The 144,179-nt window shown below is 36.6% G+C and overlaps 1 protein-coding gene across 6 annotated transcripts; it reads left to right on the top strand.

Moving 5' to 3' along the window:
• Positions 1 to 25,153: 25,153 nt before the first annotated feature.
• On the top strand, positions 25,154 to 87,292 carry FLRT2 (fibronectin leucine rich transmembrane protein 2). Of its 6 annotated transcripts, none has more exons than XM_039712634.1 (3): positions 25,154 to 25,392; positions 25,805 to 26,721; positions 80,675 to 87,292. In XM_039712634.1, the coding sequence occupies exon 3, from the start codon at positions 81,083 to 81,085 to the stop codon at positions 83,066 to 83,068; it is 1,986 nt and encodes a 661-aa protein (XP_039568568.1). In that variant the 5' UTR covers positions 25,154 to 25,392; positions 25,805 to 26,721; positions 80,675 to 81,082; the 3' UTR covers positions 83,069 to 87,292. The 6 variants fall into 6 exon arrangements, with proteins under 6 accessions (XP_039568568.1, XP_039568569.1, XP_039568567.1 ...); XM_039712635.1 differs by having other exon boundaries at positions 25,154 to 25,978; positions 26,322 to 26,721; XM_039712633.1 differs by having other exon boundaries at positions 25,154 to 26,721.
• The last annotated feature ends 56,887 nt before the right edge of the window (positions 87,293 to 144,179 follow it).

Below are 144,179 nucleotides of genomic sequence, written 5' to 3'. Positions count from 1 at the left end.
AGAAAAGAACCTTGATAACTCTGTCAAGGAGGGCTGTAGATCTGGATGTTGGAAATAGGAAGCAAGGGTGACTGAAACACCACAATGCAGTGGTTCACACTTCATGTTTAACCAAACCTATTTTAAGTTTCTTAAACAAGGATAGAAGATTAGAAGATTACATGCCCACAAATTGTTAGAAAGGCTACAGAAAAAATGTATAAAGAAGTATCTGAAGTCTCTTAATTTACCAAGTCATTAAGGTACTAAGACTCTACTTACAGCCTCGATATTCAAGCTAAAAATCAGTCATGGATTCTCATTAATTACCACTGGAACTTGTTGTTTCATGGGTCCAGAGAACCAGAGCACTGAGTGTTCCCTACCAGTGGCATGCCTATTTAACGCTTTGCAGAAGTTCTGCTACCCCAGTCTTCATTTAAAAGTTCCCGATACAACCTTGGAAGAGAAATCAAGGAAAAAATAGCAAAATAAAAATAAATTAAATATGCAAATCCATATTTTCTAAAATTAAGTGAAGATTATATATACTAAGATAATTTTCCTTCAGAAGATATGAAAGCGTGATCTTTCCCTTGGTGCCATTAAAGCCCACGGTCCACTGGACTGAAAATATGCCACAAAGTGCCTGTAACCTTATTATTCTGTACCCGTGGTTTTATGTTGTCGTTGATTTCAAGCAAGTCAATCCTTATTTCTGACCATATTGAGTTAAGAATTAGGGCCACTGGTGGTAAAACCTAACAGGTTTTGTCCAGTATTTCACTAATGAGCTGTTCCAAGGGAGAGAACTTGAAGGGAAATGAAAGAGAACACTGACTTGAGATATCTACATACAGCCAGGGAAGCAAAAGACCAGAGGGGTAAATTGGTAAAATTTCTTGGCTTGGAGGAGACAGAATGCAGTATGAGATCACATGACCCTCTCTCCGGGCAACAGGTATCTTCCTAGGAAATCTGTGACTATGCAAACATAGAACAGCAGCGAAAAAGCAGGTAACTTTCAGAAGTCATACTTTTTAATAGCTATAAAATCTTTCTCTACTGTACTTTTTGTGAGCTATAACCCACCACTTTTTTCAATCCCAGTTACAAAATTGTAGTGTTACTAAATGTTGAGTTAATGCTGAGCTAATATTGAATGGCTGACAACACAGTTTATGAGGGTGATTCCTAGAAGACCTTCTCTGGGAGATAAGAGTAACCAGAGCTATTTAATAGGAAAATGAAGAAAGCAGGTGAAATAATTTATATAAATATGTTTTATATAATTCTCTCACTCTGCTGAGATGCTTGATAAGTTGATATTTTCTGCCTGTCTCTCTTTATCTATGCCACTGTGCCAAAAGGAGCAACATTAGTGTCTAATAGTTATATCCTCAAAGGTGCTAAGGCAATTTTCTTCTCTTTTGTACTTCAGAATATAGTCAGAGATATGTAGAGGGGCAGAGTGGCTGATTCCTGAGCTTTGTTTAAAAGTAATATTCAGATCCCATTATTTTTTTTACTCATGGGCACAAAATAGAAAATCTTCTCTAGAGAAAAGATAGTGCAGAGATGGTTCTTTGGATATTACTTATAGCTCAGGAGTTCACCAGTGCTAGGAAGAACATTATCTCTGGGATCAGAAGTTCAGAGCAAAGTTCAAGAGACAGCTTTTGCTGGACAAAAATTTGGAGCTCATTTCATTCTTTCAGTACTTACTCACTGTCACGAGAACGTGACATGAGAGCAAAGCCATTGCCCGGGTAAGGAATAGTGACTAGAATCCCAATTTCCATCTATCTGTGGTGTCTCTTACAACTGATACCCTTTCTAATTGTCTCTAGACCCAGAAACTGTTGTTGCTGTGCTCATAATTAACATGTGTAGAGATGCTAAGCATTGCTCAAAGACACAACAGCAAAATAAAACTTTGCATTCATATCCACAGTTTGTTTAGGAAGAATACAAAGATACTGTAGTAAGAAAGCAGAAATAAAAATATGAGAAATACACTGGGCACAGAGATTATTAACCTTTCAGGAGTTTTATAAATGTGTCAAGTCTTCAAAATGGAGTTATGAGTTCTCTTTGGAAAAATTCTAATGAACAAATTTATAAATGTATTTCTAACTTCTTCCTGGAACTCATGAATTATTTCTCCATTTTTCACAGATGCAAACACTGGTGAAATGGCTAATGTAGTTTGGTCTATAAAACACAACTGGAAAAATCATTGCTGTAACAGTGTAATATCTCTTTAATTTTTCTTTCCTCCTTCTCCAGGTTAATTCTCATTAACTTCACCCCAAAGAGAGTTTCAGTGCTCCTGAAACTGCTGGGGCTGTTCCTGTCACAGCATATGCCTTGTGCTAGCTGTTGTCTGTTTGTATCCTTGGTAAGATTTACACTTACCCTGTCATCTTTCTGAGGCGGCTGAAAACATACCAAGAGGCAAAAATCAGAGCTCAAATCCAAGTCAAGCCAAACTCCGAACTAATGATTATACAAAGTGGACAAACAAGGGAAGATATCACCCCCAATACTCACATCATCCCATTTAATCTTATCCAAATAGTCAAGAAGGGAAAGAGAAAAGAAAATAAGGACCTCCTTATATTCTATTCTTTCCCCTCCTTAATCTGGAGAAGCAGGGCACACCCTGTACACAGTGACAGCATACCGAATGGATGGCTTCCATGCAGTGCTGTCAGGATGTATCAGGCTACATCAGCAGTCAGGCTGTACTCTGGGGCTTCTTCTGAGGTCCTCAACCATGGCTTGAGATCTGATTTACCTGACTAGCCCACCAATTGTCTTTATGTGGAATTCTGAGGATTTGCAGGTGATTTTTAATGGTGAAATGTACTGCATTTATTTTATGTTTTGCAGATTAGTGTTACCTACTCTTTTCATTTACTAACACACTGGTTCCCAAGCATGCAAGTTATCCAAAATTCATTTAAGGAAGCTATTCTTAAGACTATATTTATTTTCCAGTGGTAACAGAGAGGTCCAAATACTGTCTTATGCACCATAACCTGGATCAAATAAAACCAAAATATGGTCTTAGAACCATGCCACAATTTGGGATAGAAAGGACATCCAGGGTCCATCAGTCTATTCTTGCTGTGAAATCAGTGAAATCAGTGTTCCAGTAGGGAGTCAGTGACTGACATAAGGGGGGATTTGTCTGTGGTTCCATACATGCGAGATCTTTGGTTGAAAGTGCTTTGATCAAGCATGATTGTTCCTTTTAATTTTGTTTAGTAAAACAATACAAATGGAGCTCTCCAAACAATGAAAAATTGCTCTTCTGTGTGCCTAAGTGAAAAATACTCCATGGAGTTTTTAATGGGATTAGCTAATGCATGTGGAAAATAGATCTTTCCTGAGAACCATGTCACATCTTTCAAGAAAATATTACAGGCACAAGGAAAAGGGAGCTGGAGAAAACAATGTTCTTCTTAGTAGTTTATGGTTGTCCTTTGTTGCTTGAGATATCAGATAAAAGAAGAAAAATTCAGCAAGATCATAAGTGGAAGGGGCCCAAATCAAAAATAAAGCCATCACAGTCTTAGACACAGAAAAAGATGGAGAGTAGGGAACTCAGAATATGACAGACCCATTGACTATTTCATTTCCTTTGAAACACATAATTTCTTCTGCTTTTCATTAAAGATCTCAATGAGTATTTCTACTCTGAGAAATGTTCATGAGCTCTCCCTTTGTGTGGGACAGTTGATAACATTCAATCAATCAGACTAGACCTTAGAAAAGCTCCTCTCTTCCTGGCTTGCTGTGAATATGATCTAGGCATTTCCTAAGTAAACACACTTCAATACACTTCTATTCTAATAGTACCAGTAGTGACCTTCAGAGCTGAAGCCAAGAACAGCTGGTGAGGTATAACATTAATACTGCTACAGTGAATTACCTTATCTCATTCTATAGATTCAAATATGAATTTATTTGATGAACAAAATAGCAAAAATTTGACCCAAAATAAACTTGTCAATGATCAGGGAATATGCTGTTTTCAATGCAGGTAACGTCATAAAATCAGGAATAACTCTGCTTAATATAAAGATTGAGAGAACATAAACTACTCATGAACCAATCAACAAGGTTGTAGTGTGAATTGTTCACTGATTCATATGCTGTTTTTGATTTTGCTCTGCATTAGATACCTCTATCTGCTATTTTTAATTCTTGGTTGAGAAAACTGCTCACTCAAATTTCATGTGCTTCCAAAGCCAAATAAAGATATGAATTTCTATGGATTTTAGACATATGTATGGTGTTAAAATTCACAGTGATGCATGTTAGGGAAGGATCCTGTTCTCATTTCACACTTATGACAATCTGGAGCACCTCTTTTTACTTCAGTGAAGATACAGTAGTTCAGTCATAAGAGAATGTGGGTCCTAGATTTCAGTATAGCTTTGTACCTTTGAAGGTGCATTTTTCTTCACCCTAAAAATATGCATCCCCTGAACAAAATCTTTATACACCAGTCTGCCCTTTAAAACCAAAATGCAAGAACAAAAGTTTAGGATTATATCAATGTATAAACCTCAGGCATCAGACTTCATAAAATATTTCAAATCCCAAAAATGAAGAACTACCTTAGAAATATGAGGTACCTTTGAAAATACTGTAGCAATTAATCTGCTCATTAAAAAGAGTTCTCAAGTAATTCAGAATCACAGTCAGTAAGCAACAACATGATAAACATCTACAAATAGCAATGCACTCTCTTTAAAAAAAGAATCCTATCTGAAACAAGTAGATGGATTTGGCTAAGGTTGCATGGTTTTGCATATCTAGAAACTTCTTAAATATAGGGGTAATGTTTGAAGAAAATGCCTAATTTACCCATGCAAGGGCTATTAAGGCTTCTACAAAGCAGAAAATTAGTTAATGCACTCAAAACCTTGTTGTTCTTAAATTGCATAACATTGCTAACAGCTTAAAGGCAGTTATTCAGGTTTACAATTCTTCCCATGCCTGATACCAGTGAAGACAAATTTAGTGAAAAACTGTTGAAGATGATTACTAAAACCGTGGGGAGATGAAGGTATTCACAGATAGCTTTTAATTTTGTTTGGTGAATTCTTATATTTTCAAATTAATTGGTCAAAATCTGTCAAATGGAAATTAATGAAAACCTCACCCTACAATTCAGATAGAGTTTTAGTCAAAACTTCCCTAGAAAATTGATCAAATGAAGCAGAAGTAAGAAAAGTAAAAATTACTAAATCTAGATAATTAATTCTTTACAAAGTATTCTTAGGGCTTCATCTTACAAGAGTTCATAGTCTGAATCTACTTCCTGAGCTCCTACATTAAGTTGTGCCAGGGTGGATTTATAGCTCCAATTACTGAATGAAATAAATTCCATCATTCTTATTTATTTTCTTTTTTCATGTCAATTGTTAATCTTAGGGACACAATGCGATATCTTCAGATATCCTGTAAATAGCAAAAGTGCAGGAAGACAAAGAAAAGTAAAATGTCTCCTTCTGTACTCAGAAGAACCATGGCAAGAGCAGTATCTCCTTGGGACACTGCCATTATCCCAGCTGTACAGCTGGCACCAAAATAGCACAGTAACTGGAGACACATAAATATCATAGATAATTATATTCCTTTTAGTTAATTCCAAAGCCACACTTTTCAAATGTCACAGTGGTGCTGGCAAATCAACACTTCCACGCGTTTGTGGGGTGACGAGTTCTCAGGTCAGCCAGGGCTACCCTGAGCCCAGCCCCAGTCTCACCCTGCCCCAAGTGATCCTGTTGATCACAGCCACTGAAAGAGCCCCTGTGGGGGCAGACTGCTGGCTCCTTTAGCTGCGTTTACACACACAAACTCTTTCCAATGCCTTGCTGGTTCATAGAAAATTGTCTTACTGACATTTGCTATGTGTTTGCTGAGTCAGTTTCCCTTATAATAAAATCTTATAATAAAGATTTGTTCACATGAACATTAGCGGTAAGTCCAAGTGGCCTCATATTCATTATCCTCTTTGGGGATATACTATGTAAGTGAGATTGCATATTTTCATATTTCTTGCACTTCATATTTCTTTTTTAACGAAGAGCAACATGATAAAACCTTATTTCCTCTTTAGTTACAGGATCTCCCAAACTCTTCTTTTTATTTTTAAACTCAGTGCCATATTTAGCCTCAATTATATATATATATATTTTTAAAACACTTGTTTTAAGATATAATGTTAACTATTTTGAAACAGAAACAGGTAGCATATTCCTTTAATTATTAATTAGGTAAATATTTGGGGGGTTTTTGGGGTACAGTTTAAAAACTAGCTGAAAATGGACCATAACTGTAGCCACCAATTAAGCAAAATTTTTTATGACTGCATGTCTTTATTATTGAAAGAATGACTTAATAGATGAGTTAGGTGACATTAATGTTCATAATTTTAGAATGAATATTATTATCTGGGAGATGTGCATGTGGTAATTCAAGATTGATTGCAAGACTTCATTTAGAAACAAGTGAAAAAAAGGATGAAAATTATAATTCCAATAAAGAGGAAGAGAGTTGTATAGAAAGTAAGTTGAATTTATACTGGAACACATGATCGTTAAAATATGTAACAAAAAATTACTTTCTTTGTCTTGACACCAGTTTCAGAAAGCATTAGTTGGATTCAGTCCTGCACCAAAAAAGCTTTTGGCTGCACTGCAAAATCTTCTTAGTATAAATGGAGATTTGAATGCAAACTGAAATAGCAATTTAATCCTAGAGTAGGTTTACTTATTGTGGTGAGCTACCTATTTACAGTTGAGCTGTAAGAAAAGCAAAATAGAATTAAAAATATATATATAAAAATTATTGCTCATATAATAGCTAAATTCTCTCCATCTATAAAATTTAACTTTACCAGTATCTAATACTAATATACTCTGCAAAAAGCTTACATATAGATCATAACCATATGAATACCTTTGTCCTCTTGTGTAATTAAATATATAAATAAAATAATGAGTTGACAAAGACTTTCTATCAGAATATGGAATTAAAGGGGAAAAAAAACAAAACAAGAGAAATTAAAAAAAATGAGAAAAGAGATAAGTGAAGAGAAGTAAAGAAAAGAGAAGGAAAGAAAAGAGAAGGAAAAGAAAAGAAAAGAAAAGAAAAGAAAAGAAAAGAAAAGAAAAGAAAAGAAAAGAAAAGAAAAGAAAAGAAAAGCTAATGATATATCTTTTGAGTAAAATGAACAACATTTGCTGAAATATTTTTCGGCCAGAACAATTTCAGGTGGTTTTGCCAGCAAAGCAAAAGCTGGATACATTTCTTTGTTTTGTTTTGGTTTGGGGTTTTTTTTCACACTTTATCTATATATGTTCCAAAACTTTCCAGAGGAGCCCAGGCTAAAGTCTTCCCAAAGTCTTTACTAAGATAGCTTGTATCTCCATTACTTCTCTTCCTTTGTTCTTTATGCTGTACCTCACTATTTTCTTTGTACTTTGGATTAACTAGAAACTTGAGTCTTACTTATGTTATAACCATGATCTAAGGCTAAATATTTTGGTCAAGTTTTGGAGGGTTTTTAAATTATTAAATTGGTGTACTATCAGGAGAGGTTTTAAAGCAGTAGAAACTGAGATTAATAGCTTTATGGTTCTTTATCCTACAGGAATTGCCTCTGAACTGGTAGTGTTTCAACAGACATGTTTCAAGTGGTACAATTCTGGGAGCTGACAAGGTTTTACATAGCTCAGTTGGCAAAAGAGCAACTTACCGCAGGGTATGAGTGTGAAATTACAGCAACGTGGTAACTGCCAGGTGCATGTTCTTATCCCGCAGAAAATATGGTGGAGCTTTCCTCTTACCTGTCAGCTTGTCAAACAAGGCATCAGGGCAAAACATGCAGTGTGCACTGGATGTAAAAAATCTTTCCAATGGAAAGAAGAGCAAGAGACATAGATAAGACCAGTCATTTCAAGTAACTACAGAACTGTTTGGTTTACAGCTGACTACAAAGAGGGATGGGAGGCACAGCCTTTAGTTACTTATTTATAAACCCCATACTCACTCTCCAGCACACAGCTTTTATCGTGCTTCTTCCATTCCATCAGTGCCTTTGGCCCAGCAAGTCTCATGGAATGCACAGGATTAAGCAGTCAAGCAGTCAAACGCAGACATCTTTACTCAGAGGTACAGAGGAGTAGCAAGAAAACCAGCTGAACACTAGAAAGTGCTCATACAAAGTCTATTCCCTCCTATAGGTAATACCGTCTCACTCTGCCAGCTCCTCCACATGTAAATCACATCAATTTACACTCCATTTCACTGACTTATACTCTAGTAAGTGAGTGTAAGTAGGTCTTAAGGTGTCTAACTGAGCAGAAAGGACACTAAATTACACATTTTATGCATCACCTCTGAACTTAGCTCACAGGTTTTAAACAAAAGCAGAGTAATAAATCGATAGTTTGGAGGAGGGAGGACATGAAATATGTGTCCATTTTGGCTTCTCGAGGTTATCACTGTATTTCATCAGAACTAATAAAAAGGTCCTGCCTTTTTACTTGAAACACTATTGAACTCAAATTTAGATATGCACCAAATTCTTAAGTAATTATTTAAGCAGGTAAAAATAAAATAGAAATACATGAAGACACTAAATAAATCAGGATTTAGCTTAGTTTTCTATTGGTGGTTTGTTTTTTGGCTTGTTTATTTCATATCTTGCTTTTGAGCTGTCTCTGAAAACTCTCAGAGAAATGCATGTTATTTTCTCTTTTGGACCATGCTCTGAAACCTCTATTGTTAAACTTCGTTCTGATTCACTGTCAGTTCTACAATGGAATATGCATTTAAGTAAATTGCTAATGAGATTTGTGGCAAAGCTATGAGGCTATGAATAGCATCTCAGAGTCAGTAAAATATTATTTAGAAACAGTGGAATCTATTTATTACCAAATCACTTACTCCTGAGGTCAATTATTGCTACAAACATTTAATTAAATGGTGATGCAAATTTGATGAACCTACTCAATACAAGCAAAGCCTGTTCTGCATTTTGAAAAGGTGAATAACAGATCTGTCCTTCCATCATTCCAGTTAAAACTAATTGGTCTCCTGGAAGCCTAGTTATAGAAAATATGCAAACTCCCTAGTTCATCTTCCCCAGAATCTCATCTCCATTAACTTGAAAAGGTACTAAGAAGGAGATTTCTCAAAGCAGAATAAAAGAAAAATGTATGTTAATAATAGGAAAAATCCTGAGGGTTATATGTTGCTATGGAGGGTTCTTTTAGGATTTGTTTTTTGTTGCCTTTTTTCCTCCTGAGTTAGGGGAGGCCTTCTTTAAGGTATGATGTAGAGCTGGAAGGGAAAGAGTAAAGCTAAGAAAGCTTTTATTATTAGTGCTCTGCCTCCACGGTTTTAAAACAGATTCTGGCACTTATGAGAATGGGGAATGGCATTGCTCTGTGACTTCCTCCCTGATAACAAGTTAATTAGATGCCAAGTACTAAATGCTGGATTCTATGCATTCAAAGGGACACTTAGGAAAACAAATGAATTTGGCATCTAAATAGCCTGTGTTTGCTTCTGGAAACATTTATTTATTTTGAGACTTCAAAATAATGACAATCCATAGAATATAGCACTCACATTTTAGAGTACATATTTCATCACAAAGATCTTTTCTTTCAGTTCATTCTTAGAAAAGATAATTATACACCAAGGTTACCCTTATAGTACTGCACTGTACAGCTATACAAATCAAAAGACTCTCTTTTATGCATTTGCTGAACCAGAGATTTTCTTGAAATCCCTTTGTTGAAAGAATGCCCAGTATGATGAATGACACAATCTTTTGGTCTTCATTCAGACAACATTTTCAGTGAAATAAAAGACATTTTCTGGTGTAAAGCACATCAATTTACCCTTGTTTCAGCTGGTCAGAGTTAAGAACAGTTAGGAGGGAGACTTGTGAATGTCAGAACCAGAAAGAGAGAATGAACTACTTGAATTCTTGAAACACTAATGTTGCATTACATATCTGTCCTGTTTAGTGTCTCTGAAAACAAGCTGAAGGAGGAGATGAAGTGCCCTTTCTTCAGGTTTGCAGGTGACAACCAGGAGGGGAGGAACAGTCAATACAGTTGAGGGTGGAGGTGCCCAGACTTGCTGAAGGAGTGGGGTGAACAGGAGCCTTATCAAATTCAGCAAAGACAAATGTAAAGTCCTATACATGGGAAGCAGAGCCTTTTGCAGTGTTTCAGGGATGGATTGGTTCCAGGCAGTTCTGCTGGAAAATTCCTGGAGTTTGCAGTGGTTAGCAAGCTGAACATGGGCTATCAGTGTGTATCTGCAACAGAAATGGCTAACTGCGTTCTGAGCTGTAGGAACAAGAGGAGAGTACATTCAAGGAACCAAGGCAAATGCTTATTTCCATTTACATGACACATTTTAGAATGCTATAAAGCTATTTTGTCCAGTTTTAGCCAACTGTATCCTATAAAAATATTGAGAAAGGATGTCATAGATTCACCGAATCATAGAATGCCTTGGTTTGCAAGAGACCCTGAATATCATTTAGTTCCAAGTCCTGCTGTGAGCAGGGATGCCACCCACTGTATCAGTTGTACAGGGCCCTATCCAATCTGACCTTGAACACTGCCAGGTATGGGTCATCTACAGTTTCTCAACACAACCTTCTCCTGTACTTCACCACCGTCACGGTAAAGAATTTCTTCTCAACATCTAACTTAAATCTCTCCTCTTTTTGTTTAAAGCCATTTCCCCTTGCTCTATCACTATCCCCTCTACTTTATAAGTACCTAAAGGCCACATCACATTATCCCCACAGACTCCTGTTCTCCAGGGAAATCTATCCCAGATGTCTCAGCTGGTCTTCATAGGAAGGGTGCTCAACCCCTCTCACCACCTTAGTGGCACTCCTCTGGACCCAGTCCCACAGATCCATGTCTTTTCTGTGCTGAGGACCCCAAAAATGGATGCAGCACTGCAGGTGGGGTCTCATGAGAGCAGAGTAGAGGAGAAGAATCACCTCCTTCAACTTGCTGGCCCTCCTCTTTTGATGTAGCCCTGGATATGGTTGCCTTTTGGGGCTGTAAGCACACACTGCAGGTTCACATCCACCAGCAACCCCAAGTTTTTCTCCTCAGGCTGTTCTCTGAAACTTCATCTCTGAAACTTCGTCTGTGGTCATGTGTGGGATTGCCTCAACCTAGGTGAACCCCAAGTTTTTCTCCTCAGGCTGTTCTCTGAAACTTCATCTCCCAGTCTGTGTTCATGTGTGGGATTGCCTCAACCTAGGTCCAGCACCCTGCACATGAACTTGTTGAACCTCAATATGATCTTGTGGGCCCTCTTGTCAAGTTTTTCCAGATCCCTGTGGATGACTTTCCACGCTTTTGTTCTGTCACCCCCACCACTCAGTTTCTTGTCTCTGCAAACTTGCTGAGGGTGCTCTCAATCTGTCCGTCTGTGTCATTCACAAAGATATTAGAAAACACTGGTCTCAAGATAAAGGGCACAGCTCATCACCCGCCTCCCAGGCATGGAGTGAGGCTCACCATTTTGTAGTTCTCAGGGTCTTCCTTTTTACATTTTTAAAATTTTAGTGGGGGTTCTCTTTTCTCCAGTCGCTATAGGCTTTACCTGAACACCCTGAGTTCTCATAATATAGGGGAAAACTTCTTCCCAGAGAAAGAAGTAAAGACTAAAGAGATTGCTAAGAGTACAGTCAGCATCTTTGGAAGTTTTGAAGTTCTGAGAGGATAAGATTCAATGAGTTGAACCTAATTTCAGCAATGTCTTGAACCAGCATTAAACTGTACTGTAGTAACAATGAGAAGAAAACCCCTGGAAAAAAAAAATATATATATATATTTGCGTGTCAAGTTGTCTTGTTGAGGATTTTGTTCTGAATGACCATCTCTCTCTCTCTCTAGCAGCTGTGCAAGTTACTACTAGACTTGATACACATAATTCTGAGTAAAATCTGCTTTTTCATACTTATTTGCCACCAAGGAACATAAACTGCTCCAGTCACAGCGCATTTTGTGATGACCATGTCAAAGGCATTTGTGCCAGTCAATATGTGTTTATTGGCCATGCACTTCTTAATATGTCTGTCCATCAGAAACTTATTTCACAAATACTTGTGAGAGTATTTGTGAAATAATACAAGAGACATGGTTCAGTGTTGGCCATGCACTTCTTAATATGTCTGTCCATCAGAAACTTATTTCACAAATACTTGTGATCTCTGGTCTCAAGAGACATGGTTCAGTAAATTCACGTAAAATATACCTCTTTCTCTCTGTTTTGTTGCATTTTAAGTGGGAGTTACGTTAAAATTTTATTTATCTTTAGATAAGTAAGCAAATTAAATTAAAGCCTTACTTATGACTCTTCAGCCTGTTTCCTTTCCATTAGAATCAAAGGGGACACTATTAAAGAGGTTAGCTAGTAATTGCTGACAATCCTATCTAGCAGCATGAGTCTCACGCATAAATATACACAAGAAACTCATTTAAATGTTCTTAATTGTAATTATCCCATTTACCCCCTTAATACTATGAAAGTATTTTTGCAATGCTTTAAGAAATACATTTTATTCACCCAGTAGGTTCTGGAACCATTATTCTACATTGTGTAAATAGATATCCAGTCACATAATGATAGTCTTGTATCATTATATATTTAACTGGTTTTGAGTTCTGTTTACTTTTCAGCTACAAGTCCAGCATACCTATGAAAAGCAATGGTAAAAAACTTGGATATGTGCACAAACATCCAGTAGGCACACAATTAACCACTGGATCTGTAGAGATCACTGCAGCAACTTACTCATAATTCAGCTTTTCTCTAACCAGTAACAAAACTCGTCTGCAAGTTTTTATGAGGTCTAAAAACTAATACAGTTGCTATCAATGTAAACCCTTTACTGAGATGTAGAGGATGCAGAAAATCTGCCATCTACTTTGCAACAAAAAAGTAGATGGCAGATTTTTTGGTACAACCAAAACCAAGGATTACATCAGTGAGAACAACTGCTTCCTTAATCTAGAATGGAAGGGTGAAGGACCAATCCTGAGAAAACATCAAACCTTTTGCAACATCATTTGTAAGGCTTTTTCAACTTTTAAAAGATGTTATCATCAACTGCTCTGAAAATAACTTCTGTTCTTAAGTTAGAAGCAAAACATGGCAAAACAAGCAGGCAGTCAGACTAATATTACTTTTATGACTTCAGAGTTCAGACCTTGTAAAAAAACAGAGTTTTTGAGGTTTCAATACAGCAGGACCCCTACTGCCAGCCATAATGACTTGTGATTTGTATGAATCCTTTTGAAAAACTGGAGTCCATGAGGATTTGCCTTTAGCTTATTCTTCTGAGAAGAGAGAAGAAGAATTTCTGTCCAGATAATACCAAAAGACTCCTTCCACACCCAGCACTCAGTGATTAGCCACCCAACAAGATATCCAGAGCAGATGCTCTGTGATTTACACTGGCTTTAAAAGGGTATTGCTCTTTCGTTACTGCCCAGCTAGATTTGGAATTTGTAAAAGGCTGACACACAGTTTGACAACTTCCACTAACCTGAATGGGAAACAGTCCTGTGGTGACAGGATCCCTTCACAGAGCACTAACACCAGGTAAGCAATCAAAAAGAGCATGCTGACATGTTCATCTGGAGTAAAACACATGCCAGGAAGTGATGTTGTGTCTTCTTCACACTTCCAAAATCATCTCCCAGATGTATGGTCTGTGCAGGGCTGGAAGGAAGAGTCAGATCTTTTATTAGTGTGCCAGTTTCGCTTAGTTGGCAGCTGGGGTTAAACCATGACAATTAAAAAGCTGCAGACTTGTTTAATCCAAACACACTAGAATTATATGGAGAGACAAGTTGTATAAATGTTGAATTTGGCTTAAAGATTGCATCAGTACAGACAGATCCCTGGCTATGTAAATATATTTATTTGTTTATACATTGCACTTGTACGCTATACACTGTATATATGAAAATCTTTGTCTGTGTTAGAAAGAACTAAAGAAAAAATATTTCCACAAAATACTGTGTTGGAAAAGGTGATAAAACAAAAAAAACCCTTAATTTGCATTTAACACTGAAAAGTGACTGGCTTGCCATGGATTTTCATGGTTTGAGGAATACATCCAAGTGAAAATAAAAAAAAAAAGTGGCAGGCTGCTGGTTAACAACACATTGAACCTAAATTAATAGGAAACAGCATTCAGATACCCACTGCTCCCAAACCTGCCTCCATCCCTACCTCACGTTTTCATTTTTCATAATTTTTGTTTTCCTTTCAGACTTCTTCTCACACCTCCATTGAAGGCTGCACAAATGGTGAAAATTATACTGTTCCCTGCATATTTTTCTTTAGGGAGGTCTTTTTTGTAAATTTCTTTCAAATCATGTATGAGCCTTCTTGTCACTCTTTCACACTGGAGAGAGGAGCTAATGAGAAGTGAGAGGTCACAGACATATAGAAAATACAACACAAGGCAGATGAATTATTTGGATAAAAGAAGTGGGAGATGATTAATTTGAGAGGGACAACATAATCCTTCTTCAAAATATGACCAAAATACTGCCACTGCATTCCCAAAATGTAAAACAAGTCACAACCTTCTTTTTTTCCCAGATGTTTTTGTGCTCTGGCAGATGACCAGAAGGTATCTACTGAGTTTCAGAGACAGCAGAAACTTATTGTTTACCAAAAGATAGGGAAGGACTTGGGACATGTGGCCTGAAACCCTGCTGGACCCAGTTAAATATTCTTTCACCTCAATTTGTCTCATGACGAAGACTTTCAGTGGCAACTAGGTAGAGCAGTAGACCCTCTTCTTGATCAGCAATTGTGCCACAAGGTCCCAGATATAGGCAGTCACCCTCTGGCTCCAAACCTCTTTAACTTACAGCTCTCTCAGGCCTGATACTCTCATGTAGTTCCCTGGCAGATGTGTGGCAGGAGTAGGAAAGCCAGAAACCATTGAATTTGAGCAGTTACTGTTAGGTGGAGAGGCTGAGCAATAACCAGTTGAGCAGACAGTAGCTCTAAATGATGCTGTCAGATATTCAAGAGAAGAGAGTTTTTGTTTTCACCTGCCATTGCTAAGCAAACCTGAGAATGAGGACTGCAGGTTTCCCTGGTATGCCATGTGCTGTGTTTAGATTAAAAAAGACCAAAAAAAACAAAACAAACCAAACACCATTGGTGGTAACACATGAGGAAAAAAAATTTAAAATATATATCTTGTGGGGAGGAAAAACAAAAGGAAAAAAAAAGCCAAACAAAAACATGTATATGTCATTTCTAGAAGATGTCTATGGAGCAGGTTCATTTCATCTTCCACTTCATATTGTCTCTGCCTATAGGCAGGTTGGGATAGAATTGAAAGCTGGCATCTTTTGCTATCTGTCCTACAGGGGCAGAAACAGCTGTATCAAATGCAAGAGCAGAGATTAATGGGGGCATTTTCCCTGACCCTTTTTCATTTTCTTTTGTAAGTTATAACAGCACAGCCACTTGTGCTTATTACATTGCACTTTGTGATTTAGGGCTTGAGATTCTGTGCTAAGATAAAAGGAGGTTAAGAAATGAAAGGGTGGGGGAATGAAAGAGGGAAGACAAGTACAAGAAGAGAAATTCAGACAACATGAGAAGACTTATGTCCTTTGAACCAATAAATAAGTGCAAGGTAGGAAGTAATAGAAATAGTTAATCATAGCATACTTCAGCACAGATGACTAAAACAACAGCCTCAAAGGCACAAGTGGCAGCAGTGGCAAAGCCAATCTATTGGCAGAAAGGAGGTGTAAGGTAGCAAAGGAGATTAAATAGCAATGAAGAAGAGCCAGTCAGTAGGCCTGGCTGTGCTATAACATTTAGCTGGACAAACTATATCGCAGGAAAAAGCAAGCTGAACAAAAAAAAATTAAAGAATTTTCCACAGAATATCAGAGAAGAGAACATGGGAAGTCAGAGATAAAGTCTCATCTGTGGCCCTGAAGGACAGAAAAATGGAGTTCCTTCTAGGCGGTGCAGCTGGAATTTGGTTTTTCACCAACTGCTCAGGAAAAAACTATGAACTTGTTCTACTCACATTGTGTTACTAGCTGTTTCTAGTTGAAGTTCAGAAGTTTCTCCAGAGACATGTTATACTATATGCTCATGAAGATTGCAAAATAGGCTAGAAATAAAATTCCTCAATCTTTCAAACACAGGTGGCTGCCAGGAGTCTTGGATAAGTACCTATTTCTTGATTGTTTCTTGAGAATGAATGGCAGCATTGATAACAGGTGATGTATTCTGGTGTTTTGGAAGGAAAATGAGAGAGTAGCAGCTGGGATGTGTGGGTGGGTGATGCTGTAGTTGACAAGGAACCGGTAACCAACAAAAGGGTGGAGAAGAGGAAAAAAGATTTTGTTACTAAAGGAAGTTAAGGATATCATTCCATTTTGTTTGCAATGAGAAAGTTCATATGTCATAATCTGTAGTAAGGTACAATAGCTGAAAATTCAAGGGAGACAAACTCAAATGTATAATTGACATTGAAGATAATTAGTCATCATGATGGATTATCTCATTATGTTTCCAAGCTATGTGTTCTTTTTAAGTTAAAATTTACTACCTTAATAAAAACATTTAAAAATCAAATTAGGCATACTCTAGGAATGCTTCATAGACCCCTTAGATGAATCCATTACTAATTTAAAAATATAACACCTGTTAAAGATTAGCTTAATTTCATAGTACAGTGTATATCAAGTATTTCTAGTATTTATAAAATTAATTTAAATTAAAACAACACATGTAAAGTTAAGAAGGTGAAATATTTGTCTCTTTTGACCTGGCTTCTGCTCTTTTTATTAAAACTATTTAATAGTTTGTACACACTATCAGAAATTTCACTTTGGTGAAAGTAGAAAAATTAATTACATCGAGATATTAATGTAAACTGAGTTTCAGCAGATTTCTTCTGACCTGATATTATTTCTAGTCTAAAGAATTACCAAACACAAAATAGTGTTTTGTTCATCTGAGCTGAAGTAAATAAAGTTCCTAGTCCTCTGAAACCTGCCTACATGAGGTAATGATACCACTGTTAAGCTGTCTGACACTCTGTTAAATGCAAAAACAAATTAACAAACCCATCCACATTTGTTTTTGCTTTCAATAAACCACCATAGTTTCATTGATTCCTTTATACCAATGTGCCTCAGTTAAGAATCTGAAATATAAAGTGTATACTATTTTATCCCTCTGTCTATGTATGACAGAAAGATCATACTATGCAATCTTCTGTCTGGAAACCTTTACCTACTCATAAAAAGGATTTGCTTGTGAAGGAAAGGTTGCTGATTTTTCCCATTTTACAGTTAAGGAACACATTATCTCTACAGTCCAAAATCAATGTTTCCACATTTGCTTCTTTCAAAGCATGCCTCTGAAATCTGAGTCCTTTATATAATTTGTAAAACACCTTCTGTAACCCAGTTTTGCCAGGTCTTTTAAAACAAGATATAGTAAAGACAATGAGACAGGTACCTAGGAGGACAAGCACAAGCATAAGCAGTTGTATGATAGGAAAAAAAAAAGAAAAAAAAGATAATATTTTAATTAACTGAAAATAAAACATGATGCATGATAAAACCAAGAAGAAATTAAAATCATCAGCAACAGTCCTTATTCTCTTCTGGCCACCATTCCAATATTTATCAGCTGATGATTTTACAGAAATTACGTACAATAAGTGCTTTTGAGTTTTAGGCTATGTCAAGGACAATGTCCAGAGCACAAAAGATAGATAAGGAAAAAGTGTGTAGGCTATTGTGGTGTATAACAGATCCTCGATACTGAGATTTATCCTGCCTTACTGGATCATGTTAGTCTTGTAGATAAATAGTAGTGTTGACTATAAACTCTTGCTAAATGCAGAAAAAAAAGCATTACCAATATTTCTGGGTTGAAATTCCCAGAAGATTACAAAAACACCTGGTAATTAAAAACAATTAAAAGCAGAAATCAGCTAGCAAGAAGTAATGGAGGGTCCAGGAGAAGTAAATGAGGAAGAATGCAGATAAGTTCAGAAAGATGTATAGAGCATTCAAAATGCTAACGGATGACAGACAGTTCAATGCAGATAAATGAAATGCAATTATGACTTTGATGAGCCTTCGTGACACGAGACTACTCTTTGTTCGAGATAAAATTTGAGGAATATAGATGAAAACAGATGAAAAAAATGAAAGACAAGTCATTGTGCATCATTAATAAGAGATAACAAAAAAAAAGACAAATCAATGCATTTAATGAATCTTAATAGTCCAATTGTCTATGTCTCTGGATTAGTGCGTGCATGCTTCATAAAATATGATCATTTTGAAAAAACTGAGAAACAAAAGGGAGCTTCATCATGTTCTGTTAAATACAAGGTGTCTAACTGAGCACTCGACTAGAAAAAGATCATCAGTTTCCCTGACTTCTGCTTCTTCAACCATAACTTTTTTAATCAAGATATGTAACTTGAACAATTGGCTAGGTGGTTTATGGATTTCTTGCACGTTTCTCTGAAGTGCCAATGGCACGGCCAGAAGTAACAGGGTGTTGGCACAGCTATACCAATTCTCTGATTCATTGCATCAAAAGCTGTGCAGACACTGTGATCTGACTCAGCTGACTCAATAGTTTGCCCTGCAACAGCAGGAGACATTTTTTGTCCATTTATCTCCAAGTATAGAATTCCAGATTTGTGATAGTAACCAAACAGGTACAAAGCAATTTAATGGTCTGTCTCTTAGTCCAACTACAGAAGAGATGTTCCCAAAGGATCTAGTCACATGTCTCCAAGAACAGATTTCCTAGGAAATAATAAATTTAATATCATGCCCTGCAAACCTGAAATTAACCTAGCTAAGTCAAATAACTCTGTCAGAGGATAAGGTAGGTGACAGTAGACAATGGCCTGAGGCTACAGGCAATGAAGGGTTCACAGGTACTGACTGCAACACACTCCTTAACTCAGGTATCACATGGCACAAACATTTTTCAGCATTTCTAGGCAGTTTAAAATATAGAATAAAAATGGAAGGGGAAATAAAAACAAACAATCCAATAAACTCAAATATAGCAGTAATAAAAAGTGAAATTATCAGCTGCATTTGTAATGGAAATAATGAAAGCAATCTATGACATGATGTGGAATTCTAATCCAATATTCACTAGGAATTCCTTTCTTCCAGTAATTATCTCATTCACTGATTTTGTCTTGGTTCATTAATTGGTTTGTTGGGATTTTTTGACATTTTTCTAGTTTGAGGATTTGCATTCTTGAAAGTTACAGACTTTTTTTTTAACTTTTTAAACTTTAAATTAGAGCTGTGACAATTGACTCATTTGCAGTGGAGGATCAACACTGGTTAAAGTTATTACCTCCCCCAGTTGTCCACCCATCCCTTTCCTCATTTTCCCTCAACAGGAAGAGCTTTTTTAGACTGGCAGCATCCCCTGATAGTTATCAGTTTACAGCCGAGCAAAAAGAAAGGAAGCTGGAAATTGACCCTGGTCAGTGCTAGTACATATTTCGCTGTCATCTGCAGAGGTTCAAGAATACATCTCAGTAATAACTGCTGCAAAAATTGTACTTGCAGGAGCACAGCAGAAAGTTTTATCAATAATTTCTTAAACCTCCTCAGATCAGATGACTGTAAAAGTCTGTGTGTCTCAAGCAATAGCCTTACCCTATTATTGGGGTATTATTGGAAATTATTTCCATCACATTATCATCAATTATAAGAAAAATTATGAGAAAACTGTTCAAAATGGTGACAGTGTACCTCTTTCCTGACTGTCCAATCTCATGTATAAAAATGAAAATACTGTGAAAGAGAAGCATTGATAGCATCTGAAAAGAGCTTAAAACTTTCTTACATGTAGATGAAATATTTTATCTTTTAAATACATAGTGCAATAGACTATCCAGTATGGATTGGTAAAACTAACTATTGTCAGAGGAAAGAGCTTGATCTTGTTTGTGACTTTATGAAATGGCCCTTCAGAGAACTGATGTTATGTATTCATCAAGTATTACATGTTTTCAGTAAGTCAAATGTGCAGTTACTGGTGGCTAGTGTCACAAATCCAGAGTCCTGGAGGAACCCATGGGCCCTGACTAGATCCATCCTACCCTGGGAGCCCCCCTCCTCACTCCTTCTGTCCAACTCTGCTCTGGTGCAGGGGCTTTGTGTCACCTTGGGGGTGCCCAGATGCAGTCACTTCTGCACATGTGCAGGTCTCCAGCCCTCTCCTCTGAATGGACACTGAACAGGCATGATAGCCTTCTTTCCCGTCTTGTCTCCAGCCCTCTGTGAACATTGAACCTGAATCGCCATCCTGGCATACCTGGGAATATTAATGAACCCTGCACCAAGCCCCCTTTTTTGTCTATCCTGTCTCCCTTCTGCAGGACTGGCTGAGGGCACTGCCCTTTTCTGGGATCACCCTTGACTTTCAGCTCATCCTCCCTTTTTCTTGCTGCTCCCTGCACCAAGTCCAGCAATAAGCTGAAAATTATGAGAATGTTAAGACTGGCCATAACAGTGTTCAATAGCCAACAACCTTTGAGATCACAGAAATCAAAGGACAATGGCAAGTATATAGTTAGCCTATTTTGTTCAATAGTTGCTAAGACTATATGTGTTTGACAAATGCAAGAAACAAACACCAAAGATGTTCCTATAGTGAAACCCCAGCTTCTGTGAACTTGTAGAAACCTGGCTCTCTGATGGCCAAATGCTCATGAATATGCCTATGCTTCAAAATTAAAAAGGAAGAGCCAAAACCTGAAAACTCTCCTCTCCCTAACTCATTGTTTGGACTTACTAAAGTTCACCAATAAATGATTACACACTCGAGCCACTTCACTTTCTCCAGGGAGGATTTCACTGACTTCTCCAACCCTACCAAAAAGAATATCTTAACTTCTTAGCATTCTTTTTGCCTGAGGCACAGAAAGGAGGATCATTTTATGATGCAAGTAAAAAGTTCAGTTTATCCTGGGGGTATATTCCTGGCTCTTCTTCATAACTACTCCACCTAGGACACTTTAATTGTGGTATGTTTAACTAAATAATCTCATGGTAGATTCCAAGTGCAAGTTGTCGCCACCAAGTAAGCAGAATTAACTGAATAGAAAACTCATCATGCCAGGAAGGATCTGTTTGAGTTAAAAGAAAAAGCAGACCTCAATTACTTAGTTATAAATTCTGCAAGACAATTCAATATATATTTTTAATATATGTATACATATGATCCAGAAAAAGAATTTTCTATGTGCTGTTATCTTTACATATAGCTGGGGTTTTATATCAAATGGTCAGTACTCTCTCAAAGGTTGAATGTATATAGTATATATAAAAGGCAAAATTGGTCTTTCCACAGAGATTGTTCAAGGTCTTGAGAATTGCAAAGACTGCTAAATGGAAAACACAATTCCACAAGAAGAATGGAATTGCATAACCATGACTCCTAGCTGAATTAAGTTCACTCTAAATTTGCAATCCTGGTGCAATTCTGCAGTTGGAATTTCTCACCAGAAGGATCCTTCAGCATCCCATCAGTGAAGCAAATTTAGACTTTCCCAGTTCTGCTATACTATGGGAGAGAATGAAATTTAAAAAATCTACTGGCACTAGGCACCTTATTCTTCCTAACATCCATTAGTAAGCAGCCTCATAACTTTTAGCACTGCATTTCTACTTCAATGGAATATATGTTGTTCATAAGTGCACATCCCTCCTCTTTCTCTCAGAAGGCCATGGTTAACTGGATGGGTACCTTTCATTGGTTCAGTAGATCTAATCAGAGATCCCTGCTCCTCCTAACATTTCCCTTAAGTCTAAAAGGCAGTGCCTTCCCATTCTTAAAGAGATTACTGAAGTAAAAGAATGTCTTTTACTAAATTCTAACAAAATATTTTTGGTCTGAACAAAATTAATCTGGTGCCCTGTGTTTTAAAAGAGTTGAAGTTGTTGACTGCTATGACAACCTTCCTATCCCCCTCAGTCCACAAATCTGTGATGTGGGTGCTTTGCACTGCTAAAGAGCAAGACAAATGGTTTCACAAGATATTTTCACTGCCTCAAGATCCTCTCGAAGACCTGAAAGCTTACTGTCAATTTATCAGGATTCAAAACAAATACCATCTGCCTAGTTGGGTTTTTTTGTTTTATTTTTTTCTTTCCTTTCAGGTAATTGGTCTGTACCATGGTGACATGTTTTTCTGCCCTCTAGTAATAGTCCCTGGAAAGGGGACCTCTTGTGCACCAGCATGCCAAGATTATTGCTCATTTATTTCTGAGTTTGGAGGTGAAATCATGTAGCCTCTACTTCTTGACCCTCATAATGGTAACATTTTTATAGCTTTTTCTTTGGGTAATTGAAACCAATTTTCCTTTTCACCTATCCTTTTTACAACAATGTGCTCTAAAATAAATAAACAGAAAAGACTAGAAAAGGCTTTACCAAATGATACTACTAGTTTATCAGAATCTAGGGACTAATCCAGAAAAGGCAAAAATCAATACATTTCAATAGAAAATTTGCATTCCCCATTGTATCCTATTACACATAATTAGCTGATACTGGAATTGAAACGGAGTTAACAGTTGTCAGATAGAGCTTGAAATGTTTTGAAATACTGTAGATCAAAGTTTGTTAACCATGTGTAAAGTGACAAATGGAAATCAAGAAAATATAAAGCCAAAGCTATGCCATGAGCTTTGGGATCTATATTATAAACTGTAGCATTTTTTTATGTTCTCTCTTTAAATAATATTGAGACATTTTGATCAGGCTAATCTTTTAAAAATAATGTTCTCCTGTCAAACTTTTATATATTCTTATAATTCTAATGTTCATCCATGTTTATTGGGCTGAAAGAAAACTGGCTCCTTGTCCTGGTTTAGGGCAAATCTGGGAGGAAACTGCCAAAGAGGTCCCTCTAGAAGACAGATTCAAGAGACCCTTCCCCCTACTGGTTCAGGAAAAGATTTCCTTGGTGAAAAGTGGAAAAAACCAGTTTATTTAACAAGCAAAGTATTCTGGAAGATCATTTTCTGAAAACAAACTCCATGCTTCTTCTCCCCTCTTCACTCTTGAAACCAGTCTTAAAGATGCAGAACTTAATATCCAGCCTAAACAGAACAGACAAATGGCGATGCAAACATCATAAAGTCACCTTGGAACACTCTTCTTTGATCATTTAGAGGCACTCTGCCATAATTATAACCATCCTCTACAAAATACAAAATTTACAGATATTGACTTGACAGAAACAAAAGTGAAATTATTTGAGCTTGCCAAACTTGTGAATAAGAAAATACAAATAAATGTGATTTTTTTAATCAGTAGGAAATTAGAATGAGTGAGCTCCTGAACTTTCATGGGAGACTGGGAGGATAGTCTTGTGATCAGAAAAAGATATTTTTTCTACAGTAGATTGATAGTATGCCTTCTAGGCTTCTCCACTTAGAATAAAAGAGCACTGAATGCAATAGGGGCAACTTAATGAACGCTGTGTGACTTTCACTGAGGTATTTCAGCTTTACATAGTGAAGCAAGAGTTTGTCTGATAAAGTGTGTGGGTTATTTTTTCCAGAAACATGGAAAAAGGTGCAGTGACAGAACCAGAGATGTAAGATATTCCTTTATTTTAAAAGCTGGCTATGATAATGAAAAGGACCTTAATGATTAGACTTAGAAAATGTGAAAGAAAAAACTTATGTTGGCTATTTTTATGTTATTCAGAAGGTTTTACTTATGCTTTCCACTCACCATGATAGGTAGTTGGGTCAATCATAAATAATTTTTTTTTTTCATATAGGTATTGATTTCTGGTTTTCTCATTATTCTATTTTCCCTTGCATTGCCTATACATGAAAAAGAAACCAAACAAATAAAACTACAAAGAAACAATGCATAACAATGTTTAATGACTGCTGGATTCTTATGTCATGATTTAGCCACTTTAATTACCTTAATTTTATCAAATTCAACTAAATGTTGGTTGGATTGATCTGCATTGTGCAACTGTCGTTAGCATGAAAACTATAGTAATTAACATCAATATTCTATAACTATGTCTGCCTGGTTCCCTTCCCCTTCCTTTCTGCCTCTTTCCTTCTTTTTCCATCCCTTTCCTTTCTCTTTCCTTCCCCATCCCCTTTCTTTTCCCTTTCCTTCCTCAAAACCTCTACTAATCAGCTGATTTTTCAAAATTTGATGAAGAAAATATTTAGTGATATTTTTCCCTTCTGTCAGCTGCATGAATTTAAGGCCTGAAGTAAAATTTTACCTTATAGACCAAATTGAGATTATTCAATGACTTAGACCAACCTCTCAGTTACAAAATTATTTCCATTTCCTTTTACTCTCTTTCTTGTAAGCTGCAGAAATCAATCTAACATTACAGCTGGAAGAAAAACATATTTTAAAAGACATTTTCATTTTTATAACATTTCTTCATGTTATAAAATCCCATCTTACATTTTCTATAAAATAAGTGAGGTTGTCTTTTGGATCAGTGGACCATCACTCCAGGCTAGCCCTCTTGTATGGTCACAGATAATTTAAAGAGAATATATTTCTATATTCTCCTTTTAGTTTACAGCTTTTCAACCATGCAAAGCCGTTTGCTAGCAAATAAATAAATAAATACATCCTTGACACATTTACAGTCTGGTGATGGTGAGGAGAAAAATTGTTTAAAGTCCAAGTGATCAGACTATTACCAAGATTACGTGGAGAGAGGGAAGAGGGGGAAGGGGTGCGCAGCAGCTTAAACAGAGCGAGCTGGAAGGAGCGAAGGGGGGGAAGCGTCCATCCTACCGCTGTGCTCTGCTGCCACCTTGGCCGCGCCGCGGGACGTGCAGGCGGCCCCGCTGCGCGCCCGCGGAGCTCCCGCTGCGCACCTGCGGCAGCGCTCCTGCTCCTGCCCTCGGAGCCTCCCCGGCCGCGGCTGCTCACGGCCCCACTCGCGTCACCTGCTGTTACAAACTGGACAAGGATAGATGTGATGTCTAAAGACATTCCCAGCAGTCAATGAGTGTGGCTGGGGGTTGTTCTTCAGATGAGGTTCACTTGCCTGCTGAGCTTAAATCGGAAATTAGAAATGTGGATGGGAGGAGAATATTTTTTCCTGTCCTTTTGCTTACCGTAGGATTCATCTCCTCCCTTGTCCAGCCTTATCTTACACATTTAATGAAGAAAGCACTGCAATTCTCATTCATACACATCTACCTGCCTCTCCATCCTTCCTACAGCATGACCACAGGGGCTCTCCTGGAATACCAGCTGCAGTCAGAGGTCGTGTGTCTCCCCCTCCTTTTTTTTTTTCTTTTTTTTTTTTTGTGGGGGGGAGGGGGTGTGGGGCAGAGTGACAGAAATATCATAATGTACTGAAAATATTTATAAATTAATACTAGGCAACCAATAGTTTGTTAATCTTGTTTCCCTGTTGTCTTGATCCGGCTCTGGGCTGGTGGTACACACTTTGGAAAGCTTTCAAGCACTTCATTTCATCTTTGAATTGCACATGCTTTTCTGTCAGTTTTAAGGTTTCTTGTGCTTAGGAGGAAACATGCTCTGACATGCTGGAGATTGGTGGTGGTAAACATTTCCTTTGAGTACAAAGTGCATGTGTGAAAAAAGTCTTTTTTTCCTTTCTTTCTTTCCTGAAAATATGTTTCTTTCTCACTTGCTCCTTTTTCTGTTGTAGTTAATAACCTGTAAAAGAGCTGATTCTGGAGATTTGAGTGAAATGGCACTTTTGGAATTGTACTTTTAACCACACCACGCTGGGGAAAGTGCAGAAGCTCTGTATATGTGCGTATGAGAGGAACTCGTGCCGTGCAGATGAGTTTGCAGACACGGTGACAGAGAGGGACCACAGGTGAGTCGCCGGCGATCCGCTTTGCCAAGAGGATTTTTCCAGCCCCTAATCACACAGAAAAGCCCTCCATCTGCTCCCCAGAGGTGGCGGTTCTCATCTGTTTCAAGTGAAAATAACCAAGAATATAAGATGGCAGGTAAAAAAGAATCCCCAGCCAAGTAGCCGTGTTGCCCTGCATTCCCCCCAGCCAACATTCCCCTGCGCTGGGGTCTCGGTCCCCGGGCGAGAGAAAGAGCTGCAAAGGGTTAAGCCGCTGACTCTTGCTAGGCAAAGTTTGAAGAAGAATATGTCTGAGGCTGGATACGCTGCAGCCCCGCGTTTGAAATCTGTCACCCTCACTTAGGAGCGCTGCATCTCTGGTTGTCACCGGTGAATAATGATCGCACGGCGATAAGATCGCTCGGCGGCGGTGCGCCGGGGCCGCCTGGGGGAAGAGAAGACAGGAAATTGCGAGGCGTTTAGCCGCTTCAACGGGGTGTTCTTCAGTGTCATCGGTGGGTGTCAGGGTCAAACGACCGGCTGGAGAGCAGTTTGGGAAGATAATTTCTTTCTTCCTTTCCTTGAGAGCAACCTTGGGTGTTGGTCATCATTGGCAGCTATGGAAAACAGAGACCTCGGTGGTGATCCTTAAAACAGTACCATGCTGGAGCCCAGCTGCGCTGCCACTTTCTCCCCTTTCAACCTGCCGGACCCGGTGGGCTTTGGGTGACCTACCGAGAAGGAACCCACTTCTGCAGGAGCAGGTAACGCCTGATTAAGTCACTTTCTGAATTGACACAATCTTGATTTCACCAAAACGTGTCCTGAGTATCATTCACTGATTTGAAGTATAGGCTGGTTGAGGGTCCAGGGTCAGGGTGAGGAACAGGAATAATTCCACCTAATCCCTCTGAGACTGTGGAGCAGGGCAACTGCCTGCAGGCTTGCAGAAGTTTTTAACATTCCCACTTGCCTCCCTCATTAGGGGCACAGAGGACAGAAATACCTGTGATCGACAATGGCCATCTCTGCCTCCTGTGCTGACGACAGGTTGCTAGTACCGGGGACGTGGAAAACAGAGGGACAGGTGGATTACACACATGCGAAAGAGATGGTTTTTTCACCAGAAAATGCACTGGTTGTCCATCAGCTTCATGAAGGAGATAGAAATCATGCTCAAATAAGAACTCTGAAAAGTATGCAGAGGCTAAGAAAAAAAGAAAGATCTTAAAAAGTAAAAAAAAAATTAAAAAAAACAAACCAAAACAACCAAACAAAAAAACCCCAAAAACCTAGCACATTAGGCTTTGTACTCTACAGGGCTCCTGATCCTTTCATCCCTCGGGACCATCTAGCAGCTGTGAGCAGTTTCGACCACAGAGCAGCCCCTGCTCCGAGGCGCGGATGCAGGCTCTGACCGCGGGACTGACCGGTGTCACACCCTCTTCTCCCCGGCCGGCTGCACCCGCGGAGGGCCCCGGGCTGCTTCCCCTCCATCCTGGGGTGTAAAGCAGGGAGGGAAGCGGGGTCTCGTCCTTAACTCCCTTCCTCTTGCTGAGACCCCCGAGAAATGAGGCTACCTGCGCTGCCCCGTCCGTGCTCGCTCCCCACCCCCATCACTCCGCGTAGGTGAGGGCACAAGTCCTCCTCCTCCGAGCGAGCAGGCTCCGCTCCGGGCTGTCCGTACGCGGGGACTCCCCGAATTCCCCTTGGAGGGCAGGAGGTGGAGGGCAGGGCGAGCGCGGGGGCAGGAGCTGCGCCGAGCACACGGCGGCCGGGCTGACCCTCGCCGGGGCTCCTCGGTACGGCTTTATCGAGCCTTTGAAGTCGTGAGTGGTTTAGCCCCCCCAAGCGAAGGGCGAAGGAGGCGCGCAGCTAATAGCGAGTGATCCAGCTTATGAGGTACGGCCGAGCAAATAGAAGCCACTGAGCAGCCAGGGGTGAGGGGGAAGCCAACCCCGAGGCATTTCGGTTCCCTTTTCTGTTTCCTCGACACATGGCATTGATCAGCTCGCTCTCCTCTATCCCTCCTCAACCGGTTTCTTAAAGTAACTCGCAGCAAAAGCTGTCTTGTGCCCTTTCTTTTAATGTAGGAGTTTGAGGCAAATTCTATTCGTACACCCCACGTCCTACCTTGACGGCTGTATCCTATCGCTCAAGGGCTTCTCGGTGTCAAATAGCCTTGTCTTTAAGTGGACTTTCCAGGACAAGGCAATAGCCTACTAGGGAGCTGGACGGCGGGGGAAGGGTTACTCCAAAACAAGCGCAGACAGCCCGGCATACACACACACACACACACACTCATATGTACACGTATTGAATGTGTACAGGAGAAATAGAGGGGTGGGGTGGAGTGGGTGTTGTTACCGCTTTAGGGCAAAAGGCGGTTTCTCCAGAGGTTTTTAAGTGTTTATGGCTGATGATGAAAATCAGACAGAATACTAGAGGAGGTCCGTCTCTTCCCTGAGGGCTGGAGATTCTTTTATTCTGTGTTATATTTGTTGAATACTGGTGCTGTGTATCTAAAAGTTCGCGAGGGAGGAAGGAGAGGAAAAGGAGGGGGTGGGGGAGGCGGGCTTGTCGGCGGCTGCACATGAAATATCGCCATGTTGGTGGAGAGCGCGGCTGTAATTATTGCTAGCGAGGGCATCTCCCAGAACCGCCGCTCGGGGAGTTTTTCAGCTCACTTCCCGGCTTCCCCTCCGATACGCTCCGATACACTCCGAGAGTCCCCGGAGCGGCGGTGCGGGGCAGTCCCGCCGCGAAGGACGGCGGTACGCGCACCTTCCTCTCCCGCAGCGCCGGCCCGGCGGGCTCGGCGGGGAGGCAGGGCGCGGATCGGGGTCTCCGCAGCCCGCACATCCCCCGGCAGCGCCGCCCGCTTGCTTCCCGTTGCTGAAAGCGGAGCAGAGGGGGAGTCCAAACAGATGAAGCTCGCTAAATTGTCCTCAGCAACCTAGGGGTTAAAAGCAGCCGGGGGGAACGGGGGGGACGGGGAGGGAAATAAGGAAAGAAGAAAAAGAGAAAATCTAGCCTGACTTTGCCTCTTGGAAAGCTTTAGGTTGCAGCCCTGCCTTCCAAGCATTCTTTAAAGTAGAAATGTGGGAGGGACTCCAGGAGAGAGAGAGAGATGGCTATCAACTGAATTCATTACTGTAAACATCTCCCTGGGGTGTCAGGCAGGGAGGAAAAAAAGGCACGACTTACATTAGCAGGGAATAGTGAGATGTGAGGCATCACTACTGCTAAGATCATCCTGCAATCCCGGCTGGAGGCAGGCGCAGGACTTGGAGAGAGCCAGACACACGCTCACAGACATACTTACATACATGTGTCCGATGTCTTCTCCGACTTACGAGGGTCCTGGGTCGCCGTGCCTGCTCCTCATGTGATCTTTTCATCATTTCCAGAGGATAGAAAGAGACCAAAAAAAAAAAAAAGGCAAACAACCAAAAAAATCCAGAAAGAAAGAAACCCCAAGACCAAGCGTAGCCGCGGTCCCCTCTCGTTTATTTTTTTTACCGGAGAAGGAGGAACGGCGGGGGAAAGAGAGAGCGAATCGAGGAGAGAAAGTGCGTTGGGAATGCCAGAGCCGTGGGCTGCGCGCCGGAGGAGGAGGTGGCGGAGCAGGGGGTAGGACGATGCCGCCGCCTCGTAAGGGCGGAGGAAGGCGCGGGAGGCGCGGGGGTCGCTCGGAGCGGCGGCGGCCGGCGGGGAACGGGCCCGCGGGGCCGGCCGGGAGCGGCGCCGGGCGGAGGGCGGCGGCGGCCACCACCGAGGAGCGGCGGCGGCAAAGTTTTGGTGTGGGGGGCCAGAGGCGCGGAGGGGGATTACGATCGGTGCCGGCGAGGGATTCCCAGACACCGCCAGGTACAGTTGGGATTTCATTTCTTACTCTTTTCCTTTCTGGTAATTCTAGCCCCCGGGCGATCTAAAGGCGCGGGTGCCCTTTGCCTGCTCCCAGATGGCAAAGTTGCGGAGCCGGGATCAGGCTGTGTCAGAAACACCGCCTTCGCCACGTTAGAGCCCCATGTCCGCGGCGCCGGGCACACACGAGAAGGATTTATGAATGGCCGGCGGCAAGTGTTAGCAGGGTCCCCGGGCTGATCTGCGCCAGCATGTGGCTCAGGAGCGGGACTCGGAGCGGGCAGCTGCAGCGAGGTCCCGGGTCCGCGGTCGCGTTTCGCCCCCGAGCAGGGAGGGTGCCGAGCCTGCCCCCCTCCCCCCGTGGGGAGGGGAGAGCCGAGCACTACCCCTGCGGCAGGGGCACCGGCAGAGCGCCCCTGTGAGCACCACCAGCGGCTCTGTCTGGAGGTGGTTCGGGCAAACGGGACCTTTAGAGGTGAGCCTTGCTTGGGAGAGGTACTCGGCTTAGGTCGGCGCTGCCGAGTGTTGAGGAATCTACGGGGAGAGTCGAGAGCTGCGCCCGGCAGGAGGATCCATCAGATCCCCATCAGCAGCCTCCGGAGCAGGGCTGGCGGTGAGTGGGTGGGGGAGAGGTTAAGAAAATCGGACCGAGATTCGGAATACAAAGGAGCCGCTCAGAGACCTGACGAGTTAGACGGGGATCTGACAAAATAAGAATAAATACTACGGGGGGCTGGGTGCGTGGGGATGGTGTGGACAAAAAATAGCAGATGGCAAAAGGAAGTCAAGCAGCTGAAAAGACCTCTCGAATATGATATAAAACCCCATAAAAGATAAATAAACAATCATTAAAGTTAAGAGAATAAGATTCTCCACCTTCTTTTCAGAGTGGGAAGCAGTCAACAGGAGCTTTTAATTAATTTTAATGGAGGAAATCTGTTTTGGGGCTTACAATAAGCTAATAAATCCAAGGCACAAATCCGTGTAAATTCCTGCACTGTGTGTGGAAGGTACTGATTGTATTTCTTCAGATACTGCCTTTTGCAATGCAGCGTTCAGCCAAATAGAAAGGGAGAGGTTCCTTACACGAGGAACAGGAAAAGATACTAAAAGCAAGTCAGACCTCTCCCTCTACACCTCCCTCTCCCTCTCTCATTCCTTCCCTCTCCCTCTCCCCCCACCTCTCTCTCTGAAAGTCAGGGTATATGTTAAAGAGAGGTTTATTTACTGTAACTAACTTTACAGTGCTTGCAGGGAAATTAAACCAGTTTAGAGGTTGAGATTGATCAGTTCTTGGGTTTAATAAACCCAACTAACCATACAAAAAACCCCACAAATTTCCATGGACTAAATTCCTTGCTTCATTCACTGACATGGTCTTTCTCCAAAGAAAGACTTTACATACTTGTAGTTTAAGACAAAGTTAATTAATTGATTTTTGCTATATGTATTTTTGGAAGGAGAAAAGTTCATCCTGGCATTTTTTTTCAAAACTCTTAAAAGGTACTGTACCTATATCTCTATTCACCTTTTTTCCTTTCTTCTTTGAAATAGTCAATATATGCAATGTTATCACTGAGACATAAACTTTGCGGAATGAAAAAGATCTAAACCTTGCATAATAAAAAAAGACATAACAGAGGTGGTTTTAAAGTCATTATTTCTATGTGACAAAAGTGATGTCAGAATGTTAGTGTTGCTCTTGTTTCTGAAAATTAATGTGAGGAGAGATTTCAATAAGCTATTTTCAATGGTTGTTCTCTGTGCTGATATTGTAGCGAGGCAGTTGCGAGAGTTCAGGCCTGGAGTACTGTAGGTAAAGCAAGTCAGAGCCCTGTGCAAATACAGTGTCTATAAAACTACCTGTGACTAGAACAGTCATCAGTGTTTTCCAAAGTCCAAGGCTTTAGCAAGAAGTGGAGCTGGAATGCACCCAGCGTTTCTAAGAGCTGCTCCTCACACACACGTACACCCTATATTTTGTATAAGGTGATGTTATCTGTGTTTGGCTTGGGGAAGTCTGGATCTAATTTGAGCCACTGTAACAAGTTACATTTATATCCTGGCCTGCTGGATAGCTTGATTTAGGATGTAGACATATCTCCTTTGCGCAACCCTACACCCTTCCAGTTGGAATCTGCATTACATAGGCTGTGCTTTCCTTCAAGAATCAAGAATGTGCTTGCATTCAACTGCTTAAAATAGCAGTATCTAAAACGTGGGATGTCATTAGGGCTGACTTCCCTACCCTTCCCGCAGCAAAGGAGGAGAGACATAGTTTTACCAAGTGAAGAAAACAAAAAGCAGTTAAAACAAGTACAGCTATCAGGCTTTTCCTGTACTGAATTTTCCATTTAAAGGACTAGAAAGAAGGGACACTTAAGATAATACTGTTTCCAGGAAGGTGAGAGTTTTATTTCTTAATCACTTCTGTTACCTCTTAAATCTCAAAATGAGTTCATTTTTGTCTAGGATACTTTCATGTAACTTTCAGGCTTTCACTAGGCAGATTCAAATCCAGTCCATTACTGACCTCTATCTGTGAGAAGGGTGTAGTCAATGGTGTATTTTTCCCTTCTCCATAGTGGATAGAAAGCACAGACTATAAATTGTTTTTAGTTCTTTTATACCTGCAGATCACTTAGTTTTTTAGGTTATCAATCATATAAATTCATTGCAAACAATGTGCTTTTCAATTGTTTCAAGCAGGAAAACAAAACCAAACCCCATTTCCAAACATGAAAGCATTTTAAATCTGTTTCAGGTATTCCTGTGATAATTTACTATATATTTGCAAAAATCAGAAAAACAAGAAGTAACCAGTGCTGTTGAACATTAGTGCTAAAGGAATTGCATTTATATTTGTCTGATGTTATAATACTTACTCTAAAGCAGGCTGAACCTGTATGAAATTGTATTGCCCCTCAGTGCTTACATAATTGAAACTTGAGAGAAATGCTCAGATCAAATATACTATGAGTAGAGTTTATGGTAGCAGGGTGTTTAAAAAATGTAAAGAAAAAAAATTCAGTGCTGTCTATATTAGGAATACATGTCAGAGATCCTGGAAAAAGTGGTCTTTATAAAACAGATGGACTCCTTTAAAGAATTATTAAACCCAGCTTCCCAATACTAATTTGCCTCTTGTTTATATCCACACTATATTCCATATTTTAGTTAGTGATTGCAAATGGCAGTTAAAAACTTGACCAGCAAAATCTTTGAGTAGATGAATACCACTGTTTGACATTTCTCAGATTGTAGTTGATTACCTCAGTGCTTGGTAATGTGATGTTTTAAGGTGTTTCCTTCCCTCCCTCTTGGGCAATTTTTTAGGAGTCTTTGTGCAAAGCTTTTTATTTATTTCCTCAAGAAACCAAAAGAGTTGAAACTTGCCCCAGAGGTATAAAAATTGGGGGTTTTTTCTATTTTTTTCTTTTTTATTTTCTAAACAAATATTTTAGCTTTTTTATTAAAAAAAAAACTAGAAAAGAATAATATACAGTTGTTATTTTTTTAAAAGAAGACTAATTGGACATACACTGAAGATATGAGTCTCAATTTTCCTACAGCTATGTGTAACCCACACATTTCAAGTAATTGGCTTATTTTAAAGAAAAAACAACCACAAAAAGATCATCATTAAAATGATGGCATGTTTTATTCATTTATTTTAAGCACACCGAAACCTTAATGCACCGATGATACTCAGGAAAGAAGTGTTTGAAATAAAAGCTCTGCTCTGTTTAACAAATTATATTCTAATCACATCAAATAATATGCCTCAGGAATACTACAATTTAATCTGATATTTTCAGCCACTGGCGAAAGGTGTTGGGACCTTCTTATACCTTTTCTTATTTTTAATTGATGGTTTTCCTAGTTGACAGGTTGTTTGTTTGTTTTTTTTCTGTCTTTGATTCCTTCTTCTGATGTGGCCCCTTGAACTGTATCAAAATTAAATACAAGCAGCAACTCAAATCCATCATGCTCTATTCAGCATTCCTGAAAACTTAATGATGCAGAACAAGGTCTGTAAAGCTTCCCTTTTTAAAAGAAGTCTTGTGTTTCAACTCTACCTAGAAACAGTCTTCTGTATATTTTACTTCAAGCTATGACTGCTTTATTTGGTTTGGTTTTTGGGGTTTTTTTTGTTGTTTTTTTTTTCATAAACCTTTTCTAGCCTAGTGTAATGCAAGGATATATTTAAGAAGACATATGGCAAAGAAAATTGTTTATCATTCAAAGGTACTGTCCTTGAAACTGCTTAAGTCCTTTCAGAAAAACACCCCTTTTGATATACAGATCAGATCATTGCCAGATTTGATCCTGCAAAGTGATGGCTTTACTTTGGCCCCAGGTAAGAGGTGACTTGCTTCCAACAGGCCCTGGTCAGTAGATTACTGTGATGGTCTGCAGTGTGTTTTTGCAAATCCTGACCCAGGCAGAGACATACCTTGAGCCACAGAATTCAGTACTTACTTTATTTTATAATTTATTTTTGAATATATCATAGTGAAAATGTTTGGATCAAGTGACAGAAGTTCTGCTCTTTGGCCAAAGTTCTTTATTGTGTCTTAGTTGTCATTGGTAATCTAATAATCTTAAAAATATCATATAGCTATCAAGCAAGTTCCTTCTCGATGACTAAATTAATCTAAAGCAATTCCAAAATTTCTCTTCAGACAAAATTTTCAAGATTTTTTTAATGACTGAGATCTTGTGGGAGCATTACAAGCAAAAGATTTTGAAATTCCATGTCTGATTTATTAGGCATACATGTACAGGGCAGGCTGATGCTACACACTTCTCTTGTAGTAAATACCGTAAACTATATGGAAATACTACCTGACCTCTTGATAGTAGGGAAGGTGAGAGCTCTGAAGGACAAGCCTCCTCAGCACCTCCCAAAAACAGAAATCAGTGTGCTGAAGTGCTACTCTCCGTTCTCACTGGCAGCTTTTGTCATTCCTTCACAAAACCAACAGGTGAAATTCAACTAAAGGGTAGAGCTTTTTCTGACAGTGCTTCCTGTGCTGCACCACATAGCTGCACTAGCAGCTCCTACCTGGACAAGCTGTTCCATAAGATCTAGCCAAGGGACATCATCTTTAAAAGGGTTGTGTGTGGGAAAGTCCTCCAGCAGCATGTCCGAGGAGTGCGGGGGGCTTTGGTGATGCTCATGTACTGTCTTCAATCTTCAGACAGGTTGCAGAGGATCAAAGCATGGTCAAACAGGAGTCATAGGGTCATCAGCTGCAGACCTGTAGGTTCAGAGTACAAATATTTCTTTCTCTTAAGGTGTCCTGTGTGTTTTTCCTACAAAGAAAAAGATGACCTTTACAATTGCATTGGAAACTACTGCCAAAAAAAAAAAAATTATGTCAGTATTACATACTGACAGAACATGAGAATTCATATGCAATTTTGAAAAATAAATCTGGGTTATATATATGTACATGTGTATATATACAGTTTTTGTATGGGTTACATGTATAGGTGACTGTGACTGTCTAGTCATAGAGGTCTCCCTCAGACCTTTCAAAGCATATACAATTAATATTAATTAAAATTAATATTAATTAATTAAAATTAAAATTAATTTTTTAATGAACTGCAAGTCAAATTGAACAATAAGAAAAAACCACACAATTCCAGTGTGTTGGAAATTTTTATACTTCCATTGATCTCAGGAGGTATTGCTCCTGAGATCAATGGAAAGAGTCTGTCGCAAACTTACCTGTGCTTGTGGAATGCAACTGCACAGCTGCAGAACTGCATTTGAAATCATTGTACTTGATTCCAGACTCAATCCTTCTCTCCTTCACTGGCAAGTTAATTTCACAAACAGTCTTCTCATTATTAGGTAATACTCGTGTGAGTAATGATTTAAATACCCCAAAGTGATGTCATTTAGCTGTAATTGAAGATGATACAACCCCAACAGCATGTCTCTGATTATACTAATGTTTATAGCTTTCAGTAGGAGTTTCATCACATATGTACAGGAAAACAAGCTATGTAGGTAAAAGTAATTTAAGTTACTAGAATTGTGTCTTTATTAAGATTGAAGCAGTGCTTGGGTTTGTCACAGGCACAACATACATAGGTATACTTCTGTAAAAACTATCTGCAGATGAGACATCGTGTGTGCATATCATTTAATGAATTATGGTTTTGGTAAGTGAGGGAGTTTTAGTGAGCTGTTTCATGTCTTAAATGCTAACTGAAACCATGTCAGGTGTCTCTAAATGAAGGAGTATGTGTTAGCCATACCTTATAATTTCATTTGTGATCTAGGAAGTTTTTCCTAGGTGGTGCTTCTTGTGTCACTGAGAGATTTGCATCCAACTAAATGTACCCTACTGAAGAGTCTTGTTAGGCTGGTTTCACAGGCCATCTCATTGGCTCATCCAGGTTTAACCTTATTCTTATCTTTAACTACTTAGCTTGGGAGTTATTCACAAATGCTCCAAGACTACACATTATTTCTTGAGCCATATTGGTTGATAACTTGCTCTTAAGTTTCATCATTTGTTATGTAAAAAAAGAACTCCAAACAAAACAAAACCCAAATAATTTTGATACCTGAATTGATGCTATCTTAGATCTGATGATTGTAGGACTCCAATTGAATATATTGCTGTTCTATATGCATATTGCATCATGTTGTACAGATCCGTTACTGTAAGCCCCCACATTATTAACTGGAGAAGAGAAAGTGGAGGCAGAAAAGACTAACCAACAGCTCACACTTCTCTCTCTGATATGCTCATAAAATTTGCTTTCTTAATTTAAACTTTTTCAATACTTCATCATTTTATTCTTTGAACTGCCCATTGAAAATTTATTTCCAAATCAAAATAAGTAATCTATGCAAATAAAATGTGCTGTTGTCCAGCCTGATAAATTTGTCCTCCTTTGAAACAGATTTAGTTATCTAAGAACAAATTTCCTTATGTTGAAGATGAGTGTACAGTGAGGGACTGTTAAAATTTAACAGAGCATGATCACACACAGACAGTCATTGTCATCTGTATTGCTAAATCCTGTGTATCAAATCAGTATATGCCCAACAGTGATTTTTGAAATAGCTCATTCTGGCCCTGTGCCATGCTGCTCAGTGAAGAGCTGCTTCTTGAACAGTTCAACAGTAAATTGTAAAATGCATTTTGCCAGTAGAAGTCTTTTTTTTATTTGAGAAATTACTTTCACTGTTCAACAAAACTAATTTCAAAAGCTTATTATTTATCAGTGATGCAGCAGAATTGCAGTCTTTACTCATGGCGAGAAGCGCCTGCCACTACAGCTTTGAAAATGCTTAGGAAAGAAAGAAGCATAATGGACACCTCTCATTCTTTTACGAATGTGCACTTTGAATGCCACAGACAAAGCCAAGTCCCTAATAATTGCCCAGAGATGCCTAAGCATCTGTGGCAAAACATCTGACAGTAATGTTACTCTGGTTCCTTTATCCATGTTGAGCCCCACAAAAATCTCTTTTTAAAATTTTTTTTTACTCATGTGGTAGAATGTATTTAAAATGATAAAAATATAAATACATGCATGTGGGGACACACAGAGAGAAAAGATAAACAACTAAAAAGGTTTTCAAGATAATTAGAGTAGCAAAAGATCATTTAACAAAATCTCTTTACTTCTAGAGCTCAGTTAATATCTTCATTTTTTGTTATTTAGCTAGGTAGTGGGGCAAACAGTGATACTGAAGAACTTTGAAATGGAAACTGTTCCATGAGTGTTTCTAGTTTGTTTGGTTTTCTACTGTAGTGCTTTCCCTCTACAGTTAATACACAACCATTCTCACAAGTACTACTCCATTTAATACAGCCTTAAGAAAAATGTTGAAATCTGATTTAATTTTAAATTCTGGATACAGGGTTCTGTATCCTTTCTTGTATGATAACCTAGAACCTTAGGTTTTAGTTATGTATAATTCCAGTAAAATGCTGTCATTGAAAACTGAGTAAAGACCAAATAAACAACCTAAACCCACTAAAACAAACCCAAAAGCAAAACCAAAGGACACCCAAACCCACAATTTGGGAGCTGTGGGAATCTCAATACTAAGAAGATTGTTGTTTTCTGTTCCACACTGGATAATCTTATCAGTACCTATTTAACTTTATATTTTGTACCACATACAGGTTTGTCTATTATCACAGAATTCAAACACTCAGCTCTATTCTCGGATCAGCACAGTGGATCTTTATAAATCTGGAATAAATGAGATGTTAGAGTTGCTGCCAGCAGCTCTGGCAACAGAACTGTTGATCTGCCCAGATTCTCTTTCCTGCAAAAATGTCTTATCAGCAGATCCACACATCCTACATGGTGTGACTGTGAATTTACAGATAAGAGGACAGAATGACTGAAAGTGGATGGATGGCATGATCATAAATAGGTCATGAGTTACCAACTGTGGAGCTTGATCCTGAGCACCAGGAGAGGCAATTATAAATTTCAGAGCCCTTCAAAGTATAAGGAGGTCTCCAGGTAGAAGAGTTTTAACTCTTCACCCTTCATTTGTCCAAAACTGAAAGTACATAAATCAGTCCATACGAGCAGAGATGACTCTGAAATTCATAACCACTCATCTCTGTGACATTGATGGAAACTCTATTGAATCAAATGCATAGATATTCTAATTATGAACCTCTGATATTCAGAACTTCCCTTAGGCCATCAATATCTCATATGCAATCATATTTTACAAGCTGCTGAATGATTGTCTGGTTATGCATGTGCTGACCCAGAGAAGGCATTCTCTAGTATAGCCAACCAGCTGCAGAAAGATGATCCTTTTTGAGCTCTAGGAGAATAAACACTTTTAAATTTCAGATAACATCAGTGTCAGTTCACAGGCTGCTTAAGTCTTGTGAAAAAATACTTGGCAATCTTGGGAAAGGGCGTTTAAATATAGCGCTGGATATTGTCATGTGTTGATTGATAGCCAATGCTTGTCAAAAGACATTCTTTTTAACTCTTTCACTGCAATGCTAAAAGATTATCTCCTGTTTAATACAACAGGAAATAAAAAAAACAACCTGGAGCCTTGCTCTGAAATTTGTCTTCCCACACTCTGGGGTACTTTTATTGACATGTGTTTGTATTCTGGTAGCAGCATACTACCCTCCTATTTGTCCCTTTCACTGCCTCTATTTTTTAAATACATGCAGCAGCATAGACTGAATCAGAATTTTTAGTCAGCTCTTCACATAAGAAGGATCTTTCTTTAAAGCTGGAGTTCATCCTCTTACGTCTGTCATGTCAGGTGCATTGAGGACAAGTATCCTAAAGATACTATCAAAACTGATAATAATGCTCACAAAAGCTTTATTTTCATTTAAATACTTCTCATACCATTTTTGAAAGTCAAGTATTGAAGCATTGTGCCAAGGGAAGATAAAAGCTGGAAAGGGAAAGTAACTAGAAATTAACTGAAAAACAGGATGGAAGTGAGTAATCAAAATTGTCCAGAGCAAATGAAGTCTAGAGATAAACAAGTTTATGTTTATGTGCAACAGAAAATCAGAATGTCCTAGTTATTGCAGTTTTAACCACCTAAGCTATTATCCATCTGAGAAGAAAATGACTGCCATGAGAGGGAGAAGTAGGACAGTGCACCTTGTAGGACAAGCTAAGATGGGACAAAAGGATCTGTTGCATTCCCCTACCTGTTTCTGTGGTGGGCATAGCACATTTGAATTGTCATACAGTTAATATTCTCTCAGAGTGTGTTATCTCTAGAACAGAACCCTTGTTGGTTTTGTGAGTCTGTTGTTCTTAACCCTATTCCCTATTAATATTATTCTATGTTCTCATTTTTGTGTCTTTAGAAAGTATGTATTTTAAACATAAGAAAAAAACAGATACAGAGTAAAGATGGGACGGATAAAGCAATTAGTGGGAAGCTACTCTTAAGTTTTCCTCTCAGGAACAGGTTTATTCACAAAAAGTGTGTTTACATGGATAAATCAAACGGGGAATAATTAATATTATATGTTATTTAAAGTATATAATATAGATCCTGGCAGATTTTATTGTTAGACATCCCATCTGAAAGAGATTAGAGATCCCTTATATGACAAAAAAAAAACCAACACTGAATTAGGGGAGCAATGGGGACAGGGCCAAGGGAGCAAATGACACCAAAGTGGGTCTTTATTACTGTGGTTTAGAAGAAACCTGATGAAGGAAATGCTCACTGTGCACTGTAACATTCAGAATTGTGATACTTTCTCTGCATCATCAGTGCATTCATGCTGTCCTGTTGATTAAATCACTGGCTGTGTCAAACATTGATCAAACTCTGTACTAAAACTCTGTACTACTCTGCAGTGTGTTTTGCAGCTGAATGCCGGGCAGAATTCAGCGCTGTCCCCTTGTCCGGGGACAAAGAGTGGTACAGACTGAGGACTAAACCAGCAATGGCTGCAGAAACTCCCTGTGCATACGGAAGGGTTGGCATTTCTCTTCCCCCAGGCACACCAAATGCCCACAGTCAGCATTAGCACCAAGTCTGAGCCCTTAACATGAAGGAAGGAGATAATTCATGGTGAAGGCTGTACTAAAGATACTCGTCCTTGCTTTGTTAGGGAGGGTGTGCAATTTTTTTTACTGTGTCAGCCTTCTCCATGAGTGTTGTGGTAGCAATAATATTTGGAACAACATGTAATTCCAGTTATTTGCTTACTTATTATCTTGCAAAAAGTCCAGTAAAGAATGTAACTAGAATTGAGTTACTGTAACTGCAAAGCAGGAAAAAAAGCTCAGTGGAAAAAATGGCACCGTATGAGTTAACATGTTAGCCCTTCATTCTTTCAGATCAAGCTTCCTGTGAGTAATAAAACACAAGGCAGATGAATTTGGCTGGTCTCAGTCAAGCCTCTCATGGATAGTTGCCCACACGGGAATAACTACTGCATAGATTAGCTCTGTGAATAGTTCCAGGACAGGTGTGGGACTGAACTGCTTTGGCAGAACTGTGCCAGGGAACTTGTGTGTGATGATTTTCTTGGTGCTATCTGCCTTCCCTTTTCATGAACACTAAAATTTAGCCAAACATGTTTTTAAGTAATTGATTTTAGGAAATTGGAGAAAACTCAAATTTTGTCAGATTAGCAAATACTTTATTGGACAATTCAGACAAATGAAGTACAAGTGGAAATTAGAATGCCCTTACTAGGGTAGCAAATTAGTCAACTTGTCATTCCTGACAACAGAAGCAGTGTTATGGTTTCTGATTCCTCTTTCCTAACAGACGAAGAGAAATAACAAAAAAGTGCAATATTTAAAAGCTTACTAGGGATGTAAATGACACAGGGTTTCTCTTACTGAATACAAAATCTTTTTATTACTATTTGAAATCCCAGCATAATCTTTGGTGATCTACATTAAATGAAAGGGGGACTCGGGTAAACCCACCAGTATTAACAGTGCCTTTTTTTCCAGTCCCTGTCAGAAGTGAAAAGATTTGCTAGGTAAGGAAAACAAACTGCTCTTTGACCTCCACACGCTCTTCTTCCTCTGTTCTTACAAAGCAGACGTGAGCCTCAGTCACACTCTACAACTCCTTGTAAAAAGCACATTATCAGGAACAAACTCTACACTATTTTTCCTGACATAAAAAAGAGGGAATGTAAATATAAAATAGGAGGAAAAGTAAAGAACAGCATTTGATTAATGAGTTCTGATGCACAAGCAGATTCAGAAAGTGGCTTGATATTAGATGTGTAGTAGCACTTGCGTAAATCAGGGCTCAACAGTTTACAGCTGAATTATCTACAACATAAAACCAAAAACTTCTCTGTGGAGTTCCTTGTTAGAGCCATGACTGTAGGCCAGCTTTCCTTAAATAATAAGGGGAAAGGATTGCAGTCTGGTAGCTGACACTGCTGTTTGTGCCCTGGCTTCCTCAGAATCAATAGAGGACCCTGCTCTTCAAATCTCTCACACTAAGTAAATATTTTTTTCTTGATTTAACTGGAAATGCTTGGGCATGCGATTGCCTAAGGTCAGGTTTACAGTACTTCTCTAGTTATTTGCCACACAGTTTGGAGCTTCAGAGTAATCTGTGGAGTAATTTATAGAGGCATCTATTTTATATTGCAGTTATGATCCTTATATCTGTCTCATAGCAATTGCTCTGCCCATTGTGACTGACATGTTTTCCATGACATTTTTTCATGCATTCCACCATTGCTATAACTAATGTAGATTGATTTTCACAGGCATGTGACCATTTTGGGCATGTAATATGGCTCTAAAAAATTTACCAGCCTAGCCATCATCTCCTTCTGCTAGAGGACTACAGACATAATGGCTCTATCAATGCAACAATGGACTTTTGCTACTTGCAGTAAATTTAAAACTTATCAGTTTTAATGAAGTAAATAATTTCTCCTGCTTCAGGACCTCTCTAGCAGGAGTAGAGAGAATAATGACAGAGGTCCTCTATCAATTTGCCATTTAAAAATTTCAGTTAGGCTTATAGTTGTGCATCTTATGGTGGTGTTGTCTAATAAAGGTAAGAACAGCATGGGACCACTGCTGTAATGTTACTGGAGAAAATTCAGTATTGCTGTGTTGCACTGAATATTTATCTCCAGAATTTACAGTAAGACTTTGCTATCTGGTAACCAGTGATGTTTTTCATTCAGAATTTAGTGGCCTTTTTTCAGTACAAATTTCAGTAGTACCCCAGAGGCTGTTAATGTCTAGTAATAAATGTGTCCTTTCATTAGTCATTGTTTCCTTTATAGAAACTAGTACAATGTTTTGCAATTAGATATAAAACAAAGTGAATAATAATGAGCCACATTGCAGTCTGTTCTATGTGATCATATTTTGCTCATCACTGTATTAAACTAATGCCAATATGTAAAACTTTAGTGAAAGCTGTCATTACAAAAAGTGTTCTGTGATGTTCAATAATATTACATATTGTTATATAATGCAGAGAATTATTAATACTCAACATGAGACCTGGTCAGTCAGAATTAAAAATCTTTAAATTCCCTGCTGATCATGAAATTCGGGGCAGTGCTTTGTACACACAATAATTTATGGGTACATGGATCATGTTTATAACTCCACTGACTTGATACACATGCACAGTCTAGATAAGTAATTAGCAAAATGGCATCAATTGTGCTGCATATTCCAGATGCAAATAACAATGTTGCAGAAATTACTCCCAATGGGTTGTTCTTCTAGAAGTGTTATAAACAGCATTTCTCTCTCACCCCTGCTCTCTCGCTCTCTCTCTCTCCCTCACTTTGCCCTTCTATTGTAACCTCTAATGCTTAAAGCTCCAGACATGCTGAAACCTAGGTCTTCCCAGCAAGATTAAAGGGTTGCATTTTCATGGTCGTATGATTCCATCTATTTTAACATCTTCTATCAGAGGAAAGGAGTCCACAGGTTCACTAATAGATATCAGTACAGAGCTGTCATTTTAGGCTGTGAGAAAATGAGATTAGAGCTGATCTGACAAGAAACAAATCTTCTCTTCCTTTCTCTCAGGTAATTATACAGGTTGAATTCATGATCCCAGTGTATTTCTTGCTTTTCAGGCAATTTCCAGGAGGAAGATTCTCCTTGTTATAAATAAGTACCCATATTCTATAATTGCTGACAGTCATTTGGGGAAGTTTTCCCTTATATATATTGCTATGCTACAAATTAAAAAAAAAGTGAAATAAATAACACCATATCTTGTATTACTGCTCTTAAATAGAGATGGATCTTTCTGACAATTTTTCACTCTCTAAGTCTTCTCACAATATATAATTACTAATAAGGGAAAAGGAATTGTAAAACTTGAAATAGCAAAAACGAAAGAGTCACACTTTCACCACAGATATTTCTCCAGTATAAATATAGATTCATTCTTCTAAAATCTGGAATTACCTCACATCTACATAAATGAAAATGAAGAGACTTACTCCTTGTTTCAAATCTTTACATATAGAATAAAGCAGAAAGAAGATAAACATCCTTTTATCAGACATATTGACAGTGTCACGGCGAAACATATTTGGAGCTGTAAATAATCAGAAGCACAGTGCATTGTACAGACCTGAAATGCCTGAAGTAAAGTAGAGAGTGCTCATGGTTTATGAATCAATGCATAGATGTCAGTACATTGACAAATCAATTGCGCAACTACAGTTATTTGCCTATTTGTGCATGCTGCCTATATCCAAAGTAGTTTAAAAAGCAATTGCAAAAATCCACAACACTTTTGGAAGCAGAAAACAGAATTGAAAGCACCATATTTAGTCCAAAAGGGTATGTTCAAAAATTATTTTGTAAAAGTGCGTTAGATTTTCATTAAAAATACTAACTAATGGGGAAATGTAAAAGAATCCTCTGGTTTTTAATATAAACTTGAAAAAATAGCATCCCACAAAGAGCAAAATTTTCACACTGTTTGAACAGAGCTTCTTGATTTATTTTGATTATTAGTATGCCATCCAGTAGAGAAACTCACACATGTGCTTGGTATATATTGCCATTTTACTATGTGAAGGACCTGGGAGAATAAAAAAAAAATAAACCCAGCAAAACAATTGTTTGCTTCCAGCCCAAGTACAAGCATTCAAAAATGCTACTATAATCACATGATTCCTAATGAAGCTGCAGCTTCAAAATACCTGATTTTTCTGTATAAAGAAGTGAATTTGGAGTAAATAGGTGAAGGAGATGGTAAGGTTCTCCATAAAGTACAGCAAAAATCTGAAGAATACTGTAACAAAGAGACCGTGACTGCAACATATGTATACATCACTTTTTAAAGATATCTCAAGGCAGCAATGGCTGACTTCTAGGGGCTTTGCTCCTGGTACAATTAACTCCACTTGTTTAAAAATTACTTATTTAAAAGCATTACTTACTCAGCAGTATCTATGATTGCTTTTTTTTTTTTTTGCCCCATAGCTTCAGGATCATGCAGCTGCACTGCAGTCCTTTCATGCTAGAACAAATTTTTAGATTTCTCCTCTACCTTCCCACTCTGTCCCAAAAATGACTAAGATATTATTCCTGTGAAATGCAGGCCTCTATTTAATACTGGCTCCTTCTGTTTCCAGTTAGATCAAAAATAAATTTGAAAAGCAGTATCAGTTTCACAGCTGAGGACAAGTCCTTCAGAATTCTGCATACTTTCAATCCCAGTAAAAGTCAATAAGTTTTGAACATGATGACCATTTTGCAAGGTCTCCACATGTACTGAAACACATTTCTTTCAGTGGAAATGTCTTTCAACTTATCTCCATTGGAAGGACCAAGAACCACCTTTATATCTTTATGGTTTTGAGTGAGAAAGATTTAATTTCCAAATGTAGTACTGCCTAAAATATAAATCTGAGACAGTTTGAAGTAAAAACTCTTTCTGAAGAACAAGTTTTCTCATGGTGGCTTTTTTTTTTTTTAATTTAAATTGTAACTATATTGCCTGCGAAGTCCACAAAACAACAACAATAAGTAATAAAAGTAATAAGAATAGGCAGCAGGTTGTCTGGCATGCAATGAGAATATGAGCAAAGACCAATCTCCCTTGGTAAATGTTGACGTGAATAATTAAATGAAACAGAGGCAAAATACAGTCTGTCAAAACCAGTTTCCTTCTAGAGACATGGGAGGAATTAAGATTTCTTTCAAGGGAAAGCTTTTATGGATGTCTCCAAAACCTTGGTTTGCACAACTTGTCTCTGTGCTAAAACTTCCCAAACTAATTTCCCTAATAAAGAGTGTTGGAATAACTTTTTGCTATATGCACTTCATCCTGGCAATTTCACATATATATGTGAAATTTGCATTGCAGATTTTTTCCTGAAGATAAAATCCTGCAATATCAGACTGGGCGATCTTCAGTGGGCTGAAATGTGGCATCCAGTTACTGATTCAGTATTCAATGTATCTGATGATGCTAGAATACATACTCTGTTTCCTGAATATTCAGCTCTGCTCATCAGTTGGTCTGCACTGACATAATTTTCTTAGTTTTGTTATGCTAGTTCAGGACTTGAACAGAAGAATGAACTGTGAACGATAGCTTAGCTTTCCAGGCTAAAACAGAATATTATTCCAGAATAACAAAAAATTAAAGAGAATGTAACATATTAATGAGGAATTCATTTCTCCTAAATTTAATACAGTCATAAGTTTTCTTTCCCATATTATGTCCAGAATTGGCTGGAAATTTTAGAAATATTTCAATAAATTTCAAATAAAACATTTTGATTTGGTGAAACAATGTATCTAAAGTGGTGCAGAATTACTTACTTGATGTCCCAAACACAAATTTGAGCCGCATAAACCCCTGAAATGTAATACCAGCCCATTTTGACAGTTCATTGATTAATTTGGATGTAATCAATTTTTGTGTATTTGTTTGGCATAATAGCACTGGTGTAGCTATATATCTGTTTTAATATAAGTGACTGAAGTTCCTGGTGTTAAAGACTTAGGTGATGATTTGTCCTTCAGCAAAATCAATAGAAATGGCTCCCACTGACTTCAGAGAAATGGGGTAACTTCTGACTACCCTCTCCATGTCCCTTATGGTTAGTTAAGGCTTTATTCAAGAATTTCATTGGGTAGTTGCTAAAACTCTTAAAATGTTTATGAGGTCTTTATGCTTTTCCTGTCATGCAGAGGAGCATCCATTCAATAAATGGCCACATGTAAAAGCTTAACTTGTGATTTGATTACTAGATTTAGCTCTGTTGTAAAGTCCTACAATCCACCTGGAAAAGGAATGTATTCCTTTTCTTCTTGTCTCAGTGGAACTCAAGGACTAAGACAAGAATGCATCGCAAAGGCAGACAAAAATTTATTATATGAGTACCTATAATCTAAGCTAATACACAGGAATGCTGAGTATGATTCAGGCTCAGTAGTGCATTTTAGCATTTTTCATCAAACCATGTAAAAATTAGTTTGAACCTAAATGATCGAAAGAAAATTTGTAAAACTGGGATCCAATACATCCAATATGTATTTTCCATATATACTTGTAATATTCAGGCTTGAATTCTTCACAGACCTAATAATCTGCTTTTCTGAAATATTTTTGTTTCCAGATATTATCCAAAAAAGAGTGAGACAAATGCTGAGCATTTTTTGAGAAACTGAAAATCATTATACTTGTCCCACTATCTGGAATGACATCTTTCCTATTTTAGCCTTTGTCTCAAACAAGCAGAACATAAGGGTATTTTTCTAAACCAAAAATTAGTACATAGTCTCCAATAAATTATGTAAGCATCATTTCTAGGCATAAATGGAATTAGCTTTGACAAAGCACTGATGTATTAGTGTTGAAAATATGTCTGCAGTGACAGAGCAGGCATAGCTGGCATAAGGAAACCTTCTCACTATTTAAGATAAATTAATTAACCATGTTTGGTCATTTGGAATACCAAAATTGATTGATCAGAATTGAGCCACACCACAGTATTCATATCATCCCCTCTGACAGAGAGAATACACTGACTACAGCATCCTCTTCAGTTGGAGCCTTAGGTAATTAAGAACTCAAGGCACTAAAATAATAGTAAGAATCAATTGAGCATGGGAAGAGTTTTTGTCCAGGCACCTATCATAAGATGTGTTAGGTATATCTTCCAGATATTATGTCCTTAGATCTTAATTGCTAAACCCCTAAAAAGTCTAAATTTCCATTCATGTAAGGAAGCCATATTCACACAGGAGAAAGTGGTTGAAATCACGCTCCGTGGGAATCTGTAGAAAGATACTATGTAACTGATGCTATTAACACTGAGTGCATTTGTGCCTTTCTTACTCCCCTTGTGCATCTCAATCTCCTTTCTCTTTCTGATGGACATCAGTGCAACAAATCAGTTTAAAATAATATGTTGCAATAGAAGCAATGCCTTGCTGACTTAAACTGCTACATTGCACACAAGACAGGCAGATATATTTCTATTTGGATACTTTCAGTGGCTACTTTAGGTGGCATTAATAACACCAATATTTATATTACCATAAAATCAGCTTGCACTGGAGTGTCACTTATATAGTGTTATGTTTCCTGCAAGGGTTCTTCCTGTCACAATAATTTCTGGCTTTTTGAAGGTAAGCATACAGGACAACTAAGCCAAGTATATGGAATTTCCAGTATTTTTTTAAGTTAGAGCTGTTAAAATAATGACCTTTATGCAGCCATCTGTGGCTCTATGCGATGCCTTCAATCTCAGAGGTTCTTTGAGATTATTAATAGCAATAACATTATCTCTGCAGTGTGAGAACTGTAGCTGTCCAGACTAAATGTCATTGGTAAAATTGTATCGGAAAATATTCCCATCTGAATTGGTTAAAAATATAAGTACTAAATCACTTCAATTTCAAATATTTCTCAAGCATATTGAGCAGAATTCTTTACAGTCAATATCATCAGCAAATTAGGATTTTCAAGAAAGTATTTAAGGTGTCAAACCTAAGATTCCACTAATTTTTGAGTGTTGCTGCAAAAAGACTATAAGCAACTTGGCATTTACAAATTTTTGTGATATGTTTATTGAGTATAGTAATGATCTAAAAATAAGTTATTTTAAGGAAATATCTGAATAGCTTTTTTGCTGTTGAACGAAGAAAAAGTTAATCTGGTGGGCTATTCAACATTTTCCAGACCACTCAAAAATACAAAAGTTTTGGTTTGTTTTTTTGTTTGGTTTTTTTTTGTTGTTTCACAGTTTCCAAACATTTATGATGGAAAATGTTGCCATTGCTAGACCTGTACATATAAACAAAAGTTGCTAAAGTGTTTCTATATCAAGTTTGCAAGTATGGTACATTGCCATCATGTTCTCTGAAATAGCCTGATGTGAGATCTGTCTTTTTTCAGAAATTTTATTTATAGTTTATTTTATTCAATTTTTGTATTATACTGTCATTCTCTATAATAAGTTAATGCTATGCTGGAGCTATTTAAAGGGATTATAGTGTCAGTAGATTTTAAATCAAGATACTTGCCTAAGCTTGTGTTACTGGAATAATGACTGATGAGCACTTTAGTAAAATTATGTGAAATAGAGTATATGACAGGGCAAAAAATATCACCAGCAACACCATCAAAACAGCCTTTAAAAGTTCAGTAACTGAAGAGTTTAAAAATTTAGTCACTGAAGAGCCACTTAGAGTCATTGTGCTTTAGTGATTAGAGGAGGCAGAAGCATATTATAGAAACTGAAGTGAAATCCTGGCTAAGCAGAAAATGTTGGGAAAATTATTTTGGCCTCAAAAAGATAAAATTTCACTCCTGGGGCTTATTCATTCTGACTCTGCTGCTGACTCACTGAGCTTACTTGCTCAAGTAATTTAACCTTTGGTCCTAGCTGGTTAAAAATTCTGACCAGTCCCAAAAATTTTGTTCAGAGGTGTGTCATCTTTTATCTCTTAAACTTTAAAAACGATGTAGTGAAAGATTATCTTTGTATGAATTGTCCCATAAAAATATAAATATCTCATATTCTTCAGAATTGAAGTCAACAGTAAGAGAGAGATTTTTCTGGTTTTATTGCTTTTTTTTTTTCATGCATTTTTCACAATATAATCTGTTGCAATTGTAAGGAGACGTTCACAAAATAGAAGTATTTAGCTCAGAAGGGAGATGACATTATAATACAAAAGCTACTAGGTAGATAAGGAGAATATTCTTAAGTGTTTTGTTTCCTCAGATCAGATCAAGGGTCTGGAAGTCAACTACTTCTTAAAGTGATTGTATTCTCTATAGTTAGGAGCTATCCTACTGAACTAAGTGCTGCAGAATTTATGGTCAGAATAAATACAAGCTGTTTATATGGATTACAAGACATTCTTAGGTAGGTAAAATAAAGTGATTCTATGTGTCCTTGTATGGGAGTGAATAATTCAGCAGTTAATCATTCAGGTACTAGGCAGAAGCTCAGAAACGCGTTTACAAATGTGAGCAATTAAGACTTCAGGATCTGTGGCACTTCAGTCTTCAGGACTTTCTGAACCCTTTGGTGATGGCCACTGATTTGACTAGCCTGTCTTGCCCTTTTTCTCCCTTATGTGATGTGTAACATATGTTTTCCATATCAAACAATTCTTTTTCTACTCAGAATCATGCCATTTACCATATGGTTAAAGAAGTTATACTATCATCTTTTTCATGTATTTTTCAACACTAATCTTCCATTCTGTCTACTACTGTGTGCCTTTCCAGCATTTACTTGCCAGGTTAGTTCTGATTAATCTGAATATATCTAAGATACCAGCCTATGTTACTCAGCTATGTTTTATAAAGATGTTTTACACATAATACTCTCTATGCAGCTTGTATTTCTGATTATAATTTTCAGCCTCTGGACCAGTTTCTTCTTCTCATGTGATTTAATGAATTATGAAGTTATTATAATAAAACAGTAGCAATTTTTGACAATGTAGGATTAGTCTAACAATAGCAATATTATAAGAACTTATTATCATAGCACAACAGTGAAAATACAGACTGCAATGATTTAATCTAGATGGACTCCTAGAAAATACCTAATGAGAGAGTTTTTCATCCAGAACAACTTGCAAGGATCCCAGAAGGGTACATTTGGACATGAAGAAAAGGAGATTGTAGTGTCATTCACTGAAGATACAATTGTGAGTTTAAACACTGGGGTTAATTTATAAAGTGACATATAAATGCAAGCAAAACAAGTGTGCTTGGAGCGACATATTTCATTATCCCTATTGCAGGAAAACAGATGAGATAATTTTTTTATAACTCATTCCAAATTAGTCAAATTAAGTCTTAGGCTCAGAGTTAGAACTGTCACTGAATTTTCAGTGGGGATGACACTGAAAAATGTGAAGGCAGATGGAAAACTAGCAGAAGCTATATTTAAAAACTAATATTTCTTCATCTGAGAATGCAGCAAGTATTAAGGATGTGTAAATTTCACCTTGGAGATTTCAGAAAGTAAGTCCTGTGGCGTTCTTCACTAATTGGAGAAGATATGAAAAGGAAGAAAAAGAAGGAAGCAATCATCTTTGTTAGTGTGGCTAGAGGTTCTTTTCCCATCTCATAAGGAAAGATTTAAAACACATTTTGAGACAAATGTTAAAAATATAAATGTCTGTGTAAAATGGGATGGAATACAATTTGCATTGGCCAGAGATACAGGTGGAGTGATGCTAGGCTAGCCTGATAGCTGTGTTTAACAAGATACTGGTTTTCTTGAAGAAAATTATAATGTATTTTTCAATCTGGACTTCAAAAGAACATCGATCTGGTGAAGTTATTTCGCATGAGGAGGAAAGTTAGAGACTTAGAGACTGGAAACAATTTTTTTTAAGCGTAAAACAACTAAAAGGAAGAGTGTTAAAAAACGCAGTAACTTGTCTTAATAGATATTATTATAAGAATTCCTCTAACTTTATCTTTGGTGCTGACAATTATTAGCATTTTCATCTAGAAATTTAGTTTACTAGAATAACATTAACCAATGGCACATATATAAGATGAACTCTCATGAGAATACTGCCATAATATCTGAAAACTCACTGTTCTATGACAGAATTATGATGAAATTATTAAAATACTAAAACATTTTAAGTATTGTTGTATTTATATTGTTACTTAACAAAAATTTTGACTTGTAAGGAAGGAAGGAAGGAAGGAAGGAAGGAAGGAAGGAAGGAAGGAAGGATTAGTATGTTTGAAGTGAAGTATCTCCAGTAGGTAATGAAATTTTGATCATTAGTATAGGAAGAGTTAAAACTATTTGGAGCATTAAAGAGAGTATTAAAAACCCCCCATGTTTGAACTGGAGCAGGTACATAAACCAGCTGCTTTGATAACTAGAGGAATGAAGAAGCTGTTTTACATGAGGGGACTGAAAGAGCTGGATTTAGCCTAGCAAAATAATAGCTGAAAAAAGTATGATTGCCTTCTATAAATAAATAGGGGCGAGAGGAAGATGAGTTATTTTTGCTAAAGGACAAGGTTACACAAGAACAAATTAATATAAACCAGCTATGAATGCATTTATTCCACAAATTCATAAAAAGGGTTTTAAGATGGAGCTCAAATGAGATGAATGGGATTATATGACATGATTATTTATGATAGCAGGGAATTGGATTCATTGACCCAGGATGCCTCCTCTAGTTCCACAGCATATGCTTGTACAAATCGCAGTTCTGTTCTCTGACTAGTAGATCACCTATTTCTGTGATTAGCTACTTCCTTTGCTATTATCAAACTTTGATTTTTGTTTCCAGCAGTGATGCAGTCAGAGAGTTGGGTTTTGTTCTGCTGACCCCCACACTTTTTCTCCCCTCTTTTTTTTTTTTAATGTGTGAGAGAAATTATGTAATGCTTCTGCATTTTCCAGTATTTTTGGCAGAAAAACAGATCAGGATGAGTGGAGGCAAAAAAGTACATGAAAGGTAGGTGGCAAACTGGCAAACATTCTGAGCAGGAATTAAGTATGAGTAGGTATGAACAGGTAAAACAACCAGTTTTATACCTCTGTGTTTCAAATATGAGCATTTCAAATATATACATGCATGTTACATATTAATGTTGGTATAAACAGTTTTAACAGTTACTTTGATTTAACATTAGTGTTTTATTTTTACAGACGTATAGGAAATTCAAATATAGAGATGTATTTCTCTGTTTTTGTTGGTTTTTTTGTAAGTTCCACTGGCTCTACAGGAATGCCTTGCTCTCTCAGATCACCAAGCTGATTTTGGGAGTGACCTGATGCCTTGAAGTGCCACATTTGCTTAGGGTGACCTAATTGGCTCCAGTGACTGAGGTGCATCTGCTCATCTTGGTTACTCACATTCCTTTCTTGATGAGTTGGATAGACAGGATCGTCTTTTCAAGAACATGCATTGTTGATAATTTGCTTAGAAGGGCATGTGTGTAAGTTTTGAAGAATTGCCTCTATAGTCATTGGCTATGATATTGCAAGAGCTTGTTAGCCTAAAGAAAATGGTAAGCAACTGGTAACGTGTCACACATAAAAAAATTCCTTCGTAGACAGAAAGCTTCTTTTTTCCTTCTATTTTGTTTTTAAAAATAAGTACATATATCTTTGTAGTACTCTAGCTGAGTGATTTGGGGAAGTGCTAACAGAAAGAAAGGAAATTTTAGGAAGACATAAATGCTAAATTTTTTATTCATTCACTGTGAGTTGTGAGAGCTGTTAGACAAAATGGTTCATCAGTCATAATGTTCAGAATTTCATCTCTTCTCTGGTACTGAGCATGTGCTGGATCTCACTGGTATTGTCAGGAATGCTAAGCAAATATTAAGGAGTGTGAGAGCAGCAATGCAGAAAAATTCAAACTAGTGTTGCATTATGCCCTGTCAGTCACGGTGAATGTGGCCTGACACAGCATGGTATTTGTGCCCAGATGGTCTCAAGAGCTTAAAATTCTTAAAAGGAAAGTTTCTTGTGAGCTAGGTTATTAAGAGTTTCATCTGAATAAGGAATGAAGGTTGTGGCCCTTTAGAAACATGGTGTCCCAAGAGATTCCTATGTCTTTGTCAATTTAAAATGATGGCAAGCAGTGGCATCATATTTATTGTATAGCAGTATTTATATTAATAGCCACCACATAACAGCTGAAAAACATTCCTTTTCTATCTGGGCATGTCGCCTCAGTACATTAGCAAGGGTTCAAGAACAGAAGATGACAGGCTTTCATAGAGAATCATGCTGTTAAAATAACATTCTCTCCTGTGCCATAGCTTCTGGCACTAGAACCCACCATCCTGCTGTAAATTGCTGACATCAGTGTACTACAGCATTAATATTATAACTTTAACCCTTTTGAAACCGTTTTTCTGGGTAAGTCTCTATCATAGTTAGAAGGAAGAGAAGAAAATTTCACAGGAAAATGTACACATATACATACATACACCCATAGAGTATATTTCCTATTGACAAATTTCAGAAAACAGACTTCAGGTTTTCTTTAGAACTCTTACTGCTTTTTCAAAATTATAGCATTCATTATGACATCTCTTTAACTTAAATGTGAAAGAAAAATGAAATTCTGTATATTTAAAATGTTGTCCTTCAGAAATTCCCGATAAACTCTGTCAACATCAACATATTAATTTCCATAACAGATGAGTGAGAAAGAGGAAAGAGGGGAAGAGAAGCACTCAGCTGTGTTCTTGTTTTGTTTTGGTGACTGTAATTCCTTTCAATATATCAATCATAGATCACAGTTCGTCTCTGTTTAATACCATGCAACTTTTAGATTACATCTGTTACTGTGAAACATAGTCCTTGTGATTTTTTTTTGTAGACATTTTGCGCTGATGATTCTTTATTCATAAATAAATAATCTAACTATAGCTATGATTGAATGTAAAATAAGAAGACAAAATGGACACCCAAGTTAACCAAGACTTCTAGATCTGCAAGAGGGAAAAAGCATTTGCAGTGTCAATTTACAAGTTGTAGATAAATTTCTGAACTTCACTACAGAGAAACTGGAGAAGAAACAAAATATGATTAGTGATTTGAATAAGTGCAGAAGGGTTTTGAACCTGTTTGGAAACAGGCATCACACAAATGCTGACCAATTCACACAAATGTTAAGCAAATATGAGTTTCTTAACAGAATCACAGTGCGAATTACAATTTGGAGAAGTATCTTATATTTTGAACTAATACTTGAATTTAATTCTTCCTGTTCAGCTCCTTAAGAAGTTGGCCTTTTCCTAGGACACATGGTCAATGAAATCTTTATTCATTTTACCTGCCCTGCATAAGGACCCTGTTCTGCAGAAAAACTATTCCAGGTGTAAGAAATATTTTCTCATACCATATACTAGAGACTCCCTGATACACTGGGTCAGACTGCTTTAAATTCAACTTCTTTTCTGCCTTTCAAATAGCTACTTAATTTAAAAAATATATATATATCTTTGCAACCCCTCATGGCATGAAAATGAAACTTTCTGACATTTGTTTGTCTGTTGTTAAATAAAAGGTGATAACATAGTAAAAAAGTTATTAGATTTTCTGCTCCTGTGATGACATTCACTGGCAGAAATTTGTTATATAGAGTTCGGCCCAAAAGTATTCTTGGTATAATTCTTTTAAATCTAGCTTTTTGTTTCCATCAAATTCTACTCATTTGTAGGGGGTCTGAACTGATGTGGGATTTACCTTACAAGATGTGGGATAAGGGAACAGAAGTTCTTAAAAGGTACAACAGCTTAGATTGCCAAAATTGACATTCATCCCTGAATGTGTCTCATTTTTTTCGAATGCCCTTACAGTGTGTAGAGACATAGGAAACCTGAAAGAATGAACTTTTATGCTGCAAAATTGTGTTTAATATACAGCCAGCTATAACAAGAGCTCATCTGGTTTAAAGTATTATTTTGAGGTTTTTGCTTGGAAATGCATAGAGTTGTTCATCTATATCTTCTTCCTTGTTGCCTTTGCTGAAGCTAGGACAGATAAATTTCTTCCCATGAAGTTAATTACCCACTAATAAAACAATACACAAACAGAAACTATCACTTTGGTTCATCCCTGGAAAATAATACCATCTCTTCCAACCTGCACTATCACAGAGGCATATGCCACCATTTCTGAAGGTGATGATAGGCTAGTGAGCTTCCTAAGCTTCTTGGACTTCTGTCACTCTTCTTCACACCAGCTCTGTTTTTACCTCTTCAGGACCCTGAATCAAGCAACCCCATTCCTCTGGAAACGATGAATTTCTGCAGTGGTTTTGCTGCCCCACGTTGCAATTTCTGTTACTGTTTTATTTCTGCTGATTTTTTTATTTTTTTGATATTTCTTAGGTCTTATTCCACCATCTTTTTAGTTCTTGACTAAATTAATAAGTGTAGGTTTCATCTGCAGGGCTTAGGGATTTAGCTAAAAGATCTCATTAATGTTAATGGAGGTCATATATAAATCTGTGTTCAGCATAGAGGAATTTTTCCCTTCATTTTTTTGGTGAAGGGTGATATGAGTGTATCAATTTTTCTTTGATACCATATTAAGGTTAAGAACAAAGGCATTTAAATGACTTCTTATTTTGACACAGAAAATAGAAAATATACTAATATACTAACATGCCTATGTATTGTACTGTATTTTCCCATCTTGTCATTTCAGTGAGTAGAAAAGATTGAGTTTCAACTTATTCAATTATTAATTGTTGTAGTGCCAGTTTATCAGACTGAAAGTCTCAAACAATGAATGTCTCTATTCAAAGAAGAAATACAGCGAGGTGCTATGGAAGTATGAGCCATGCTTTCGTCCTCCTTTCACATATACACATAATCTGATTCTGTCCCTCATCTTATCTCAGACGGACCTTCTAGGGAATAACTGGATAGTTTCATCTCCTTCACTATTTGGGGATTTTTGGTGTCACAAGGGCACAGTTCCTCCAAATGAGAGTTGTGGTTTTGGCTGTAGTCAGTGGTGGCTGCAGTGGAATCTGATTCCTTATTTCACACAGAATTGCCATCAGCTGGTAACAGTTGTCAGGTCCAGTTAAGATTAATTTGAAATAACATGCCAAAGTTTGAGGGATTTTGTAGTCCATTTTCAAAAGTTTTCAACCAAATATTTCCTCATATATTAATCTAATTCCATGTCTACAATCTGTGCTCTTTTCTGGACTTTCTTTCCAATCTAAATATTAATAGGCTGAAGCTAGGAACAGGTCATGCAGAAACTCTTATAGATCTGTCTGACTTTGATGTGGAAGCTAGGGCTAATTGCATTTGACCCTTACTGCTTTGGGGTGAATCTAAACTATCCTAGCTCTAAATCCTGATTATTTTCTATTTGTACCTCATAAAACCCATGTGAAAATGAGAACTATGTTGAATTTTATAATTTTAAACTATTTTTTTTCCCTCTAATAGTAATAACAAATGAACTCTTGTTATTTTCCAAAGCATCTTACCTCAGCTTTAAAAATTTTTTTCCAGATTTACCAGATACTTAAAGCTATTGGTAACTGTGAGACCTGAACTAGACAGTGTGAATATAACCATGGCACCTTTTTTTTTTATTTTTTTTCAGAATATATGCTCAGAATATATAATAATCCACATCTGTGTAAATCCAGATCCACCTTTATACTTTTCTGGCTTCAAGGAGCCAGGGAGGTTGGTGGGAATTTAGCCAAGCAGTGGTTGATTATCTGTTCTCTCTGTGAAAAATTGTGAGACTGATTGAAATCAACGCTCGGATTTCACTGGTCCCAGATCAGTAGGAGGAGGATACTGGTTTGCATGAACACTGGAAATATCAGCCATGTGTAGATAGTGCTCAAATCCAAATTGCAATTAAAAATTTAATTATAGCAATGCAGTACAAAGCTTTTTAATGTCATTGATTCAGAATTTTTCACCAGAAAATATGCACTGATGAAAAGTACATACCAATCAAGTGCTAAACATTTAAAATCTTATTAGAAATCTTGTGATTGCTCAAAATCTTCAAAATACAGCTATTCACTTTTCTGCTTCAGCTAGTTCTATAGTATTTATCTAGCCTACAGAAGTGTTTGGTGAATTGTTCATCTTTGCAACATGCTTTTAAGTGTAAAAGGGCATGTAAATCAAGTGTCACTGTTATGCATGCACTGCTAACAGCTCTTACTCTGAAAAACTTCCTGATCTCACTCAGAGCTTGCCTGCCATACCTCTAAGCCTCATTAATTTTTGACAGTTCTTCATGGGTTAATATCTATTTGTAGTTTTATTTCTTTGTGTAAACATGGTGTCTAAATGGTAGGTAAATTAATTTGCCATTTAGAAAATACTCACATGTGAACATTATTAGAATTATATACTTGAAAATGGGGAACGTTATTAAAATATTCAAACAAGTATTTTAATGTAGTCCTAGAATTAGTTAGATCTGTATTTTTAATCAATATAACTACAAAATTTGATTTTTCATGTCTGGTATTCCCATCTGGGTTTTGACTCAATAATTATAGTACTAGCTAATTGCAAATTCTATATTTAAGTTGGCTGGGAATTTCTTTACAAAGGATTACAGTGAGGTCTTTCAGAAACTTCCATATCTGTCTTATTTACAGCAGAAATCTGATATTAGTTAAGAGAAAAGCCTGTGCTTTTTTTTTTCCAAACAATTCAATTTCTGATTTGGTTGTAATACAAAGTGTTAAACATTGTAATTTCTGTTCTCTTTTTTTAATATCATCAGTAGATACACACCTTCTCTAATCTGTCTGAAGCTACTGGTAATTTTTTGAGAAAATGCTTCACTTTTGACAGTGGCTATAGTAGTTGAGGTGGGGGTGAAGGCCAGAACCTCCACATCTACATGTGCTTTCCTCCCCGTTAATCCAAGAAGAGGACCCATGCTGAGCACCCACCACTGACACTGGGGACACACTGCAGCCCTCCCCATAAGATCCACCATCTCACATATGTCCACATGCTGGTCTGCTCACGTTGTCAGTGAAGCAAGTGAAGTAGGAGCTCCTGCATGACTCTAAAAATGCCTCAGTGATTTTTCATTAACATATTGTTTCCCCTGTAGAGGTATGTTCTGAACCTGTGTTGCAGTGCAGATTTTCTCTGACAGAAAAAAATCAAATGCCTCTAAATTTTGCAAGTACCAGAGTTACCTTAAAGCGACAGGTCAAGCATTGTAGTAGAGCAGAAATATCAGAGCCTAGGTCATGTGAGGTCCAGGGATCTACAAAGCCTTTGTGGCAGCATTATGTTCAGTAGAGGTGTGAGGAGAGTATTGATTTTGCACTGGTATTGTTAGTGTTGATAGAAAAGTACCAGAAGGAGCTTTGCAACCATTCACATTGGTTGTTTTGCCTACTATTATAAGCTACAGGCCAGAAAATTTGTTTTAAAGCCCAGTTTAAGATGAAAAGTCAAAACAGTTCTAGCAACATAAGTAATATGGCGTTCACAAGTAAGAACAACTTCTTACTTGTGAATTTATTAAAGAAAACTCCCCATGTGGTCCCCTGAGTGAGCATAGGAAGTAGAATACTACTCACACTAGGAAGGAAAATAATGCCTTCTGTCCAAATATAAGTGGAGTGAGAAAATGGGTTAAAACCCAAACCTGAAAATAGATTTAACTTGAAAGCATTTTTGTTCATCCCTGTCGAGTGTGCACTTAAGAGACTGTGCTGCTCCAAGGAACACAGAAGAGCGCTAAGGAATGGATATTCCTTTTCCCCCTCACAACTGTTGTCCAGCAGTTAATAGTAGAAAATGTCCCAAATGCAGAATTTTTCATCTCAACAGAAGGGCAAATATATACAATAGGAGACCCTTTGAACCCTTTGAAACAAATATAATGCAATCAAGAGATTTAATGTTTTCAAACCCGCGTAGGTAATAACATACTAGATAATCAAAATTCTTATCACAAGTTTATCCTGTTTTTCTGTAGAATTTGACTATTATTTTTTGAGACCTTATTGATGTACAATTTATTTTCCAAGTTTTATGCATTTTTTGCATTGGTCCTAATTATAGATGGGAAGTTTACCTGAAGATATTTCACTTGTAATCAAAAAAGTTGTCTCATGATATGCTGCTCTTTCCATACTTTCTGAGTCCTTCACCACCTTTTCATTTCTGATTTCTGAACTCACCATCTCCAATACTTAAATTATTTCCAGTAAATTATCACTTAACAATGTTTAATTGTAAATTTAGTGACATTTTTGTTCAACTCATTGCAAGCAAATATATTTATGTGGTGCTTACTTCCAGATATCCAGTACTCCTTTGACATCTAGCCTCCCAGAACTTCAACGTTTAATTTTAAAGAACAATGAAACACATGTTTTATTAAAATCAGTAGGTCAAGAGATTGGCCTTCAGCAGGGAAGTGTCTGCTAGATACTATTGTACTTACAGAAGAAATCAAGTCAGACCAAACGTAATAAACTGGCCTAGTTGAATGTTAGGGATTTTATAGGTTTTCTAATGTTCATTTCTTCTTGATTATGTGTTTGCTGGTCTTCATTCAGTCTGGAGCATCATTACCTAATGTTTCTACTACATTTGAGGGGTGAAAAGTAATTTAGCACAGAAGTACATTTACTTTGTTAAATGCTCTTGCTGTCTCTTATAGGTAGAGCCTGGACATCCTTAAATCCATTTATTTAGCAGAGACCTCTTTTAAGAAAGATGGATTTATTTCTATGCTTTTTTCGTTGATGCTGTTTTGGAAAGATATCAGCACTCTAAAGGAAACAAAATGTTCAGCTCATAAATCTAAGGGGAGCTTGGAGCTGCTGAGAGAAAGTTACTTTGATATTTAAGGAGGATAAAAAAGCCCATTAGAAACTCTGTTTTGAAAAATTAAGAATAAAAGAAGCATTCACTTTCCAACCAAATACAGTTCTTTCAGAAATCCGAATGCCATTTAGTTTAAGTAAGTCACAGGAGGGAGAGAATATCAGCCAGAAGCCCATCCACGCTTGCTGAAATCCACAGAAACCTCCTGGAGTGGATTGTGCTTCACGTTGGGGAGTGCAGAGATGAGGGAGGAAGAATGTAGAACAAATATGCAGCAGAGAAAAAGGGACTGAAAAGGTGGAAATTCAGACGTGTGTGTGAATTTAGGTCATTGTTACAGAATAGGGGAAAGAACATCCAGTACAGGATTCCAATTGGATTCTTCCTTGGCATCACACTGGTACCAATGAGAGCTTCATCAGGGTGGAGGAGGTGGAGAGGGCATTGATTTTTTTAGAAGGATATGTGTAAAAGCAAAATGTAACAATGCCTGAGTTAAAGTGATGAATGAGTTAAAGTTTTGGCTGACATTAATTAGTGAGGCTGCTGTTAATACACGGTGGTGTTTTTATCTCTGCTTCCAATTAAATCAAACCATGGCAGTAAGATTTTACACAGTGCAGAATGGTGCACTGCATCACCAGATGAAACTTTAGGATAAATTTTCGTTTTGAAAAGTGAATTACACCCTTAAATATCCCATGAAACTGATAGAGCCCATTATCTTGTTTATTATTCAGGTCTTTAAAAAATCCCTTGATGCAGCAGTAATTGCTTTCCTGAATCAACAGAATTTATGTAAAACAAAGTTTCAGCTACTTTTTTGAAAATATTTCTTTCAAGCCTATTACACTAAATGTTGTTCAGAATAGTCCCAAGAAACATGGAGAAAATTGCCTTTTTGCTATTTTTCCCTAACACACTGAAACTAGTCTCTTGTAATTTTATGTCCTTGTCATTCCACAAAGTATTAACTATGTTTTTCTACTGAGCTGCCATTGTTAGCAGTGTAGCTCTTGCATAAGCTGCACAGCTACATATCTGCAATTATAAAGTGGGATGGAGAGGCCAAGATATTGGCATTCTATGCAGTCAACAGAATATAGCACTATAAGTGATGATATTTGGACCAGTCCTCCAGGCGCATTGACTTCAGTAATTCTTTCTGTTCATGGGCATAAAAATTCTCTCAAGGTCACACCCAAGGTTAAATCATGGGAACTTCAAAATGGGAAACTTTAAAAAATACTTCTGAAAATAAAACAAAGGCCCTACTGAAACTAATGGGAAATTTTCCATTGACTTCAAAGGCAGTAGAATATAATCAGAGCCATGAAGCTTCATACATGGGAAAGGAATCCATGACTATGATTCTGTAGTAGTTTCTCAAAATAATACATTTCCTATGGACCATCTTCTTTTACCAATTTTAATAATTTCTGGCTTCTTTTTAAATAAAGAATGTAATCTTGCAACCTAATGCAAATAAACCTACTTCAAAAATAGAAAATATGATAAATAGAGCATTATAGAATTTGAATATTCAAAATTAAACAATCAAATAACTCACAGTAAAGCCTTTTTAACACTCCACTAAAAACATCAATATTAATTTTGTTGAGAAAGCATACAGATGACAGATGTTATGATGACATATTAGCACATGACATTGGGAAGAAAGTTACAATGGAGAGTGTATGGTTTGGTTTGGGTTTTTTTGCTTTTTTTAAGAGAGAAAGATCATTCACATCATTATCATATTGTGGCATCTGTTTTAAAAAATAAATATTTATCCACAAATCTTAGATACGTTTAGAAATACATCTGAAAACAAAGAAAGGGGAAAAAACCCTTTTACATCTTCTTTTTACTGATTTCTTCAAATGTACGTGTCATAGCTTAGTCAGACTTCAGTTTGAAGTGTCAAAGTATTATGCGGTATGTTCTCGGCCAGACAAGCACGAGAAAATGGTCATTTTCTTCACAGGGGAATTTGGCCCTGGAAGCAGAAATTCCTGAAAATGGGAGTGATATATTTGCATTCCTTTTCCCTTGCTTTTTGGGCACATTTACATGAGTCTTGAGAAGAGCCTTAACAGTGAATTGTAAGCTGTTCTGTTGAGTTTGTCTTACACATGCTTTCTATGAGCGTTTCCACCAGAAAAATCAATACTAGAAATACTGAGCATTGAGCATGAACCCAAAAACTCTTCACATGACTAATGTGACCAACTGCAACTAGAGACATTTTCAATAATAAGACATCTCATAGCTGTGATTTGCAGAAGACTTTATTGTACAATTAAAAATCGTACATATATTTTAGAAAATAATAATATTTGATTCAAGAGCACTCCAGGAGTGGAATAAAAGGTGATTATTTTTTCACTATTGCAATTTTTTGTCTCCATCTGAGGTCTAAGATTGCTCATCCAATGAATAGGAAAAAGAGTTGCAAGACTTGGTGAAAGACAGAAAGATTATTTAACTTTGTCACAAAGTTGTCCACATGGTATAGTTGAATCAAGGAGTTGGGGTAGTCTGCAGCATTAGCAACATGAGGTTAATTTTCTTTGCTCATGTAGTAAAATAATTGCCATGAATTCTACAGTGTCTTACTCAGGCCACATTAAAACCTGCATGCTGTATAATCTAGGCACTTTAAGCCGTATGAGTCTCAATATGCCAGGTTTATATTTCTTTTTCTTATTCCATGCATGTTTGATATAGTATGTGCAACTATTCCTTCTGGCTTTCACTCTGCATAGTTATTCAAAAGCCAAGAAGACAAATTCTCTCTGCAATTCAGAAAAGGCAGACTTGCAACTTTTCAGCATTTAAAAAGCCTTTTGTCACCTACTCTGAGAGAGAGCAAGGTAAAACCAGCATGGTCACTTTAATAGTTGGTGCTTAAAACAAAGATGGATTTGAATAGTTGCCTTGGCTTTCTGCAGTGTATGTTTGTGCTGTTCTCTGCACAGCACTATTGTTTCCAAGCTTTCTTAACCATAACATCAAGGGAAGTTGTGTGCTGGTTTCCCTGTATCCTTGCAAATCATTCTGTCTATTTGCATGCTTTCAAGAAACAAAAAATTTCTGCAAGTGCTCTTATTAAATTGAGTTACCCACTGTGACAACAGTCTTCTTCCCTCTATTGGCTTTGAGTGACTCTGTCTGAGGTCGGTAGTAAAGGCTAAAAGGGAAAAAACAAACCGAAATAACAAAGCTGGAACGGTGAAACCTCAGGCCATTAAGGGCCATGTCTTCAAAGCTGTATGTCTAAGCAGAGAGGACGTGTGGTTTCATTGATTGAATGCAGACTGAGAGACAGGAACTTGTAACTTTTAATTTTACTTGTGCTCCCGTCTCACTTGGCAACCCTTAAGCAAGTTTTTTCAACTCTGCAGAAGATCTAGCATTGTCTTTTGTAGAGTCACAACACCACTTTTAAAGGCCAAGGCAGATATGGGCCACGCTTTGAGTTGTACTCATCCTGGTCTGCTCCAAGGGGGCAAGAAGGCATCCTGAAGGTAGCTTAGAATAACCGCCCAAGCTAGTGCAATTATGTGTACTAAATCACAAACTTACTTGTTATCCTCAAGCCCTTGGCCTTATTCTCCTATATCCCATAAACTGAGTTTTATCCTGTTTTTCTTGGGAAAGTCTGAGCTGCTTTTGATACTGGCTGTGCAGTTGAGCAGTGTCTGCAGTATGTATATTTACCACAGGGCTGTATACAGTTCACAGCTGAACCCAGAACACGCAGCCCTGTGTCTCAATTTCTCAATCTAAACTGAAAAATAAAAATGCTTTTTGAATTCCAGAAGGAGGCTAATGATGCTTGTCGTGCCGTGACTTTGCGAGGCTCTTTAGCTAACCCTGGGAACAGAAGCAGCTGAAGTACGTACTCCTATGTCCCCAGAGAAAACAGGGAGGGATTCACAGTGGGAAGAACAAACCATACATCAGCTCCTGGCCAAGGTGTTACCTTTCAATGGCAGAGCTGCCTGCAAGAGCAGGAGTCTGGGCTCTGACCCAGGAGGTCAGCTCCAGGCCCATGTTGCCATAGCCTATGGATGAACGAGGGAGTTAGCTCCACTCCTGCTGACAGCCATCTGGTCAGAAGCATGGCCAGTGCTGCTCTTACAGGACTGATGCCTTGTGAAAGCTGACCTAGAACAGAGACTAGATAGAGCTAAAGAATTAAGTAGGTATTTATTACGAGGCCTCAAATAGATCCACCTTGGCTGCACAACCCAAAATAACCACAAAATGGACGACCAGTCACAGGGTCTCCCACTTTTATAAGTTTTGGTCCATTAGCATATTGGAGCTAATTGTCCACTTACAGCTTTAGCCCATGAAATCCCATCCTTCTTGTTTTTCTCTTTTGGGGCCACCGTTGTTTATGCTTTTGAGCCTGAGATCTGGAGTGACTGTCCTTGGTTCCCAGCTAGAGAAGGAATTGTTTTGTCTACCTACTCTGTGAAGAGAGCTTACTATCCCCTACACACACACACTGAAGCAGAATAGAATCTGAAAAAGATAAAAGGTAAAACCTGAGGCATCATTTCCCCCAAGCTTGCAAACTCCAAACTGACATGAGTAAATGAGCACTAGGTTGAATATAATTGACTGTAGCTGTTATCGCAATAAAAAAAATCTCTACAAAGCCAGCACATAGCCATATGAGGCCCGAACTTTTGATTTCTTATTTTGAGGAGGGAAATCCAAAACCGTAAAAGTTTCAAAAAAAGTAACAGAAGATGAAGATGTCCTCTGTTTCTACCATGACACTAGCTAAATAAGTCTGTGGTACTGCTCCAGACCCTGTTTCTTTGCCTGTTGAATACAAGCAGCAGAGAACACTTCAACTTGTGAATTTTTGTTACTTTTTAATGAGATATCTGGGACATTCTACCCACACAGCTTGATAGAGAATGCTGCTTTCAGGTGCTTAGATTAATTTTACATTTTATTATTCTCAGGAGAGATAGAGTTGTCATAAATATTTAAGTGGGAAGCTACGTAGGATAATTGAATTAATCAGTCATTTTTTACTTAATGCTCATACTGAGTTTAAGAAACACATCCACTGGTATTATGTCTGATTATAGTTTCTGACTTGCAACCTGATTTTACTGTGAATCTTAATATGCTTGTCATGTCTTTTATGGCATCTTCTCCTTGAACCACTGGGTCCAGAAGTACTTAAGCTTGTCTTCCCTGAGATGCAAGACTTTGTGATTATAGGTGTGAGAATAAGGACTGCAAATGTAAATACTAAGGGATGTCCAGGCCACCATAACATTTCTTAGAAAAATTAATTACTTCATTGATTAAACATCACCATTTAGAGGTACAGGGATATTCTACTTGCCAAATATTAGAAGGATGGTGTCATTTTCCATCCTGTCTTTATCTACTGCTTGTGACTGTAAGGTAGTTTTCATCCAAAGAGCTTGTCACAGAAAAAAGCAGTGTCTACCAACAAGAAGACTGAAGACTGGAGTTTTTTCTGTCAGTAGAGTGACACCAATCCCTCCAGTTCCCCTTTTAGAGGACTGCCTGTCTGCTTCTGGCTCCTCAGTATTTAATCAAAGGTTTCCCATCAGGAAAAAGAAACCACACAAGCATTGCCTCCTCTTGACTCTACTTTGGACTCCACTTCTCCTAAGGAATACCCTTAAGCTGCTGCCTCATTTTTCACCATACTTATAGACTGATGGCTGGACACTACAGTCCAAGTCTGGATGAGAAAGGATGATGAGAAAGGTGAATAATGTTGTATACAATGGCAAGTATGACTGTGCCCAACAGATCCCAGGATATAATTATGGTTTAGGAGTAAAGCAGTATTTGAACTCTCACAGCTGTCTTAACATTCTGAGATGACATTTACTATGTCCTGCAGTAATTAATGCAAAAGCTGACCTGACTCCCTGAAAGAGAGGTTGCACATATAACATGGAAAGAAAATTATATTCTGGGATCACAAATTTTTAACTTCAATTTTTTTAGAGAAGAAAATAAACAATTCTTGTTGGCTGTTACCAAGAATTTATTAAGTGCCGGTACCACTGCTGTCAAGAAACCATGTCTGGATTTTATTTATTTATTTTTAGGACATTCAAACAGGAGGAAAATAGTGATTGTTTAGAAAATAGACTAAATGTTATGACTGTTATTGCTTAGGTTAACAATGGCAGAGAGTAGTGGAAGTTTTCGAAGTGTTAATCCAAAAAAAGGGGAAAGACATTGATCAGGATGCATGTTGATGTGTTATGGGTGGTGATAGAATGGAATCAAGCACTGTATCAGAAGAAAAGTTATAGTTATCCTCTGCTTTTGTTTCTTTTTATCACTATATTTATTCTGAAATTTTCTTTGTGATAAGTGTCTCATTTAGAAAGGGTGACATTTTTTCTAAACTCTCCTCACACTGAAATACAAGTAAAGTTACAGATTCTATATGTTAGTGGAAGACTAGGACATTTCTAAATATCTACCTCAAAGGAGATGAAGTGAGATGGAGAGCAAGTCTTTCTTCAAAGGATTGTGTTTGACAACGTTCCCAGCAGTCAAAAAGGAAAAGACGTAACCTAGAAAGTTCACAGACTTCACAGAGAGTTTATATAGCAGGTGATTGGATGACCTCTTTCAGCAAAGTTTCACTGTGAAGAAAGATCCCATTTATATAATACAAAGAATACAAATGGAATTTAAAAAAAAACGACATTTATACAAAAATTAGCTAAATAAAAATTTCAGGTGTGTTCTAACTGAACCACTAGATTCAAAACAGTCTGAATTTCAAGTCAATGCAATTTTATATAGAGGTATTTTGGCTTAGCTTGGGTTTTTCTGTATAGGAAAGATGCAGAGGTCATTGAAGAAAAGTATATAAAACATGATGATATGTTTCAGTTCCTTCTGTGGTCACTACACTCTTTACAGTTTCCAGTCCTCTAAAGCTAAAGCAGAACATTGCTATTTAGGGAAGCAGAACTTATCCCTGGAAGCACATTTTTGCATCATCATTTTCCCATTTTATTTTCTTACTTGCCGTAAAAACTCATGATCTTAAAAGCAAAATAGACCAGTAAAGTCACCCTCCTTGTTGCATTTGGGATGCTCCTGAGAATACATTATTTTGCCAGTTTAGGTTTAACATATTTATCATTAGCAAATACCCAGAATTTCAAAATGCAGAATTTGAGCTGTTTCAATGACTTTTAAGCTATCAGATACGTTATGGGATACCACCATATCTAATTTCTGTCTCAAATACTCTGGAAATGTAATGGACAGGTCCATGCATGCTGCATTTCTGTTGTTGTGCTCAGTTCCTAGTTCAGGGCATAAGATATGACTGACTAAAACAAGAAATTCTCAGCTGAGACAGACCAGCAGTCCATCTATCTCAGTGTTTTGTCTCCAATGAAGACAAGAAAATGTTGGAGTTGCTTTTTGGCATCTGGTTTCCCCCTGTACAGAAGTGCCTGAAATAGTGGAACTAGACATATTAGACGGTGCATCCCTTTCTCTTCCCTTTAAGGGAACCTATTTAAAGACCAATAAATTGTGAAAATATTTCTGCAGAAATTTTTACTTCACTATCTACTGTGTAAAGGAATATTTTTTGTTACCTGCTTTACAGATACCTTGCTAGTTTTAGTGAATCACAGTTTCTCTTGGTATTCAAAATATAATTTTTATACAAGCATTTTCCTAATTCCATGCTTCTTGTGAGGCAGTGTGAGTCAGAAGCTTCCCAAGTGGAGACTGGTATTTGCGGTTAATTTGCTGCAGGTATCTATTAAAATCACCTCTCATTTTCTTTTGTACCAGTGCTGCTCAATGATTTGTGGAGAATGAACTCAGAAAGTGACCACAACAGCCACAGTGACTGTGTTTAAACAGTGACTGTGTTTAGTCAGTCCTTATCTGTGCTTTAAAAGTAGTTTGTTATTAATAATAATATTGAACACTATTGCTTTGACAAAATTTCCTCCTTCATATAAGGCCTAAGCAGAAAATTTGAATAAATTTTTTTTTTTTAAGAGGGTTAATGCTTGAAATATTTTCAGGTAATATAGAAACAGATTTTTTTTCCCCTTGAATACAGGATGGTTTTCTGTTTCACTAGAGCAGAGAAGGGCAGCCAAGAGGCTTAAAAGCCTTGAAGGTTGTTGCTTCCAGGGTGGGTTTGTTTGAGCGTTTGTTTGGTTAGAGCATGTAGCAGCATCTCTTATGATGTCTGGTATAAGGAAATGAAGTTTATTTTAATTGAAATAGGAAGGAAATAATTTTTAAATACAGTAGGCAAACTCAACTATTGGGGGCTGAACTCTTATGAGTCAATAAGTCTTATCCATTGGAATAACTGTGACTGTTTTATTTTTTGTCCTTTACTACTTCACACTACTTTTTGAGTTGAAGTCAGCTATTTGCTGTAATGGGTCAGAGATGTCTAGATAGATTTGAAGTGAAATGTCTGACAAATTTTTGCCAAATCCAAACTGATGTTGTATGAGGGTGGTGGTAGTGATGGGTGAAGCCTCAGATGACTTTCCCCCTTCATATTTATTTTAATTGCCAGTGTCCCTTTGTTCTCTAAGCTGTGTATTCTATATAACACAACACAGATGCAGTAGTCCAAAGACAGAGGTACAGTAAAAAGGCATTTGCAAAGAGAAAATTTCCTTTGAGTAATCAAAGCAACATCTGCAGTTAGTCAAGTTCTCAAAATCCTTTTTCCAGGCTGCTTATAGGCTCTTCTGCCATTCATCTCTCCATAAAGTAGAGGATTTTGGTATCTTTCCTCATCTGCTGTGCTTCCACGAACACATGTATGTATCCAGTGTATGCATTGAAACAGGAAGGTGCAAGCCCATGCCTGCTCTTTTGCATGTAGCAACAGCAATACTTACATGGCCATTAAAGTTGATTTGCACTTAAATTCTCTGAATTTATAACCCCTTATAAAAAAAGGTACATGTAGAGAGGTCAGAGCAGATGAGTGGAGGTAATACTGTTGAGAATACCATGGATTGCATGTACTGTCTTTGTACCCTACATCAGTGGGTTATGCCAACTATCTGCCTTATTAGCAGAAGTGTAAGTAAAGAACCTGTGCATTTAGTATGCAAAATTTTTGTGTAGAGATAAATCAAAATCCGAGATTTCCCATACTTACAAAAATATTTGTATTAGGGACCTACCTCAGTTTTTAGGGCAAAGAAAAACCCATCAGCAAATCCCCAAATAGCGTAGCAGATCTTTATATGTAGTTCATTTAAAGTACCCAGAGATCTGCATAGAAAATATGAGTGTCTTCTTATTTGATTCATGCAGTGACCTGAAAAAATAGAGTGCTCGGAAATAAAAGAAAACAATAATTGCATTTTTGAGCAGGCATATTTTGCTGCCTGCAGAATAGTTTAAAACTATCTCACTTTTTCTTTATATATTTCTCCCTCTGGCTCACTCTCAGGTTTTATTGTGCATTGCCTCTCTGCCTTTCTGAACTCATTTGAGAGGTCCAGTTTTGTATAAACACAAAATGCTGATAATATTTTGTGATTCCTTGCAGTAACCACTGTGCTGCAAAGTAGCACAAGGACACATATTGATAAGGACTCTGCTGCTTGGAATTATTTGGCACATGTCTGATGGAATTTGCATTTGAGCTGAAGGCCAACTCCAGGCTTCTGCACCTCTTAGGACCCACTTAAAAGCTACTAAGAGTGTTTAAGTGGTTTGCAAGTCTCTTGCTGGCTGTCTACACATGGCTAAAAATCACCCACCATGAATCTTTAAAGGCAGAGGACTACAGTTTTTTGCTTTACTGTTGGTATGTGTCATTTTTGGGCCTCCTGGCAATTTTCACCAACTAATGCAACCACACACAGACCTCAAAGGTAAAGGGAAGAAGTGGAAAAACAAAGCAGAATTTCTTGCTGTGTTCTTTTGCATCTTTGTCAGAATTCGTTCAACATAAAGGCTTTGAACTTTAGAGTTGAAATAAGCCTAGTCAGGCTCTTTTAAAAATGTTTTAGAGAAGTTATTGAGAAAATATAATGCTAGAAGCTTCAGGACAAAATACCAAGGCTTTATTCTGTTCTGAGCTGCTTTTTCATAAATGCTCAAAGATGGCAGACACTTTCCTTTGTATCTACTCTCTACATTGTGGACAAAATTAGACTTATTGCCATTACTGTATTGTCCTTTCTCAGTTCATGGTCAGAAGACTTGTGATTTGGTGAAACTATTCACACAGAATATCCACTCCTACAGTCATCAGCATGGGGCAAAAGAAAACTTGGCTGGAGTAACACATCCAGCTTCTGGAAATGATGTCCTTTTGGCTCTGCTTTGTCTTTGAGCACCTTCTGTGTTGGCAGCATCTCTGCTCCTTCAAGGAATAGTACACCAGAAGGAAGACTGAAAAGTGACTTAAATCACACCTGCAGATGTAAACGCCATTTCTTCTTCTTCTCTGTCTCTTCCCCAGGGAACTGAGCTGCTGCCAGAAATTAAAGGCAGATAGTAGTTTCTTGGTTGATGTAAACTGTTGCAGTCAGTGTTTAAACGTATAATCGGTACTCCTTCGTCTTGCAGGAGCAGTGCTCTTGCTGGCTAACACTGCCTGTATGTATTATTTTGTGATCCCTTAAGAGTTCTCAGGAGATTCTTGCAGTTTTAATTGCACAGCTGAGAATCATTGGGTTAGAAATGTCTATTTACTATTTCTAGCTTGCTCTTATTTCTACTTGTACCCAAAACTGAAGCTTCCCCATGTTAAATTCTGTCCCATGCAGCCTTCTTTTCTCAAAGAACTTTCAAGGTTAAATTGGACATCTGAAGGGCTCTTGGGGAAAGGTAGTAGTGTAGCCTTTCAATAAATGAGAACCAAATCAGAGAAAAGTGACAAAAAATGTTTGCTGTCTGTCAGAATCAAGACCTGGGGAAGACTCATGTCCCCATTGCTACAAAGAAATTCTTTATTACTATAATCTTTTCTCCAATCCTTTTAATCCTCAGATGTATACATTCTTAGGATATATGCTTGATCAGCAACACTAAAAAGAGACAACAGGATTCTCTCACTGAAAATAGTTATTATCATAGAGTTGTTGAAATCTTGAATGACAATTAGCAAAAAATGAATATCAGAACCAAACAAAAGTAAGTGAGGTAAAAAAAATCTGTTAATGGTCTGTACCCTTGGTAAACTCTTCTCTCCTACTGCCTCTGGTGTTTCTTTCCTCTCTGTAATCAGAAAATCACTGGGTTTACTGGTGTCCAGATAACCAGTGTATGGATGGTTTTGTTTTGCAAAGGCAGTTACAGTTGCAGCTATATCGTTAGTATTTAATATTACTGATTTCTTTTTTTTCTGATGATATGTAGGAGCACAAGTTGATTCCTGTATGAAGTGCTGTGTCATATCTGGTGCAGTGAGGTTATTGCACTTTCTCCACCTGTGCATACAGAAAAGTGTAATTGGATCACTGGGAAAAGATAACAAATCCAGATCCCCAGGCTCTTGTCAGGCACTGTTGATGCTGAGATATTGTACAGTTGATAAATAATTCAGCTATTTAGCTGAACATGGATTTCAGAGGCTTAGCTGTACATTCTTAATCCATCATCTTAATATCTTTCTCCTTTTCTGATAACTGGCTCTCTGATGGCAATGATTTAAGAATTTTGTTTGATAACCTTTTATTTGCCTGTTACAGAGCCCATCATATAAGCAAGACTTTTTCTATATCTGAGATACATCTTTTGTTCACTGGCCCCATAAGTGACTATACAATACATGACAAGCAGAATTTAAGAGTGCAAGCAAGTTTAATAATGCTTCTTGATAGCTCCTAGGTGTTTATGGAGTACTTCTTAGAGCTGTGAAGAAGCAGCATGCTAAGTAATATTAAAATAGGAAGGAGAGACCTCCATCTGCCTTTGTTGGAAAGATGAACATACGATGACACCTTCAACTTTATTTATATTGAGGTGTCTAAGAAGTTGAGGGGCAGCTCCTTCCATATTTTTTTTCCAGGCCATGTGCTACAAATATGGAAGGCAAGAATATGACAGCCCCCGCTCATTTGTCTAAGATCGTAAAGGAACGATACCCTGCAAGGTAAAGTGATGCCGTACAGGATCCCATCAATGATGTAGAACCATGCAACACATTTAAAAAGTGTCAAAATGTTGTCTCCAAAGCAGCAATGCTAAGCCACTTAGGTCACTAAAAGCAGCTTTCTCAAATTCTCCACAGATGTTTTGCCAGGCTGCCCACATATCTCTAGATAAAAGCAAACTGTTTGCTTCACAGTGTAGAATAATTTATAGGTAGGGACCAATGTGTTTGCAAAGAAACAGCAGGTTGCCGTCAGTTTTTCTTAGTGCAAAGTGCATTATGCTAACCTCACTACAGAATGTATGTGTTCCAAAAGGGGAATTATTTGAAATTAGTTTAGTATTAATAGTTTTTCTCAGTCATGTCCAGTTTTATCAAGGAAAGCTGTAAGCCCTCTGGAAAATGGTCAAGAAGACAAAGAAAGATTATCTTTTGAATTCCTTTCACTGTGTTAAGTGCAGCTGTCCAGAAGCAGATAATGCAACAAAAATTTTCACGGATTTAAATTGTGGAATGTAAACACTATTTTACAAGCGCTTTATGAAGTAGAATTGTGCTCCAAACTTATGTTTTTGGATAAAAAATCAATTTTTTATTCTTCCCCTATTGTTTTTTCTTTCTCTGTCTCTGGTCACAAAGGATCAGAAAACGTTGGTCCTCAGGCACATTTCCTGTTGAAAACATTATCAAAACTGACAAATCTATATGCATGTTTTTGGCTTCAGTGAAATAATATATTTTAATGAAAATGTATTTTGTTGAAACATTCGTGATAGTTCCTCATGTGAGATTCTTTTCATCTGCCATTTCCAATTTTTTCAAACCAACTTCACATCATCACATGGTACATTGGTGAGTTTATGGAGTCCTAGATGAGATCCATCAAAACTATTTCACCTAAGATATGAGAACAGCTTTTAGGAATGAAAGACTAGGGAATTAATTTGCTGCCATACCAAATAGATCATACTTACTGTTTGACAAATGTGTTAAGTTTTGAACACTGCAGCATTAGACTGGGATGAAAAATTAAAGTAGGCCTTGGGGCAAGGTTAATAAAGACACCAATAACCTTTTGCTAGTAGGTGCATTACTCCATTTAATATGAGTCCTGAAGGTGATCATCTGTTCCTCTTTGCCCACTGGAGTGAGAATATCATGATGGTCACCATCTGGATAGTTTTCCAGCAATGAGCAATTTTATAATAAAAGCAGGAATATTTCCTTATAAACATGCATTTGGGCTACCAGTGACTTTTGACTGCCTTGAAGTTCTACACGACTCAGAAGCTCACATTGGTTAAAAACCTGGAATTCCGCATCTTTTCTTCTTCCTTGTGTTCTGTGGGGGAGTCCTGTCTGCCCATGTACAGGCAATCAAAGATTTTGCTTTTTAATTTGCCATGTGTGTCCTCATTAACTTTTACTCTAACAGCTACAATTAGTTGTAATACTATGGTTGGATGTTTCCTACATTAGAATTCAGGACTCCACAGGCAGGAAATTCTTGGCTACAGTTTTCCATTTCTAGAACTTCTGAGATGAAATTATCAATAGAAATAGGTCCATACAAGATTAATTCATGCAGACAGTCATTTAGATAAGACTGGATGGTATGACAAACCCAAACAGGAATTTGGATGGATATGTTTTCTACTAAACCTTCTACAGTATCTACAGTATTTCATTTATGGGTTTTATTACTAAAAATAGTTTTATTTTTAAAATTATTTAATAATAAAATTTGTATTTACCTATGTGTGTGCAAGCAAGGACAATTTTTTTTTCCTTTTTTTTGCCACAAGATGCAAACACATTTGTTTCTGGGCTCACAAGTTTGTTAGTTTTCACAGATGAGGTAGTCTTGATGAAGTTGTGCAGTGTCAAATTTTCAGAATAACTTCCTTCTATTACAGTTCAGTAACTGTTAAATACAGGAATGAAGATAACATTTTCTAGGTAGTCTCCACACCTGAACTTTGGCACTTCTACAGCCATTTATGGAGAAGTGTGAGGAGCTGAGCAGGGTGTGTCGTACAGCACAGTGCCTGGCAGGAAGACTGGAAGCTTTGAATTCATGGCCTCACCTGAGGCATTAATGCTATTGATCTTGTAGCTATTTCAGCTCTGCTCCTGGAGTACAGCAGTCACTCTAGTGATTATGTCTTGTAGTAGGTTCTCTCTCTTGACCTGTTACTAGGAAAAAATCTGTTTTGCCTGAGCTTTTTTCCCCCAAAACCCATCTATTTTCCATTATTTGTTCTCTTTTCTCTCCCTCCCTCTTACATGCCTCTGAAGTAATTTCACTCTGTAGTAACTCACAAGTAAAAAAGTCTTGAACCATGAAGCTGGGAATAGTGCTTTTATAAGAATACATGAACATTAATTTTCCCAGTAACCAAGTGCTATACAACTCAGTTTGCCAGGTATGTAACAGAGATGCCATCAAACAAGTCAGCAGTCACAGACAACTTTGAGGAAAGAGTGTGTGCATGTGTATGTGGACAAAGTGAGAAGAAAACAAGTTCCACATTTATTTATTTATTTGTTTATTCCGGAGAGAGTTTCCTGCTGGCTTAGCTCCCTCTCCTGGCAGTCAGGAATTGGGCTGTATCAGAGTCCTGTTGAACCTGTACACTACCCAAATTTCCAAAGACAAAGCTCTTGTTCACTATAATAGTATGCTTTTTAGAAAGGAATTTCCTGAAGCCTACATCCTTCTGGGCAATGTGTCTGCATAATAATTTGCTGGAATGTAGCTAGAAGGGGAAAAAGGCTTGGAGGACCAGAGGATTACAGAAGGACCAGAAGGAGAAGGATGGCAAATGCTGTCTTTACACCCATTGTTGCAAGATGTACCACTCTCTATATTTTCTCCTGTCTCCACCAAGGAAGATCCAAATCAATTTCACTTGCATCCTCAGGCTGCCTGATCTGAGGTTTTGAGAATAATTATAAATGCAAATTGAGAAGTAAAACCAGAAACATCCTGATCAGAGTAGAAAAAAGCACAAGAGTTTAGATGTGTACATTTGCTGAATCATTTTGCTAACATTATTGCAAGGACAGTAACACCTTTCTGCCATAATCCCTTCATATAGACTTCATTTGTCTGTAACAGTGTACAGAGACACTATAAGGTTTCCTTCCTATACTAGCTACTCCTCATTATCCTGTCATCAATACCCAGTTTAGAAAAGGGCACCAAGGATGTTTTCTTCCTCTCTATCTCTTTTTCTTCACCTCTTTTTCTTCCTCCCTACCTCTTCTTCTTACATAATACACACTCATAGCTATGAAGCAGCAGTACAGCAGGCATGCAAAAAGGCTTCCTGTAAAAGCGTTTTGATTCCTTTGGGTCATTTTCCCTATGCCTTTGATGCAGAGATTATAGACTCTTATTAAAATATGAGCACAAAGTTCAAACCCAAGTAACTCATAGAGAAATATATACAGCAAACTATCACCCAAGGCTCATGATCACTTAAAAAGAAAAAAAACAACAAAAAAAAACCACCAAAACACCAGGAAATTAATTAATGTGTGCACTCACAGATATGAACTTTACTTGTGTGGAAAAAATGCATATATCAGGTGTTATTCTGCAATTTTTCTTGTTATCAGTTGATAGATACACAGGGATATTTTTCTTAACAAGGAACTCTGTACCAGATTTCATATGAAAGGAATTAGATTTGTTTTCTGTTTGTCATTCAATTCCAGACATAATAGCCTTCTACTTACTGTGTATTATAATTATGTAGAGTAAGATTATATGACTTGATTATAACCCTGGTCTGCAGTACAGCCAAGAAAATTTATACCAAATGGTTTAGTGCTAAATAAAAGTCACTGACTGGTAATAGTGAAAAGAGTAAGTATGACCATTTGCTTTTGGTTTTGCTTGACTTCCAATTTATGTTGCATGGCACTCAGGTCTGGATAAACGGATGAACTGCTGGGAAAAGTGATGCTAACTGGTTAGACTATCAGAGAAAAAAAAGGCCTTGGATTCCTTTGACCTATTTTTTATTATTTTCAGTATCTCTTGAAGGAAGGAATAGCCAAGTATTCTTAGTTTTATTATCTCTGAAAAAATTATAACCTTAATGTAAACCATGATTAGGCTAATGAAGACAGACAACTTGGCTTTAGGAGCACTTCAAAACTCTGTGCTTATAACATAGGGTTGCAAGCATTCCTATGCAGGCTTGGTTCCACATGTTATCTTCTCCCTTTATTCTCTGTTATCTTCCGTGAATATCACTAGGTTCTCAGGTAGCCACAGGGACCTTCACTTCTGTTTGGAAGACTGCAGAATGAAAAATGGGAAAGATGATTCTGAGGGCAGCTTTGGAGATTCTTTAGACAGCATAGGCAGAGCCACTGAGGCAGTCAGTGAGATAGGAAAAAGTTCCACAAGCAGACTACTAGTGAGGTGATTTTTTTTTCCCTTAGATGACACAAATATATAATTGAACATCACTTTCAGTAATATATTAATTATTTCATGGCTATGCAGTGTGACAAAAGCTGGAAGTTGTATGGAAGATTCTGACCAGTAAAGGTACAACTAATAAAAAATTTTCACCTTTCCAACTTGTTTCAACCTTTAAAATATCTTTAATTGAAATACCTTATATTTTATCCAGTACATAAAGCCAAAATTTTTCTTTTCCAGATAGCATCAGTTATGCCAAAAGGGAATTTAAACCAGACAGGTTTGACAAAAGACAGTGAGATAAAAATGTTGATCAGAAATGCATTGTAAGTTATGAAAACAAATATTTCCATTGATTGCAGGAACTACTAAGCCAAATTTTCAGACTTGGCCACCTGAAGCATGTCATATTTTCTCATCTATTTCAATGCTGTTTTCTTAATTCATTGTATCATTCTTTAAATTCTAATGAGATTTAATATCCTGGCTGCAGTAAGGCAGGAAATGTCTTACACACTTGGAAGATCCAACTTGTGTCTAAGGAAGATATAGTGAGAAATAATAGAAATCAAGTGTAAAAAATTACCAAACTGTTGATGGACAGATGTGTTATTATTGAATAATTTTCTTGATGATTTCTTAAATTTTAAATTAATTGTGACACTTGCCTTTTTCTCTACCTAGACTGGTTTATAGAACTTTGTGACTTAAAATAAGCCAAATTACTGCCACCTATAGCTTGTCAGTCAACTCCCAAGATTCACAACCACAGTAGCTCAGAAATGTTTTTAATTCCTTCACTTTCAAATTACTACTTGTGAAAAAAAATCAGTAAATTTTCAGAGACATTCAATTCAATATTTGCAGTCATACTGAAAAGAGAGCTTGCTTTAGGAAGCCAGCATGCCAGAAATGGTGGGGAGAGGAGAAGGTGAGTGACTCTACCTGCCTTCAGTTTTGGCATTTTACTGAAGAAAAAAACTGCTTACACTTTTCTAGCATTTTGGAGTTTACACACATTGGTTTTCCTTCACAAAGTTTCATTTTTTTTAATTGAGCGAGTTTCCAACTCTTCAATCTTTTTTAATGTATTTGGGGTAGAGATTTCTGTCACACAGAACTCACTTTTGCATTAAGATCCCTGAGATATGCCGAAAAGCACAGCAACTATGATCCCTATTTTAAGTTAGTATTAAGCACTTGTAAAAGACTAGTGAAGTAAAACCCTTCCAAAAAGTTATTTAAATACCTTCAGTTTTATCCTTACTTCCTCATTCTTTATCTCTGCCACACCACAGTCAACCGTGAAGTCATAAATATCTAGTTAGATATCTCTTTGTGTTCTTGCTTAGTACAATCAAGAGTAGTCCCAAATACATATAATCTGTACTGGATTTTTTGTACCACTTTATTAAGGATTGATATCTATCTAGAGTTTAGGATACTGCCATGAATAAGAGGACTACCTTTCTTTCCATCATGAGAGAAGAAAACATTAGGAAAGTTTTAACAGATTTCTAGTAGCAAAATCCGTTAAAGAGACGCCAGAATCTGTTTAAGTAACTGTCTAATCAAAGCTCTTTTTTTTGTAATATCTAACGAGAAATGCTGTGTGCTTGACCTAATTTGTTTGAACCATTACTGAAATCTTTAATTCAGGTGCCATATCTACTTAGGTGAGAGGCACACTGGACAGACTACTAGAATGAGGTGAATGCATAAATCAGTTCTAATATGGCAGTCCCTTCTTAGGAGATTCCCAGCAAACCAGAAGCTGCAGCTGCATGTACTCAGCTGGGCCTTCTATTATACCCAGGAGTGAAATAAAGGTTAATCAGCAACTGAGCTTACAATTGGAAGCGAGCTTAGTACAGGGTATTGGATCTGTTAGGAGGTACAGGCTGTCTCTCTCTGAGGATGACGGGAAAGTGAGAGAAGAGCTATTATTACTCTGTGTGGTCCCGAGCATCTCAGAGGATGCTCTGCATATCCATTCTTACTTTAAAAGAGAGTGTCATGACAGATCAGAGCACTATGATCTAGATGGGAGCCAGGCCGTATTAAAGGCGGATAAACTGTCACACTTAGGCTCATGGTAGAATGTAATCCTGTTAAGAGTTTCTCTACAGTATCACGTCACCTGGCATAATTGAAAAGAAATCAGTCTTGACTGAAATATGCCTGTGAGATAGAAAACCATGAACAGTGGGGTACCTAATCTTACTGTTTCTATAAAAGGACAATATATTATAAGCTATATTGCAGTATTACGTTTACATATCTTTAAAATTTGAGCTCATAATGATAAAAAGGATGTTTCAGGGTCTCCTTTTTTTATCTCCAGCTGTTTGAACCTTGAGGCTGATACCTGATGATGCTCTAAACAAATACAGTATTCTGCAAGTGCAAGGTTGAAGGGTTATAACAGTTTGACTTCTAAGGATGCTTTCTACACTACTAGTCCATAGAATTCCCAAACGTAGCACCAGGGACATGTTATAAACTGCACAGCTGTATCAGAAGAACAAGGTTTTATGTATGACCAAAGTAAGTTTCTTTCTGAATGACCTGAATGTTCTTAATTTGTTTAAAGAAATATTAATATAATAATAAAAATAAAGAATATATAATAAAAAAAAAAAACTACCTTTTTGAAACAGGATTTTTGATTCACTAAAATTCTATTTTCTTGAAATCCTAGCCTGAGCTTTGATCTGGATAAACAAAACCTGAAAAATTATTGTGCTTATGTCACTGCAATTTAAGACCCTGAGATCTGCAGATGCTTTGTACTTGCCAAAGCTGATATCCTTCATTAAGTCCAAATGCATATGGGGGGCAAGGGAGGGCGACAGTCATTGGAAACAACATATAACAAGACAAAATAACATCAAATAACACAGTCCCTTTCATTGCATACTTTAGAGAGTGGGAATGTTTGGTTAGAGATCTGAATAATAAATAGTAGCTGGAAACATAAAAAGTATGCTTACAAGCTGAAAATACACATTAAGAAACTCAGCTATACTAAAGTTAACATGCTTGTTTATGTAGCCATTCACAGATAACTGTGTAGCAAAATTAAAAGCCATATCTAACCTTTATGGTTTCAAAGGAAGTGCTCTGCAAAACTGCCGTAGTTTGAGATGATCTCCTAAAATAATAACTTAGCAGATGTGAGCCTGTTTCATTTAGTGGAAAGCAAGTTGTGGAATCTATTGACAGCACAATTCACATCAGAACCAACATCAATATGATAGTTTTAGCAAGTACATGTCTTACAGCACAGAATCTTAGATTCATGGACTACCATACTTGTTTAAAAGACTCTCCTCATAAGTCTCTAATTCACTAGAGTGAGGCAAAATAATCTGGCATTGTGTATTAATTTGGACAATATATGTAATGGTATTACAGAAATAGAAGCAGAATATTCCAGAGTCTGGTAGAAAATGAAAAAAACGCAAGAGTGTAATTAAATAATACAGCCCAGAGTCTACTCTGTCAGGCATCAGTGAATAATAGTCATTGAAGTCAGTGGTTCTGCAAAAGAAAAATAATTACCTGAGCAAAAATTTCCAGTTAAATGGTTTAGATTTTTGGGTTGTTTTTGGTTCTAAAGTTTTAAACAGACTGTGAGAGGACAAAGACTGGAGGTATAGTATGCAAATGAAAGTAATAGATCTAGCCTTCACTGAAGTCACTGAAAGTCCTTCAGTCATTGCAATGACTTTGTATCAAATCTATTTCAAGACTATTTAGCAGTAATATTAAGCTAATGTTTAATATTAATGCCTTTTTTCCCTTCTTTTTTTTTTTTCTTCCCTGAAATCTATAAAGAGATTATAAGCCTTAGAAGAGTCTTCTAATGGGCTTGATCTTCCCTATTAAACGTTTCATGCTATTCAGCTTTTTGTTTTCTCTTTCATTTTACAGGCAGACCAGATCTGGCAGATAGTGAATATGAGGACTTTGCTGACTTCAGAAAGCTGACAGAAGCCAACAGACTTCAGTGAAATACACCTCCAAGCACAGACTTTTGGTAGCTTTAAAGTAACCTGTGGTTCATTTGCAAAGACATGGCTACTGGTTCTTTCAGCACACATGGAGGAAGACAACAAACATTGTAATCCTGGCTCATAAAGACTGTGTTTTCCTTATCAGAATAGGAGGCAGACCAATTATAAAAAGATTATTTTATGCTTAGCCTCCAGGACTTTAACTCTGGCCTGAACACTGGACAAAAATAGAAGCCAATTTTAATGACCTGAGATTTTGTTACCTGTGCGCTATTATTGTTATCAGTTCTTAAACACTTTGGTACTTTATTTCTTTAAATTAGACATGGGTTTGTGGACTAAAATGTGGCCCACAGATTGGGCTCTTCTCATGAAATCATGGCTTATCTTTTCCCTGGGGCTCTACATACAGGTCTCCAAAACTTTGGCCTGCCCAAAAGTTTGCCGCTGTGACCGAAACTTTGTCTACTGTAATGAACGAAGTTTGACCTCAGTGCCTCTTGGGATACCGGAGGGTGTAACCGTCCTCTACCTCCATAATAACCAAATTAATAATGCTGGATTTCCTGCAGAGTTGCACAATGTCCAGTCTGTGCACACAGTCTACCTGTATGGCAATCAATTGGATGAATTCCCCATGAACCTGCCCAAGAATGTCAGGGTTCTCCACCTGCAGGAAAACAACATTCAGACCATTTCACGTGCTGCTCTTGCTCAGCTTTTGAAGCTGGAAGAACTGCACTTGGATGACAACTCCATCTCCACTGTTGGCGTTGAGGATGGGGCATTCCAGGAAGCCATCAGCCTCAAGCTTCTGTTCTTGTCCAAGAATCACTTAAGCAGTGTGCCAGTAGGCCTTCCGCTGGACTTACAAGAACTTCGTGTAGACGAAAACCGAATTGCTGTCATTTCAGACCTGGCCTTCCAGAATCTTACAAGTCTGGAGCGTCTGATCTTGGATGGCAATCTCCTCACTAATAAAGGCATAGCTGAAGGCACTTTCAGTCACCTCTCTAAGCTCAAGGAATTCTCAATAGTTCGGAATTCACTGACTTACCCTCCTCCCGATCTTCCAGGTACACATCTGCTAAGACTTTACTTGCAGGACAACCAGATAACCCATATACCACTTACAGCCTTTTCAAACCTCCACAAACTGGAACGTCTTGATATTTCCAACAATCAGCTTCGGATGTTGACAAAGGGAGTATTTGATAATCTCCATAACCTGAGACAACTCACTGTAAGGAATAATCCCTGGTTATGTGACTGCAGCATTAAGTGGGTCACTGAATGGCTCAAATTTATTCCTGCTTCCATCAATGTACGTGGTTTTATGTGCCAGGGACCAGAGCAGGTCCGAGGTATGGCAGTCAGGGAGCTCAATATGAATATGTTGTCATGCCCCACCACCACCCCTGGTCTGCCACTTATCATCACCCCAGTCCCAGCTACAACCATGCCGACTACATTAGTTCCCAGCCCATCATTTCCTCCCTCAAGTAATAAATATAATCCTCTCACTCCCATCATAGCCACACTCCCCACTGTGCCTGACAGGGAGGACAGAGAAAGGGTGACACCTCCTTTGTCTGAATGGATTCAGCTCTCCATCCATTTTGTGAATGACACTTGCATCCAAGTCAACTGGATGTCACTTTTTACCGTGATGGCATACAAACTCACATGGGTTAAAATGGGCCATAGTCTGGTAGGAGGAATAGTTCATGAACGAATAATTAGTGGGGAAAAGCAGCAATCAAGCTTGGTAAATCTGGAGCCCAAATCCACTTACCGGATTTGTTTGGTTCCACTGGATACTTATAACAACTACCGGACTGGAGAAGATACTGTCTGTTCAGAAGCCACCACCAAGGCTTCCTTTTTCAATGGCAGCAACATCCCTTCCAGCCATGAGCAGACGACTTCTCAGAATCTGGGCTCCCCATTTCTGCTGGCAGGGTTGATTGGGGGTGCAGTGATATTTGTCCTCGTGGTCTTGCTCAGCATTTTTTGCTGGCACATGCACAAAAAAGGTCGTTACACTTCCCAGAAGTGGAAATATAACCGGGGCCGTCGGAAAGACGACTACTGTGAGGCAGGGACCAAGAAGGACAACTCCATCCTGGAGATGACGGAAACCAGCTTCCAGATTGTCTCCTTAAATAATGATCAGCTCCTTAAAGGAGATTTCAGACTGCAGCCCATTTATACCCCAAACGGGGGCATTAACTACACAGACTGCCACATCCCGAACAACATGCGATACTGCAACAGCAACGTCTCAGACCTGGAGCACTGTCATACGTGATAGTGAGGGACCATGGGGGTCTCTAGGACAAGGAGAAAAAACTCTAGAAAAAATAAGCCCCCCAAGAATAAAGAAAAAAATTACATTTGATAAATGTTATACAGATGCATTTATGCATTTGAATACTCTGTAATTTATACGGTGTACTATATAATGGGATTTAAAAAAAAAGTGCTATCTTTTCTATTTCAAGTTAATTGCAAATGGTTTTGTAACTCTTTGCTTTTTAAATCTTTAAAAACTATTGCTAAGTACTGTACAGGGTTGTACAATAAGAACCCAATGTCATGGCAAAGGAAAGAATGACTCATTCTTCAAACATTAACCACTTTGCTGTCGAAGCAGTCTGAGGGATGTTAAGTTTCTAGGTGTCCTGGAATACAGGAAAATAAGTGCATATTTAAACAGGGTCACTAGGAACAGACAAAGACAATTCAGATAAAATGGGCACAATCCTTCTGACATGAACCCAGCAGTTGCTGTTGAGCTTCAAACAATTGGAAATACATCCCTTCTTCTTTGTCAGGTCTGCACTTCTCACCTCCAACTGAAAGCTGGAGTACTGAGAGCTGCCAAAAAAGCTACTCTCTTGTTTGATTAGTTTTCTTTCAATCTACTTGCAATAGGAAACATGGAAAGAACTCCGTGTCAAACTCAAAGTGACCTTGATTCCTATTTGCAAAAGTTGCTCTGAAAATATCCCCAATACTACATACTTTATCTCAGAAACTGTTTGTGCTTTTCATTAGGATTAAGAAGCCTTAGGCGTTCACTGACCCTTCTCAGTGAGAGGTGAAGGTTATGTAAGAATATGTAACAGAGAGCTGTCTTTAAGTTGCACCTCTTAATAGAGCATCATTTGTTATCATAGCATGTTCAGGTAAAGACAGAATGAGGGAAATTCTGAGTGCTCCCAGCTCTGCAGTATTCATGTACGTGTTCATGTTAATTTGAAATCAAAAAGTGTGTATTGCTGAAAACATGGTGCAAAATATAATGGCAATAGAAAGATTTTGCTAATAATTTGTATGGTTCAAGCCTTGTTTGATCTAAGGGCCTGAGTTATGTTCAGTGTGGAGAAATAGGGGAAAGAAAGACAAAAGAGAAAACAAACAATAAATACATTGTAAAAAATTATTTAGTATTGGGAAGACCTTGAGGGCTTTTATAAACTGAAATATCTTCAGTGGGGAAAATCATGTACAAATCTTTGTGGGTTTTGTTTGTTGTTTGTTTTGCTTTTTTTCCTTCCCAATTAAAATATACAGAGACTGACATTAGCTAAGCATTTGATTGACTGGGAAATTTTGAGAACACAGGTACACAGTGTCCCTCTGAATTACCCTTCTTTTACCTTAAGCATTTTGAAGTTTTCCGTAATGATTTCTGCTTCACAAGCAGTAGCTGGGATTAGAATTTGCTTTTTTATACCCTCAGATTCTTCACAGTCCTTGAGCTTTACGTGCACTATGCAAAATATCATGCTTGTATTAAAACCATAATGCAGCTCTCAAAATTAGGTAATATTGCAGCCACTCTGCTAACTCAGTGACTGCCAAGAACTGTGGTGCAATCTCATTATTTAGGGGTTTTCAATTTACTTTTTAATGTAGCTAATTTTCTCCTGAGTTTGGGGCCAAGCTAAAACTACATCACAAAGAAAAAAAAAAAAAAGAAAAAAAAAAAAGAGACAAAACTTCCCTGTGGTAGTAGGGAACCAAAGAGAGAAAGTTTTACAGTGATCACCTAGGGATAGACAGAAAGTTACTCCATGTGGATTAGAAGATTAGAAGTAAAGGCTGAAGCACTTTCATAGTGGAATGCTTAGACTTTCCGCTTTATGAAGCTCCTTTTGCTGGGAGAGAAGGTTTTAATCCTTTCCTTCACTCATTTCACTCAACCCATTCTTGAAACTCAGCAGTCTATGAGCATGTATTTTCTGTAATTCAGATCACATGATAACACTAATTTTCTGCAATGACAAAACAAACCCAGTTATGATTGATGGCAAAGTATGACCATTTTGTAAGGAACCACATCCTGCCACCAACACCTTTTAAAAAAATCACATTTTGAAATTACAGTCTAATTTCTATATATTTGCTATTTTCTCCAGCTATAGCAGGTATTCTAAGCAACCTTGTGGCTACTGTAATAGTTAAGTCACTACAATGTTGGATTAAAAGTTTACCATATGATTTCAAATAGCATAATTCTAGGTAGAAAAGTCTATGCAAAGTGGATGGTTTTTTTCTGTCATCTATTTACTGTCATCTAAAGGTTTATACTTTTGGGCTTTGGTTTTGGTGGTTTCTTTTTTGTTGTTGTTTGTTTTGTTTTGTTTAACATATTTTAGATGCCACAGCTCAAAGGACAAGCAGCAAACAGTTGTGCTTCTGCACACTTCTGTTGAATGCTGGAGTTCGCTTGAAGTTAAGCAGAGCCAGTGATTCCCATTGGGTGTGGACATAGTATTTAATTTCAATGAAATAACTGGTTGTACATTTGGTTTCAAAAGGCCTCCTTTGAAAATACAAACTGAATAGTATTTACTGATGCAGGAGGAATCTCCAGTTCTAGACCTCAGTATACTACAGGCACCTTATTTGTGGCAATTGACTTATTCAGGGAGTTTGGCCTGTACTGCAGGTGAATGATCCAGAAGCCCAACCTGATGACAACAAATCTGGTTACTTATAGATAGGGTGATAACAGAAGGCATTCACAAACCGTTCATTTCGATCTTGAATGATAAAACATATATATGTATGTTTATATATATATGTAGACTATGACTCGCTTACCTAGATCAAAAATCACAATGATATTAAAGATATCATACTTTATGTTTCTCTTCAATATGAAAAAAAATCAATTTGTATGGGATACTGACAAAAGTTTCTTTACTATGAAGGCTCTTCTGAGAAAACATAGCTAGCACCTTGTACTGAAATTTGTGGATAGAGCTGGGAATATTATCTAAAAAATTCAGAGTTGTAGTCAACTGAAAGGTCATATCTGGAATTGGAAGAATTTTCTCCCTATTTAATTGTTCCTTAGCTCCAAAAGAGTTAATGTATTTGAACCCACAATTGAAATTGAGATTTCTAAAAGTGTCAATGACACAAACATCTGAGATTTCATTTCAGTTCCCACCTAGATAAGCCCTTAGTGAGCAAATTTCACTAGGTCAAGTATGTAGAAAAAGTCAGAGTTAAAAATGGACAGTGATCTTTTGGCAATAAAAAGTTTAAGACTCATAGCTGTTTCCTTGGGCTTTGTAAAACTGGGGAGATCTTCGCTTTGGATAGATATCTGACTACATATAATAACTAAAGGCTATAGAGCAGAAGTGCCAAATATGTACACGTGCAACTCATTCAAAATGTTCACTTTTAAGTCCTGATTTGGTCAAGTTCATTGGATCTAGGGACAATTTTTTTTTCAGACAAAATCTCACCCATCTTCCATTGTATACTGCTAATAGTTGACATAGACATGCAGAAAGATTGGTGAGTAGAATAAAAGAAGCATTTTAGTGAAATTTTGTTAAAGAAGTATCACGACACTGCTGTTCCCAGTACTTGGCTTCCTTCTGAAGACGTATGTATTTACAAACAGGTCCTTATTTTCATGGATTGTGTCACTTTAATAAGTGCTACTTGCATGTGGCTTGCTGGCAGAAACAAACACCTGATTAATGCATGGACTTTGTGTTAACAGGTTCTTATTGGAACATTATTACCGAATTTCTTTATAAGAATATTTAGGGAATAAGCTACTTTGATCTGAAAAGATACTCGCAGTTTTCCATGTAACCCAATAAAGGACTACAGTGAATATCATGTAAAACAGAAAAATGAAGTAGCATATGATATTTGCTAGTAGAGTAGTTCAACTATATTTTTCTCTGAACAATTTTCTTTTTTTCATGAGAACAAGTTTCCCCCTCTGAAAAAATTATTGATTTCAATTTTGCAAACAGAAAAACTTTATGCATATTGATAATATTGTTTTAAGGGTCTACATAAGGCACTTTATTAATGGCATTGAAGTAAAAGTTCAGTCTCAGCTTTTGACAGTAAAGTGGTTAATTCCCATTGAATTCTACATTTATAGTACTTCTTCACTTTAAATTTAACATGGAGATATTAAAGTTTTTTTCTTTAGAACATGAGAATAATGGTTTTACACATGACTTATCTTTACAGCTCAGTGGAAAAACAAAACAGAAGTGAGTGCCAAAACCAAAAGTTACTGGCTCTGAACCTCATCAAATCCTGCCTGATGCTCTCTTCTAAACACAGAGATAATCCTAGGAAGCTGATGATCACTCCTTCCCTGAACTCTATTGAACAGGGCACTCTGTATCCCAGATGATACTACAGGCAATATTGAAGCATTTGGCATTAAACTTTTGTACAGCAGAGAATGTTTTATTCTTTAAAAGGACGCTGGCTAGTAGTCCATACGGAAAACTAGCACAGAAGAGATTTGGCAACCTTTTATTACACTGGGGCTCTGTGGAAATGTGCCTCATGAGAGCTGAATTGTGATCCTCCCAGAAACAGATAAGCTACTAAACAAATTGTTATCATGAGTTGATCCCAAATATCTGAAGATGATCTTTCATAAAATTGATTTAAACTGAGATATGCACACTTGATTCTGTTCTGTGTTTGGTATACTTTCTATCTTTAACATGGAAAAGTAGATGGTTTGAAGTCTGCGTTACCTGTTTTCTGCAATCTGCCATGTTGCACGCATTGTTAACTTCAAAACCTCACTATACACTATATATTATCTTGTTGACATATTCAGTAAAGAGTTATTTAAAAAATACAACAACTTTGCTGTATTTATATTAGCAAGTTAATTAAAATAAGGATGTGGGTGTCTGAAAGGGAAAAAAAATATCCATCTTTTGTACTTTCATTCATGGAGACATTTTCAGATGTTCTGCAGAGACTTCTGTCTGTTCAATCCTATCTTCAGTTTCTAAAAGAAAAATATTATTTGTCTCTCAAAGAGTTAAATAATTTTTTACCTCAGTTTCTCAGATTTAATCTTATCTTTAAAAAGTTATCTCTTCCTAATATGCATATAGAAAAACAATGTAAAATAAGAACAGACTGTACTCCAGTGTTTGCAATTAATAGATACACTTAAGGAGCTACACATGCCAATAACAAATATATATATGTGGAAGCCATGACTCATTATATGCACAGACAGTTGATAAATGCATTTGACATTTATGACATGACAATCAAGAATCTGACTTCTAATGATTGTTATCTATTTAATCTGTTTCCTTGACATGAAATATGACTTTTTTTCCAATTCTCCCTTCAAAATTGTTCTTGAATTTTCAGAATGCACAACATTCATACATAAGCCTTAATAAATTTTTGTATAAAGCAAATCTTATACATAACATATATGGTAATATATACTATATATAAAGAGATGGTTTAGCTGTTTAGAAATAGAAATTGCCCCTCTTCTACTTCCATATACAAGAGCTAATTTTTTGCTTTACTATAAAGTGAGATGCTGAGTGCTGTGTTATTTCAAAGCTTAGAAATTTAATATTGCTGAGTGTCACAGTTCCTCAACAAATTGTCTTACTCTCTTTCTTAGTCCTGAGTATCATGTAAAACTCCCTAGGGCCGGTGTGCTCCACACCTAACCCTGCCTCTTTACCCTTGTCATATGCCTCCCCTCATTTGATGTTTCTACTGAAGCACATTAGACCCTGATAACTAAAACTACTTGCCTTACCACAGGAGGGTGGAAAAAAGAGATAATGAGGATGACAAACACCTGCCATCAGTTATGTATTTCTGACAATGAGGGAATCATCATTTTCAATTGATAGTATTTTCTGTCAAAAAAGGAGTCTACAACCACTGACTTCATCAGGTGATCTTTTAATAACCCAAAATTATTTATTTTAGCAAAGATAAAACTTTATTTTTAATACTTCTAAACTCAGTTTTCTGGAATTTTTCATTCATGTGCAATTGTGTATAAATTTCTTGTGTATAGAGGATTTAACTACAAAGATCTCTCAAAGAAAGCACATGGACAAGTATTTTTCATTATTGTTCAGTCAAAATTTTTAATATTCCACTTAAAAAAGAGTTCTTCCATTGAAGAAGCTTTATGGTACCATGTGGAGAAACTGCATTCCACCATTAAAGTAGGTAACAAATATTTTAGTTCTACTTGAAATGCCACCGTCAACAAAGGCTGGAGCAAAATTACTAAAGTACTTCCATTACACAGAGAGAGACTTGGTGAATTTTTTACCAATAATTGCCATTCCTGAAAAAAATTAGCACATTTTTATGGTGAAATCCTGATGCCACTGCCTCTCAACTATAAATCACAATCATATATAAAACAAGGATTATTAAAAATATGCAATATGACACATTGAATAGCACATCACACTATGTATTCCCAAATGAAATACATCAACTGAATAAGGCAGTAGGCCCATGCCTCTTTTATGAAAAGCTGGGAAAGCTGTGAAAAAGACTGTGCAGAAAATAAGGGGGGAGCTAATATGTTCTGAGCAACACTGGCCAATATAAAGCCATGGAAGAGAAGGACATTTAAAGCCACAAATGGGCCTTTGGGCATAGCAAGAATATTCTTTTTTCACATAAACACATGCTTTTTTTGATTATAGCTTCATATTATGGCTAAATTGTGACCAAAAAATGCATGTATGAATACTCAGAAAGAAAAAAGAAAAGAAGAAAGGAAGAGAGAATGTGATTTGACTAGAAAGTCAAACAATTTAAGCAACGGTTTTATAATCCTGACCTCATATATTTTCACAAACTGCTTTGGGCATTCAAATTATGTATTGGTTAGGAACCAATACATAATTCATTGCTTTCTGACTTACAGTGGAAATGATAGGAATTTCTCACCATTTAGGAAACATGTTAAGAACATTTGAGAGTTGATGTGAAGTCAAGTTCTGCAGTATATGCTGATGTGAACAATGATATTTATTCAAGCAGGGCATTAGCAGGTGTTTGTAAGTGAGGACTGCAGAAGCAAGACATGCACGTTATTTCATTTCCAAGAAAACTCCATACCCGGCAGAAAGCACGCATGAGTTACCAAGAAGAGATGACTTAGAAAAACAAACAAGTACAAACCTAAGTGGAGATATGACATAATATTATAGTTATTTTAATAGTATAGTACAGTTAAGTAATTTAGGCAATTAGAAAAAGGGTTAATTAAAAGTATTGAATCTTTTCATGTTTCCCATCCCTAGGAAGATATATTCAATTTCCAGTTAACAAGAAATACATTTAGACAGATTTTTACTTACATCTTCATTGGAGGTTAGATTTCAAACCAGTGTTTTCTTTTTTTTTAAATTGGTCATGACATGTATTTGAAGTCTTTGCATGAACTGATTTATTTTATCAGCTATGAAGAGTTTGAGGAATAAACTATGTGCAATACTTGCTTTCATGAGAAACAAGTACCAAGTATATGGCTAGCACTTTCTGATTTTGTTTTGGCTTTCCTTTTTATAATTTAACTTTACAAAAATGAAGCAAATTTGAAGTAGAGCAAATTTTAACTATTTTCTGCTGTAATTTCAGCAGTAAGACTGTGTAGTCTTACTATCAGAGGACAAAATTTAAGAATACTAAGTTAAGAAAAATTATCTTAAATAATTTTGATATCAATTTTCAGTTGAATTAATTATTTTTCAACATTTAGTTACAACATTTAGTCGTGGTGAGAATTTGAGCTAGATACATTTTCTAAACTCAGGTTTGTGGTTATAGGAACTTTGGCTTCATAGGTTCTGTTTTACAGATTATTATTAGCAGCTGTACAAAGAGAAGGGAACAAAGGTTTCTTCTTCCTTAAAGTATCAGATTTCTTTCTGTAGAGATTGAGGAGGAAATACAGCTACTTCACAGAGATCTTCCTCAAGAAACAAGGTGGCCAGAACAGAAGGAAAGTACATGCAGTCATGGCATTTCTCTTTGATGACTTCAGAAGCTGGCAGAAGTAGAGCTGAATCATATTGTGAGGGATGCAGCAAATTACAGGTGTTCTGCATTATTATATAGGACATCAGAAAAATTCAGATATTTTCTACATCATTATCATTACTGTTGACTTTCTATGTTTTGGTTTTTTTTTTCCTCTGTGGTCTATATTTCTTTACCTGTGTTTGACAGTTTTTCCTTGTCGTAGGAGCTGCCTTTTAATTCACTCTTCTGCTTCATGAAGATCCTGATTTTTCTACAGGATTTTTGTGTAATGCCCCAAAAGGGCACTTCTGTTATATGTGAGCAAATGCATTTGTGTGTAGCAGCCCAAAGGGAGTTTTCATTGCCACTCATTCTCCTCAGGTCATTAATTTAACTGTTTGAAAAAGTTCTTTCAGAGATGAGCCACACAGCCAGTGTGCCATTACAGGAAAACTTAGAAATTTGGTGGGTAATATTGCTTTAGTGTTTTACTTTGGAGTAATAGTGAATGAACTGATATAAGTAGTGAAGTTCCACTAACAGACTACTCTGAACATCAAAGCTGCTTTAGTATTTGGAGCAGGGGTAGAGACAGAGAGATACATTTGAAAGACAGAAATCCTGCAAATAAAAATGACTTTTAAATAAATATGAGCCAAAATAAAAGAGTTCTGTTCAGACCTAGGATACCAAAAAATTGTGGAAAATATAAAGATGCAAAATTTTCTTCTATTGTTTTCTCTATTTGTGGGATTCAATTAGGGTTGCTGCTTATTTTAAGTGACTAAATTAATACACTGTTAGAAAATCTTTGCCTGGGTTGAGAAAAATTCTTTGTTTCATACATTTCCATTAAAGATTTAAATTTTCTTTTTCAATTTTCTTCCCCGAAGAAACTAGTGTCTGCTGTGTTGCAGTGAATTCAGAAAGCTGCATGCTTGTGAGTTAAAACAACATATCACAGTAGACATTCCTCCACCTTGCTTTAGAAGACAAATTGTTTAGAGAAACATTTCTTCAAGCCCTAATAATCCAGCAAACAGTTGGATCGGGGGAAAATTTAACAATGTTTGAAAGACTGACGTTAATTTGAAGTTGTAAAGAAATTCACTGTCCACTGAATGCTTTCTTTTCATTAATTCTAAAAGATGACATGCACTTATTTCATTTTAGATTTAGACAGCTGATGAAGGATAAGTGAAATAACCATAGCAAATAACAAAATTATGAGTAAAGCACTAACAGCATTAGTTTAGGGCAGACTATATGACTGAAATAACATGAATGTCCTCAAGTTGTAATTTACTGCTTGCTGTAAAATGCAGCTGTATTTTCTAATGAACACTATGACCTTCAGAACTTTTTGATCAGGTATTTCTCATAATTATTCAAAAATTGTGTTTCAGAAGCCATCCTGCAGAAAGATCTTTTAGCCATGCTAAATACTCTGGTGTTTTAACTGCTTCCAGCCCTGACAGATCTTTGGTAATGCTCTGTTGGATTTGCTTGTAGGTTTTTTCCTTTTGTTTTTCTAGCTTGACTACCTTGGCTGGAGCCAATCAGGTGAAGCGTATCCATTTTTCCATGTGCAGGTTTTTCCCAGGGCAGCTGGACAAAATGGAAGAGGTAAATTAGGACAGATCCTTTCAGTCCTCTGATGGTGACCCACAAGGAGCTGGCCATGCAGTGTCCCCTGCCCAGCTGCTACAGGGCTCTCAGCAGGGGCTATGAAGAGGGAGGATGACAGCGGTGTGACGGATGATGGTGCCTGTCACCTCTGCTCAGCAGCACACTCCCTGCCATGTGCTTCTGCAACATTCAGTCTAGCACACCTCCATCAGCAAAAGGCTCTCTTCTGAGTGACCTCTGGTGTGTTTATGAGCCTGTTGAACAAGCTGAATAGTACAGAGGGGACTGGGATCTGCTCTCTGAGTGTCAGATCCACATTTTCCAGGTTCTTTTCACCAGCTACACACACTACATTCCTGAAAAAGTGATAGAAACATAAATTAAACTGACAAAAGCGAAAGCTTTTGTAAGTTATCACAAATTCAAAGTTTATGCTAAAGGCTCTAGTTTTGCATATTATATAAGAATTTATATTAATATTTTTAACATGGTATCCACATCCTTAAAGAGTACTTGGATGCATCTCTTTATGGAAAAGATTAACAAATTGTAAATTGCATAGGAATTTAAAAAGGACTGGAATAATCTGTGGATCCTCTTACAGTCTTCTTCAAAGGGAATTATTCTAAGAGTATCACATATTGAAATGAATCCTGAAGTATATCTTTTTAGCCAAACACCTTATAAAACCACTGTCAGATTAGAATAATTTATGTAGAAGGCCATGTAGGGCAGTTATGATTTCTTCTGTAGATCCACAGATACATTTCTAATCTTCAGTCATTTAGTGCACTGGAAAGACAAATTCTATCACTAAAATGCTGATGATCCTGAGCCTGCATACTTGTTGATTCTTGCTTATAATGGGAAAAAAGATACATCCTCTCCTAACCTGGAGATAAGCACTGGGTAAAAGCTAGGTATTTTTGTTATTTCACAATATGCAGCTCTGCTGAAAACCAGTAAATTTACCTAGAGCCATTTTAGTAGAACATAAGAAGCTGCTTTACCATTTTGAAAGTTTTCCTTAATATATGAACTCCACAGGAACTCAATAACAATATACAAAATTGAATGGAATTATATAATCAAGATATCCATAATTCTGCTTAAAAACATGATAGGTAAAAAAGTAAACAATGATTGTACGTAAAGCCAGGACTTCATTATTAATAAAACTTTAATCAGAAAGCTAGTCAACATCTAATTATAACAAAAAATTAAGAAAATAAAGAGCATAAAGGAAGGATACCACCATTACTAAAAAAGCCCCAAACCAAAGTAAAAAAAAGAAAAAAAGCAAAACAACCCTCAATAACAGTACAGTTAGGAGTGTAACACATTCAAAAAAACCCCCAAACAAAAAAAAAAAAAAAAAAAAAAAAAAAAAAAGCAAAACAATCCTCAATGACAGTACAGTTAGGAGTGTAACATACTTTTCCCAGCTGCTAATGGTTTTGTTGAACCTTTCACTCTCCTTTGGGATCCTTCCACTAGTTATGGTACCATGTAGAAATCACCAGCACTCAAACTATTTCACAGGGAAGATTATGATAAAATTGTTGTTTTCTTCTTCACTTTAGGATTTGCTGGGACAATATTTGTTTCTTTTCATAATGGTCTTTCACACATTGTTTCTCTTCATTGCTATGCAATCCACAGTACATTCAAATTTACTACATATGATGCACGTGTCATACCCCCATACCCCAATTTTCTTCAGGTCTGCATTTCTTTAAGTGCTGATGACCTGTTCATAGCAATGGGATCTCTGGTGCCAGGCTGCGACTCTGCTCTTATTCCACACCAATATTCTTCTGTACTGCTTGCTTTGCTTCCTCTTCCCAACACCAACACACTAGAAGATTCCCTTCTCCACCAACACACCAGCCTTGTAATTCTCTACATTGCTTCATTGCATTAGGTTCACAAATTTTATATGGAACAACTATATGTTCATTTTATGTAGGACAACTACTTTTTACAACTATATGTGAAACTGGTTATACCACAGGAAGACAAGCCATATTGAAACAAATTAAACATGGTAATCCAGTTATGACAGAAAAATATCGTTACAGTTAAACTACGTCAAAACAAAGTTGCAGGTAGATCAAGAAAAATCATAAAAAGAAGACTTGACAAGCCATTGTTCTGAGGCCTCACAAACTCAGTACGGATCCTGTGGCCCATTTGTAGTAATGAAAATAATGTAATACTGAGCTACAGGCTAGGACACATAGAGCACATGTTAAAAATGCTGTAATAAAGCCATTGTACATCCTCTGTACCCTAGTTTAGAGATTAGAACCTACATGATTATAAGAAAGTCTACTAAATATTAGAAAGCATTATCTTAGCTGTAGGAGTATTTACAAATTTGCTTAAAGAGTTTAAAAACACAAAACTCTGGATAAGAAAATGTGGCTTATTTTTTGTTTTCTAGCACTACTGCTCTACTATTTAAGATTTATGGTTTAGTTGAAACAAAACCTTCTGAAAGAGAATGTATTGTGGAAACCCATGACAAAGTAAGAGTTTCTGCAGTGATTCTGCAACCCTTACTTAGCAAAAATTTGTTTCTGAGAAGTCTTTACAAACTGTCAATTCCACTTTAGAAGACACTATCCTTCTCAGTGTGATGGTTGGCTTCGCTAATGAGATTATATTTCTTATAAGACTTTTCTAAAGTCTTATTCTCATGCTCTGGCTTATTTTTCTTTTCTGAACAGATTCTGAATCTTTAACCTTACAAACATTTAAAGTAATTAATTCATTAATTCTCATATTGAGATATTGCTCTCTAAGTTAAAAATGTAGGGAATTGTTGCTTAATCTGAAGTGGATGCATATTCCATATCCATCAATACTTCTCTAAGAAGCATACATTTATGTAGTTGTATGCTATGTGGTGATGGTTTGCTCATGTAAAGAGACACAGATCAGAAATCTGGCTTAAAGTTAAATGCATTACTAGACAGATATTAAAGCAATATCATACTCAAATTAGATGTTTTAGTCTATTCTATAGGGCATCTTCCATACTTTTATTACTTTACAAGAATCCTTAGTAGGCTTCCCAAAATGTCCCGATTTCTCATTTTCTTGTTTTTTGAAAAACAGTCTTTCCGTTACCTCTTCCTTGTTTGGTGAAAATCTAATTATAACTTGTCTGTCTTACAGAATAATGTGTCTACTTGATGCATTTGTAAATTTGTAATAGGATGATAGGCTTTGTCTTAATTTAATTAAAGGTTATCAGATGGTTAAATCAATTTACCTTTACAAAACTAAAATCTTCCTCTCTCAAAGGAGGAAAATCCAGTCTCAAAAGAAAACATTATGATTTCATTATTGCTATGCATTCTCGGGCTTTCTGCTGTTAAATAAAACATCACTGAATAGATAGTGCTGAAATGAATAAACCTCTATAATAACTGTTTTGTTAAAGCTAATATAACTGAAGGCATATCTGTACTTCAGCTGTAAATATCCGTATATTGAATTTTGAAAAAAGATACTAGAGAGAAAAAAGCCAATATAAATTGATTGGAAAACCTGCTGGTGTTGCTTACATTCCTCAAATGATCAAATGAAACAATTTGAAGTTGTTTTCAAAACAGGCTTTTAACATAGCTAAAACAAACTCCTGAATGTGCTTCTTTACCTCTGATCAGTGCTCAGCTGGATGTCCTACGTGTGTCTTTTCTCTTTTATTCTTGAATGTCACTTCTTTTTCCATCCCAGGTATGAAGCAAAAATAGTTTATTCAAGCTGGCACAAATATGGTTTTAGCTAGTGGAAGAATGCATTCCAGTCACACTTCTGTGCCCTCCTCATCCATCCAAATATGGCTGTAAACAGTATTAGATAACTTCATCAATTTATCTGGCAAAGATTTTTTACGGTCTATTTGCTAAAGCTTTGCTTAGTCTTAAGTATTCGTCAACCATTTTCCTGAGTCTAAATGTTAGCTATTTTAGCTATTTTGCTTTTCCTAATGAAAAAGACTGTTTATTAGCAAACTTTTCCTCTTGATACTTCCATAATTTCCCTTATGCTTAGTATTTACGCCGTTAATAGGTAGAAGACATAGTATTCAAAATACAGAGAAGTATTAGAAGTCTGTATCTGTATCTCTTTTTACTCCTGTTTATTCCTTTTAGCCTTTGTTTGGTCACTACTTATAACTGATTCTAACTCTGTAGAATCTTTACATGAACATATCACAGAATTCTTTCCCAAAATGTATCTCAGCTTGCTGAAAAGCAAAAGTTTCCAGTGTTCTCCCTCCCTCCACAATAAAATCCTTTTGTGAACAAGTGATGAAACTAACATACTAAGAATTCAGTTACTATGTCCCATACTCTTCTCCACTCTTCTATCCCCTCTTTTTTCATGTCCACTTCCACTACATCCCTACATTTATTTCAGTACCACCACTAGTGTAACATCTCTGTTGTGCCAAAACAGGCTCTTGTATTCCTTTCTATGTTATTTACCACCATTTAAATATTAGTCTATCTGGTTAGTAGGAAAAAGCTGCCATCGCTGACTACGAGAAAGAAGTGATGAAGAGACTCAGTGATAAGCAGTGCATGGCCATGGACTGACCAACTGGTTGAGTTCTTTCCCTGAGAATGGACATTTACAGAGTCTTTGTCACCTACCTCACCATCAATTTTCACACACTTTAAAGCAATCTGGCTGTTTGTTTGTTTAAAGCAATCTGGCTGACCTCTTATTTTATTACTTCCTTAAAAAAACCCCAAAAACATTCAAGAGGGAAGAAAAGAAAAGAAAAAAGATAAACTGGTGTGACAGGCAGTCTGACTGGCAGACATGGCATAAAAAATATTTATGTTCTACATAAAGCAATCAAAAATGGTTAAATGATGTTGCAAGAAAATTATCTAAGGAATTACACTAGACCAGCTGAGTGAGGAATAACGGGTTATTGCTATGATAAAAGAGCAAGAAAATCAAACAAATTGCATCTAGGGTTGTGTTTACACCAGTGCTACGTATTAGAAAAAAATCAGGTTAATTGCATAAGCCTCACTTAGGGACAGAGTCTGAAAATTTAAAAACCAGAAAGGATAAGAAGAATAAGAGGAGAATAAGAGGATGTAATTCACCCAGTGCATCACTTTGTTTTTCTGGTAAAACATTAACAAATGGACAGCATTTGTGAAACCTTCTTTGCATTTAAAAAGATGTCTTTGCAACAAATTTTTATAGCCTATAATTTGGCATATGTTAAGCTAAACAGGTGTGCCCCAAATGGAAAGATTTAAATGTAGACTTTAATTAACCTGTGTGTTGAGGGGCTTCTCGACAGAGGTTTGATTCAAGGCTTTACTCTAAGCCTGTTTATTATACTATATTGTGTAATAAAGCACTGAATGGAAGCCCATTTTCTGCACTTCAGAATATGGTTATTTTTGTGTTTTCTAATTCAGTTAAACTTCAAACTAATAGCACCACTTCTAAAAAATACAGACAATTAACTATGCTAAATTCTTAGAATTTCTTAGGAACTAAATTGCAGTTTATATTTGCTGAAGCACATTAGGAGGCTTGGAGCACCTTGATCTGGGATGAAATGGGCTAATTTAGTGAAAGTTTACCAAGTCTATAAATAAAAAATATGAATCTACACCAAATCTCAGAGTTCAGTATTAAGATAATGAAAATTTTAAAAGTATACATATTGTCCTTTTTTTTTATTTTGATGTGGAATAATTTATAATCAGATATATTTTCAAAACTTTTTTCACAAATTTAAATTTGAAAAAGAATTAAGCTAATTATATAATTCTGCTTGATTCTAATTTTAAAAGACAGCAAAACACCAATATCATCAGTTATGCCAATGGTAATAAAACCAAAAAAATTAAAATCCCAAACAATTTTCAGAAGAGAATACAAATACTGATTTCTTTTCAAATCAGAACTCATTCCACTGAAGGAAAGCCTAGAAATGTGGAGAAAAAGTAAATTCTGGTCTCAAAGGACGTATATGAATTTCAGCACTTTGATGCATCTTAAATGAAATGGAATGCTGAAACTTTTAATTTACATCAATCTGCAGAAATATCTAAGAAATATTAAAAAAAATCAATCCAACAACAACATCTTTTGATTCTGACCTTACTTCAGTGTCCTACTTTCACAGCTTTATTTGTTCCTACAGTTAAGTAAGGTGAATATCAAATTTATTTTGACTAAAAATATATTTGTATTAAAGTTCTGAAAAGACAATTAGTAACAAGAATAGGTTCCTATGTCATGCCTTCAATATTCACACTACTCAGCATGGTTTCACAGTCCAAAAAATTTTCTTAGTCATTGATTTTCACCTTTCTTTTTTTTCCCAGTCCACTGTGCCTTTTGCCTGGGGAGTAGAAAGGCATTTGGTCTGGTGACCCAAGTGATTAACTCTGAAAGCATCAGATGCTCTTCTAACAACCAGGTCCCAGTTTTTCAAAGACTCCATCCAGCTTTATGTACTCTTTGTAGCTGCTTCTGTAAATGACAGCTTCCAAGATAATCATGGCATCTCTCTAGTTGGATTCTGAAACATAAATTTGGCACTGGATAGACAATATCTTGATCTCCCAAACTGTCACTGGTGAATGTAGATTTGAACATTTTGAACAGTCTGACAATATACACTTATCAAACCAAATGAAAGTTTAGTTGATATAGGTGAATCAGTTCAAAGTTATCATCACATTTGTCTTGAAAAAAAAATGGGTGAAAAGTTGCCATTCTGCTCAGCCATTTCCAAGTCATATGGAAAATGCATTTTCAATATATTCTTACTATGTCTCAAGGACTGCTTAATTTTGCCTTAGTCCTTATTTATAATGTTTAAAATCCCTGACTTCATATTAGTGTCTGCAACTTTGTCTGATAGGATCTTCATCATAGCCTGCAATTTTATTAGAAATATTTTTCTATTGATTATGCAAAATGTGCTCTTGTTGAAAGAGGAACCTCCCAAAGCAGAATTATGTTCTTTAAAGAGCTTCCTTTCTTTATTAGTGAGTATCTGACAGAAGAGGGCTTAGGGGTGCATCCTCTTTCCTACAAATTATATTTATAACCTTTTTACATCTGTAATAGACTTTCAAATCATTATTGTGCATTACTTGTGGTACAACCTGATTGTGTCACTTCCTGCCACTGTAAGTAGATTCATTAACCTCTTCATTTCCTTGAAGGCTCTTCTCCCAAGAAGTTTGCATCTTAAAGTAGTTTTCAAGGATGAGGGTAGCAACAAGACCTCCACTTCAAAAGAATTCTTAAAACAATTCTGGTTGTACCACATTTTCCAAGCCCTTTGGCCTTTGGTCATGTATTATTATGTCAAAAGTAATGTGCATTTTAAATCATTACATAACACTTGAATATACAATCTAGTGCTGCTTCACAAAAAGTATCCATTGAGATCTGATGTTTTATCTCTCTGTGTGGATGTATAAACAGACGAACCACAGAGATTCCTTAAGTACATTGTAGTAGCCAGGAGCAAATGAGGTAATACTATGGTGACGTTGTAATCTTTTTGGTTGCATGTATTACAATATAGCCTTTAGCACTTTTAGCGACAATGTCTATTAAATAATTTATTTCTGGATAAAATTGGAGACAAATGTCATCATTTAATACTTCTTTAATAGACCATTACAATTGTTTTTTCTATTGTTATCTGAAAAGGCAAAGAACTTGCTTTAAGATGTTAGACAGCAAAATTTCTTGCCAGGTTTAGAGACAGAATATCTTCCTCCATCAATCTTGATCCATAAGGACACTCATAATGAGGATGTAGACTATCAAAATGCCTGCTGGACCATCTGAGAGAGTAGCTTAGTGGGATTTTCCTAGAAGAAAATATTCCTTGCAGATTTTGAGTCTGGTTACAGAAGCTGCAGCAGTGCTTATTTCACCATGCCTGCCAGCATGAAAAATAATAACTTTTTAAATGAGTATCATAATGTGATAGCTGCAAAAGTATAATGTGTCTAAGAATCTACATATCTGTCTCTAACGAAGACCCTCACCTTTGTAGTACCTCTCTGTGTACTTATCTGCTCCTTTTCCATGAGGCATTCCTATTTAATGCCTGCAATGGTACATTAAGACAAGGATTTCTTTTCTGACACATAAAATCATCTTGTGGTATGTGCTGGTGCCTCACCTCTCTCCTCAAGGCTGCATTTGGTCTTTGATCTCCACACCATAACTACTCTGACCTTCCAGTATCTGTGTCAGTGAGTAGATTGTAGTCCCTAGCTTTTCTTGGCTTGCTGGCAGTAGCAGCTCTATCTGTGCTGTCATCCACAACTTCTCTGGTTTTAGCCATGCAACATTTATTATGGAAGAGAGGTCATAATCTCAGTCAGTGTGCTTGCAAATAAATTCTAACTCCCACTAGCAAGATTCCCTGCACACTTCTTACTCAAAGATATATTTTTTTTCTTTTCCCCAGCCAATTTCTCCAATTGTATTCTTAATAAAACTTCCCATTCTGCACATCATGTATTCCTGGACCATAATAGCTTTTGTCTATTCTATCATTTTATTCTCCCTCACAGTCCTATCTTCTATGTCTATGTTCACAATAGGCACATTATGTCCTGTTTAGCTGTCATCAAAAGAACCAGTTTATTCTCTCTGTGCCAGCTACAGCTCTAGCTGTGACCATTCCCTTGGGTAGAGCATTCCTTAGTCATGCAAAGGATTTTTTATTTCGCAAATTCCCTATTCTCATCCCTGCTTCCTGATGAAGCATACTGGGTGAACATTCATCTTTTTCTCTTGCTTATTCAGTAAAGGAGCATCTCTCCTTGACAGTATCTTCAAAACTCTTATTCATGCTTATTTAATGAACTAAGATTCAAGTGGTCAGGCAGTAGGAACAGAAAATACCTTGGCTGCAGCATTTTGACCAATTCCTTTGGGACCGTCAGGTTTTAATTGTCCTGTTCACCATAGTGACCCACTCTTACTACTGAGAAATACTTATTTCTTTCTTAATCTCCTGGTATAGCCTCTTATCCATGCAGCTTAAAGAATACATTTCTTACCTTTTTAATTTCTTGCATCAATATTTAGAGAAGCTATGAGCTTGATAAAATTTCAATTTCAAGGATCACCACATCTGTTGATTTAAAATAGCTTTCTGTTAACTCTATGCATTTTTTAATGCCCACAATCTGAACTAGATTATGGTAAAATACAAATAAAAACTATTTATGCCTTTAAATATACAAAAATGTTATGGACCCTTGTAAAGGATAGGTAACAAATGAACACTGATTTATTGAATTATGCTAACATCAGATTTTTCTATTGCTAGCATTGAACTGAAGACTCTCTCATGGGTCTGTATTTTAGAATATAATTACTTTTTGAAGGCTTCTTCCTGGACAATATTATGTTCTTTCTAAGACACACTGAACTTTACTTGTTTGTTTTGGTTTTGTTAGTGTAAATCTTCTCCTAGGAACTGTTCAAGCCCATAATATTTTGGGATTCCCCAAGTCTTTCCTTCCAAAATTATTTTCTTTTCCCAAAGCTTGTTCAACTGTAAGTACAGAGAGATATTTTTGACATTTTTCCTATTAAATTACAGAGGTACTCGGGTATTATTCAGATTCTTTGGAAATGAAAAGCTACCTGTTCTACAATTGCCTCTTTACATATCTTGCATTCTTTTAGTAGTAAAGTAAAGCTCTCTTCCCCATTTGCTTACTAAATGTGCACATTCCAATGTAAAACATCTCCATATAAAAAGCCTTACATCTGAAACCAACCTGCAATTTGAAAAACATACCTAATTCAGGGTTACAGTTGGAAAAAATGCCTGTCATTCATTACCAACTCTTGACTGAGACCAGACATGATATTAATCAACACTGAAATTATGATGGCTTGGCAAACACTGGACCTGTGCTTTTTGGTGAGAAAACAGAGACATTTTGTTGGAAATATAAGATTTAAAGTCACAACCAAACTATTGCAATTATTGAGGTTAAGTGGTTAGATCAAAATTCCTGATATAAACTTGAAATGTATGGATATAATTATTGAATCATAGAAAATTAATATGGGAACTATATTCTAAGCCCTATAATCCTTCCCTCTCTTCTGTGTGATGACATTCCAGATAGGTATCCATCCAGTGCTTTATATTTAGTGAAAACAATATAATGTTCTAGGCATTTGCATTTGGAGTTTAGTTACCTTGTCTAGCCCTTGTTGAAACTTAAATATATTATTACTTATCCTAGTAGCCCTGGACATGGACAATGGAATAGCATTTATTAGTTCTTTCTACATGATCTCTTTGACTGCACTAACTGCTAGTTTTTCTAACCTCTGTCATGTCTTGATTAAGCAAGGTCAGATTTTTTCAATCATTGCTGTCCATGCCTCTAAGATTTTTCTTTCCTGATGAATCTGTCCAAGCAGCTTGCTTGATTTTTTTTTTCCTTTGGAGTGCATTACAACTAAACTATATGTAATTTTGAGATTCAGCCAGTACTAAGGAAATCAGAGTTATGTTGTTCTTACAGCTGTGGCTCAAGTTTGGCATTATCTTTTTCACAACACGGCAATGAAAAATTGATTCTTGTTCAGCTTGTAATAGCATTCTCTCCTCATGTTTTATCGATATGTTAAGTGGTCCTTGAAAGACTTCTGGTGACTCTGTGAGACACAAAATTTTATTTATTTATACTGACCTTCCCATGCACATTATATTCTCTCTTATTTCTATTTATTTTTATACTTTGTTTTCAAGCAAGTCAGACATGTTGGTCCTTAGCTGTGTATGTCCTTAGAAGCAGTTTTTAAATTATTTGCATTTATTTCTGTGAAGTGTCTTTCAAAATTATTATATTTTCTACTACCCTTCAGGAATTTAATTTCTGGCTTTCTGTAGGACTCAAAAGATAATATTGCATGACTTGGCTATTTATTAATGGTAATTTTATCTATTTATTTTAAAACCTCAGTTTGATTCTCAGGTCAAAAAAGTTCTGGGACATTTAAGAAATTCTGTGATATCAAAGAAGTTCTGTGGTATTTAAGATATATTAAGAGCTCACATGTCCTTAATGTTCTAAACTGTGTTCTTGGCAATGTGTCCTGAATATGAATATGGACATATTGCAACCTAACATTTCATTCCTCTTTGTGCTTTGTAAGTTCACAGAATCATAGAATCATAGAATGGTTTGGGATGGAAGTGCCCTTAAGTAAAACTTCATAGCCGTTTTCTCTGAGCTACCTGCAAGAAATATGTACCAGAGTGGCAATGCTGTCTCTGGAGACAAAGACCAGATGGGATGTGAGCACCCTGTACACCTTCAGCTGTCTTTTTTAAAATCTTCTAATGAGTTAATGGAATCTATCTTCTTTAGAGCACTCACTAGAAATGAGCATGGAAAATGACATTCTGTTTTTCACTCACTGCTTTGTGGAAGTAAATACAATGAAAATTTTTAAGATTCTGAGAAAATATTTTTACAGAATCTAGCTCTGTATTTCATTTCATTGAGTCACCTGGGATCTTAGGAAAAAAAAAGGGCAAAATTTCCCCTGGGCAGAGTACAAAAACAGACCCTCTATTTATAAGAGGCCTTTCTAATTTTTTTATAGTCCTGGTGGATGGGGTTGTCATTCAAACTCTCCTGATCAGAAAGGGGAAAAAGCATCATTTTGGTGATGTGTTGTCTTATTTGTGGCAAGAACTATCAATCACAGTCTGCATTCTGTCTTTGGTTTCTGGAGAAGTTCCAAATAGGAAGTGTGCAAGCAAGAAGTTAGCTTATTTCACAGTGAAAAATAAAAGGAAAATAACATGGGTTTCTTTTGGTTGGTAAATTCTGACACTGTGAAATGTTGAGGTGAAATCCTTGCCCTATGGCCTTTAATGAGTAATTCTTACAAAGAAATTTTATGCTAAGTACTAATGGACTTTAGCAAAACTGAGATTTCAAAAAGAAAACAAAATTTTAGAACTGAACTCTCTGCTAGATTCTATGAATTTGTTTTGTCCGTTTCAAAGGCAAAGTTACTTTAATAAAGAATAATCTTGAAAGTAGTTTAATCTAACTCATTCTCGTTTAGTCTGAGAAAGGATTCAAGTGAACACCTCATCTGTTATCTTCACTCACTTTTACCTTCTATTACAGACACAATATAAGACACCCATGTGTGCCATAATTACAGCATCTAAAAATGTTGTTGTAGATGCAATAGGAAGCAACTGAAACAGTAAGAAAAGATCTGATTTGTTGTTGGTCATGGTAGGACTTAAATTAAACCCCGCACCGGAATTAATCCATTTGAAAATTCTGATCCATATGTCAAAGTTCTTTGAAACACAAAGTAATATCTAATTCTGTTCTTTGAGGTGCAGCAGTCTCATAGGAGATTGTATTCTAACTTCCAAAACCACTGACTTCTTTCTGTGAGAGTTTTGGTTTTTTCCAGGACTAGAAACACATTGGTGAAGGTTTTGGAATCAAAGGTTTGAATGTTGTCAAGCCTCACAGGTATTAGGCTGAAAGTGGACCCACTAAGCTATCTCATAGCTTTCTTTGAACTATACTAATTAAAATTGTATTCTTTTGCCTTAAAAAATATTATTTAAAACACTCAGCTTGATCTAAAACTTATGCTTAATGCTTATATAGTAACCGAATTTTGTTCTAGATAAGTGATTAAATTTCAGAAGTTGTTTTCAAACTGGGTATTTCTATAAATAACATGTTTCTATTAAATGCAGATGCTAAACTTCCACAACAGAATTTACACAATAATTGGCTAGAACTGTGTTAGCTTTATTTTTCATATTATTATAGTGGGGGACAGTTTAGCAGATGTCTGAATTACAGTTTGTTAATAAAAAAGGCAATGCACGTTTCGAAGGGATGTTTTTAGGATTTATTTTTGGATGAAATCCTATACAAACAGAACATGGGACTTAGGCAAATCCAAGAAATAAAATAGGAAATAAATTGGATACAAAGGCCCATATGCTGTGTACAAATCAGGTCTATTATCTTCGCTCACCTTATGGCAGAGATAACATTTATAAACCATCTTTGTACCAGAGCAGAAATAAAAACTCAGTGTTAGCAGTACATTGTATCCTATCTTTCAAAACGAGGTGAAGAGTCAGCTTTTTCTGTAGGAATAAATAATCACTAAAATCTACAAAACCAGGTTTGTATATTTGTCATGTTTATTTAATTGCAATACAGTGTAAACATAACTAGGAAGAACCATCAGCTTCTTCTTCCTAGAACAACAGAATTTGCTCAGCCTGAGCAATATCAGCTTAGTGCCTTCCATCTCTTTGGACACAACTTATAATTCAACTGTACTGTAAATTTTTAAATCAGAAGGCCAAAAAAGTAAAAAAAAAATATTCCTTGAGTTTCAAAATGTCCAGGCTAAATCAAAGTTTGGTGACTTGAAATATATTTTGATGATTAGTATGAATGTTGGTTGGTAGATTTTTGGTTTTAGGGTTTCTTTTTGTTTGTTTGTTTTTTATTTCATTTTTTTGTATTTTCTTCTTTTTTTTCCCCCTTTGATTACTTTGATATAATTTTTCTCTGATTGCAAAAGGCTTCTTGTTTTCAGATATGCTGTTGTAATATACATATGAGAAAATCAAATTCACCTAACCTTTTTTGATGATGTTTTCATGTGATACTATTTTCACTGTCATCCTCATTTTTTAAAGTTAATCGAGGTTGGTGACATGGTGATACATTGGGGGATTATATACCTATTTTTTTCATTAGAAGAAGGAGACATTGTGGTTAAAAAACCATAACACATAATAACAATAATTTTAAAATGCTGGAACATCATCCTTTTCTTCTACATATTTCCTGTGTTGGTTTAGCCAAGTGATTGAAACCATTACTGTAGTATGTAATCTAACTTTAGTGTTCAGAATGTATTGATGTGATAATGTTTAATGATCTTTATTATTGTCTTTGACTCAATTCCTTTTCTGTTAAATAGGGACAAGACGGTGATATGCAGTGCAAAAAGATCTACAAAGATAAATCTATTAACATTTAAATTATAACATAAAAGGATTCAAGCAGTGAATACGTTCATTACATCATCTGTCTGTGTATAACTTACTATACAAGTACTCCCACCATCTGCAGCTCACAGCATAATGCAATACTAACCCGGTAAAAGAAGATGTTCTCCTTTGGATTAGTGCATCTTTTTCACTGGGAGTTTTGGGAAAATGTCCATCTTAATCTGAGCACACCAGTATACTAGAAAAATAGCAGTAATGTTTGTCATCTATACATAACAGTCAGCAAATCCAGCAGTGATGGAAGGTATCTGGTTTATTTGTTCTTCTTCTACAGTACATTGCTTATATTGTGATCCGTTAGTAAATATGACTGAAAAGCATAGAAGAAGATCACCTATTTGAATTCTCTTTGCAGCAAAATTCTATCTCACTTTTGGAGGCTGGGGGAGAATTTATGCCTTTTCATGAGCTGGAATGTCTACAGAAGTGAGGGATGCCACAGAGAACGTGAACAGGTCAGCAGCGATGGAATAAAAAGGGTGATCTGGGAACATCCAGAAGGAACAGAGAAGAGGGAGCTCTTGAGAGCACTAGGGAGCAAATATGTAGCCAAGTCAAACAAAGCACAGAATGAGAACTCTGTGTAATGTGCTACAGCTCAGAGGCCCTGGAAATTTCTGAGGTAAGAGAAAGAAAGGAAGAAAAATCCATTCTGCAAAAATATGTGTGTGTATGTGTGTGTGTGTGTGTGTAGTTTTTAAATCTCTTATTTTAATCTGTCTCTCCTGTGAGTATCATATGTTCTTCACCTTCTTTAAAAAAAATATGCATTAGGTCATTGGAATCCAGTGAGAGAACAAGAAGCAACTGTCATGAACTGAAATACAAAAAATTCCCTTTAAACATTAAAAAAGAAAATAGAGTGTTTGTTAGTTTGGTTTTTTCTCCCCTTTAAGTGTGGCTGAACACTGGGAGAGATTTTCCAGAGAGGCTGTGGAGTCTCCATTCTTTGAGATAATTCAAAATCCAACTGGGCACAGACCTAAACAACCCATCTTAGGTGACTCTGTTTTGAACAGGGGTTTGGAATAAGCCAACTTCAATATTTCTGTATAATTCCATGGGAGAGGTTTTCTGGGGAGAAAAGGGAAGTTCACATGTCTATTTCAATTAAAAATATTTCCCCCTTTGTTCATTTAAGGAAAAAGGGTGAATATATCTGTGCCTAACCCCCATCTGACTTGTGCTTCCAGCAGAAATCTTGAGGTATCTAACATCCATATGAATTTGCTGCTGCATCAGCACATCCAGGTGGCTTCCACAAATTGAAGTCACGGGGACACAGCAGGCAGCAAAGGCCACTAGAGGTCACACAAACTATTTAAAAGAACATGAGTAAGGTAATTTGTACTCCCTTTGGGAACCTTTTCCTCTCCCACCTGTTCCCCTTGCCTGTCAGTCTCAGGTCACCTTCCTTCCTGATACAAGGCTGTGGTCAGGTATGTTTAGCTTGTTTTCTTCCTAAACTTGATTTTCAACTCTAGCTTAGCAATGTGGAGATGATATCACTTTATGGAGAAAATTCCACTGTGATCACAGACCATGAAAGTGTCAAACAGTGGTAAAAAATATAATGTCATGCTAGCTGAGAAATGTTTTTCTTGTGTTCCAAAAACAGACTCAATGAATGAGCAAGACAGAATATGGGAGAGTGAGAGTCAGTAGCAATAACCATAGTATTTATCTTCCCAAAACCAATTCAACTTTACCAATGAGATTTAAAATTTCCAAAATCCATCTCAATGAATTTTATAGCAAGAGCTGAGATGAAAGAGGTGAGAGTCTGTAATGGTAAGACTGCCTCACCCAAAACCTTGTCATTAGTTTTGTTCTACTCTAATATCCAGTCTCCTGACTCACAAATTTGCAGTTTATTTTCCCCCTTCTTTATATTTGCTTTTTGTTTGTCACATGTACATGCAGACAGAGAAATAAGGTTTCAAATGCTCTCAGATTTAGGCTGTTTTTCTCTTTGTTATTGTCTTCCTTCCTACCTTTTCTTGTTTGTTTTGCCTAGAAAGACTATATAGGGACTTTTATTTGATTCAGCTTGTCAAAGTGACTACTTCACAAGGGGCAGAGAAGCATACGAGAGGAAGAAAGAAGACAGAGCACTGCAGCCTTGCCAAGAGCTGCAGTGTTCATTCCCTACACTCAGTGTACAAAATAGCTAAAAATTTTTTTTAGAAACTAATGAAATTACTTTAATCCCCTATTTTATTTTAACTGGAGTTACCATTTGTCAAGAGCATTAGTTCTCTAGACATTGAGTCAAGATGTTTTTGACTCCTGTTCTTTCCTAAATACTTTTAGTCAAGTTACACCAGCTAGCCTCATGTCTGGTGTGTTAAATATTATGTTTTTCTACCTTTCTCTACCTCAGTTCAGTGGTGAGCGTGATCCAGTATGTTGGTACTAATGATGAGGTTCATATAGGTACCAGTGGATGAGATAGAGCTTTACTGTTGTATGAAAATAACTGTTTTGGAATATTGCAAGTTGTTCATCAGGACAATTGTTATTTGCTCTGTTTTTAAAGAACATGGAAAAAGAGGGCAACCACCCATTAAAAAAAAAGACAAAAAACTGAAACAGACCAGTTATGTAAAACACCTGGTAATCAGAAAGGATCCAAAGTCCCAAAGTCACTTTTATGGCTGGAAATAAGACTGGAACTTGAGTTTCCTGCTGTCTTAGAGAAAAGCAAAGTCTCTAAATATCAGGCCCCTTATACCAGTCCCTTTCAAGCTTCTCTGCACTGGACTTTGTAGAAGCACAGAATAATTTGGATATAAAAGTATGTGTCTCATATCCATTAATATCTTTTGTGCTTATCAGTGACCACAGCAAAATATTTCTTTGGCTGAAGCCTCCAGTAAAAGAGCTAATGATCCATTAAAACATCTCTTCTTTAATGCATACTTTGTACTGCACCACAGGAATTCCCAAAGGAAGGAGGAAGAAGCACAGGATTTAGTTTTATGCAGCAAGAAACAATGGGTCATGGATTAATATCTTTTTCCCCTATAGCAAGGGTCTTTTGGATATTATAAAAAATAATTTGAAATTAAAACCTGAAAAATGAGCTGAATGCATATGAAAGACTAACATATGTTTTATAGTTAAATAGTTGATTATGGAAAAAGGAGCAATATCAGTTATCAGTTGCAGATTTATAGCTTCCTTTGTAACCAAAACAAACAGTTTATGAAAATATAGAGTGGGTTAAAACTTTTTCTTTAACATAAATCACTTAAAACACGAGTTCACTAGGTATGTGGTATTTAGTTTCCCGCACTTTAGAGAATGTATTTTGTGTGGAGATACAAGCTCCTATTCCTGCTCTTTCTTTTTTTTTCTATAAATTTTCCTTCCTTCCTTCCTTCCTTCCTTCCTTCCTTCCTTCCTTCCTTCCTTCCTTCCTTCCTTCCTTCCTTCCTTCCTTCCTTCCTTCCTTCCTTCCTTCCTTCCTTCCTTCCTTCCTTCCTTCCTTCCTTCCTTCCTTCCTTCCTTCCTTCCTTCCTTCCTTCCTTCCTTCCTTCCTTCCTTCCTTCCATTTATTCTGCAAAACCTCCTTTTATTCCCAATATAGAAATTAATTTTTCATTTAAAAAGTAAGGAAATAATTTTGGAAACCTGGTTGGCCTATAGTAATTATTTAGTTGGTCTGTCATGGCTGTACTAAAAGATGTGTTTAAGAGCTTACTGGACATCTTAGTTTGTGCAGGCAAATGAGTTTTAGCATAGAGAGGTTTAGCAAAGTGACCGTGCACAACTTGCGATATCTGAGTATTTTGTGAAGCAGGTCTGTCATTTCTGTAGGGGCAGAGTGATGACGGGATGAATGCTATTTGTGTGAGGGATGGCTGCAGATGATCTCATTAATCTTTCATTTTACGGACATTGGTTTCAAAGGCAGGAAAAAGTGTCTCAGAACGTGCAAATGGCATAAAGGCTAGTCTCTGGCCATTCAGACTACAAGGAAGCATGGTACAGATTTTGCTTAAATGTCACACTGAGCCATTATCCCTGGCTCTGAATGGCTTTGCAACTCTACTGGAGCCTGGAAATAAGGCTCACAAAAACACAAAGCAAGATGCTGTCTTCTAAGTCCAGGTGAAAAATATTATTAGTATTTTCCATTAGTACATAATACTAGGATTTCTCCATTACAGGAAGCCGTGGACAGATGTGCTGTGACCTGATGAATGCCATAGGCAGAGGTTCAGGAACAGCATGACACGGACCTTTATGCCTTAGTGACAGCATCCCACTGCTGAGGCTCAATTATTTCTGTATATTGCACACAGAATAAGTCCAGAAATTTTCATATTATTGTTTTGTAATCCTTCTTATATGCAAGTGATGAGAGCTTTAATTTTCCTTTTATTCTGAACCTCTGCTTTTTTAGACCTTTGCTACCTTGACAGTGTCTCTCACAGTATTGTTCTGGACAAAGTGCCTGACACACAGCTGGATAACTGTATTGTACAGTGGGTGAGCAACTGGCTCACAGGCTGGGCACAAAGAGTTATTGTACAGAGAGTGGCAGCAGGCTGGCAGCCAGTCACTAGTGATATTGGGCAAGGCTCCATCCTCAGTCCAGTTCTCTTCAACATCTTCATAATCAACACAGATGCAGGACTCAAAGGAACACTAAGTAAGCCCAGGACACCAAACTAGGAGGATTTGTTGATTTCCTTGAGGGCAGAGAGGTCCTGCAGAGACCATGACAAATTAGAGAGATAGGCAATTACCAAAAATATGGAGTCCAACTTGGGCAAGTGCCAGATTCTACACCTAAGACCAGGCATCTCTTGTTGCCTAGCCTGGGGAATGAAAGGCTGGAGAGCAGTGCTGTGAAAAGGGAAGTGAGGGTCAGTGGCAAGTTGAGCATTAGTCATCAGTGTATCCTGGCAGCCAGGAGGGCCAGGTATGTCCTCGGGGGCATCAGACACAGCATCATGAACCAGGCAAGGGAGGGGACTGTCCTGCTCTGCTCTGCTTTGGCATGGCCTCACCTTGAATGAGGTGTGCAGTTTTGGGAACAACATCATAAAAAAGACATTTAGCTATTAGATAGTATCCAAAGGAGGCATGTAGTGTCTTGAGGTTTCATGCTCAGGACCAGGACTTAGATCCTGGTGTAACCCTTCCAAGTGAGTATATTCTCTGATTCTATGAAACCTGAAAATTACGTTGTGCTTAAGCCTATCCCTTATTCCCCTATCCTCCCCTCTATCCTGTATGGTTAAGGTGTTACTGGCCTTAGACACCTCTAGTGTTGGAATAATCACTTTGTGGAGTCTGCTTTGCTGCAGATGAAAGCTTATTTCATGGAGACACTGAGTTTTATGAAAAGCAGTGAAAGTTTCACATAGAATCCCATGCTCACTAAACAACTTTCTTAATGAACTACTTTAAAGCATCATCAAGGTTTCTAGTAGGGTTTTTCCTGATCTTTACCTAAACATCTCTGCAAAGATTTTGCAAAAAATTTTGCACTTCTCCAGGGTAGTACTTAAGACAAATTTCATTGTTTATCTAGCTGTGTAAACAGCCCAACTCAGCATCACTACATAAACAGTCAGAGTGGTCTATATAAATCCAATGGGAGTTCATGTTTAAAAAAACTAAATCAGATATGGATGATGCAGAGAATTGAATGGAACAGTAGCTCCTCTTCATACCTACTCATAGTAGTCTTCACAAAGGAAAGAGTGAGATTTGCTACAACATGTTAGACTTTTCTGTTCTATTCTGCTCTGGACACTTTTGGAGCTTGTCATGACATGGTCACTCTATCCACACTTGCCTAAAGATGAATATGTCCAGAAAGAAAGATGCTTTCTCTGTGGTTTTCAGCATGTCTCAAAATATCTTCTGAATTTTTACCTGGCACCTGAAAAATAATCTCAAAGATTTACTCACCCAGACGGCTTAATTCCATTTTAACCTTGAAGAGTATTTTACTGTATAATGAGCTTTGGTAGACATTTCCCAGTTTTGCATAGGATAAAACTGGCAAAGATTTGAAGTTGCCATAGGAGATCCAGCATATTGAAGACTTTGGTGAGAGTTATATTTTCTCTGTGCCACTACAACCCGAACAATTAAAAACTGTGCTAAATAATTATTTCCTTTGCAATCCTAACTTGACTTCCATGGAAGCTTTTTTGTGTCTTTTGCTTTCCTTACAGTATTACTCCAAAGCCCATAAATTATTTGGGAATTTTTCCCCTGCTCTAGAAGCTCATTTTCCCCATTCAGACAGGTACAATGTGTCTATTTATGCACAACACAACTAATGAAGACTCTATGATTTGTATTGTCAGGGGACCAGCCCTGCAGTGTTTTTCTGATAGGTGAACAGAACAGAAAACACTTTTAAACTCTTTTTATATTTTCCTTGTTCTTCCAAGCACAGTACTTTCCTGCAGACAGATAGTAGCAGTTCTTTATGTGTATTTGCAGCTTGGGAGGAGCACACAAAGAATCTTTTTACTCTGTTAAAACTTGTGTGAGTCTGTATGGAGTGGTTATTCTCTGTAGGGAAGGAAAGCTTCTATTTCTAAGATCTTTGAAACTCAAAGCAATCGGAGTAGAAAAAAATTGGGATTATGACCTGCCAGCAATCAGCCAGAAATATGTGATTTACCTAGAAATAATTCTCCTGCAAATTCTAGGAAGCAGGCAGTGTTTTATTAAAATGTCTGTAGAAGCACTTTTAGCTCATATTTAGTAATTGGTTGGATATCAGGTTGACCGTGTCCCTTTAATTTCATTCAATACAACCCCACTCTATGTACTTTTAAGGAGCTGCATCATTTCTACAGCCAGATAATAGATTACAGATTTACGAAATGCTTTATTAACCATTGGTTGCATCTCTAATACAATAGCTACCATACCCAGTAGGACTGTTGAAAGATTTCTTCAACGCTATCTTGGCACGTCTTATTTACAGCAGGGCTTGAGAGAGAGAGCACTCTTTTCTAAAACATAATTATCTTCATCTTTATGATATGTAGGCAATATTTTATTATAAATCCAGTGAGGATGTGAGCTTTAATCATAATTTCTAAAGTATTAAGAAAGTACTGCCTTAAAGGAAGTGTGTAAAAATCACCCTGGCTGCTATTATGAACTCTATCTCCCTGCTGATGCATATACCAAATCTTGCTAGCATAAAATCTAGCACACAGTGAAGCCAGCAAGGCTTCTTGGAAAGGATTATTCTTTATTTCATTAATTACTTGAGAAAAAAACCCCAATATATATTGTATTAATATTAATGTGTTTAGCATTTTTTATTTCTAAATATTTTAAAGTGTGTTTTGAAAAGCACATTGACTGGTTTTCTTTTTCCTTAGACCTACCTAAATATTTTAAGTTATTAAAGCTTTGCTTATAGCAATGAAGTTTTCATCAACAAATCTTTGTCAATGTGAATACTTTGGTTCAAATCCTTTCTATAAATGTGCTATCAAAACAGAGAGGGGCACTTTTATAATAACACATGGTTGAAAATATGGTAAACACAGTATCATCAATATACTTTGTCCCTCTGAAGATTATCAAAGAGTAGAAGATTGCAGTGAGTAGTTAAATTATGGTAGTGTAAAATTATTGAGCAAAATGAGCTTTTGCAACTATATTTAACAGCCTTTTGAACATAAACAGAGAGTAGAGTCTTGTCTTCTGTATACTTCCATTGTCTTGAGCAACACTGTATGTGCAGGTATTGTGGATATTATGTGTACCTATTTCATCAGGTTGGCTGTCAGGTGGGACAATGAGTATGTGAATAAACAAATTACTCAGTTGCTTACACTTATGCATACAGAAATTATTCCCATTCCACCTGTCCCAAAGAACCACATGTAGCATTATTTCTAATCTTAATAAAATAGACATACTTCTTGTACAACTAAAATGGGGAAGTATTTTTATCCTTTAAAGTCACCCCAAATCTTAAGCATCATTACTTTTTTGTTTTTTTTCCTGAGAGACACTGAAGATGGGACTTTATTTTAGGATATATCTTCAGTCAGAATCTGAGTTTTTCTGCTCTCACTGCAGAGTTGTTCACTCATGGGGTTGCCATGGAAGGTCCATTAATGTCAGCTACTTTTGCAGCATGAAATTTTTGCACTGAGATAACAACTGTTGGCATCTGTCTCTGCCATCAGTTACAATACTTTAGAATCATGGAGCCTTCAGAGGCTGAATAGAGTAGCAGCAGCAGCTACACGGATATATATCAGTGCATATAGAATTGTGCCTAGTGCTTGCTCAGGGCCTTATGATTTTCAGACACTGATCATTGTTTTCCTGCAAAGTTATAAAATGAAAATGACGTGAATGAAATGTGAAGGAGAAAGGAATCTGCAGATAATCAAACAAAGAACTCTGTCTCTGTCCTTTCCCCATTTTTCTCATATGCAAACTTATGCAGGTTAATTTTTGGCTTTTTTATTGCATTTACTGGATTATAAATTACGTATATGCCCTGAAAGTAAAATTTTTTTCCTTGTTTTTAAACTGTGGTAATAGAACCTCTAACAAAATGAATTCAGAACTTATATAAATATTTATATAAATTTATTCATGGCACTAATAATAGCTTAGCATAGTGCACTGTCAAAATTCTGTCAGTGTGCTTTGTATGTTATACAAAGACATCATATTTTTACTGAGGTTTTTTTTTTGCTGTGTCACTGGATTTTACAGTCAAGCAGACAACCTACAGAGAAGATTGCGTGTCCAATTAACCTCTTTTAACTCTATGCAATTACTGTTCCTATCCATTTTGCTTTTTATTAAGAACAAGCATTAACAATCACACCACGATCCAGTACAAAATTCAAACTTTAGCAGCAGTAGTGTCACAGATGCCATGATATAAGAAAATCATGAGAATGAGATATTATCATACCACCCAGCATAGAATTTTTAGAAAATGAAAGAAATTATGAACTGCTAGGCTGATTGTTTGTGCAAGGGAAGAGGGAATGCAAGGAAAATGAGCTTCAGGCTGAAGCTCAGGCACAGGCTAAATTGTTTGCTCTCATAAATTCAGCTATATTAAATCTAACTGCTAACTTCGATTCATGCACCGTTAGGTAAGTATTGCCCTGACCCCATCAGAACCCAGAACAGTAAATGCTCCAGGACATGACTTCTCGGACATCCTTTTCTGCAATGAGTTGAGCTGCTGAGAACAGAGTATATTAGAAAAGTGTCCTAACAAATCATGCCTTGTTTATTTTTCCATCACTGTTCTCAGTTTCTGAAGGTAGTGTAACCAAAGCCAACATTTATCTAAATGCAAAAAGGACTTGTTAAACCTCTTAAGACAATATTAGAAATACACTACTTCCACTGAAATCAGGGTGCTCCAAAAGAGTAGTAAGGACAGAGAAGTTTAGCTGTTTTTTAATGACTTTGACAGCAAATAAAGAGATATATGACCTAAGAATGGGATTCCAAAAACTCTCTGTGAACCCATAATATTTGTAAATATACTGGCAAATATAGAAATTTGAGTGTCTTGGAGTGAAATCTTGGGTGCTGCACAAAGTGATTATAAAGAACAAGGCAGAAAAGGTGACCAGCTGTAGGACATCTCCACTGTGGCCAGTATTTTCAGTATACATCATGCTGACAAGTCAGTACCAGCAGAATCACAGCTGACACCTTCATTGTGCTGTCAGGAAATGATGCAGCAGGAAAATCTGCAGGAAATCTCTTTGACAAAAAAGCAAAGCAGATTTTTGTGAAAGTTTAGAAAGACTTACAGGAACCAAAGCCATCGAGGGCATGTTGTTCCATAGAAGTACCAGAACATTTTTGATACTTCTTTTTCTGCCAAATCAGCTTACCAAACCATCGTGCCTTGTAGCTGTATGATCAACAGATGTAGCAAAAAGGAAAACTGCGGTAGTATATGTTTAGGAATATGAGAGGGAGCTGTAAATTTTTTTTCCTGAAAGTACTTATTGGGTATTGCATCAAAGTATATAACGTTAACATCTTAGAAACAAACAGAATAACCACACTATAGCAGTCTATTATAAACACTTTGCAAAACAGAAATGGTTCAGACATCATGCAATAAACTAAAAGCAATGCAATAAACTTGGTACAGAAAAGTTCCATTTGAATCCAGAAAATTGGTATTGGCTAAGTAGAATTACACATAAAAATATGTAATTATTTGCATGACATTTTCTAGTTATCGGAAAAAGAACTCCTAGGTCTATGGAAACTGTATTTGCCACTGGTTGCACATTCCAGGGAACATTCTTGGTAAACCGCAGCTTCTGCTCAGCTACGGCAACATTGGAGAAACAGAATGACTTCAGGAAAACCACACATGGAAGCGTAATATGACCCTGGAAAACAAAGTCTTACTTCACTCATCTCATACAGATTTACAGAAAACAGCAAGAGCAGAGAAAAAAATAAAGAGAAGGAATCTTGGATGAAAAGCTAGCAGAAATAAAAATACATTGCATGCTAGTTTTTTTGGGGTTTTTTTAAGAATAAATATGTAGCATGCTGGCTTGTACAAAACCAGTTTCTGTTGACTTTGGAAGGTAGATTGAAAACTGCTGATTGAGGCTGGCTAATACAAAAAAAACCCCAGAGTCTCTGTGAGGCAACTGGTCATAGCACCAGCTGACAGTTTTCCAGAAGCATTTGGGGAATGCTCTCAGCATATGTTGTTACTTTTTGGGGATGGTGCAGTACAGGGCTGGGAGTTTGACTGGATGGTCCTTGTGAGTCCCTTCCAATTCAGCTCATACTGTGAGTCTGTGAAAGTGCATCTAGAGAATAAGAAGTATGAACAGAAATATCTTATTTCATAGCTGTATAGAAGATGGGAAAATACACTGAAATAGAAGTCACACTTCAAGCTTTCATATATTAAGATTTTTAGGCATATTTGAAATCTCACTTGAGTTATATTTTGTTGCAACTGTAGGGTAGGTGCACCTTTGGATAGTCTGCATGCAGACTTGAGTAATTGAAAGCAGTATATATTTAAATGCTATTGATAAAACCTAGTTATTTCATCTTATCTCATGTGACCCACTCTTCTGTGAGCAGGGAAATCAAAGCAACTGTTAAAATAAGATTTTTTTCCAACAAAAAGGAAAAAAAAATCATGGATAACTAACAGAAGATTATGTGTTAATTATTTATTTCAAATGTTTAATATTTTTTCTTTCTCATTTCCTTTATTTGATTTTTAATATACTGAAGATACTGTCATTCTGATAAAAGAAATTTCATACCCTGAAGTTACATTACCAATAAATAAATTGGCCAAAATCATACTAGTCAATGCAGTTAGTTCAAAACTAAGATAAAATTTTAAAACCTGCATATGCCTTGTCAGGTAAACTTTAATTGATCATCTCCTTCATAACTGTATCTTAATTAGATCATATGAGCCTCAGGGATCATATTAATTTTTTTATAAATTTAAAGAACATGTCCTGCATACTAAATAGACCTTCAGCATGGTACTGTCACTTCTATTAGCAAGTGACACCAGTATTAATTACCATAAAAAATGGAAGCTTCTCTTGAATTATATTTTAGAACCTCACAATCCTGAAGAAACCCCAGGCAAATCAAGGTAGAAACAATGACAGGAATTTGGACATTTTTATTCCCATTGAAGTCAGCCTCTACCAGCAGGAGGCTGTGCTCCTTAGCAATTGCCAAGATGTCTAATCATGCCTAATAGTGCTCCTTTTTCCTTAGACATCCACTTTGAGTGTCGTGCCTTGACAGAAGGGATTATTCTGATAGATCAGTATCACCAGACTATTTTCAACCCTCAGCTAAGTTGGTATTCAGGGAGCTTGTGATTCTCATGGCCAGCACAAAATTACCTTCATAGTCACGGGAATGAGACTTACACAGGTGTAAGAGAGATGACAGTAAAATGAAGAGACTTCCTCTTCCTCAGTCAACTGGACAGCAAATATGTTGTGTACAAGTCCTTTGATAGCTTCATTGTCTTACAACTGCCCCAAGAACTGCAGGGATAACATGTGCTGCAGGTTACAGTCTTGGTTTCTTTGCAGCTGCAGTTCTATTTTGTTACATAATTTGTACTTTGGCACTAGGAAAAGATTATAAATGAAGTGTTGCTTTCAAAGTTTCAGACATTGAGATTTTATTTTTTATATTATTATTATTCTATTTGGCAAAGGTGGCTTTAATTTGACTTTCACAAGTGCAAAAACCTGTCCCCTCAGAAATTGGTCAAACTATTAATTTTATGGCAAAGACAACAGAGTACAGTAAAACCTTTTCACAAAGCCAGACAGCTTAACCTAATTAAATGGCTGTTTTGACAGGTGGTTTAAAGTGGAATGAATGCTATTGAAAATGGCTGCAGACTCATATACGATGAGTGTCTGTGTGTTTATGTGTGCAGGTGAAAATGTGACTGTGCGGGGGGTGACAATAGATCTGTGTTCATAAAGCATTTTTGTTCTCCAAAAGCTGCAGCTGTTCAAGATTTATAGATTTATTTCAATTAGTTGTGTTGGATATATTGACTCAGGTGAGTGACTACACCTGGAATACAGTAAAAGAAAGATGTTTATGGAGGTCTGTGATGTCATACATCAAGGCACATGAGATGTACATTTTACAAGGGGAAACAAGCCTTGTAGGAAATATATAAACATTGTCATAAGGGATCTGATTTCTGGTTCTGCTCAACATCACAAAAGATCTTTGCCTCAGTAAAATGGTGCATTTGTAGTAGGAGGTAATGACCATTCAGGTTTCCAGAAGCATGGTGAAAGGGCTCTGAATCCATCAGAGTTTCAGCAGTTTGGACAGCAAGCCAGATTAGCAACCTTGATCTTACATGCAGAAGACCTCTCCTCATCCATCTCCTGCCTGTCTGAATTCCCAAGTCCCCCTTTCTGGAAGTGCTACCTATGTAGGCAAGATTGGCATGAAAAGAGCTAGCCAGATGAGTTGCAAAAACAGTAAGGCACTTAAGGCCTAAACTGCTACATGGTTTCTCTATTCAGTTCTGTTTAATTCAGACAAAATGCTTATTATTTCAACCTTTTCAAGTCAAGCCTTGTGTAATTCCATCAAGTAATTTCATACAGTCCTTATTGTCCTTTAATGGCAAGGAAGAGATTTTGCTGTACTTTCCCCTATGCATATTTTCAAGGAAGATTAACTGTTTCTTTAAAGTGATGATGATACAGGTTTAGTATCAAAACAAACACACTGCAACTAGGTAACCTGACAAAACTATGGTATGATTTTGGCTGAGTTCTCATATTGCGCTAAGAAATGTGAAACGGTTATACCACTCACCGCTGTGTCTTTGAAGTTTTTGTGTGGATTTGGTTCGTTTTACAATGTATCTTTCCGTTAGTTCTGTTTTTAATATCTGCCTACAAAATGACTAATGGTAAGAAATTATGAAGATAAGCAGGCTTCTTTAGGTTCACATTCAGTCTTCAGTACTCCGATTCTCACTCTGCTGATATATTCAGACTTCACATTCTCATTCTTTATCAGCTGTGGCATCTATTATATCACTGAAACAGAAGAAATTCTTGGTCATCTAAACATCACTCTGGTAGGTCTGTTGGTTATTTCTGTTTACTTCTGCGAATGCTACGGAACAGTTCTGTCAAAAAATGGGAGAATTGCCATGGTGGCTTTGGCTAGTGAACTTTTAGCCAGCATCTGAGAACTCTTCACTCATTTGTGAATTCTATGTTATACATCTTTTGAGTTATTATCAAATTGGTAATTAAAATGGAATAAAGTCCAACAAACTAGAGAAATATATAGAAGTCAAGCTGAGTAAAGACATATGTTGTACAAGTAATCAAAGGGAGATAGGAAAAAAGTAGATTTATATTAAGCAAAGCATAGTAAAATCTCATAGAGTAAGAAGATGCTGTATTTTAGGTACTTTATTTACATGTATATAGGGCGACCTCATTTTTATAACTGTACCTGAATATTTTGCTCTTTGTCTAACTAATAATCATTTTGTTCCACCTCACACTGCTGTTTGGCTTTCCTCCAAAATATTTCAGCATTTTTTCTCTGTGTGTCTGTGAAGATAAAATGATTTATATTAAGATGCAAAGTTTCCATGTTCTTTTCATGACAATAGGCAGCATCTATTTTTCACTCAGTGTTGTAAGACCTCTAATAATAACATCAAAAGAAAATGCAAGAAAGACAATATATTCAAGAATTTATATTTTACGGTAACTTGATGAAATAGATGAACACAAACCACTAACAGGTTAAAAAGTCCAGATACTCTCTCTTATTATACCTGAAACTGTGTTTTCCACTTCAGGGACTGGAGAAAACTTTGATTTTTATTCAAATTTGGCTGAGGTTCATGAGGAACAAGTTGTCCCAAAACAATTTTTGCCAGAGCAGACTGCCTGTTAGCTATGTACGGGTTCTTAGGAGTAATGAGTAATCAGGGTAAAGCAAAAGTTAAGACAGGAAGAGCAGATAAAAAGGGAGAAAGGGCAGAAAAGGGTTTTGAATCATTTCCAACAGGTGTACAAATCACAGTTACCAACAGGTTCCTGTTTTACTGCCAATGCTCGTGGAGCTCACTGAAGTGATCCCAAAGTTTGAGAACGTTGCCAAGGAGCACTGAAGATTTTCAGTTTCTATAGACTTCAAACAATAACAGGGAAATTTCAGGTTAATATGGACTTGGAACCTAATGCATTTAGTGACAAATTAATGCAGAAAATAATTATCTTTTTAAACATGCAAGCTGTCTTCTGTTTTCTATGCTTTCACATTCCACTGGGAACAAAAATAAGAGGGTTTTACTGCACAGGGAAAGGCTGGAATCCATTGGAATCTTGGCATAAATGTAAGGAAAAACAAATTTAAAATGGAGCGAGGCCAAGGCCAGAGCTGCAGGTAAGAGGTCTAAAGAAAGGACATTCAAGGAAACAATACAAATGCCTGACCTTGGGCTGCATTCAACTTGCCCCGGAAATGGGCTGCAATCAAACAGAAATGTCATTTTTTGCAATTTACTCGTAAGGCCAGAGGTACTACAGTTTTAAAACAATTCACTGGATGTGTCCCTTCAACATAGTTTCAAGTATGTCTTTTCGTGGCCAATTTAAAAGAGCTCTTAAAAATTTGTCCCATAACACATTTTCTTCAAGAAAAGTGAAGAACCATCAAATGACATATACATGCCATTTCACATGATTCCTTCTGGTTTTTATTTTATCATTGTGAAACAGCAATGACTGCTCTATGGTTAAGAAGGGTCACAGGCTTGATTTTCTGCAAGCCATCTTTCAGTCAATCTGTTTTGAAAACTGGTCCAAACCCAACATTTCTGATATTTAGCATGCCCCTTCACAGCTTCCCAGAATAATAAAAGAAAAATCTGGAAAGGAATTTTCACCTGATTGCTTTTCATGAAATTAACCTATTTTTTATTATTTTTGAAACAGAATAATCTTAACTTTTCTTCCCTGTTTAACTCCACAAATTCATTTCCTTTTTACCTCTAAATTTGTGTTGTTGTCATTGTAGAAGTTACAAAGAAATACCTTTTCATATATACAGTGCAACAGTTGAAAGAACAAATCACCTCAGATATAATGGACCTGATTTTCTTTTACACAGTTTTGGCAGCATAAAAAAAAAATCTTAGAGTGGGCATAAATTTTATTTAAATATACTTTAGGGTTCCTCTGTGCTGCCAGAATGTGCAAAGGGGTCTTTATGTAAACCAGAATCAGGGCCAATGTGTTTGAGGATTATGTTTCTTTGAAAATCTTTTCTATACGTAAAGACCTCATATTTTGACATCTAAGGCCTCTCACAGATTAAGTGTATGAGACTCTTACTGGGAATCAACAACAAGTGAAATCACCCATATATGGCTAACAGCTTATTTTCATTAAAAGAAAGGGCAAAAATTTGGCAAATAGACCTGAAATTTTCAAGGTAGTAGGAAAAGGAGGAGATTAATTTTAATAAAAGTAATAATCAGCAGTTCTGAGTTTCTTAACACACAGGCATTGATGATACTTCTGCCATTTCCCGTGCTACTGCCATATTAATGTCTTCTATCAACACTTTCATGATGAGAAGTGGGAAAAAAGATCAATGGAAACAACTGAGAATTTTCCCAAAACTCATAACTCTTTCTGGGAATAAGAGAAACTTCATAATAGCCCTGGGAAAAAAGTGTTCTTTTCATGAAGCATTGAAGGACACAGGGTGAGCAACTGCAATGACTGAAATTTATGAAGTAACTTTTCTATATTACCTCATAATTCAAATTGCAAGGTACCACATTAAGTTCTGAAGGCCTTTCTTCCATGGTGAGGGACAAGAATGGCCTTTCTGAAAAAATGTGATATTTATTAATTTGATTTGATTTGAGTTTAATGATACCTGAAAGTATTACTAATTATTTTCTCTTTGGGTTAATAATGTATATGTTTATTTTTATTAATGCTGAGTTTTAATGTATACAATTAATTAAAATTTTTATTGTTTTTTTTTTTCCAGGCACATCTCAACAATAATACGAATGGGTATGTTTCTCATGCATCAGCAACACTGATCTACCCAGTCAGAGTTTTTATTTCAAAATTGTTAAATTACAGATTTTTGTGAAAGTTTAGAAAGACTTACAGGAACCAAAGCCATTGAGGGCATGCTGCTCCAGCAAAGTACCAGAACATTTTTGGTACTCCTTTTTCTGTCACATCCTGAAAATGCCTCTGACTATATTTCATCATTAAGCCTCATTTCTGAAAGGGCGCCATAGAGAGTGATATGGAGATATCTGTATACCTTGCTGCCCAAAAAAATTAACAAATACATATTTAATGCTTAAGGGAAGCAATAATTATTATACCTATTTTGTACTGGGCTATGCAATGTGCAAATATCTAGTTGAAGGTAAAGCTCAGTTACAGACCTGGGAGCAAAATCCTGGTTGAATATTCTTTGCTCCAGTGGTAGAAAATATTTTTGCAATAATTGGTATTCATTTCATTCTGCTTTGACATTGCAGGAAATTAAGACAAAAGTTTTTTTAACTGAAAATATGCCAAAAGGTGATTGTACATCTATTTCAGGAGATGTTTTTTTTTCCTATCTGTCCAAAACAGAGACAAGAGACCATGAGGCCTCCTAGTGTTATACTTGAATTGATAAAATAAGGAATGAAATTTACTTGTCAGAGAGCAGAGAAACCCAAGGTAATTTCCCTTTGCTGATACAGGGGTAAACTAAAAGACAGAGTGTTCTTTTAATCTTTTTAGTTTCTAAATAAATACTCCAGTCTAAGGAGCAAATTATATCCATTTTGTATTGAAAATGTAACCACTAGAGGGTATCTGCTCAAAGTCACTACACACAACATCCTGGGATTTGAACAATGCCAAAAGACACAGACAAATCTTGCATGCAGATGTACTAAGTTAGGGGAGCAAAATAATAAAGTGTCACTGCCTTGACTGGTTATCCTTTTCATCTATTCTTCTGCAGATTCTTGACTGCCTTGCCAAAATGTAATTGTCCCTGCTAGAAGAAAAATTAATGATTTCACTATAAAAGTGCATTATAATATATTGATATTTATTGATTCTACTCTGCTGTATTATTTAACATCACAATGAAGGATTGTCACAATTTCTTACATTTCTGAGTTAACCCTATATATATCCATAGCTATAACCAGTCAAGGCCTATTACTTTTACCTTGAAATTTAAGTCACTCTAATGGCCAGAGTTACTACCAAGGTCAATTAAATACACAGTAAATTTAATGGGTATCTTCTGGTTCTCATGTGCACTTTGATTCTGATTTTGAGACATTGTTTGGATTCATGTGCAGCAGACTAGGGAGAATCTGTGAATGATTGGAAAAAATGTAACTTTCATGATGATTTTGAGCATATCACATAATAGGAATGTAGGCACAATATACACATTCTCTGCAATTTGAAGTCTGATTTTTACATGAGTCTATAATCTGTTTACTTATCAAGTTCTCAGGTTCGTCAGATTAAAAAAAAAGGTATAATGTTACTTAACTACTTTACAGGATAGTATTATATTACCATATAATATCAAAGAATAGAATATTTTCAGTCCCTTGAAGATACTGTCTACAAGAACATATATGTTCAATGCTCTTGAGTGTTTAGAAAGCCATATAGCATCCTAGGTTCTTTTACAAAAAGTAGCCAAAGGAGTGATGTGACTTTCTTCATTTTCTTGCCATTTTTTATGTCTCAGCTCAAATAATATGACATCTATTTGCAGATAAGCAAACTGGACATAATTTGTGATACAGGTATAGATCAAGGCTTAGACTCCAGTGAAAGCATTTTTTAATGGTAAATTTGTAAACTGGGAATCTAAGTCACCTGAGCTGCACTACACTTTGGTAAATAATGTGACACAATGTTATAGAAGAGGCTAGGATAATTATTTTGCTCATTTTGAAACTGAAAATAATTAAGCAGTGGACTATGACAAATTGCATGGAATTTCTGCCCTCGCCCCTCTCCCCCTCCTTTTCTCCTTGAATTATTGTTACTTGGAGAATCTCTGCTGGCCAAATAAAATTCTGAAAGATCTAGATGTGTAAACACAGTTTCCATGTTTTGATGGGCAGTTTCCCCTGTTTAGACTTCTGTGCTGCAGAAGGGGTTTGGTAGATAACAAATCCCAAATTCTTTGTCTATGAAACTCCTGAGCACTTTGATTTCAATGATATTCTTTGTAACTACTTAGTGACATTTAAGTAATGAAGTTGCTGTATTTTGTTCCACTGTTACATGACAGTAAATCTTTGGCTTCACTGAAGCTAAACTATCTGAATTCAAGCCCTTTTACTACCCAAACTTGATTAGGGTTGTTTAATCTTTTGTTGCTTTATTAACTAAAATCACTTGGCTTAAAGAAAAGCCCTTAGAATAAAAAATTGACAGATCAGCACAAAGTTCATGGTGAGCAGACACTGAAGTTTATCAGCTAAGTATTTTATTTCTTTAAATCTAAAAGCCATTGCCTCTATTTCCTAAATGACAATTAGCCACAACTTATTTTTAAAAAGAAGTATTGTGGAAATAATCATGTGAGAGAAATGAACCATGCCAAGACCTGGATCCAGTCTTATAGAATTCCTTTATTTGATATAAAATAACATAATTAGGATCAGGTGCATCCTGAGATGGACTTTTGTCTCTGCCAGCTCTTGATGCTTCCTTTGGATGACTGTTATAATACTAATTTTATACATGCTGAGCATTACGGAAAGAAGAATATAGAGGACACTGCAACAGTGGTTGGTATTAGAAGTGACTTGGAGAGTAACTTCTTTGAGGTTAAAAAGGGCTTACAGTCAACATGACAGAGCTGTTTTAGCCTTGGATTGAATGCAAGCCATAAAATTACAACCAAAATTTAAGACAAAGTAATAATGCATAAAGTTAAGAAGAAAGACTAAGGACTCAATTGAGACTTAGATTTTGTTTAGTACAGTAGTATCATACTTGAAAAAGGTAACAAAACTCATGGTTCAAAACTAACTTTTTTGTCATTACACATATATATCAAGACAAAGCAGTAGGGAACTCAAAACACTCTAAATCATCAGTGTAAAAAACAGCATGATTTTAAAAATTGTGGTTAAGACATGCTTATTAAAAGCTTCAAGTTTCATTGACAATCATTGCAAACTATGTCTCATTGAGTACTTCGAAAAATCTAGAGAATTCACGTTGATGCCCATGAGACTTGATCTTTTTCAAAAATATGACCACTGACCTCAAAGACACTACTTAACTGAATTAAGTAACAAATTAAGCAACTGTTAAGTTAGAAAATCGTGACAGCTTACCTAAGGTGCTTTAGCTGCAAGTAGTTGTTAAACAATGACTGAAGAATATAAAAAATATGGATATCTTCTCATTCCTCATATTCTAATGTCTTCATAACTGGTTTCTGGAAATATAAATCAAGGCCTAGTAATCTATGACATGCAAATAAAGAACAATTAAGTAGAAGCATATTTGCCCTTCAGATTGCTGCCACTGACTCAACAAAACTTAACCCTTCTTTTTATTATTGTCTAATTTCACTCTGTTTAGTGTTTCATGAAGATTATTGCCTCTTTTCAAAACAGTTGCAGAGGTCTTTGGTAAATTGGTTATATCCCTTTCTTTATTCATTTTTCATCCTTACTAAGAAGGGCTCCTGTCTTACCTTTGTCTTTTGGTAATAAAGAAGAAAATGATAATTAAGTGTTTATTATTCTACAAAAGGACATTATCAACCTTGGTTGATTCCAAGAACATGAGAGAGGAGAGTGAGGTGAAATTGAGTGAAGGAAAATTTAGTTTGAGTATCAGGATACAATTACTATAATTGATATTTATGTCTGTGGAAAATTTCCCAGAGGGCCTGATACAAATAATGCAAAACTAATTTGAGTTATTTGTGGCTGAATTAAATTAGATGACCTAATAGTTATTCACCACAAATATATATGACTTTATGAAGCTACATTACCTGGCCCTTAAATATATCAATAGTATCTATATTCAACACCATTTTTCTCAAAACGCCTACCAAGCTGATAAACAAGAAGATCCTCATCTACCAATGAAACATAACAACCACACAGTGGTAAACAACTCTGTGTAATTTTTGAACAAGACTTTAAAAAGTAATCTCTTATATTAAAAAAAAATGTGATTGTGATTCAATCTGAAATGTGGGGAAGATACTACTAGAACTACTACTACTAAAGCAGATTTTGTTTTTAAATTTTTATTTTAAATGTTGCCTAATTTTGTAAAAATAGTACATGAAGTAAATGTTTTCTTGCCTTATCAACACAGCATAGTAACAAGAGAGTACAATACAAAATTACTTTGTTCACTATTGATATAAAAGTTGGATACTAAATAGCAAATAATTTGATGTGGTTTCACTTGGACATAAAGGCTTTCAGTCTTCTAATATTCAATATTTTATAGAAACAAATTTTCATTAATTAAGAAATCTGTGAAAATAGCACAGTAAGACCATATGATTACATTGCAAATTTTATATTGATGTGATTAAAATCAATTAAACCTACAGAGAGCAAGTTTATATCTGTTTTGTTTTGGTCTTTTTTAAATGTCTATGTGTCATATTTAATAGTAAAATAAAAGCTATGCTTTTTATATAGTTCTAGTGGATTTATATGAATGTAAACCTTTTTTAGTGTGCCATCATTTTTTAAAAAATCCTTTCTGGGAAAGTATAAGGGTCTTAAAATTATTTTTCTAATGTACCTTATTATTAATTACCAAAGTATGACTGAGACAAAAAGTAAATTTTTTTTTTTTTGTCAAGTATTGGCCAAACTGCATGTCTAGCTTGTCCCAATGCTTTGTCTATGCACCTTTTCATTGATTTATAAAGTTCTCATTTTCTGTGTAATGTTGGTCTCCTGCACACCAGAATTAGATCTGAGAAAAACAAAGGATTGGCCAATGCATTCTTTAGGGACAGGATAGGTGCAGCGTCAATCTAGATCAATGCAATGATTCTGTGGTTCTATTTTGATTTCTGTCAGTCTGTTTTCTTTTTATTAAATTTCTCCTTGTTTTCTCTCTAACTTCCCAATCAGAAAAATAGTTTCAGAAGGCAATTATAGTTGATATTTTGTGTCTAATATTTGTTACACTGTAGTTAATCAGATTCCAATTCCCATTAAAACCATATAATTAGATCCTGTCTAATTTTGACTGCAGTTTTCTGTTGAAATTTCACCCTGGTTTTGTTCAAACTCAATTAGTTTATTGACATTCTCTGAGACTTTTGTATTTCCTGACCTAAGGGCATTGAATGGGTTATTATTTATGATTGTAATTTTCTCTGCCCAGGATGTGATTGGTTTTGTGATCCGTATTCCACAGTTATAAGTTGGAACTACAACGGTTTGTATTCCTGCTAATTTATTTCTGCATTTCATATGAAAAGATAAATTATTCTCACTTGTGATTAATTAACTTGGTATAATGCAAGTTTATTACACAGGCATCTTGGATAGAATATGCAATATATTTTTACATCTTCTCTGTTGCATGGAGGCAGAAGTTAATCACCTGTATCATTCACATTTTTTCCTGAAAAGCACACTCATTCTTCTGGTGGTACTTCCCAGTCTTCCTACATCACATCCAGACTACATAGTCTCCTATTTTGCTCTGTTAAATCTCAGATTGCCATTCAATATAATGAAAACTAAACTCTCAAGGGCTCTATCTAGACTCATGTCCATACATGTAATTAACTAACACATTTTGAACAATTACATTGTGGAAGGTATTACTATTATTAAAGCTGACCTGCAGCTATGCAATAAGCATCCTGTAGACAGTTTTCCATGCTGCAGGCAATGCAGCCAAAAATGTACAGATCTGCACAGACTCATCTGTAGTTTTTGATTATGTATTTTCTGGCAGTTCTTTTATAATTGCTACTTTAAATTGCTTTTTGCACTTGAAAAGTCATTACAGTTTTGTCAGAAAGGGATATGTAAGCATATCTGCCTGCCTCTCTGCACTAGAAAATCACTGTGTAATTCAACAATATTTATTCCTAAAAGATTTTGAAGGATTTTAAAGCTGGAAACATTTTATTAAAAATGCTTTTTTCAAGCAGAAGAGAAATCTATTAAAAAGCACCTCAGCTATTTGAACGGGTTCAATTATCAATTTGCCCAGCAGTTCAATTACAGACTGGTGCTACCAAGCACCAGGAAAATAGATTGGATGCAGCACATATTTTGTAGCCATATGTACTCAAATACTTTGCAAATGAAAGCTAAGAATATTCTGGAGTAACTGAATATTGATTACCAGAGTATGTTTCTCTATTTTCAGATCTATAAAAGTTACTTATGAGTAGGAGTTAAAAATGTGAACAGCATTGTACTTGATCTACTCCCATAGAAGTCACTGAATGTCTCAGTACTGATTTCAGGGCAAGCAGAGACCTACACTTCATGCTTTTGAAAATCCCATCTTAGCCATGTGATTTTTTCTCTACTTTCAAATATTATTTTTTTAATGTATGTTATATTCCATTTTACATGGAATGCTGATTCTATATCCTGTCACTTGATGTAGACCTGCCTCCAAGTATTTCTTTTTTGAGCTGAGTATTGAAAATGTAGCAAGGAAAGTTATCTCAAACTTATCTACTGTTTATGAGATTTTAAATAATTAAAATTTTCTCAAATTGTCCCTAGAGTTTCTCATATACTAGGACTGGGAATCTAAATCATTCATTTATTTAAATTTTTGATGACAAAGAAGTTTTGTGTTTGCAAGAGCCTGAAGGTTGTCTTAAACAATTCATAGATGAAACTTCCTAAAGAATGACATCAATTTTTCTAGCTTATATGTAGCAAATAAATTTGAAGCCAGACAGAATATCTGTACTTTAAAATGTGCCAGTTATGATTAAGGAACCCTGAGGCAGGCTGCTCCAAACTCCCCGTTGGTGTTGTTGTGGTGGTGTCAGCAGATGATGCCTCTTTGGGTGACCCTGGCTCTCCAAAGGTGATCTTAGAGGCATAATTCAATTTTATTCATGATTATAGACTCAAGAGTAGTGATATTCAAGGAGCAAATATTTCCCATGTAAATTCAGCACATTCAATAATCCACTGATGGTGAAGTTCAAGATGAAAATTTTATCCATATTTTAGAGTTCACAAACTCAGTAAGGAGGATGGGCTACATGGCCCCACCTGTGAACTGGCTGCACCTGCAAGGCCAAATAGCATCATGGTGAGAACTTCAGTAGGGATCCCTTGCAAAAAGAACCCCTCAGGGCCAGTGTCTGCAGCCACTGATAGGAGAATCACACAATAACTGCAGTGTAACCCATGAGGCTCTGGGAGCTGTGATCCCTCCCACAGGAGACAGGTTCTGGTCACGCTATAACAATTGCTTTATTTTCTGCTGGGCAGAAAATTCGGATAATGTCCTGAAGAACCACAGCCATGACTGGTGAAACTGGGTGACAGGGTCAGAAGCAAGAGTGACAGTACCATGCTTTGAACTAGGAGAGAAGAGGGAGGCTCTTCTGTTACTGAGGAAAGGATGTTCAGCAGATACATGCTCTGATGGCTTCCAAGTGGTTCCTCAGCTAGCAGCTAAGACTTTATCAGGATCATAGTTACTCCCACACTTTGTGCTCCTATTTCCCCAGAGACACGAGGAGGATTGCAGAGTGAGTAAACAGCACAAATGCAGCCTTCAAAGCATGCTTTTAGAGGAGGGAAAACAAAAATCTGCTGAAATGAAACAGATTTTAAGGAACTTTTATTATTTGGGGCAGATGAACAGGAAGGAATAATTACACTAAAGATTAGACTAATTGCTCAACGTGTTAATCCACAAGAAGCAAATCTCATTAGACAGAAAAAAACCCAAATTAAATTACACTTTATAAAATTATTAATGCTTTAGTGGACATTTGATTTTACTTCATTTGTTTATTGTAAGAAGAATTTTTGGCAATGTCAGATAAGGTGATAAAATTAAATCTTTGCTAATATAATAAAATTTTCTGATATTTGAAGAAAGCAAAAAACATACTTTGTCTTGTTTCTGTGGGAAATAACTGAGTTTTTATTATAGTATGTGCTGCTAATTATTCTGGCAGAGGAAAATACTGCTAGCATGAAGGATTTATATACCAGGATTATTCCTCAGAAGGTCATGAAACAAAGTCTCCACAATTTTAGCTCATGGTAGCCTATTTTTGTCTTTCTGTTGTATTGAGCCTTAACAAATCCTAGTTTTTAGCTTTTATTTCTTTGCTGTGAAATGCATTGTGTTACAGGATCCAAAAGAGAATATTTAAGAAAAACATCAGTCACGTCAAGTTCAAAATAATTGGCAGCATCACAACAAACTCCTGGCTAGGAATTTGTGCACCTCATTTCCATTGTGAAAAAGGCATTTTCAGGTTTGTTAATTATGCCACAAACATATAACTATGCACTAATGTCATACTTTAGTTTTTATTTTCCTACCCCTCATTCCTTGGTCACCTAAAAACTGTGAAAGGCCTTCTAATTGCTTGTTGAAAAGGATAACCTTTTTCTTTCAGATGGACGCTTATCATAAATCTATTCATAAAGCAATCAAAACTAGTAGAAAATCTGTCTAAAACTAGCCTTAATAATATTATTCCTGTGAAAACAATGCCACAGAATTCACACAGACACCAGAAATTGTATTATCCACTTATGCAACATACCTCTACAGGCTGATATAAAAATTCAGTAATTATCATTACTTTTAGAAATAAAATTAACTTTCTCTTTGCTTAATTCAGCTCATAGTATCTCATTAAATTAGATTTGCTTTGTCTAAGAGTACCAAGGGTGTGAGCTGACCTCATTTAAGCAGAAACAGAGTTGCTGTCGGTCACAATTTTCCCCTGCCAGTGGAATTCTGCTTCAGTCTCACTGCAGGTTCAGCCCCTGGAGCAGCCTGACAGAATGGTATTACTTGTACTGCTAGAAGTGTTACCCATATGAAAAGATATGCAGAATAAGGGTCACAGCTTTTGAGTGTACAGGAGGTAAACCCTTGTTCTAAAAACAGAGAAGACAAAGTTTGTCTTGCCAGCACTCTAATAGAAGAAAAGGTTTTTCATATTGAAAGCTGAAATTGAAAGACAAATGTCTCAGAAGAAACAGCACTAGGTAAACCATTTTTCATCTGCAAACAGCAAATAGGAAATTTAATAATTATTTAAGTTATTAACATATTTTTATTTAAGTTATTAACATATTCTTTGTTTTGTCTGCCACTATTTCTCCTTTGCTAAATCCAGAATAATATTAGATACAGTGAAAAACATACTACCTATGTGGGTCCCCCATGGCCACAAGCTCTGCCAGCAAAGCTGTTCCAGTGTGAGCTCCTCTTTGCTCAGTACAGGCTTCCCATGGGGGCTCAGCCTCTTTGGGCACATCCACCCAGCCTGGCGTTCTCCACGTGCTGCAAGTGGCCTCTGCTCCCCCTGGCCATCCATGGCTGCAGGGACACAGCTGCCTTACCTTGGTGGTCACCAGAGGCTGCAGAGGAACCTTTGTGCTGGCACGAGGGGTACCTGCTCCTCCTCACTGCTCTCGGTGTCTGCAGGGCTGTTGCTCTCACACACGCTCACTCCCCTCTCCCACTGAAGACATGCAGGGCATTTTTACCCTTTTTAAATGCAGAGGTTCTACCATTGTCACCAACTGGCTTGGCTGTGCCCAGCAGAAGCTGTATCTTGGATCCAGCTGTCATTGGCTCTTTTGGACACAGGGCAAGCTTCTAGCAGTTTCTCACAGAAGCCTACCAAACCAGGTCATGAAAGCCTAGTACACCTGCATACCTCTATAAAATTAAAAACAGACAGCAAGATCTCCAGCACGCAACAAGGTAAAAATGCTACAAAATACAATAAATTTCCACAGGTTTGGTTTGGCTGGTTATGTGGGGGGGTGGGTTTTGGTGTTATTGTAGTTGTGAAAAAATATATCAGCTACAAAATACAATAAATTTCCACAGGTTTGATTTGGCTGGTTTTGTTTGGTTTTTGTTTTTTTTTTCTTTTGGTGTTGTTGTAGGTGCAGTTTTTGGTTTTTTTTGTGTTATGCATCTTCAGAATTTTTTTTTATGTGACTTGCTTTGCCATATGAAGTCAAAAAATCTTAGTGCTGGAAGATACCAGGGTAAAACCCTCTGTACCACTTGCATTTTTATTTAATCCTGTTAAATGTTACATAAGCTAAACCAGTACTTGCACTTTTCCCCTCTTGATTTTCTCTTTGGCAAAAGTATTGTGGTGTCTCTTGAGCTCTTTTGAGGCAAAACAAAAATAATTTTTTTTTTTAAGTTTTCTGGAAACAACAGGAACAATCAATTTCCATTAAAATTGTTGAAACAAAACATGTCTTCAACTTGGGGTCAGTGCACACATACTGGTACAATTCCATGCAGACCTCAGTCCAAAAGAGCTTATTTCCATGATCTGATAGAACCAAGTATTTGTCTGCCAGGAAAATTCATCATTATCAATCTGAGATCTGTGCCAAATGTATAGAAACACACATTAGAGCACATTGCACATTTAAAGTGATCCCTGTAAAAAAAAAAGAACAAAGACACAAAAACCTTGCTAACACTACATACTGACTACAACAGGAAATTTCCTTTTAAGATTCATGCATGGTTTTAATTTTAAATTCGGTTTGTAGTGGGGTAGAAAGAAGTTTGACAATCCTTTTTACTATGTTAATTAAATGCACATTTTTGCTAATGGGGTTTCAGTTGGCTGTGCCAGATTGTACATTGCAGCAATTTAACATTCCTTGTTATTAAGTATATGTGTGTGTCTGTGTGTTCCAGTTGCTGCATTAAAAATTAAGTATGTACACAGCTTGAATTCTGAAAAAGGCAGGTGAAAACAATGCATCATTAAGTTTTTTAATCACTTATTCATTTTTGAATGGTGAGGCAAATCTTTTTATTAAACCTCTCACCCACATTAACAAATTCAGATTATATTCTGTTTGAAATCTATAGTTTTGACTATAGATAGAGATCTACACACCTTAGACACACATTTGAAAATGTTGCCATTAACTCTAAAAGTGCCTTTCTCCTCATCTTTACTTGCTCATAGCCCTGATTACTCCATGGATTAAATGTATGGGCAGGAAGAGCATCCAAGGGCCAGAATGTAAGATGACCACACTTATGGGGGCTTTAGTTCTCCCCATCTCTAGCACAGATTCAGAGCATAGATTGAATCCTCTTCTGCCAACTTATCCCCCATGTTATCATAACTCCTGCACAACCATTATTTTTTGTAATCTTTTCACCTTTTAATAAATTTTTTTATGTTTCATAATGCATTTGTCAGTCTCTCTTTTTCTCAGTGGGCAATAGACTTTTTTCCTATTACTTTCTTGCATCTTTTTTTGTTTCTTGCAAAGGTTTTACAAGAGCAAATAGTAGTCATTCTTTCTGAATGTCTCTGAAAAACAGCAATGAGATACAAAATCTGCACATATTGTAGCTTTTCTGGGGTTATAAGTGACCACATTTTTTCCTTATCTTTTAGTGTAATCACCATTTTATTTCCTTTGTTTTCTATAAGAGATGACTACTTTTGAATAAGTGGGAGAAGGAAGTGTCATTCCAAATCAAGTATCAGTAAGAAGTAAGTCAGGGAATGAGATTAATAAAAAGAACGTGATTTCATATGCTGTTCTTGTAGTTCCCTAGCTCAAAAGAGAAAGAAATTTTGTGAGATTATTTGCTTTCACACAGGTTCCACAGTCCAAATCCTGGGCATTCTCCTAAATTAGATAAGCTTCGGACACTTCTGATCTTTAATCTTTCATGTTGGAAAAGGCATGGAAAAAAACCCCAAAGCAGTCAAGACATATTAAAATTTTTGAGTTCTTGTCAAAACTGTTTAGAAGTTTAAAATAAGTTTGAGTCTGAAGTTTTGCTTTAAAGAAAACCAAACAAACAACAAAGAACAAAGTAACAAAAACGAAAAAAAACCCGCAGCTCCCTAATGATTCTATATTTTTCTCCATATACCACTGAACATATTTCAACTTCAGTTTTTCTAGAAAAATACCCTAACCTATTAATCTCCCTTCCTTTACCATCAACCATGTAATGCTGTAATTTTGGAAAACTAAAAGTGTTTGTTCTGTTTTTCTTTGAGGAGAGATCTGCATGTACAAAATCAGGTTTTCCTTCATTTTTAAAGTTGGTCTAATAAAATATATTACCATTTCTTTAACATTTTTCTCTCCCTAAAAAACAATGGAACAACCACCATCTCTTTTTCCCTTCCAGTTAATGAATGAAATTTGCAAAGACTAAATAATCATATTACTGTTGCTTTTGTAATAATGTAGAAAACTACTCAAATGAAATATGCTCTCTGCTTTCTATATTCAGAAGACATTCTGTTTGAAATTAAACAGCATGAAGGGTGTTGAAGGCATGGCAAGGGAAAGTTAAAATGGTGTGGGGGAGGTAGGAAGTCTGAGGCTAACGCCAAGCTCCCCAAAGAGCTGTGCAGTGTGACCCACTGTGTGCCAAACACACACAGCAGCATGTGCAGCTTATCTTCATCGTGTGCACAGCACTCTGTGAGCCAACTGCTTGATACAGTGCAAGATGGAAGAGCACCCTGGGGAAAGGTTCAGGATCAAAATTACAGTTAAACAGCAATGCTTTTTTGCTGCTGACTGCATTCCTTCCGTCTGTTGTTTTTTCTGGCTTTTAATTTTAAATATAGTTGCATTAACTTCTGATGAGATAATAGTTGGTCCATCTCCAGATAGTTATTCTGGGATGATGTCTTCTGTTTCTGTTGACTCACAACTTTATTTTTTACAGGAGAGTGTGAGGATGGCAGATTACCAACTTGGTAACATATATTTCAGTCCAAGCTCTGATTTTTGTCCTTATTGCTATAATTACTGAAGGAAACAAGATTTAAATTACACACAGCTTATTATGGAGACTTAAAACACCAGTTGGTCTACACCATTCATCTTTCTCGTTTTGCTTCAGGCTGTGATGTGAAGAAGATAGAGGTCTTACATTAGATTACTTAGATAGGTCCATGTATACAACTCCCACTAAAAGCAGACTGACATTGTTCAGCTCAATCTTGGTGGTGGCTGTTTATGAATTTATATAATTTTTCTTCTTTTTTGTTAACTTTAATAAACTACACTTTCTTTGCAAACCAAATTTTGTTTCCACAACAATAAAAGGAAAATGAAGGAGATTATGGAGGGAGAAGAAATTGAAATATAGTTTCAGTCAAAAGATACAGCTTAACAGCCTTGTATTACTATTTCTTCTGCTTCACTCTTTCTATGTACAAATTAGTTTCGTTTTCTAGTCCAGGAGCCTAGGTGTCCCAATTAGCGAATGGAACAGAAAAAAATATCATCAAAGAGCAGCTCATCTCACTTAATTCTCACTTTTTTATAAAATTAAATGAATTGCACTTTGGATGCATAACTTTCAACAGTATTCAATACAGGAAAGGAAAATTTAGTTTGTTAGAATAGACATTGAAATTTTACATAGCTGAGGTTATAAAGAAAGGTTTATATTCAGGAAGACTGAACACCTTTCAACCATGAATAACATGAGAAATGACAGGGCAAATTTTCTGTACTCTTTTCTTCCAGATTTTAAAAGGACTTTTCTCTAAAATTGAAATGGGAATTCAGCATCTATAGTCATAACATCTTTTAGGAATCTGTATGTATGATAAATGCGATATTTCCTACCTCTGCATGAATCCTACTACTTGAAACTCTGGATGTGGAGGTCTAGACAGCTGTTGATTTTGAACAGGGACTGGCAGCTCATTTTCTAACAAACAACATTAAGCGACATCAGGTTCTGTTTCCTACAATTTCGGATTTGATACAAAGCATTCTGAAATGTGAAGTTCTTAGGCCTTCCTGTCCCTCAGACACATAATTTATTTATTCATTGTCAGTTAAAAATTAGATGGGTTTGTTCCTAGATGGTTGTAAAATATGCAAACAAATTTTAAAGTAATTCCTCACCTGCAAACCAAACTAAATACTAATTAATTTCCTGTGAGACAGATGCTAACATCCCACATCTGCTGGTAGCAGGAATCTCTGCACCCCATATGCTGCCATGGCAGTTCTGTGGACTTTCAAACCAGCTTTACAACAAAGCAAATTTTCTTCTGGGAAAAAGTAATGAATAGGACACCAGTCAACAAAATTCATGGGTCCTACCTATGAAAACATGTGTAAATTCTGTTCTTTACTTCAAAGAGAGTTTTGCATCCCAACTATAAATTCCATAGAAGCAGTCATTCATTGCAGAATTACCTATCTGGTTCAAGACCAGGCTTCACCTTTTTTTCCTCCTTGTGGGTGGTGAACTTAGGAGACAGAAACTCCATCTCCAAAAAGGCAAGACTGTAAGTTCAAATATTAAGACTTTCAATTTTATTCATTATGTGCTTTTTATGATTTAGATTTTTTATTATACTTGAAGTAAAAAAGCAGATTAGTTTGTCTGAGTTTGACAGAGGGCAAACAATGATAAACAAGTACAAATTAAAAATAAAGAGAACAGACAGCTGTAACTTCTAACTGATTTTGTATGTATATATGTGAAAACTTATTAAACATTTTCCTTCAATAAAAAAGGCTATAACCTATTTAAATGGCATGAGTGTCAGTATATTTTTACTCTGACTCCTGTGGCATTTGACCTGTCTAGAAGCAGAGGAAAGTCAATTTAAGAAAGTGGTCTAAACTGTTTCCGAAGGGTTAGGTTAGGGAACGACTCTTTCCAAAGGGCTCATCACCTGTCTGTAAAACATGAATATGCAGATAATGCACCCATTTAATTTCTAATCTAAATTTTTTCTACTTAGGCATACGGAAAGATACATGTCTGCTAAAGAGATTTCTGTGTCCACAGAGATATTGGTATTTAATTTTTTTTCTCTCATACTTTTCCTGCTGCTTCAAATTTTGCGCATCTCACAAGAAATTCTCAAGTCTAATTAGAATAAAGGTCTGATATAACATGAAATAAAGATATTTCAGTCCTTATATCTCATCACAAAGGAAAGAAAACCCCAACAAAAATAAAATATTAAAAAAAGACCTGAATTAGATTACAGGAGATTGATCAAAAACTGCATAAAATGCTATCATCTGACAGCAGCTAGATTTTAACAAGTATGGAAAACTTTTCACAAGTGTTACCTTGAATAAAACTTACATCTACTTGAAAACATTTATTCACTTTAATGTGGAAAATATTTACAGAAATGTTAATTTCAGAAATATTTGCTACATAAAATAGATTTTTTTTTTCTCAGAGTTCATCTAATCATACAGCAAAAACATATCACTGGGGTGACACAATTCTCTGTTCAAACAGTGAGTTACCTTGAGCAATATTTAAATCATTCATGAGCCAAGCAGAAGTTGAAATTTATTCTCATAAAGTTTTGACATAAATTTATAAACAAAGAAAGAACTCTGATCAAAGGTAGATAAAGACCATCCCAGTGCTGTAAAATTATGTCTGTGATTAGGGAAAGGCAAAACCAACAGTGACTATGGGAGTAAAATGCAATAGTAGATGAAAATTTCAGTTCCTGACTGCCAACCTTCTACTCAAATGATACAAGTTATCACATATAGGACAAAAATTCAGGACACTTGCAAGTTCTTACATGAATCAAATTTGATCTAGAAAATAGTTTAACTTTTTAGATAATTTATTGAGAAGACAATTGTACAAAACTTCACAATAGAGACAGTTAAAAATTTACTGGGTTTCAGTTTAAATGTATTAAGAGCCAGTATTATTCAATTTTTCACTTTCTAACTTTGGCTGCTGAGCTCTTTCCCATGGGACCAATAAGAGGCACTCTTCCCTCCATTTTACTAGGAAAAAAAATTCTAAGTGCCTTGAAACATTTTTGTGGAAAGAAATCTGTCATGTATCTGCAATCTATTTCAAGAGAAAACATTGCAACAAATATTTATTAGCCTCCCTTAGGTGAATAGCTCGACAGAGGCCAGCATGGATGGGATGATTATAGCAAATACACTGCTGCTGTTACATGATTGGGACTGTATACACCATAATTAGACTGCAGCATAGGAGGTTAATGCCTCCTTAACTGTCTTGATAAATCCAGGTCTTGTCACCTCCACCAGTGACAAAGTAGTATAACAGTACAGTTTGTTAAACTTCTAACCTTTCCTAAGGATGCCAAAGTACTTTTGTGATGTCCAAGCCATTTAGAACGAATAGAAATGGGATCATCAATCAGCTTAAATTGACCATGCAACAGCCTCAAGTTAGTAATGTTGTCTATCAAAGTTTGTCTTGACACAGAAATGATGTGTGAACAGACTACAAACCATCCCTTTAGACCTTCTTTGCCACAGGTCACACTCATGGCTTTTGTAGTTTTTTTGGGGTTTTTTTAAAATCTAGGAAATTTCTTTTTATTTTCACTGATACATAACAAGGTGAAGAGGTGTGAGAAGTTAGAGGCTAGGAATAACAAAGAAAAGTATCACAGATAATTTCCCTGTCTGTCATAAAAATATAAAATAGTTGCAGTTCAAATACTGAATGCTCATGAAAGGGTGCATTTCATAGATCTAGATCTGTTCTTGGGACAAATCATGTTGGGTATCAGCATATGAAAATTGATATAATGTTCAGCTTTTTCTCCCCTTATTTCAAACAATGAGTGAGTGATATATATTTTAAAAAGCATATAACATAAAACTGAATATAAAATCAAATTTTTTTATTGTTGCTAACCAACTGAATAAGCATACATTCAGTGAAACATGTTAAAATAGCAGTATGCTACAAGTAGTGTCTTCCCCTCTTATTTATGAAAAGTTACAATTTCTTCCTAGTCATCCTTTTTTGAATATTCTGTCAACTAAGAAGAATGCAGTTTTCTTATCAACATTTTTGTAGATATTGCCAGTATTCAAACTTTAATAATCTGAGAATGGCCAGAGCAATCATATGGTGTTGTTTCTGTTCTGTGGGTGGATACATAAAAAAGCATCATTAGTGTCACTACTTGATTTCTGCAGTTAGTCACAGACAGGGATCTGGATGCTGCTTTCCAGAAGCATTACAGCCAGTAAAATTCAAATTCAGTAGAAAATGCAAGTCCAGTGGGTGAAAGTATCATTGAGAAAACTACATTAAATCCTGTTTTGGGTAGTAAAAACCTCATGAAAATAATGAATTGTGTAGGCCATGAAGGTGTTTGTTGCCTTCAATGTTAATGGAGCAAAGCAGGAGACAGTAAAACTTTAACACCTCTCTCCTAACTGTAGAAGTCACATAGGAAATGTCTCAGAAAGAAGTGAATAATGACTTCTACTATATATTTTTGCAAGAAATCAGATTTATACTGATTCTACAAATTCTAGATTTTTGAAAGCAGTCATATTGACATATTCCATTGCCATCAATAAATAAAAATCACTAATAATGTCATTTAGGTTCAATTATTGCCCCTTCTTAATATATAGACAAATCTCAAGAAACAAAAAGAACAATCACTAATTTCTGACAGCAAAATATGTTGTTCTAAATAACTTTAGTTCTTAGTATTTTTCTTCATGATTACTTACTTTAATCATTTTACAATGGATTTTTGTTTGGTTGTTTTTTGTTTGGGTTTTTTTTATGCCATAATGCCTAATAATGTAGCACTACACTAAACCAGAAGAAAATACCTTTTAAGTTTCAGATATTATAATTAAAAGACTAGGTAGGACATTAGACTTTTCTGGCATGCTAGCACCTTTTGTTGTGATAAAGCTTTGAATTGTGCATGAAAAAGACAATTTTTAACAAAAAAGGTGAGGCTTGAAAAGCAGTCAACTTTGATTACGTTTTTCTAATCAGATTTGCTATATGGAGCCTTACACTACTCACTTAGCTGCTCTGAGAGGACTCCACAAAAAGAGAAAAACAACAAACAAGAACCAATCTACGTCTTGCATTCAAAAGAGCAATTCCCATAACCAGGTCTCAATTAAGGCAAATGGAGATAGTCAAAAGACTGTGAGAGTGAGAATTAAATTTATGATCTAAGGAAAGGAGGTAAAGAAATTTCAAAGAAACAAGAAAGTAAATAGCAACAAAGGCAAAATGGTGATGACAACTAAAAACTGGGAAAAATGAAAGTATTTTCTGTAATACATATGGAAACAGCATTTATCTCAATGGTTCTGAAGTCACCTCTGCTCTGGGGAAGGTCTCACTGCATGCTGTACCTCAATCTCTTAACCCATCACTAAATACATTTTTTCAAAGGAAAAGAAATAACAGATTTCCTCCATGAGGGATCTGAAATGAAGGAGATGAATCTACATTAATTTCTTTCTGTGTAGTGGTTTGTGTGCTGATTGAGGCAGACATGAGGAAATTGGGGCAAATGGTGGTGTTAAATCCATTAGCAAAATGACATGCTTATACGAAAACAAAAAAGGCCAGAACTTTAACAGTTTGTGCAAGGAAAAAATGTACAACCAGGACAATTAACTCCCTTGTGAGTTATTATCCTACTAAGTATTTATTTAAAGTTTCACCATATGTACAGTTTTGGCACATGTTACAACCTGTGTTCAGAAGTTATTTAACAATTGTCATCCTAAATAATCTTGTAATTGGAATTACATCTATTTGATAAATTCAGCTAATTTAACAGAAAAGCTGTATCCTTGAACATGGATTTCTTTGCAAGCCACGTGATCTTAAATGTAGAGCATGTGATAATCTTCAATAGAAAAAATATTAAGGTGAAGAACTTACTTCAATAGACCTCATTACTGAAAATATTTTAGAGAAAGATCTGAATCCCTTGTGCATATATTTCCAGAATTGCATATATAATTCCAGAAATATATTTCTAGAATTTAAAAATATAGCTGTTGAGGTGGTAGGAGACTCATAAATATTGCATATTACCTCACAGTAGCTTATCTTCTCCAAACAGAATATGTTCAGCTGTTGAATGTTTCAGCTGCTGATCCCTTGGGAAGCCTCTACTGACACCAAGGGAGTCGCTAACAAAGGCACTGTCCAGTCTGGGCTGTGAGGATAGTGAAGTTGTTGGCTGTTTTGTGAATACTCTTTATCAGGCTTACAACAGGAACATTGTCTAAGAGAGCTGGAAAACAAATGGAAAACAAAATTCTTAGGATCTTGGCACAACAGACAATACAAAGATTTTAGGGTAGGGGTAGAGGGAGGTTAAACACTAAGAGCATAGCATAAGGATTGTGTCATCCTTAAAAGAGGTTGCCTCATCCTATAAGGAGAGGTAAGAATACCACTTTGTGAGTGGCAGACTGACTCATGTCTATCAATGCAGGGAGCCCCCAGCCCAAGAATAACGTGGTCTGACTCCATGATTCAGAAGGCTGAACAAATATTTTATTAAGCTATATTATATTACACTACATACTATACACTGAAACTATATTATACTAAAGAAAAACCCATGATCCTTTCCGGACAGTCACGACACAGCTTTGACCCAATTGGTCAATCAGTCCAAACAACCACCAGCAGAGTCCAATTAACAAATCCCTTTCAGTAAACAATCTCCATAACACATTCCACATGTGCCAAACAACAGGAGCAGCAAGTAGAGATAAGAATTGTTTTCTCTTCTTCTCTGAGCTTCTCACTGCTGTTCCCCGGAAAAATCCTGGGAGAAATTTGTCTCTCTCTGTTCAGAGAATGTGAATACCACATGTCCCCAGACAATTCTTTCTGTGGTTTTTCCCACTGTAACTTCATGAACTCACTCTCATTTCTTCTAGGACAGAAGGAGGCCTTGCTGCTTGGCCATGGCATCGGCCACCCCGTGATTGCTCCTGGTGATTGCACTATCAGCTGTGGAACCCTGTGTAACCCACGCCTTGCAAGGCCCTGCAGCATGGCTGTACTCCGGACATGGAGCATCCGATTGGATGAGGAGAAATGCAGGTGCCTCCGTCACTCTTGCAATGTCAGCAGCAGGGATGTGTTGCTGAAAAGCTCCTCAGGCTTGCTGAAAATCAAATCCAGCTTTGGTCAGAGGTGGGGGCAGGAGATTTGCTCTTCTTCTATCTGATGCTCTAGCACCCTGACAGTTATTTTTGTTAAAATTATGTTTGGGTATTTTAGTTAGCATTTTTTGGAAGATTTCGAGTTATTTTTAGCAATACAGAAAATGCACTTTGCTTAGTAATACTATCTTTCTGCCTAGCTGTCCTTTACTGTGTCTTACTGCTACATGACAGATAATTGACAAGGAATTAAGTCCTTAGGCATTTAGTGAAAATAGACAAACGTGTAAAAGAGGAGACACTGTCTATCTCACTGATGGGATCATTCTGCTAATTAATGCCATTGTAAGATATGAAAAAATCCATATAAAAGGAAGATATTATAAATGAAAGCCACAGAAAAGAACAATCCTTAAGTTCAGCTACCTGTTCTGTGAAATTTTAGATTGCATTTAGGTCATGGTGATGTTGACAAAAGCAGAGGCATTCCATTTTGAGGGATTTCTCTAGAACCTGATACTTGACAGAGCTGCACTTTTTGGC

This window comes from Passer montanus, unplaced genomic scaffold (assembly GCF_014805655.1).
Source record: "Passer montanus isolate IOZ18808 unplaced genomic scaffold, ASM1480565v1 scaffold27, whole genome shotgun sequence".
Taxonomy (NCBI): Eukaryota; Metazoa; Chordata; class Aves; order Passeriformes; family Passeridae; genus Passer; species Passer montanus.
This window is presented reverse-complemented; position numbering and strand designations above follow the sequence as displayed.

Excerpts from the sequence above, each read along its gene's own strand:
- FLRT2 (XM_039712634.1), top strand. The coding sequence starts at position 81,083 with ATGGGTTTGTGGACTAAAATGTGGCCCACAGATTGGGCTCTTCTCATG.